Genomic DNA, 144,179 nt, shown 5'->3' on the forward strand with positions numbered 1-144,179 from the left:
GTAAAATAAAGTGTATCTGTAGGTTTGCCATTATTGTAAAGCAGGTTAAGGTTTTTCAATACAAACACTTTTTGCGCAATTAAAATACTATTATTATTGTTTTTATTTTAATATGCTGAAACATTATCTGGGGAATGTAAATAAATTCGGAATTAGAGTAATCTGTGATTTACATATTTTGTCTATTAACGGGTGGTCGACTGTTTAGCACTGACAGTTGTCAATAGTTTTATATCACGATCCGAACAAACACGTGTACTGTGATGTCCAAGGTCACTGCTGTGCATGCTGCCAACTTTATAATAAAATCACAGCCTACTCTAACTCCGAATTTATTTGCAGGTGCGGTATTTCTATATGGTTTTAAATTTACAGTGTAACGTAAGAATTGATCCATCTATTATATTCACATAATTTTCTTGCATTTTCTCTCCACTCAATAATTAAAAAAATGTCTTGAATGTTCGTCTGCCTTCCGGAAAAATTACGATATCACTCTCACCAGTACTCATTAATGATGCATTATGCACCAACATTTAATAACAGCTAGCAAACGGCTGCAGCCAAACAAGTACTGAATTAATAATTAAATTGTAGTTACCTTTTCTTTACGTAAATGCGGGCTGTATTTAATAACGGCAAAATTAAATTATCTCTCGCTTCGGACTTCTTGACTTACAAAGAGCAGTAATTTCATGAACATCGTTAGTTCGATTATTTGGATCTTTTAGGAAGGAGGACGAGTTAGCACAAATCTTAAATTAACGAAAAATGGCAAAGAATTTTAAGGATGAAACAGAGTTTTATTCAGTGAAGAAACAGAAGTTAGGGAAAATAACCAATAACCAATATGTGAAAAATTGAAGAATGTGGTACTTCACAAGAATCCATGCGAATTGTATTATTATTGTTAATAAATTATTATGAAATGTATGATTCTTCTATTTTGGTTTGAATTAAATTAACAACAATTAGGGATGTGTATGTAGGTATAAGGCATTCACGATCTTTTTGGGACTGAGTTGGCTATGACCAGCTAGTGATTTTGTTGGCAGTACCTCGGTGGTAACTACATTCCCTAAAGGAAATTGGCACTTTTTGTGTTAGGTTAGGTTGTTTTCAGTTTAGGGTTATATTTTCTGAATTGGTACATTGTTGCCGGATCTCTTAAATCTGGTCTGTCCTTTTTAAATTAAATTAAATCGTTTAATACAATTTTTTTTATCGCAATAACATTATTTTGGCAATTTTGACTGTTCTTTTGACGGAAATTTAAATTATTTTTACACACTTAATAAATCATTTAGGTTCTTACGAATATTAAAATAATAAATCTGGCAATGCGGTGGCAAGAAAATGTCGAACAGACACTGACAGGAAAAAAAATTGCATCCGTTGCATCACTGAGTCAGTTAGTCCAACATGAAAAGAAAAAATCTTAGCCAACTCGGTCCCAAAAAGATCGTGAATGCCTTATCTATGTATAATCTGTTTCAAAATCAAAAATCCACTACCTGTTGAATTATGTTGGCAAAAGCAAAGAAATCCCTAGAATAAGTTTCATTTTTTTGGGTTGGCCCAACGTTCCGCCAAAATTTGACATCGAACTGTTGAGCTTATTTACGTAACACAAAATAATTATTATGTACAAAAAGGTGGTGGCTACCATATCACACGTTTCGAGTGAAAAATTAAATGAGAATAAATAACACACGATGAATTGCGACCAAAACGACTGTCAACAGTTTTCTTTCATAACCCCATTTTTTCCGACACTTGCAAACACACTAAAAACAAAAGTTGGCGACGTTGTCGGTTGTATTTTCGATGTAGAATGCAGTGTTGGTGGATTTTTGATTTTGAAACAAATTATAGATAGATTTTTTTGTTATTTTATTACGGCTAACTATTATGTACGTATTAATAAGTACACATTTTTAATAGAGTGCCGTGACAACTGTCTAAATGTCAATAAATTCGCTCTCTAATAAAAACGCGCCAAATGTTGTTGCAAGTGCTTCACTGCAATCCAATGGTGCTACACTAGTTAGAAAATGCAAAAAATGGACTATGGAAATGAATATTTTCATTATACGGGAATATTTTCGGATCACGAAACTACAGGATGTTGTGAGTACTTACAGGCTTGATTTATTTAAAGCATTCCAAAGTAAGTACCCCCAGTTTCCTGTTACTATTCAAAATTTAGCTGACCAGAGGAGAGCCATTATGAAGAAAAACTATATCCCTTCGGCAATTTTAGAAAAGATCAAAAATGATATAAAGTTAGAATTGTCAGTTTCTGACAATAATGAAGTTTCTAATAATTTAGTTGAAAATTCTGTTGAACCGCAAAGTTTACAAAGTTTACCAAATCATAATGACTCTTTCTGTTATCAAAGTAATTCAACACCAAACAACACGATACAAAACGACATAAATAATTTAGACTTGAGTTATAATGATATACATGTTATTAATCAAAATTTTTACTACCATCAAAATTTTAAAGAACAAATTGAAGATGAATTTAATAGAACTCTGAACGAATTTGAACATATAGAACCATTTAATAGACCACTATTACCTAAACAACAAAGCTCCAAAAAATTCTTTGCAATGATTGAAATTTTAAATCAATTCATTTTACCTAAATTTGTAAATAACACGACAAGTTTTAGAAAATTACACAGTATCATATATAGTGGAGCTTTAACAATTATCAGATTAAATGGTTCAAAAGAAATTGACCAGACAAATAATATAAAAGCTAAAGAATTACCAAAATGGGAACGAAGACTAAATAAACGCATTAACAATATCAGACGAGATTTAGGTAGAATAACTCAATATTTAAAAGGTATAAATTCTAATCATCTAAATAACTGTATTAAATCGATTTTAAATAAAAACAGAATACATTGTTTAAAATATAACGAATATAATGAAACATTAATAGAAATTAAAGACACTTTATTACAAAAATTGAATATTTATTCTAAACGATTAAAAAGATATAAAAATAATAAACAACGGAAATTTGAAAATAAACTATTTAGAAATAATGAGAAGTTGTTTTACAAAAATTTAGCAGATAATAAAACTCAAAATAATAATGGTCTACCAAATATAAATGAAATTAAAGAATTCTGGTCAAACATATGGTCAAATGAAGTTCAATTTAATAATCAGGCAGAATGGATTCCTAATTTAGAAAATGAGATACCAGATTGTAATAATCCACATCATATTCAAATTAGCCTTGAAATTTTAGTTAAAAATATTAATAGTTCACATAATTGGAAATCCCCTGGAGGTGACCAAATTCATAACTTTTGGTTAAAAAAATTTACTTGTATTCATAAATGCTTACTTGATCACTTTAACGGATTTATTAGGGAACCTAACACATTTCCAGAGTTTTTGGCCAATGGTATAACATATCTGAAACCAAAAGATTCCGATACTAAAAATCCATCAAAATATAGGCCAATCACATGTCTGCCTACAATTTATAAAATTATGACATCTTGCATTAAAGTAATAATTTACGACCATTGTCAAAAATTAAATATACTTAATGAAGAACAAAAAGGTTGTGTTAAGGAGTGTTTTGGTTGTAAAGAACAACTCATAATAGATACGGTAATAATGGAACAAGCTAGAAAAAATAATAGAAATATTTGTACCGCATTCATAGACTACAAAAAAGCCTATGATTCAGTACCACATTCATGGTTAATTAAAATTCTTAAAATTTATAAAATTAATTTGGATTTGATTAACTTTTTATCCCATGTTATGACATTTTGGAAAACTACTTTAAATTTATCAATAAACAATACTAAATTAAAATCCGAGCCTATTCAAATTAAACGGGGAATTTATCAAGGAGATTCTTTAAGTCCTTTATGGTTTTGTCTAGCCATCAATCCTTTGACAAATCTATTAAATAGCACTGGATATGGTTTCAATATTAGAGTTAATAATACCACACTATCCAAATTAAATCACCTTCTTTATATGGATGACATAAAACTTTATGCATCTAAAAAGAATCACATTTTATCTTTACTAACAATAACTGAAAATTTCTCAAATGATATTGGCATGAGTTTTGGTATTGATAAGTGTAAAACGCAATCAATATGTCGTGGTCATTACGAAAATTTAGAATATATAACTAAAGAAGGAGAAATCATTAAAAATTTAAATAAAGGAGAATTTTATAAATATTTAGGTATTAATCAATCAAATCATATTCAACATTCAATTATAAAAGAAAATTTAGAAAAACAATTTTATTTAAGAATTAAATCTATTTTAAAATCAAAATTAAACGGTAATAGTTTAATTAAAGCAGTTAATACATATGCTGTTCCATTGTTGACCTATTCTTTTGGTGTTATAAAATGGTCCAAAACTAATTTACAGAATATAAATATTCAAACTAGAGTTCTCTTTAAAAAATTTTGTAAACATCACCCCAAATCTGCTATTGAAAGATTTAATTTACCACGCGAAAATGGTGGTAGGGGTTTTTCAAATCTAGAAATTCTACAACACAATCAAATTGCTTCACTAAAAAATTATTTTCTCAATAGAGCTCGTGATAACACTTTTTTTAATGCTTTGGTTTCAGCGGATAAAGGTTACACACCTTTAAATTTAAGTGATAATGTAATTTCAGATATTGTTGAGCCAAATATACCTGACACTATAGCAAATATAAAACAAAAGTCTTTACATGGGAGATATTTTAAAGAGCTAGAACAGCCAGAAATTAATATTCAAGCTTCTCATGCATGGCTTAAAAAATCAAATATTCATCCTGAGACTGAGGGTTTTATATTTGCAATACAAGATCGTGTTATAAATACAAGAAATTATAAAAAACACATATGCGGTTTACAATCGATCATCGATAAATGTAGGATTTGCGGAACTGAAGGGGAAACCATTGAACACATCATTTCTTCTTGCACCGTTTTGGCTCAAAGCGAATATAAAAAACGTCATGATATATTCGCAAAAATTATACACATGAATTTAGCAGTTAAATTCAATTTATTAAAGGATACACAACCACATTACATTTATAAACCAGAAAGTTGTTTAGAAAATGACAATTACAAATTATATTTTGATCGCACAGTTTTAACTGACATTCACATTCAGCATAACAGACCAGACATTATTATTTTAAATAAACAACAAAAGCAAGCATATCTTTTAGATATAGCTGTTCCAAATTCACACAATATAACACAGACATATAATACAAAAATTAATAAATATTTAGAACTCTCCGTTGCTATGAGAAATCTTTGGTGTTTAGAAAAAATTTCGATTTTACCATTTATAATTTCAGCAACAGGAATAGTACCACAATCTCTTTTTAAAAATTTAAAAATTTTGGACTTAGAGAAAACATTAGTGGTTGAAATTCAAAAAGGTATATTATTATACTCATGTCATATCGTGAGGAAATTCCTTAACATTGACACAGAACATAATACACAACAAAGTCAAAATGCGGAGGCGAGACGCCGGTAATTATGTTGATAAGCACTGTACTATTACTTGATAGTATTATCCGTAATAGTGTATGTACTCCGGCAAAATTGCCGTGCCGCCGGGTGGAGGTGGGATAGTATAAAAGTTAAATTATTTTTATTTAAATTTTAACATAAAATGCAAGGTAATATAGCATTTTCAAAATACAGGGTGATTTACGAAGAATAATGAGCCCGATGGAATAGAAAATGCAACCCACAATACATTGGAACAAAAAGCCGGACATCGAAGCGGTAAATGTCTGGGTTTTTCTCCTGATGTATTGCGGGTTGCATTTTCTATTCCATCGGGCTCATTATTCCTCGTAAATCACCCTGTATATAATTTTTACAATAGCTGTGTGTAAGTGAAGTAATATCTACTTCGTTGTAAGAAAATTGAAAATATTTATAGTTACTCGTATTTAGTTTCATTTTATGTGAGCCAAAATAAATATGACATTAATTTTAAAAGTTCAATAAATACTAAACCAGTACAATAAATAACCCACAAGAAAAAAATCTTAATAAATTAGCAACTAGTACTTGGAGCTGAACCAATGATAATGAAACCGAAAAATAAAAGAGACAAAAGTATACCAATTTAATGGAAAAAAAAAATTCAGTATACTTAAACTTCACTTCAACGAATTACTACTACTTACTAAAATTTCTCACCGTGATTATAAAAATATACTAATAACAAAGGATACATGTTAAAAATAACAAGCAATTTATAACGGGACAAATAATATAAAAGTTGAGTATCTTCATCAGTTTGCTATGAATAAAAATGTATTCTTTGATATTTCTTGATACACGATCAACTTCAAAATTTTCATGCTAAAAATTAATATAAAAAAAATACTTTCTGCAGATAGGTATACCTACAGTTAATTTTGTTCGACGGTTTTTCTGTATTGGTTGGATTATTTTATTTGAGATCAGCGAGATCACCGTCATTGATGAACATTTACTAAATGAAGGCAAGTACCGTTAAAAGTGACCCCTAATAATAAATCGACGTGTTTACGCCAAAACGACATAAAAGCCATTTGGTAAATTTTACACAGGAGGGAAAAAACTGCATAACTTCTATGAAACTTCGTTTATTCCATCAGTCAAATTTCTGGTATTATCTAATTCTCTATATTCTTGATTATCACAAAATGAGGTCTTATACCTAACGCAGGAATCGTTTTTTGAAAATCGAGCCATTTTAATAGCAGCAATCTTTAATTTTAATGGTCCTTTGATGGAAAACGATTTAAAGTCTAGGAAACTCTTATAATTTTGTTCGATGATTGTGTAAGGTTCGGGGTTAACACGAGCATTTCTAAGTAGTGTTGGCCACTCTGAAGGAGCGTGTACAAGCTTATTTTTGAGGCTCTTTTCTATGACAGCGTGCATAGAATCAACGGGCATATAAGTGTGCCCGACGATTAAAAATATTAAATTTATTTTGCTCACATAATTACTGTTATTTAAAAAGTAGCGGATCATGTTGAACATGGCTTTGTTCTTGTTTTGGCCTCCACAATTGTCGCAGTAAAGGGACAACTCTTCGTAGCATTGTTCATTGTCGACTTTCTTCAGGTAATGATACAAGTTAGTGCAAATTTCATTACAGCCACGTTTACCATCCTTTTCTCCCCATAAGTAACAGTAGCCCTTCCTAATATTGGTTTCATAAACGGTAAAATTGTATACAGCGTATTTCCTCGAAAATCCCAAAAGCATGCTATCACCGTGTGGTGTAGAAAGTACCTTTTCTAAGTCAAAGCTGGATACTAGAAACGAATTTTCTTTGGACGATCGACTCTGTTCACCCAAGAAGAACGTTTTGGCTGCATCCTTTTCGTTAATATGAACTTTATGTTCTTCTTTATCATCTTCGGTTGGTTCTCTATTTCTTCTGAATTTTTCACACTGAAGACATTTGTCTTTCCTTGGGACATGAATTCCTATATTGTACTTCTCTTTTAGAAGTTTTAAAAATTTCAATTTCTTTATTGGCGGTTTATTTATCTTCTTTTGTTCGCCTACATACATTCGGTGTAAATTACTATAACTTTTTATGTCTGATGGTAAATATTTTTTGGCAGAAGAGCTGCGGCAATAGTGTGAAGGTACCGCTGGTAATGACTCTATAAATTGTTTAAAATTGTCCATTTGTTCTTGATTTACTTTGTTATGAGGTATATGTTTACCACGCAGATCGGGTTCAAAGAGTTTTGTAGGTTCCTTGGTAGACATAACCGTGCGAATTAGTCTGTGGCTTATAGCCAATGTGTTTAAAAGGAATTGTAAGCATACACGTTGTTGAATTCTATCCTTAGGCAGATAATATTCATTTGTCACTGTTCTCTGTTTCACACCTTTAGATTTTCTGCGACGTTTTATGCTCGTGACCGCCGTGCAGTCAGTTAGAAAGAACTTTTGCTTATCACTACTTCCCAGTTTATAGAAATTCACAAATATTTCCTTTCTTTCTTCTTCTGAGAATGTGTTACATTTATTGCGACAATTTTTCTTTAGACAAGGATTTTCTAAAATTTGTTTGGCATTAATGGCTTCTCCTTTGAAATTCCTGTATTCCTGTCCTGAGTCTTTTAACAACTTTCTTTCTTGTTTTTTTGATGGCTTAATTTTTGGTTTTTCTGTAAAACTTTCTTCCTTATCTTCGTTGTTGTTCGTTTGCTCCTCACCTGTCACAAAGTTGCTAGCGGATTCCAGAGATACATTAGTGCATGGGAAAATTTCAGACGGTGGTTCACATAAAGTATTATCAGTGCTGGGTAATATCACAGTTAAATTAGAGTTTATATTACTAATTTCTAGTAACTCAGTCGTTTCTTCTAGTAATATTGCATTATCTTCGTTGTTTAGAAAAATAATATCATTTTCGAGAGCTAAATCAAAGTCGTTATCAACAATTTCGGAATTATTCGGTGCCAAGACGGATAAGGCATTACTGTCAGTCTTATCATTTTCTGCTAAGAGGCAAAATATTTTTTTCGTTCTGGAATTCATCTGAAAAGTGTAAAATGGTATAAGCGCCAAAATTTAATTCATAATTTCCAGAGATGTGTTTTAGTTGCCTGATAAAACTAGTCAGTCATAGAGAAACAAGATGCATTCAAATGTGATTCGTGATTGTGAGAATTTCTAATACAACTCCAGTGTTTATAAATTGATCATTATTAGTGTCATTGTATCGCATAGGGAAACGGCGCTTATGACAATCCAACAATTCCATTGATAATTTGACATAAGCGCCATATATTTAATTTAATATTTGAGAGCAAAATCTACTATAATCTAACAAACAAACAGAATATTTAATAAAAGAAGGTCTTTAAATCGATGACCATCCAAAATTTATATAGTAATTGTACTTACATTCGACAAATAAAGCACATGTTTATCCCATAATAAACCCTATGGAGATCAACGTAGTAGTGGCGTTTATGCCATACCATCTTGAACAGACGCAGTTAGATGGCGTTTATGCAAAAACTAAACCTGAATAACAAGTTGTTGGATTTTTTGTCGCTTAAGACACCGATACCGGCGCATGCGGCTTAAAGTTCTCTTTCCTATGATACCAATATTTCAATTTCGTATTTTTTGGCGTTTATGTCGTTTTGGCGTAAACACATCGAAATAATCTAGTAATTCGAGTCATTATGGTCCTAAAGAAGAAATAATTCAAAGTTATTATAGTGTAAAAATTAAATTGTGACAGGTATAATATTAGAACTTTTAATTATTGCTGTTGTAAAACAGAATAAATTTTACATTAGGAAAATTTACATGAATAGTATTTGTCCCTGCTGATTAATAAGACATTTGACAATTAACAGGCAGTAGATTAACTGTGAGAAAAAAACTTCATTACGTTGAAGTTTTATTTATGGTTTTCAAGGCTGAGACATTTGTGTGTGGTTCAATTTTGATTTATTTTTTACCATAAAACCTTTGTCGATAAATTATGGCATATTAAAACAGAAACTGTTACTTATCAACAGAAATTAGACGGTAGTGAATTAATCACACATTAATTACAGACTGCCTCTGGTATTTTTAATGTGGCGAGTATTTAACCAAAGAACGAATTGATTTTTAATACATTTTGAAAGTGAATTGAAGATCATCGGTTCATGTAAAAATGTCATTAGACTTAAAGGAATTTGTTAGTTTTAACGTCTCCTGCCTTTACATCTTTGGTTATTTGTCACCGGAATTTAAAAAATCATCCAGAAAGAAGACTTAGGCATTTACTTCGTTTTGTTTTGGGGATATACTTATGTGTTGTGTCTTGCAAGTCAAATTGCTGATATGGTGTCAGTTTTTGGCGACATCGAGCAAATGACAGAAACCTCATTTTTGCTTCTGACCAACACCAATCAAGCACTCAAAATATATGTTTTTCGTGCCGCCGGCGCCGGCCGGAATTTGGTAAATTACAGATCTCGAAATCGTCCAGAAACACATGCATTGCCGGCCTAGTCCGGCTAAAAGTAGGGATTTTGAGTTGTCATCGGTTTCGGTTGGCATTTGTTATCAGAATTCTATCAAACGTCAATGTTTGTTCTGTGGATGGCTCGTTAAAAATGTTTTTTCTATTTATAACAACGTACAAACTACAAAGAAGCAATATTTAACTAAAATTAATTAATTAAAATTACGTTTCGAGCCACTTCTTGAATATGGGCTGGTGTATTTATTACAACAAATGTTTCAGGAAAATATCAAAAACAAAACAAATTAATTAAATTTAATAAATGTCAGGAAACAAGAGCGATGTTGATTTTAAAATTTAAATGTTTAAATGTAAGAGTTGCCAACACAAAAAAAGTCCCTAATACCAATTATTAAAACAAGTGCTTTAACAAAAATCAGCAGAAGTCGGCACGAAAAATTTTGTGTATCACACGTCCAGAAACTGTTTTGCGAGCATTCGTACTTACAATACTCGTCTATCGACTCGTATTGCAAACCATACTCATGCTCGCAAACGTGCAGTTTCTGGCCTTGTGATACAAATAACTATCTATGTTTAACGGCCCAAGAATGAGAAGATTAATTAAAAGTCTGGAAAGGGAAGAATTTCAGCCAAAAACCCGGGTACAATATGAGACAATAGTGGAAGAGATCAAGATGTCTAAGATGATTACGAAAGTGTTTCTATTTATGTGTCTTGTGACTTGTTGTTTGTGGGGAATTTTTCCATTCTTGGACAGACGTCCTGGTGAGAGTATTAGATTACCTTTGAGTGGATGGTATCCATTTGATACAAATGGATCGCCGATTTTTGAGTTGGTTTACTTCTATCAGATTTTTGCGACCTGGATTAATGGCATGGGTAACATAACCATGGATACGTTTTTGTCTGGATGCATTATGATAATTTCGAGTCAACTTGCTGTACTAAACGAGGCATTTCGTATCATAAAATTAGAAGACGAGGAGTTTGGTGAAATTCAACAGAAACAGAACTCTACAAAAAATTTGGTCCGCAACATTCGTCATTACAAAAATATAGTTCAGCAAATAGACAAAGTCAAATATGTACTGTTCATGTGAAAAAATCCGAGTTTTAGATTTGCCGATGAGATGACTGCCCTCTTTAGTGTTAGCATTACAAGTCAGTTTGCAGTCAGCGTTATAATAATCTGCATGACAATGTTTCAAATGAGTTTAGTGTCACCTGTGAGTCTACAGTTTCTTTCAATGTTGCTGTACCAAGCTTGCATACTTTTGGAAATTTTTCTTTGGTGTTATTATGGCAACGAAGTTATTGTGCAAGTGTGAAACTTATACTTTAACCATTATTCGATCTCACTTTGAGCTTTTTTATAGTGAAAAACTTACAGAGTCAGCTTACAGGTGTGAGTGGATTGATGCTCCTAAAGAATTTAAGCAAAATTTACTGGTTTTTATGACACGCACTCAGTTTCCTTTAAAATTATATGCAGGAGGTTATTTCACTTTATCACTAACGACTTACATGGCTGTATGTGTGTCTTTTATGTATGTTTCCACTTAAATAATGACTGAATTTTCAGATATTGAAATCGTCGTGGTCATATTTTGCAGTTTTAAACAGCGTACATTCGCAACAAATTTCCTAAATACAAATTGTCTCGAATAGAGTTGATCGTAAAGGACGTTTTGTAAATGACATGATATGGTGTGGAATAATTCTGGCGTATACTTTAGAAGGGTCACTTGTATTAGATAAGTCATAGATCCAATAAAAGTGTAATCGCAGACATTTTTTTGATGGTAAAAACTAGTTTGTTGTAAAAAACAATAATCATAAAACAAATAAAAATACTTGATCTCCAAAGCTTTCGGGAAGGATATAAGACGGTAGTTGATAAGCTGTTTTGATTTAAAAAAGAGTAACCAAACTTTTTGAGAGTTGGTGAGAGAAAGAAAAAGAAAATATATTTCAATAACAAATATGAAATTATGTAAGGAAATAATGTATATTTTATTTAAATAACATGGAACAATAATAAAATATTATTCAGCGAGTGAGTAATAGTCATTACTCGCGAGAAGAATATGTAGTTTTTCCACGACTATGAAGAGAAATGTATAAATAAGTTTCATTATTAAACAAATTGAAACTGACGTTTTACAATTATTACTTTGCATACTTGATAGCATTGGATCAAAATTTGTGATTGGATTTCATAAACTAGTGCCTATGATATGAGGGGAGATTTTTATGTCATGTTAGTTATGAGGGAAAAGAGTTGGGAGGAATGTAATATTTTATTTTTCTTGATATGATCCATTAACGTTTATTTACAACGTTTTTCCTATAAGGCTATGCCAAAAAAGTCTCAAAAAATTCCTCCACGGTTTCTTTCAGGTATTCGTTCGACGAAAATCAACGTCCCAGGTGCTTTTTACAATTAGGAAAGAGATAATAATAGTCACTCGGTGCCAAATCTGGGCTGTAGAGTGGATGTTCCATCTCTACAAAATCGCACTCGTCCATTACTTCACGGATTTGGGGAGCTTTGTAAATAGTGCAATTGTCATGAACCAGCATAATCTTTTGATCAGAGTTGTGAGGTCTTCGCTGTATGGACGTTTTAAACTTTCTGATTATTTCCTTATATACTTCTGTTATTGTAGAGCCTTTTTTTATGTATTCAATCAGTAAGATTTCTTCCATATCCCAAAACACCGCTTTCCTGATGAATTCTGCGTTTTTGCCTTTTGACTATTGAGGTTCCTTGTGGACCCACTGCATGGATTCTTATTTTGTCGGTGGATCCCAGTGATCTACCCACGTTATAATTTTCGCAAAAAGCTCTCCGTCGTCACTCAAAGCCCCCAAGTTTTCTTCGTAAATGTGTTTCCGACACAGTTTTTGTTCAAGACTAAGCAATTTCTGAATTCAACGTGCTGAGACCTTATTCAGTCCTAAATTTTCATGCACAATTTTTAATACTACATCGGCAATCATGGAAACTCTTATTCTTCGATCTGCTATATTGGTTGTTGTTTCTTGCTTTAACAGGTCCTTTGCATCTTGGATCGTCTTGAATTGATTCCCTACCACATCGAAATAGTTTGGACCAAAATTTTATCGTAAAATACGACGGCACATCTTCCCCATACAGATTACTCATCCTCTGGTGAATATTCTTGTGTCCATTTGTTTCGTTTGTCAAGAATTTGATTAAGTACGCTTCTCTGTTCTAGCTGAATTTCACTAATTTTTTGTTAGTTAACGCTACACAAAAACAACAAAACTCTTTGAAGCATCAAAATGACACAGCAAAAATTTGCAATCGTGACTTGTTTTCGTCATGGCTAAGTAGAAAATATAAAAAATCTTCACTCGTTATTGCCGTGAGTTTTGAAATTATTAATCAACGGGCCGTGGGTAATGAACCTTGTTATCTAAAAAAACTTTTTTCTCGTTTTTGGTATTTTGCAAAACTGTTTAGTTTCTGTAGTACGTAGGCTGTAATGTGTGGTTAGCCATGGCCATAACCTTAACAAATGGCAATTAGCGATTCTATAAAATCCCTAGTGTAAGATAAATTGTATACTATTGCTTTTATATCAGATAAAAATAATAACTAATGAAGTTACCTATTAGTTATTTATGTATTAAGGGCATAATCAGGAGATTATGGCACGAGGGATTGTTTAAAGCCCGAGGAAGGACGGCTGTTAAATTCCCGAGGGCCATAATCGACAATTATGCCCGTGGTACATACAACGTTATATTATATTCTACACTGCGCCGCAAGATTAAAAATGATAAAATTATTGACTGCCATTTGGAAACCAAAAATGTTCATTCGCATTATCTTTAAGTTTAAATCCGATACTCTGCTACTTATTCTGTTATTTATTATTCAATTCTTTTAGACTTTCTTCGCAGTCAGGAAGTCGTTCCTATATTCTTTTGACTGTGGTGGCGCTCAACTGTATTGTTATCCCCTTAGTTAGACCACCGAGCTACCCGGCGAACAGTTGCCGAAGGGAAGACCGATTTTTTTTTTGGTTACAACTCATTAGAAAACCACTTTTCATAATGCATCATTTAAAATTTAAATTTACAGGCTTTTTTAAAGTTTTTACACAGTATGCGCTAATTTTGCAGCGCAGTGTATTTTATAATTTCTAAAAGATTCAAACAAATATTTAGTATTCCTTAAAGGAAATCAACTAAAAGTTGTGTCCATGCAAATTTAGTTATAGGTTGTTAGGGTTACTGTGTACATAATGTATGATTTTATTTAATCAAATATTGATTGATATCATTGTTTAAATAATTAAACCAACCGTTGCTTGGCAGATTTTTGACAGATCTGTGCCATAAAGGCCAATTTATGCCCTCATTTGGTGGGGTATAAAGACGATTATTGACCAAAATAGAATAAATCCAATTATTCTGCTTAAAAAAGTGAGGATCTTTTTCACATCATTACCTCACAAGCTTTATTACATCCTCAAACATACGAATAGTGCCCTGTTGATTCCTGTCATCTCGCTTCTCGAAGATTCTAATCTGATATTTGTATGATTTTTCAACTTACACTACTACTAAGAAGAATATTTAGATTAGAATTCCCAACAAAGGGTGAAACAAGTTGCAAACTTTTCAAAGCAGTTTTGGCTAATTCTATGTTTGTATTTGTATCGGGTGTTCATTTAAATTTCTCGGCAAAGTTGGCGTTGAAGGGTCGATTGTGAACGCACCACGGATTACGGATCACTGTTTAAATCTAACTCCACTTTTTGCCTTGTTTGTGTTTTTACTCTGCAGACTGTCGAGTGGTGGTGCGTTCACAATCGACTCTTCAACGCCAACTTTGACGGGAAATTTAAATGAACACCCGATACTATAAGATTAAAAATATTATATTATGATGTAAAACAATAGCAGAAAACGAAATTTCACAAAATTTTCTTAAAAATGGGGTTGTTTATAGTAGTTTTTTTTAAAACATGTGGATTTTCACTGTGAACCACAAATTATAATTAATAGTTAGATACTATATTGCTCGTATATTACACGAACTGTATATAAGGTATTTGTATTCTCACAAACGGTTTATTTTATAATGCTATGAAAATATTTGTAATGACTCTTGGTAATAATAATAAATAATCCAAGTTATCCTGCATAATAAATGGAAGCACAGAAGATGAAATGAGTTTAAATTAGTATTCTGTATAAATTCACTTGTGGCAGGTATGCTATTAGTACCGTTAATTGATACTGTTAGTTGAGATAAATTTTACATTAAGTTAATTTACACAGACAATGCTTTTCTGTGGAAATTAATAAAGTATTTGTCATATTGACGGTTAGGCTTAGAAACTGGTAGATAACCAGTAATTTAAATTTTAGTTTGTCTATTGCTGTGTTAGGTGACACATTTAAAAATATTTTGTGTGCAACCGTGCGCGAAATGAGCACTTCGCGTGCCTAGAGCAGGCCGCGAAATTGAATTTCGCAGCCGTTGCCTTGACGATGGCCGTAAAAGTAAAAGTCAATTCAATATTTATTTATTATCACAATTACAACATATCTATCTCTATATTTGCGGTGTGATCTTACAAAATCTGGATTGGGTACAGTTAAAGTTTGATTTATGCCCGTTTTTGTGTCAGGAACGGCCGCTATTAGTATAGAATTTTCATCCGGTTTGAAGTTCCCGCCAATTTCAAATGGAGTGGTCGCCTCAGAATGACGAGTCGGTAAAAAAGATCCCCATTATCGATCTAGAACAGACACGTATGAATTAGGTTAATATTTCACCGGTCAAAAAGGGAAATATCTAGTAACTAACTAGTAACATATCCTGAATCCTGAATGGCATCAACAGACATTATTTTAGTTTATTTGTCTCTTCGCGCGGCATCTGATATTTCCACGATTAAAATAACCTAAAACGGAATTTAACATTTACCTGCCACAATAAATAAATTCCAGTAAATAGGGAAGCCAATGCAACATTGTCCGACACGGTTTTCACATTCTTCTTGTTACATCAGTCTCAAAGTCACTGTAACATTTTTTATATTGCTGTTTCGATTTTTCAGGTTTCAAATGCGACACTGCACAATTTATAATATTTTTTTAACTCTGAATGAGTACACGGAACAAGAGCTGCTTATTTGCGGTTAAATCTTACAAATTCTGGATTGGTGACAGTAAAAGTTCGTTTTATGCCAGTTTTTGCGTCAGGAACGGCCACTATTAATACAGAATGTTCATCCTTGATGTCGTCGATAGACATTTTGGTTAGTTCGTCTCTTCGCATGGCTCCTGATATTCCCATGATTAAAATGACCTAAAAGGGCAGATTATACAGCAAATTGATCTGGTCTCATGTCAAAACCTTAGACTTTTTGGCCCGATAACCAACTAACTTTTTTTCGAAAAAGGAACCAATTTCAGTAACTTCGTAACACCAATGCCATCCCGTATGTTCAGCGTGAGCTTCAACATTGAATATGTGCTCCATAAAGTTGAACTTTTCAGTTTTTGATTTTTCCATTAAATAAGCCAAAACAACATTCTCCGACACCTTTTTCACATTATTTTTATTACACCGCTCTTTAAAGTCATTGTAACACTTATCGTACTGCCGTTTGGACTTTTCTGTTATTAAATTGAACACTGCACAACCTGCAACATTTTTTAACTCTGGGAAAGTAGACGGAACAAAAACGTAATTTTCTTGCGACATTTTTCCAATTTTTCTCAAAATGAATTGTTTTATTTATGTCGTTTCCATAGCGACATGGCGACATGTAGGCCGACTTTATTTTTTATTGACAGTGAAGGAAATTTTACTTGTTCATTTTATAATTACAAATTTCGGGTTGCACACAAAATGTTGTGTACACCTTGGCTACGAAATCCTTTGACGACCTCGGCCGTAAAGCGGCCTTGACGACAATTTTTCTCTCGGTTCGTCAAAATAGGATTTCGCAGCCTTTCTATACAAATAACTATTTAGAACAACTTAGATAAACAAACTTATTATTACATATACCCACGTTGCTGCAGCATGGACGAACACTTATTGTTGAAAGAGTTAGATGTGAGCGATTTTATTACACTCAATATCAAGTGCATTCACTTTTTAAGTTATTTTCCTCCAGACGACGAGAAATCATTATTCAAAGAAACCTGTCAGCAGATTTACGTCATATTGTTTGTCGGTTTTGTATATGCTTTTCAAGTGAAATTGTTAACATGGTAGTCGTTTTTGGTGACATTGAAAAAATGACGGAAGCTTCATTTGTTCTGTTAACTAATTTGTCGCATTTGTTAAAATTGTATGTTTTCATAAAACACGGCTCTGAAATAAGAAATTTGATCAAAAGTATCAACAGAGAAGAGTTTAAACCTAGAAATTTAGTCCAGTATAAGATGCTGGCTGAAGAGATAAAAGTGTCAAAGCTTCTTACGAAAATATTTTTATTTATGTGCTGCGTTACTTGTCTCTTATGGGCAGTTTTCCCACTTTTGGACATGAAGAGTGGCGAAAGAATCAGATTGCCTTTGAGTGGATGGTATCCATTTAAGATCGATAAACCTGCAGTTTTTGAGTTAATTTATGCATATCAAATATTTGCAACTTGCATTAATGGTCTAAGGAATATTAGTATGGATACATTTCTTTCTGGAAGTATTATGGTAATTTCTGGTCAATTAGCAATATTGAACAATTCTTTACAAATCATGGAACAATGCTCTAAAAGCAAAGTCACCAGTGAAGTTCAAGGAAATCAAGAGAAATTCAGAAAAATATTGGTTAGGAATGTTATTCATTATAAAAATATAATTCAGTAAGTAGTCAGCAATTTGAACATTTAGAAAGGAAAACATGTTGTGGTGTGAAGATTTGCAGATAAAATTACCTCCCTTTTTTCAATTTGTTTAATTGGACAATTTGTGGTCAGCGTCATAATACTCTGTTTAGTGTCACCCATGAGTTTACAGTTTCTCTCGATGACCGTGTACCAGGCTTGTATTCTTCTGGAAATATTTCTTTGGTCCTATTATGGAAACGAAGTGATTATAAAAGTTTAAAAAATGAGAGTACCTAATTCTATTTTCATACTAATTTACATATATTTTTATTGCGAAAATCTTACAAAATCAGCTTGTATTTGCGAATGGGTTGAGTGTTCTAAAGAATTTAAGAAAGATTTATTATTTTTATGACTCGCTCACAATTTCCATTGAAAATATATCCAGGTGGATACTTTACATTGTCTCTGGACCCGTTTATGGCCGTATGTATCATGATGATAAAAATGCTGTTACCAGGACTATTGAATTTTCAGATTTTAAAATCATCGTGGTCTTATTTTGCAGTATTAAATTCAGTGCAATCCAAAGAAACGACATAAGCTATGAAAGTTTTGAAATTTGTAGAAGTAAATGTTAAAAATGCAATTCAGATGACCGCATCGCACAGTAGAAAATGTTACCATTATTAAAGTAAACAATAATCCAAGAACATAATTTGCTTAATTATTGTAGATTATCATTTACTTGCCGATTAAAAGGATGTTACTGTTTCACTCTTTTCTTAGTCAAATAACAGAAAAAATGATCCGAACATATCGTCTGAAAAGAAAAATTATACAGGGTGTCTTAGAACTGCCCCCCCCCCCCCGAAAATAACGGAGTAAGTGTGATAATCTGAATTTTAAAGAAAAAAGTTTTACGTGCGTTTTTTATAGTCACTCTTGATCTGAATTGAATTTTTTTTACTTTTTAGTTTGTTTAAATAAAAGAGTGATCTTATTTTTTAATAGACTTTTATTTGATGCTTTTAGTTTTAAGAGCAATGCAAATGACGCCACACTCACATCAGAAAGTGGAGACGACTTACAACGAATGCTACATACCTTCAAAATTCAAACAGAAAAATATAACGTTGAAGATCCACCAGCAAGACAAAATCAATGACAATATCGAAAGATTCGCTTCGATGCAAACTCGTAGAAGACAATATCAGCATTGAACAAGTGATATCTTTCAATTATGTCCGTTGTAAAATCACGAGCCCCGGCAGATTTAAAGAAGAAGTCAGGCAACAAAGTAATACAGGAGCGGTTATCTCGGGACACCTCAAACAAACAATCTGGGAGAATAAACATCTTAGCATAGACTGTAAGACAAGAAATTATAATGGTATGATGCATATTACCGGTGATGACCTGCGGTGCCGAAACAAGAGCAGAAACATCAGTGTCAGTCAGGTTACTACGAACTAAGGAAATGAAAATACTCCGGACAATAACAGGACGCAGCCTACAAGATAAGAAAAGAACCACGGAAATTAGAGAGAAACAACGATATACAGGTCATTATAAATGATTGTCCCATCGCAATTGGCGTTAAAAACCAATACAAATTTTGTATGTGCCGCAAGCCTCGCAACGTTAGACAAACTAGTAGACAGATTTACACTACCGCCAGTAGCGCCACCTATCGGCGATACTAGTCTCACTCATGTTATGAAGCTTGCGACACATTCAACTACTTCACCAACGCCTACTGTGGTGGGATGACCTTGTACAAAGTACGTTGAATAAGAAGTCGCAGAATAGAGTGGGGCAAGCATATAACGAGAATGTGAGAAGGTCGAGTAGCCAAGCCAAAATAGCCAGAAATTACAAACCGCATCGCAGAAGACCACCGAAAAGATGGAAGGACAGCTGGCAACCCATCTCACAGGAACAACAATTAATCCAGAATTGAACAGGCAATTTGCCTACAGAAAGAGAAAGAAGAAGAAAAAGGTTTTAAATTAGCTATAGTTGTTTTCTAATTTATTAATTCGGAATTTATTTCAAATAAAAAAATATTTGAACTACTTAAAGTTGCTTTTGCAATTTAAATGATATAAAAAGTCAAAGTCTTTATTTTTAATTACATGTTGCTTTCAGTAGCTCACAATGATCTAACAATTTACTCTAGATAGGCCGTAGCTGGGTCGGGCAATGCGATGAAGTGATTTCAACCATAAGAGTGAGAAGGAGCATATGAATGAATAACAGGTTTAAGAAAGAGAGGCTGACTGGTACCACGTGACTGTGGGCAACTTTCTGAACTTATACATTGGCTCTTATGGGGAAACTAATAAGAATTCTTACTAATTTGTAATAAAACAACTACTATTGAAATTGAATCAAGTTTATTAGTACATTATGAAAGGATTAATAATAATATTAATAATATTAATTATGTACTTCTTAGAGTGGCAGAAACGTTTATTTTTTAGAGTAAAATAACAAACATTTAAGAATATAATTATAATATACATTTTGCTGATGCTGAAACAAAATTGACTTTGAATAGTGATGTCTAATACGTTTTTTAACCTTATTGATTTGCATATTCTTATGATGTATTCTGATAGTAAAATAATATTTACTTTAACATTAAATTCAATAATTGTAATAAATTATTATTGATCTCATCTTGGTCTAAAATATGAACATTTAATTAATAATTTTTATATTTTTTTGTTAAATAGGTAACTTAAGTCTTATAAGAACGTTTCCAGCGAAATTTTTATTACCTACTTTTAAAAATAATTTCTGCGATCTTGCATATTTCTACAACAGAGACAAACAGTTTAATTAAACCTCCCCGATCTTTTCGACTTATTAGTCTGGAAATTGAATTTTGGTTTACTAGTTGAAAACATTCTACACAATTAATTTTATTTTTCAGATTAGTAAATATAATTAAACAACTTAATAAGTACGAGTACATAACATTTTTGTTTTACAATACAAAAATTTCCGATAATAATGCAGAATCTGGAAAAGTGCCCCGAATGCTTGTAGCGTTTTAATTTTTTAATTTTCTTGCTATTAGTGGAGAGTCGTTAGATTTATACCCTGAACGAAGTCGCCAGTGATCGAATTATCATTTTATCTTTTGAAATGTGTTATCGACATTGCATACTAAAATGTTTACCTTTTGTTTTTTCTCGCTTTTTATTTTTTATTTTTTTTTAATTGTTTTAAAATTTTTAGTACATATGTGTTTTTTACCTGTAAAATTAAGGTTTCAAATCCTAAAGTGATTTTTTTTTATGCAAAGCATATTTGAGGCCTCAGGTGCAAAAAAGAGCTGCCAGGTACAAAAAAAAGTAGTGAAGTATGAGGGGATTACCTACTCTAAGAAATGCTTCTGCAAAAAGAGAAGATGGGTTATTAGAAATTTTAAATTCTTCAGAATTTGTTTATGCTCATTCAACATGCTGTCAAAAATACATTCACAATAAATACTTTCAAATACAGTGTGGAAACTTTAAGTGGAATAAAATTCATAACTTGGACATAGGTAATTTTTGTAAAAAATCCCGAAACAGGTCGATTTTTGTTTTTCCTTGCTCACATTTTGGCGTATATGGTTTTTGCATATCTGCTCCCGGAAGTTCGCAAAACCCCTAACTTTTTTTTTTCAAATGGCAGGGTATGCCAAGTGACACCTCGTTTGACAGACTACTTATCAAGGAATACAATGTACCATTTGTTTCCTTAATATTTTCATAGCTTACGTGCTAAAAAGTAAAAACCAATTTTATAATTTGGAGACTATTTAATGCAACAAATGTTCAAAATGGCCACCGTTTCTTTCTTGGCAAATTGCAAATCGATAGTAACATGCATTTCCGGTGGGATTTGCCTAATTTCATGCCTAAAACCGAGATTAAGCAAATCTCACCGGAAATGTCACAAAATGTAAGGGGTAAATGTTACTATCGATTTGCAATTTGCCTATTTTGAACGTTTGTTGCATTAAATAGAATTCTCCTTGTAAAATTGGTTTTTATTTTTTAACACGTAGGCTTTGAAAATTTTCAAGAAAAAAATACTGCGTTGTATTCCTTGCGAAGTGGGCTTTCAAACGAGGTCTCTGAAAAAAAAAAGAATTAGGGGTTGTTGCGCACTTCCGGGACCAGATATGCAAAAACCATGTGTATCAAAATGTGGGCAAGGAAAAAGAAAAATCGACCTGTTTCGGGATTTTTTGCAAAAATCGCCTATGTCCAAGTTATGAATTTTATTTCAGTTAAAGTTTCCACACTGTATATAAAAATAAGGTCAACACAGCTTCTGTTCCGTCCGCGAATTCTCCACCTCAAGAAAGACTCCGTAATATTCTTTCGACTGATTTCAATTGGAAAGATAATTGTTTTATTTGTGGAAAAGAAGGCGATGAGATGAAGGAGAAGAAATTTAAAAAACATCTTTTAAAGAAACTGTTCTGTCAATTCTCATTTCAGGAACTAAGAAATATAAATTGTCAACGGAGCACATTCATGAATTACATACACGGATTACATTGCAGTGCAGCTTGTTCAGGGTGCAGTGGTAATAGTTGTTTGAACCACGACCTGCTAGATAATCAGAGTGTCTATAGCGGCCTGGGCGTAGACCGAAAAATCCTATGTTCTCATGATTCTGACGTTTAGGGTTGATTTCGGGGGTTGCTGTTAGCAACTAACTGTCATGCTATCACATCGTCATGTGCATCGTGACAATTTTGACATGCAGTCCACACACATGTATCTGCATGATGCATGCAGTCATGCGTAGTTGTCCAGTGATAAATGATACATTACTTTGATTGTAATTACTAATTACAGTTTGGATATTCTAAATGGCAAAAGCAAAATGTTGCGCACTGGTTCGGTTGCGCGGAAGGGACAAAGTTTCAGCGCCGCGTTTTTTGAAAATATCTCGGTCAGTGGCGAGTGCAAATTCATAGAATAATAATTTGCCCAAAATGATATTATATTCAAAACTGTACAAAACGTAAAATATCCTTTCCACTCAATTCCACCAAGAATGGCACGGATTAATTAAGCAAAAATAGGTAATTGTTTTGTTGTGGACCCATCTTTATCTGAAATGACCCGCTTAGGAAATAATGTAGGTACTGCAATTCCAAGAATGAGATTATAATTTTAATATTAATCTAGAAATAGGTTTACAACATTACAACTAACGGAATTTGTTGTTGCTGCATTTACCGCAATATCAGTTCTAATATGATAAAAAAGCCAATTCATAAACACTAACAGCAAAATGCTAAAAACCAGAAACACCGCAGAGAACTAGCATCAACAAAATTAATAAAATTGTTGTTATTAAAGCTACTTTTAAACTGCGACACTCTTTGAGTCTTTGACACTGCATTTTGACAACTTCACTGAATTCATTACATTTGTTTATGAGGTTATGATTATTTAGTGACATTCCCCCCTAAAGTGGCGCCGTGGAGATCACAGGCACTAAAGCTTCGCCCAGGCAGATGTATAGTGAAATATGTCAATCATCAAGACGGCGCACAGAGGGGTATTGGACGGTAAAAGTTGATCAAAAGTCGAAAATTTAAAATTAATTTCATATAGTTGGGCAATGTAACCACAAAAAAATACTCTTTTTAAAAAGATTAAATTTGACCCCCCATGCCATTTAAAAAAAATCAAGTTAGCCTGGTATCTTCAAAATAAATGATGTTGAAAAATTGAAAAAAATCTTAGATGCTAGATTTTAAACACTTCTAACTGTGTGCCAAATTTCAAGGAGCTCTGCTAAACCGTTCTGAAAATATTTAGCTGTATCCATACCTCTAGCGACCTGTATATTTAAAAATAATTGGTGTGTTTTGGTGATTTTTTTCTTTTTAAGTCACTTTTGTATAAAGGTTAGTACACGTAAAAATTAGAAGTGGGCCTTGGAAGACCTTGGAAATTAGTTTAAAACACACCACTTTTACAACATACGTTATTTATAACTTCCAGTTGCAGTTCCTTTGTGTTAATGGTATTAAAAAAATTATCAAAACGCTTACTGACTCGAGTCCATCACAGAAAATTTTATAAATACAGAAAAAATTGACACTGAAACTTTGTATAACCAATAACGTAGCATGTCAGAACGCAGCCCTGAGAAACAATAAGGTTCGTCTGGGCGTCCGCCATCGTTATTTTTTTTTTTTTAAACTGGCAAATGACAACATACTTTATCTACTACCCCACTATATGGTTCAACTTAATGAAATTAAATTTTAAATTTTCGACTTTTGATCAACTTTCAGCGTCTAATACTCCTCTGTGCGGCGGTGGTTTGAACGCTTCTCCAATTTTACAAATGAACGAAGTTAAAGACGGAGATATCGAAGACAATTAGTATATTTTTCATTTCAGTAATTACTAATTAGGTATGTTATTCACGAATAAATGTGTTTCTATAAATAATATAACGTTTTTCGTCTAATTACAAAGTTCCTGTCCGCCATTTTGGTTCTTTCATTTTCAAATTTGCAATTTTCGACTTCGAATTCATATTTACCAACCTCAAAAACATAAATAATGATACTTTTTTATCCATATGACTAAAATTATTGCAGTTACTTTAGATGCATCATTCATTTACAATTATTTCTGAAATTTTTCAATAAACTATTAAATAAACAAAGATCGGCAAGTTCTAATTGGTAAACATTTTAGTATTGGGTTTTAACAATACAATGCAAAAAACGCCATGAAAATTTATTCACTGGTGCCCTCGTTCGAAAACCTTTTCCACTTTTTAGGTCTAACGACACTCCACTATACAGGGTGGTCCAACACTTTCCATTTTTGCGATTACGCGGTTTCTAATTATCGAAAAAAATTTACGCTTGGCTAGGAAGAGACACACATTATGGAGCTATAAGCCTGTCCCATTATTTTATTTATTATCAATTGGGTTTCGCGTCAAGAGGCGATAAAGTGAAATTAATCAAAATTCAAAATTTTTTTTTTATCTAAATAAGTTCAAACTAATACAGAAAACAGAAATCTGAAAATAAAAAAAATTAAAACGCATCACATTGCCGATTTATTTGCAATTAAAGAAGGTGCCGCACAACTGACAGGAATTTATGACGCAGTTACACTAAGTGCCTAATCACAAACCAAACCAGAAGTAAGATTTACAATATCCCATCGCCAAACTGCAGGTACTTACCCTGTCAGGGCCGAACTCGACTATTTTACGCCTAGCAATTTCGGTAAACATTCTGAAGAAATTTTCAGATAAATTACGTAATAAAGTTGAAATTATTCAATATTCAGTTTTCTAAAATATCTATTTTTCATTTAAAGAAAAATCCTTTACTTGCTGCGAATCGTTTCTATCATAAACTGGAATTTCACCAGTACTGACCTGAAAAATGGTTTCGGGAGAGCCGACAGCTCTGCGTCAAAAAGATTTATTGGGGGGCCATCACATTACGAGCTGTCCTATTCAGCTCTACCATAAATGGTCTTGGATTCCAGCTTTCTTTAACTTGATATTTGATCGCAATTTTCACTATTACCTAATTATAATTCAAAGTCGGAAGTGGATCAATCAAAAAGGTGAGGAGTTCTGTAACAAGTAGAGGAAAGAAAAGCTTTCAATATTTGGACCAATTTGATATTAAATCGCTATAAAGTTAGCTCCATCACAAAAATTTAATTGAAAAAAATTGATCATGATCAATCATAGAATGTTAATTGTAGATTGTGCCTACCGAGTTTCAGAATTTTTGGACAATTATTAAACGTGTAATCGCAAAAATGGTAAGTGTTGGACCATCCTGTATGTAGCCCCAAATGTAGGTAATAACATCGTCAGTAGGTATAGTCAGTGTATTCTGAAATCCTTTTGACCTAATTGCGGAAAAAAAAGGTTTCAATATGATCTTCACTTAATTTGTACGTTAATAAATACAAAAAAAATAATATTTTTCCACCCGACAGATTTTTCAAATTTAGGATGCAATTTTCAGCTTCGGCAAAGAATGCCTTAGTAATTTGTAGAAGAAATATTCACCTCTGAAAGAGATTTTTTGAAAGGATTCTTACTGAGTGAATTTCGCGTACCTATTATGTACCTAGGTAGCGCCGAATTCACCAACGCCAGTTAAAGTTAACTGTGGGTTAAAATATACGAAAACATTGTTATAACAATAGGTAACTAAAGGAACGAAGCATTTAAATCTACATTTTTAAAATTTCATTAAAAAAAGTTGATTATTTTTCATTGATTTTAGTGTTAGAAGTATCACTTTTTTTCACTTAGTGAAAAAAAGTTATGACGTCAGCAACTTTTTTTAACTGCTTGGTTTTAATCCATGAATGAACGATATACCTACGTATTCTACAGAGAAGTGATTTATCAAAATGAAAATTGAAATAACGATTAGAACAATTAGTAACATTAAACCCACCTTTCTTTAGTCCACTAGTAATTTCAGGATCTTCATCTGAATCACTCATTTTGACTTTTATTGAGACTGACATAAAACTGACAAATTAATTTTACAACAATAAACATATAATATTTCCTTGGTTACCACAACCGGCCACCGCACTTGACCAAAATGGAAGCACAAATTACAGTTAAATTAGGTTTTGATTTATGAAATTTTAAAAATTTTTATGGACAACTCGTGTTAGCGTGCTCTTTTTTCATGCGTGTGGATTATTTAACTCGTCTACGACTCATTTAATAAACTTCCACACTTATGAAAAAAAGTTGCACTTCTAACACTCGTTGTCCAAATAACTATTAACTTTAACTGGCATTGGTGAAGCCGCCCCGACGCCCGAATAATTTATCTGTTGTGCGGCAAAAGTTTACTGTTGCATCTTGCATCTGTATTATTTCTAAAAGATGGGTGTTTTAGTGTTAAAGCGATTACAATGCTTATTAGAACACCTCGATAAAAATAAGGAACACGCAGTTACTGCAGAAGTGCAGAATGTTTTGCCCAAAGTCAGCTGACTTTTATTCGTTGTCTCACTTCTATGTAGAAGTCAATGCCTCTCACTCTACGGTGCGTCTAGTTAGATATAACTAGAGCTCGGATTCTATGCAAATTGCATATTTGTTTCTATGGCGTATATAGACAAAATTTTGGATTTTCTGGGCATATTAACAAATTTTGAATGAAATTACGTCATTTCAAAAATGCATATTTTGCATATTTGAAGCACCTTGAGCATATTTTGGCGAAAAATGCATATTATTATTTTATTATTTTTGTTTATTTATTGAATCCTTGCAAATCTACATGGTGCAGCTAGAGGGACATCAGAAAATATCCCCTTGCTTTAAAAACATAGGACTTCTTAGTAGAGCGTAGTTCCAGAGAAATAAGACCATAAATTTAACAATGGAATGAACAGATCTCCTGTTTCTAAAACTTCCTGCTAACGATGCTGACCCTTTCTTCCGAAGAATTTTAATCGCTATACGTGAATTTGCATTTTGCAACATTCAATCACAAACGGTCTGCTAGTCCTAGTCGTAACGAAAAGTGCCTTTAAAAACAATATGCCGAAAATATCTGAATCAATTTTTGCTTGAATGTAACAATATCCGGAATTATTATTCGAAGAAAGTTCAGGGAAAGTGTTTTGCAAGGCCTTGCAGCAAGCAATTGAGTATTTGAGTGTGATACATACAGGGTGTATCTGAAACACGTGTGTTAATTTTAACCAGTGAAAGAACTCGCCAATTTATAAAACTTGTCTATAACATTTTGCAAAATTCGCAAAAGTATTCAAAGATGGAATTTAAATTTTAATTATATAATTTTTCCATAACAATGTAATTTTTTAACAAGGCTCCATTTCTAGCACAACAGAAAATTTTCGCCCTTACCCATAGACGAGTATACACTTTGATGGCTAATCAATTTGTAAAGCTTTTTCGTAAAAATGTTATAGAGAAATGTTTCATGAATTGGCGAGTTCTTCCAATGGTTAAAATTTACACACGTATTTCAGATAGACCCTGTATTAAATAATTTGCGAAAAAAAATGTTAAAAAATGTTTTTTTTAATTTCACCTCGTAGTAGGCGTTGAAGAGTCGTTTGTGAATGCACCACTCGTATAAAACGTACAGTTGGTTGCACAAAAAAATGGAAATTGCCAGAATAAAATTGACACATTTTTACAATTTTGTCATAGTGTGAAAACTTCTGACGATAGATAGGTTAGAATTATGGTCAAAATTCAATGTCATTTTTGATAGGCATTGTCATTGTCAAGCAGACAATTAATTGACAAATGGTCAACACCAAATTTACGTTACACAAATTTTTGTTTCCCGTTTTTTCTGCAACCAACTTTAAGATTTAAACAGATAATCCGTGATCCGTAAGCTGTATAGCGCGTTCACAATCAACACTTCAACGCCTACTATGAGGTGAAATTAAAAAAAAAACACCCGATATAATTCCTACAGGGTCATTATAAATGATTGTCCCATCGCAGTTGGCGTTGAAAACCCACACAAATTTGAGATGTGCCGCTAGTTTTGCAACGTTAGACAAACTAGCAGACAAATTTACACTACCACCAGCAGCGCTACCTATCGGTGATGCTAGTCTCACTCATGTTATAAAGCTTGCGGCACATTTAACTACGTCACCTACGCCTACTGCGATGAGACAATAATTTATAATGACCCCGTATAAAGTTGTATTGACTATTGTACAGGGTTATTCTAAATGATTGTAGTCGAAGTAGGCGTGAAAACTGAATGTAAAATTTAGGGTTGCCGCTCCACATAAGAAAACATCAAAATGATGTGAATAAGTGAGTACATACGGAAGTTAAATTGGGTGCAAAACAACTCTATATTTTTAAAATTGATTGCAAAACAACTCAATATTTCTGGATTCAATCGTTAATTAAAAAAAAAATCTCATCACCGCACTTTTCACCTAAAAAATGACAGTGACAGCGACAAAATTGACAGTTCACATAAAAGCGGCAAAAATGTAATAACATGGGCATAGTCTACTTCGACTACAATCATTTAGAATAACCCTGTATAATTTAAAATATATATTTCCATTTTAATGAAAAGCTTATATTAATAACATAATTACATAAACATTTTTTTTTATATTAATAAATTTTGAATAAATAGATTAAATCTGCAAAATTTGTCTTTTTTGTAAAAGTGATAGAGCATGTTATAGTATATTCATGCATATTTTGTGCATATTTGAAATGAAATCTCTTAATACAACAGTTTTGAGATCCGAGCATTTTTAACGTTTTCAGTAGAAAATAAAGAGAGAACAATTATAATTATTGTAAAAATAAGTGAAATTAGTAAAAGACTACGTTGTTGTTCAACATTTGTAATCATAATCCGCCAGTTTTCAAGAAATATGAGTTCTTGCAAGATATGTGATCATCAGTTGGGGTCAAAATCGCCTGGAGTGCAGTGCGGTTTTTGTTCATGCTTTTATCATGCAAAGTGTTTATCACTTCCAAGGGAACAACTGAGTGCGTTCCGCGATATACCAGGTGTGGTCTACAAGTGTGAGGACTGTCGTGAGAAGAAGAATACGGAATACACGTCATTTGTTGATGCCATAAAACGACTAGAGGCTCTTATTAAATCTTTGCAAGATGAGATTATCCAGCTAAAACAAGAAAAGAATTCAGACGAAGCAGAAAAAATAATTGGCGAGATAACGGATCGACAGCAAAGGGAAAGAAATTTGATAATGTTTAACGTCCCTGAACAGCAAACCGGAAATCTAGCTAACAGACGTGCAGCTGACCTACGTATGATAACGGAGATTATTAGCAATATTGCACCTGATATACCGACAGATTCCATTAATGCATATAGACTTGGAAAAAGGGGAAATCTGGACAAGCCTGTACCCTTAAAAATCGTATTAAGATCGCGCGACCACGTATTTGAGGTGCTGAAGAATAAACGCAAAGTTCGTGATGCTTATCCTAATATTAGTATCACCACTGATAAGACCGCCATGCAACGGGAACAGCTGAAGAAGACTCTGGGCAGCTTACGAGAACGTACGCAGCAGGGAGAAGAGGGGCTATATGTGAAATATATAAATGGAAATCCAGTAATTTTGAAGTCAAAAAACTAAACTTTAAGATCGGGTTTGTAAATATAAGGTCGATTGGTAATTGTTTTAATACATTTAAGGAAACGGTATTGCACAGTAACTTCGACATAATTGGTGTTGGGGAGACATGGCTAAATCAGGACGTTTTGGATACATCTATTCATATACCAAACTATAATATTGTCAGGGTAGATAGGGTTGGACGTGGTGGGGGGGTTGCTTGCTATGTGAAGTCATCTTATAAGTTTAAAATTTGTTACAAGTCGGCTCCCGAAGGGATCCTTGAACAGTTGTGGGTAATTCTTTATTTTAGAAAGCAAAAAATTGGTTTTGGGGTTGTTTATCGTCCTCCAAATGCAAATGTAGAATCTTCTCTAGATGAATTGTGTGATGTTATGAAAACTGTGTGTTTGGAAACCACGTCTATAATACTTAGTAGGGATATAAATATAAATTTCTTAAATACTAGGTCACAGGAATTACGGAAGTTTGTTAACGTTATGAACTCTTTTTATTTGCATCAGGTAATTAGTGAGCCAACCAGAATTACTGAAAACAGTGAATCGCTTATAGATGTAATATGTTTGTCCAATTCATTGAGTTGCACCCATGGCGGTACACTGGATATGATAGGGTGCACGGATCATGTGCTGGTATTTTGTGAATTGCTCATCAAAAATGCAGAGGTAAGTTCAGGTAAATATTTTTATAGAAACATCAAAAATATAGATATGGGCAGTTTTGCATTTGATGCACTGCATAACATTCCATGGTCCCATACAGTTCACATTGATAGTATTGACGATAAGGTGAATTTTTTGAATAAATCCATAATTACATTGTTTGATTTACACGCACCGCTAAAACAATTTAATAAAAAAAAGAATCATAAGCCATATATAACTTACAATTTAAGATTAATGATTAGAGAGAAGAATAAGGCATACAAAAAATATCTACAGAAAAGGACGAATGAAAGTCGTAAATACTATGTTGAATTGAGAAATTATGTAAATGCTGCAATTAACCGTGAAAAAAGAGCTTACATGAAATATATTTTGGAGACCTGTGAAGGTGATACAAAAAAACTGTGGAAAAACTTATCAGACTGGGGTATAAATACTAAAAATAAGATTAAGAATCAATTACCAGATTCACTTTGCAAGCCTGAGGAATTAAATAACTACTTTTTGAGCGTTGCAGGTTCATGTATAATAAATCAGGATACGGCAAATTTTTATAGCAACAATCCTTTAAGTAGCAGCGCCATGTTCTCATTTAAAGAAATAACGAACGATGACTTGCTAAAAAGTTTGAGAACAATAAAAACTAACGTATCAGGTGCAGATAATATTTCCATTGCAATGTTAAACTTGGTAATGCCGTATTGCATAGACACAATCAGAAATTTATTTAATGAATCTATTCGAATTGGCAAATTCCCAAAAATATGGAAAACTGCAAATGTAATTCCCATTCCTAAAGTGACATCACCTACATCATTTAGCGATTTGCGCCCAATCAGTATTTTGCCCGCATTATCGAAACTTTTTGAAAAGCTTTTGGCTGTGCAAATAGTAAATTTTCTGGATCAAAATAATATACTACCTGACATTCAGTCTGGTTTTAGAGGTAACTATAGCACTCGGACAGCTCTCTTACGCGTAACTGATGATTTAGCTCATGCGATGGATAAGTCAAAGCCCTCAATTTTAATTTTGCTCGATCAAAGTAAAGCATTTGATCTTGTTCATTTTGATCTCTTACTGATCAAGCTAAAACATATTGGTTTCCAGGAAGGTGCTTTGAGATTTATGAAAAATTATTTAAATGGAAGACGTCAAAAAATATTTTTAGATGATACGATGCAGTCGTTGTTAAAAGCAACCACATCGGGTGTCCCTCAAGGCAGTGTCCTCGGACCCATTTTGTTCTCGATATACACTTATGATCTGCCAAAATACTTACAGTATTGCAAATTACACATGTATGCAGATGATATTCAATTGCAATATTCATTTCATATTGACCATGCATATGACGCTATAAATAATCTAAACTCTGATTTGGCTAACATTGCTGCTTATACAACGGACCATGGCTTGCGACTTAATTCGGGGAAGACTTTGGCTTTAACAGTAGGATCAGAGAGGCAACGCATAACCATTGAATCTAATTTTACCATTAAACTTAATAATGAAAATGTCAAGTGGGTTCAAAGTGTAAAAAGTTTAGGATTGGTTATTAATGGATCATTATCGTTTGAAGAACATATTAACAATATATATAGAAAGTCTATGCAAAAATTGAGAAGTGTATATGGTCTTAAATTTCAGCTTGATCAACAAACGAAGCTCCAGTTAGTCAAAACTATTATTTATCCACATTCCGATTATTGTTCTTTGGTGTACTATTATTTTTTAACAAATGAAAACTGCCTTAAGTTGCAAAAAATACAGAATGCTTGCATACGGTTTGTGCGCTGTGTACCGCGTAGACATCATATCACACCACATCTTGTGCGACTCAATGAGTTGAATTTCAGATTGCGAACTTTATTCCAAGCAGCAGTCTTTTTGCATAAGCTCTTGTTAACCAAAGTTCCGAGTTATTTACATCAGCTGCTGCTTAGAAGGTCTGAGGAACATTGTAGGAATATTAGATTCGATACATTTACGATACCACAACATTCTTCCAAAAAATTTGAAGGTAGTTTTTCTTATATGGCTCCTACAATATTAAATAAATTTCTTGAATATTTAAATCTGCCAGAGGGGCAATTTAGAATTAAAATAGAAAAACTATGTGTTGGTTACCTGATTGAGTCATAAAACGATTTTTGTGACCAGTTTTATAGATTTGCTTTATGTATTGTTATTGTTATTAGTTCTAATGTGTGCGGTTTCTCGATACGAATGTTAAGTTCTTGCTTTGTAATTAGATTTAAGTTTGATTTTTCTTTTTTTTTCCTTTTTTTGTCATACTTTGTTATTTTCTTTTATTTTGTTTAATTGTGGAACGGTGTTAGACAGGTATTTACCTAACCGTTACCATTTGTATACCTGTAAAACAGTGTACAATAAACAGTTTACTTACTACTTACTTACTTACTTACTATATTTCAGTGCATTTCTAGCTAAGAAGCGTGCATATATATGCGCATATTTTCTTCATTTTTCAGTGCATATAATCCGAGCTTTATTTATTACTCTCAAGGGCTGGTTAGATCACCAAGGTGCGAAGTGGCGGGGTCAACTAAAAAAGGAGGCAGGAACGAACACGCGCCGAAGAAAATGTATGCTATCTTATTTACAACCATCATCTTTTATACAGGGTTATTCTAAATGATTGTAGTCGAAGTAGGCCATGCCCATGTTATTAATTTTTTGCTGCTTTCATGTGAACTGGCAATTTTGTCGCTGTTATTTTTTAGGTGAAAAGTGCGATGATGAGATTTTTATTTATTTTTGTTAAATTAACGATTGAATCCAGAAATATTGAGTTGTTTTGCACCCAATTTAACTCCCGTGTGTACTCACTTATTCACATTATTTTGATGGTTTTTTTTGTGTGGAGCGGCAACCTTAAATTTTACATTGAGTTTTTACGCCTACTTCGACTACAATCATTTAGAATAACCCTGTACAAAAATTGTATGGCAGTAATATTATTTTTTAGTGGCTCCGGCCGGAATTTGGTAGTTTATAAATCTCGAAATCATCTAAAAATACATGTCTTGTCGGCCTAGAGCTGCAAAAAGTAGGTATTTCGATTGGCATGTGTTATCGGAATTCTGTCAAGTGTCAATGTCAATTCTGTGCCTGGCTTGTTAATAGCTATTTATGTAATAAGTACTGTTAGGTTATATATCTTTATTATTCCAGCCCAATTACTGAATAAAATAACGATTTAGGTGTTAGCGTTGTGACCAGGAATTTGACAGAAGACGGCACCGCTGGAACGCAAACCGAAGGAGAGGGAGAATGATACAATCTTACCCAAGACCTCGCTATAATGAAATTAGAATATTGATGTTTACAGCAAAACTTAAATAATTAAAAATTATTGACTTACAAAAATGATGTGATGTACAATGACGTAAAATTTAATGACAATTGAAAATATAAATTAATTGTAATGATAAAGTTTCATACCAAAATGTAATTAATTCTTAAACAAACAATAAAAAAAATGACGAAAGATGGCAAAAGAACTCCGACTGATCGGTCTTATCGCAGGCCGACACCTCGCCGAGATAAGTCCGGGGAAAAAAATAGTTGATTATCTGTTGGCAAATGCCGTCCTGGAGGCGGCGAGGACGACAGGACGGGGTTGCTCCAGAGTACGTCTCTCAAACTGAGTAACCTTCCTCGTACAGATTCTGCTCCGACGATGAGGGAGGACTTGAATCGGCAAGAGGACCACGTGGTTGGTTAATCATGTGATTTCTGGCGACCTGGTAGAGATTCGTTATGGGGGTAGAGCTGCCACCGATCGTATTCCGTCGACCTGTACGCGTACACGTGCGTTTTAATATGGGGTACCGTTTGCACCCGAAAGGGGAGAAAATGTTGGACTAAATTTCTTACCAGGCCGAAAGGGGAGAGTGATTTCTATCCGCAGCGAGCGATATGTACTGATTTGTCCCACAAGGGAACCTCTTGGCGGCGCGGTCTCTTATATCCGTCCGTGACGAGCGGGGTGGTTCCTACCTGGGGCCCAATTCTTGAAATCACTGGAAAATATTCGTTTGAGAATATTTTCCCATAAATGAATTCCCAGTAGAATTTAAAATGTCTCATATCTGTATTCTTGAACTGTTTGGAAAATAATTTCACATGAGAATTTAAAAATGCAATATGTTGACAATTTGGATCAAACGGGTCTAATTTCCCTAAGTCTTTGTGTTTGGGCAACCATTATTTGGATTGCAATGAATTCTTCCATTTTTTTTTTTACAAACATAATTATGTATTAACAAAAATGTCATATTTGACAGTCGAATTTCTCGCGAGAAAATTATTTTCCCATGATAAACACTAGGTGAAATAATTCTCCGGATTACTAGTGTAAATCCGTCTGACGTAAGTCCAGAATACACTTTTGCATTTCTCATGAGAAAATTTGCCTATTTTTCCAATGAGGATTAATTCCATGGATTCAAGAATTGGGCACCTGACTGGAACTGCACCGGAAACGACACCCCTATTGGACCGCACCAACCTTCACCATTTTTACCCACGACTGGCTTCTCGACTTGCTCAACGAAACTCGCGTACCTCTTTATCCGGCAAAAAATTTTTCTTTTCGAACGCACGAGCGCTTTCCGCAAAGAGTTGTCGGGAGAATGCTTGCTTGGGTTTGCGCGGACTATTCAATTTGGTGTGATCAGGATTTTTTTTTTAAACGTAACAGTACATAATGTAGGGCAAGTTCACAAAGCCTAATTATGTACGAATTACATACAAAGCTTTAGGTATGTTCGATTGTGAAGTTAAGTTTCTTTTAGATACAAAATTAATAGATTCTAAAAATTACGATAAATTCGAAGTGTTCTGTTTTTGTTTCTGTGGTTACGAAATTATTTATTACTATTTATTTGAAAACGAACAGTGTTTGTGTTTGAAATACGAACTGAAATCGTCTTTATTTCTACTTGTAATAATGAGCAAAGTAAGTGAAATTGCGGCAAAAGCTAAAGAATCTTGACTGCAAAGTTTTCTATTTATTCTATTTATTCCTGATGATTTAAATAAAATTAGAAACATTTTGACGTTTATTTTGAAGTAATACCCAAAATTTACAAGCGGCCGTTTTACTATCTTTATAGACCAGTCCATAAACAGATAGTTTGTGTACACTAAACGATATCATAAATCATGAATTATAATACAATCGAATATAAAAATATTTTTCTATTTACAATAACGTAGAAGCTACAAAGAAGCAATATTGAACAAAAACGATAGTTATAACATACACTCACCGGCATAAAATTCGATCCATCCAATATTTTTATCAAATCTTTTTTTTATGAGCACATCATATCAAATGTACGTTGTATATTTGATATAGCAAGTGTAAACAGTGTTTAGTTACTTTTTCACTGAAGACAAGCAAAACATTTTTATATTCCAAGTCTGAATGAATTTTAACAGTTTTTGAGGATTTTCTACATATTGTTCTTTCGTATTTTTTCCACTCTTTGTATGGCACTGTTCACGACTGTGTTGAAAACAAGTAAATTAGTATTCGTAAAACTAAAATATGGGTTTAACTCCATCCGATACTGCGAGCTATTGCTTTAATTCAAGATGGACAGTCGAAGTATTACGTGGCTGGCGTTCTTGGTGTTTCAAGATGTAGTATCCAAAGAGCTGTTAAACGATTTCCAGAAACCAAAGGCTGTACCAGAAGAGTAGGGTCAGGAAGAAAAAGGTCTACAACTCCCCGTGATGATCACTTTCTTACTTTAACAATCCTGAGAAACAGGGACACTACTGCAGTTAGAGCACGGAACGAACTGCAGGAGGTACGGGTTGTTGCAGTAAGTGAACGAACCGTAAGAAAAAGGTTAGAGGAACACGATTTAAGTGCAAAAACACTCGCACATTGCCTACTGTTGACCAGGGAACACCGAGTAGCGAGGCTTCTCATTGCTCACGAACATCTAAACTGGGGAATTGAAGAATGGGGTCGAATTCTTTTCACTGACGAGTCAAGATTTTTCCTCAGATCTTCAGATGGCCGTCAAAGAGTATGGCGTAGGACTGGCGAAAGGGTTGCTCAGTGCAATTCTGTGCCAGGGATCAGTTTTGGTAGTGGTTCAATCATGGTATGGGGTGGCATTAGTATGGAAGCTCGCACCGAATTAGTGGTGGTAAATGGAGGGGCAATAACAGCAAATAGGTACATTAGGGACATCCTGAAACCACATGTTGTGCCCTTTCCTCCATTTATTGGTAATAACTCCATTCTAATGCACGATAATGCCCGTCCACACATTGCTCAAATCGTAAATGAGTATTTGGACACAGTTGAAATCCACCATATGATTTGGCCTGCAAGAAGTCCCGATCTTAATTCAATCGAACATGTTTGGGACATGGTCGGAAGACGAGTTAAAGTCCGAACTCCTGCTCCTGCAAACTTGAGAGACCTAAGTGCAGCAGTTATTCAAGAATGGCAAGAAATAGACCAAGCTGTCATTCAGGACCTTTTTGAAGGAATGCCAAGACGAATGGAAGCTGTAATTCAAGCTAGAGGAGGCAATATGAGTTTTTAGTTTATTACATTTCGTGTTAAATTTTTAAGAGGTTTTGTATTATTTTTGTTATTAGAGAAATAAAATGTGAGTTTTGGTTTAATTACGTTAAAATTGAGTTACAATCCTTCTAAACTCATCAATTAATCAAAAATAAAATATGGTAAATAAAATAAAACTTAATTAAAAAAGTTAATTCAAATAATGCACATGGATCGAATTTTGTGCCGGTGAGTGTATATATTTTCATTTTGTTTTTATATTAATAAATTTTGAATAAATAGATTAAATCTGCAAAATTTGTCTTTTTTGTAAAAGTGATTGAGCATATTATAGTATATTCATGCATATTTTGTGCATATTTGTGCATATTTCAGTGCATTTCTAGCTAAAAAGCGTGCATATATACAGGGTGTTTGAAAATTGCTAGTACAAAAAAATACTGGTAATTGGTGATGGTGAGTTAAAGTCATCGACAAAAAATTTTTTTAATAAAAGTCCTCTAGTTTTCGAGATAAAAATTACTAAAAATTGGGTTAAAATTGTTAGTACCATTGTTAGTTGCCAAAATCTTGCAAAAAAATATTTATTTTTCATATTGTTGTATATGTAGTCCTTCATTATCACGCTTGGTTACCAAGGTTTAAAAAATACTTCCCCGCCTGAGGCGGAAAATATGCTGGGATAGGGTTACTTTATCCCTTTTGTTTAAAAAAATTAAAAATTGTTTTTTTGGATTTCTTAGGGCTTCTAGATGCCACCGTTTTTTTTTGTACTAGCAATTTTCAAACACCCTGTATGCGCATATTTTCTTCATTTTTCAATGCATATAATCCGAGCTTTATTTATTACTCTCAAGGGCTGGTTAGATCACCAAGGTGCGAAGTGGCGGGGTCAACTAAAAAAGGAGGCAGGAACGAACACGCGCCGAAGAAAATGTATGCTATCTTATTTACAACCATCATCTTTTATACAGGGTTATTCTAAATGATTGTAGTCGAAGTAGGCCATGCCCATGTTATTAATTTTTTGCTGCTTTCATGTGAACTGTCAGTTTTGTCGCTGTTATTTTTTAGGTGAAAAGTGCGGTGATGAGATTTTTATTTATTTTTGTTAAATTAACGATTGAATCCAGAAATATTGAGTTGTTTCGCACCCAATTTAACTCCCGTGTGTACTCACTTATTCACATTATTTTGATGTTTTTTTTTTTGTGTGGTGCGGCAACCTTAAATTTTACATTGAGTTTTTACGCCTACTTTGACTACAATCATTTAGAATAACCCTGTACAAAAATTGTATGGCAGTAATATTATTTTTTAGTGGCTCCGGCCGGAATTTGGTAGTTTATAAATCTCGAAATCGTCTAAAAATACATGTCTTGTCGGCCTAGAGCTGCAAAAAGTAGGTATTTCGATTGGCATGTGTTATCGGGATTCTGTCAAGTGTCAATTCTGTGCCTGGCTTGTTAATAGCTATTTATGTAATAAGTACTGTTAGGTTATATATCTTTATTCCAGCCCAATTACTGAATAAAATAACGATTTAGGCGTTAGCGTTGTGACCAGGAATTTGACAGAAGACGGCACCTCTGGAACGCAAACCGAAGGAGAGGGAGAATGATACAATCTTACCCAAGACCTCGCTATAATGAATATTGATGTTTACAACAAAACTTAAATAATTAAAAATTATTGACTTACAAAAATGATGTGATGTACAATGATGTAAAATTTAATGACAATTGAAAATATAAATTAATTGTAATGATGAAGTTTCATACCAAAATGTAATTAATTCTTAAACAAACAATAAAAAAAATGACGAAAGATGGCAAAAGAACTCCGACTGATCGGTCTTATCGCAGGCCGACACCTCGCCGAGATAAGTCCGGGGAAAAAAATAGTTGATTATCTGTTGGCAAATGCCGTCATTCTGGAAGCGGGGAGGACGACAGGACGGGGTTGCTCCAGAGTACGTCTCTCAAACTGAATAACCTTCCTCGTACAGGTTCTGCTCCGACGATGAGGGAGGACTTGAATCGGCAAGAGGACCACGTGGTTGGTTAATCATGTGATTTCTGGCTTTGATTGTATGTACATTTTTTAGGATTCTATGACAACCCTGTTAGGAGGTATTCATAAAAATTTATTTATTTATTTATTAAAACAAGAGCTCAAATTTTTTTCGGCGATGTCAAATTGCAGCGGGGATCGAAGGTTTTAAAATCCTAGGTACTAAATTGCAGCGCGTGGTCAGTGTGGGTCTTAATAACTTGATGTAAATTGCAGCGCTTATAATCTGAATAGGGGGTCGGTTTATCCTTTACAAATTTGCAGGTATTCATTCATTTTAAATTTTGGGTTAGTAATAAAACAAACTTGCCTGCTTTGAAACTTATTCGAAACTCAGTGAATCTAAAATTCAACCCCATTCGGAAAATAATTTAGATATGTTGAAGGAAATGCTCAATGAAATTTCCCCAAAAATGTGGAAAAATTCAGTGCGGCACACTGAAAACAAAATTAAAGAATGGTGGGATTGAACAACTGACCAACTACCAAGTGGAACCGTTAATACTCAAATAGGATTGGGCCTTTAAAATGCTCGTTTTACTCGCGTTTTAAACTGACCCACTCATGCAAAAAAAGCCCAATTTACACACGAACTCGTCAAATAAATAACTATTATTTGTATATGTATGTTTTATTTTATTTATTTATTATGTTTCAAATACATTATTTAAAATCAACAATATCTTTACATTTTTTGGTCAGTGATTACAAAATGCGTTGAAATTATTTTTTTACATGTAGATATTTTAACGTCTCTTTCTTTTGCTCGTCAATAAGATGGTGAAAGCGACTTGGTACCAATTTTCTATGAACAGAACGGTAGGTTCTATGAAAATTTGTCATTTTCGTTTATCACAATAAGTATTTAAAATAAATACCCTGCACTTCTCAGAATCTGTGGTTACAGATCTTTACTTAAATTATTAAGGGTTAAGTGGGGGTTGGAAAGGAGGCAAAAGAGAATTTCGTTATTTCAGTTTCAATTATTCAGTTGTTGCTAAAGTGTGAGCTTAACATGGCTAGCGAAATTACAAGTGAACGTGGCAAAATTTTGCTTCTATTTGAAAACCACAAATTTTATAAAAAAGAAGCATTGAAAAGTGGCGAAATAAAGTGGTGTTGTACTGTTAGAAGATGTACGGCAAAACTGTATACTATTGGTGAGACAGAAGAACGTATAATATCACGAAAATTTACGGACCACAATCACCAATACAACGAGCAAAAACTTGAAAGACAATTTATTAGTGTGACGGCGAAACGAAAAGCAACCGATGATATTTCAAGCAGACCTTCTAAGATATGTCGCGATGTTATCAAAGAAAATCCCCAAAGCCACTTGAATGTTATTGATTTAAGGTAAAACATTTTTTTTTAAATCACTATAGAGGAACTTTTTTTTTATTATTATAGATGCATCGAAAGAAACATATATAATGCAAGAAGAAGTAGATATCCTTCATTACCCAGATGTATCAACGATGTACATGATGCTCTTGAATCGATTCAGATTAAAACCAATAGAAATGAGGATTTTCTTCAGGTGAATGACAAAGAAAAACATATTATTATTTTTTCTTGTCATACAAATTTGAAATTTTTGTCAACATGCTCAAGAATTTACGTAGATGGTACTTTTTCATATTGTACAAAATTTTTTAAACAATCATTTACTATCCACGGCTATAAAAATGGACATTATGTGCCTCTTGTGTTCGCTCTTTTGACGGACAAAACTGTTCAGACTTATGAGCATTGTTTACAGCTCGTAACGAGTTTATGTTTATGTCAACAATTAATATTTGCGCCTATCGAAATCGTTATAGATTTCGAAAAGGCAATACATCAGGCCGTTTTAAATATTTGGCCAAATGTTATAATTATTGGGTGTCGATTCCATTTGACACAAGCTTGGTGGCGGAAAATTCAGCACCTGGGATTGACCGCTGATTATAAAGACAAACAGTCAGAAATTGGAAAATGGCTGCGTTATACTTTTGGACTGCTGTATCTCAATCCGAGTGAGGTTGGTGACTGTTTTGCCTTCGATTTGTACGATCTGATTCCGAGCGACTCGCGAGTTGAGAAGTTTGCAGATTACCTTGTTAATACGTACATCGACAATAATTCAGAGTTTCCCCCACAAATTTGGGCAAAGGCGTCCTCAAGTACCGCGCTAACAACAAATGCCTGCGAATCATTTCACTCCCATTTTAATGAAAGTTTTCATTCTTCCCACCCATCACTGTATGTTTTTGTTGAAATACTATTAGGCGTTCAAATTGATAATTATATAAAAATTAATAGTGTGGAGATCAGGCATAAATCCAACGCTACCACCCTTAAAAAGCAAAAAACAATAGACATGCTTTTAAATTTATATAAATCCAACAGCATCACAAGAATACAGTTTATTCAAAATGTATGTCATAATTTTGAAAAATAATAGCTTTATTGTACAGTACTAATTTTGTATATTTAGTTAATGCTTTTTATCTGTATTTTTTACATCTGTTCAATTTAGGTATAAATAAATATAATTCACGTTCCAATGACCTTGAAGAAATTTTTGTTTCCCGTTACTATTCTCTTGTCCGAAAATGACAGAGTTTGCAGATAATGAATTAGTTACCTCCAAAAGCCGGAGGTAAGAGATAGTTATTATTTATTATCGTCTACCTGCCCACTCCCTGGGGGTAAAATGACAAACGCTGCTATTTACATATTATTGCCATACTAAAACCCGGAAAACCCGCCAATGAAGCTTCGAGTTACAGACCAATCTCTCTACTCAGCGTATGTCATAAATTTTTGGAAAAGCTTATCTACAATAGAATTTCACCAATAATAGAAGAACATCTTCCAATAGAGCAAGCAGGTTTTAGACCAAACAGAAATTGCTGTGACCAGGTGCTGGCCCTAACATCTTATATCGAATCTGGCTTTCAAAAACGTCTAAAGACTGGAGTTGTTTTTGTTGATCTCACCGCAGCCTACGACACGGTCTGGAAAGATGGACTAATACATAAATTGTATAATGTAATACCTTGTGGAAAAATGGTCTCACTCTTAGAAGATATGTTGTCTAACCGTCAATTCAGGGTTTTCGTTGAAGACAAAAGCAGTAAATTTCGATTTCTCAACAATGGTTTACCTCAAGGCTCAGTATTGTCACCAATCTTATTTAATTTATATACAAGTGATTTACCCCCAACAAATTCCCGAAAATTCATCTATGCTGACGACCTAGCAATGGCTTACCAACATCAGAATTTTGAAAATGTAGAAAACCGACTGTCAGAAGATTTAATACCTTTGAATAAATATTTCACAAAATGGCGACTTTGCCCAAATCCTCAAAAGACAGAAGTTTGCTGTTTCCATCTCGTAAACAACCAGAAAAATAGAAAACTGAAAGTAGTCTTTAACGAAACTACAATTAAGCATAATTATTCTCCGACATATCTAGGAGTAACTCTTGATTCATCTCTAACCTTCAAATTACACATCGAAAAGTTACGACAGAAACTGAAAACGAGAAACAACATTATACATAAACTCGCAGGCACAAGTTGGGGAGCGAATGCACACACTTTACGTATCACAGGACTAGCTCTAGTATATTCAACGGCAGAATATTGTTGCCCTGTCTGGAAGAACAGTGCACACGTGAACAAAATAGATGCTCAATTGAATACCACACTTCGAATAATAACGGGTACTTTAAAATCTACTCCAACACCATGGCTACATGTCCTAGCGCACATTATTCCGTACGATATTAGAAGAAAATACGTAACAAAACGAATTTGGGATAAATTTCAAAATTCACCGAACATGTACTCCATAACACAAGACATGGCAAATTTACCACCCTTTAGATTAAAATCGCGTAAACCACTTTGGAAAGAAGAATTTCTCATGGAACCATTTTCCAAATCTGACTATTGGAAAGCAGCCTGGCAAGACGTAGATATTTTCAATAAAAATCTAATTGAGGATCCTACAAAACAAATTCCGGGATTTGACCTACCTAGGAAAATCTGGTGTAAATTAAATCGTTTTAGAACCGGCCATGGCAAATGCAATAATATGTTGTTTCACTGGAACATTCGTGAAAACCCTTCTTGTGAATGCGGTGCAGAAAAAGAAACCATCCAACACATTGTGGAAGAATGTCCCCTTACTAAATTCCAGCAAGGTTTCTCCAAACTACATCTACTTACCGAAGACGCCCTAAATTGGCTACAACAAATTAAAAACATATAATTTACCATAATTATTTTATGAATTTCGAATTTTAATTGTAATTTTCTTCATACGAATATATATATATACATATTTGGAAATCAGTACCTGCTTCCCCTAAAAGATTAAGGCTTGACCGCCGCTGCAATTTGGTACTGCCCATTTTTTTTTCCACTACTAGTCTTAGAAGGCTCCATTATTGACTCTCGAACCGACCCCAGAAACAGAATTTCTCTCCCAAGGTTAATAATAATTTTCATTATTAACTTGGGTGAATAATGAACAGCCGTCACCTAGCAACGAAAGATTTTCAATTTTTATAGCATCCGTTGAAAAATGAGAACTCGGATCGTCGCATCGGACAAAATAATTTTATTAATTGCTACACTAAAAAATTATTTCCTCAACAGAGCTCGTGATAACACATTTTTTAATGCTTTAGTTTCAGCCGATAAAGGTTAGAGATATTTTCATATTTGATGGCGGAAACAAATGACTGAGAAATGTCACAAATTTGTATTGTCAGTGTCAAATTTCTCAAAGACGTTCGTGATTTAGGCAGAAATGCAGCAAATTGGCAATAAGAAAGTTATTTATCGTCGAACTAGAGACATAATTATGTAATACGTTTGATTATATGAGAATAACTTTTCCTTTTGAAGCACTGACAAAAATTGGTTTCCTTAGAATTTATTTTTTCAATCAATTTAGGGAAAATTTAAATTTACCTAGACATTCCTTTTTACGGCGTTTATGAGAAATTTGACACTGACAATACATTTTTGTGACATTTCTCAGTCTTTTGTTTCCGCCACCAAATATGAAAATACCTCTACACACCTTTAAATTTAAGTGATAATATAATTTCAGATATTGTTAAGCCAAATGTACCTGACACTATAGCAAATGTAAAACAGAAGTCTTTATATGGGAGATACTTTAAAAAACTGGAACAGCCAGAAATTAATATTCAGGCTTCTCATTCATGGCTTAAGAAATCAAATATTCACCCTGAGACGGAGGGTTTTATATTTGCAATACAAGATCGTGTTATAAATACAGTGTGGAATAAAATGATTTACATCTAGTTACCTTAGGAATTTTTGCACATGTAAATCTTCCTGTACCGCTCTACTTTTTTTTTGAAGTGCCGAACTATTAGTTCTGTCAATAAATGTCATCAATCGAATTGACAATTGTTACAATTTACTAAATTGAATTAACAAACGTTGGTGGCCACTTTCAACACTAGCTGTGACTTGCTTTTGTTAGCTCCTTTTTAATTTCAATCTCTACTTTGCATTCATGTCATCCCTTCGCAATAAATCACATTTGAAATTTTGGAATATTTTGAGGTTAGGCTTTCTTTTTTTTTGTAGAGCGGCATTTCGTATTTTTACAAGGGTAATGCAAAGGTAACTAGATGTAAATCATTTTATTCCACACTGTACAAGAAATTATAAAAAATACATATGCGGTTTGCAATCGATAATAATTGATAAATATAGGATTTGCGGAACTGAAGGGGAAACAATTGAACACATCATTTCTTCTTGCACCGTTTTGGCTCAAAGCGAATATAAGAAACGTCATGATATATTTGCTAAAATTATACACATGAATTTAGCTGTTAAATTCAATTTATTAAAGAATACACAACCACATTATAGTTATACACCAGAAAGTTGTTTGGAAAATGATAATAACAAATTATATTTTGATCGAACAGTTTTAACTGACATTCATATTAAGCATAACAGACCAAACATTATTATTTTAAATAAACAACAAAAGCAAGCATGTCTTTTAGATATAGCTGTTCCAAATTCACTTAATATAACACAGACATATAACACAAAAATTAATAAATATTTAGAGCTCTCCGTTGCTATGAGAAATCTTTGGTGTTTAAAAAAATTTCGATTTTACCACTTATAATTTCAGCAACGGGAATAGTACCGCAATCTCTTTTTAAAAATTTAAAAATTCAGGATTTAGGTAACACATTGGTAGTTGAAATTCAAAAAGGTATATTATTATTAATCATGTCACATCGTGAGGAAGTTCCTTAACATTGACACAGAACATAATAAAACACAACAAAGTCAAAATGCGGAGGCGAGACGCCGGTAACAATGTTGATTAGCACTGAACTATTACTTGATTGTAATATCCGTAATAGTGTATGTACTCCGGCAAAATTGCCGTGCCGGCGGGTGGCGGAGGGTTAGTATTATCCGAAAGGGTTTTAACGTATCTAGTGGTGGAAAAAATAGTATATAAACCACCGTGAAGAAGTCCCTTATAGCCTTCGCGCCTTAGAACCCTCGGCACGCCTTGGGCTCTAATCTTGGCGCTCTGACTATAATCATGAACTTCTTTACCTTGGTGTATAATGTACTATTTGTACAGATTTATACGTTTTTATATTCAGTTAAAAAAAGATTTTCTTTTAATAACGTTAGTGCATTTATTTTGGTGACTATTCCATTCACCTGTCATTTGTTAAAAATGGAGCAATAAAACACAATTTTACACATTTGTTACCATGGTTTCAAAAAACTGGACCGAATATTTCCACTCGTGGTAATCGTATCGGTAATACCACAAGTGATCCCAGCGATAATTTTTAACAAATGAATTGCTTCCAAATGGACGTGTCTTTTTTATGTTGTTGGAAACATTTTCTTCGATTTCTGCGTTAATTTCTCCTTCCGATTTGCTGCCAAATTGCCAAAGGTGGTTCATGGAATAGTCCTTTGAATACAACTCGTAGTCCCAATTATGTAGACTATTTTTCAAACTGGTTCACTCATTCAATTGTGCTTGCAAAGCTCACTCGTGCTGACGCACTCGTGGATTCATTCCCAAGCACAATTGATAATTCGTGATCAGTTTGAAAAATAATCGACATAATTTGGACTACTAATGGTATTATAAATTAAAATTAAACAGATTTGCTCAAAATAATCCCTTATTCTCAAAAATTATTTCAGCTGTGTTGCTCATTTATTTAAAACAAAAAACAACAGGATCACTACTTGACTCTGTTTGGAATGCAAACGTCAACATGCAAACGTCAACAAATACACTAACATTTTTAAAAGAAAATCCTTCTTCAACTGCATATTAAAAGGTACCTACAAATTTGTACAAATTTTTTGTTGTTGTCTTGTTTTAGTTAATACCTCTTAACAGGATCATCACTGAATCCTAAAAAAACGTGCATACAATGAGAGGGCACCATACATTAAATTTATCACAAAAAATTCAAATTATTCTTTAGTTTTTGTTTTATACGACTGACCTGTTTTAGCTGACTCATGCTGCATACAGAGTGGTTTATTGGAACACAAATTTGGTGGAAAAAGTTAAACTTACAAAGCTACCCATGGCTTGCTTGATCGCATCGACCACTCACCAAGATAAAGAATGGAGTATAGTCGAGAACCTGATCGAGAACTTCTAAAATGGCGTCTGTTCCACCTTTATATCTTTTCCCCTCCTTTCGCAAATTTGTCGCGGCCGGCACCGGAAGTCGGGGTCCGAGAGCCCGTTCTGGAACGTTCGCGAGCCTTCTAGCATTTACGATTTGCCGCGAAATTTAAATCGTAACAGTACCTACTCAGGAATTAATTGTTGGTGGTTGTAAGAATGACAGTATCTAAGCAACATAGGTATCTGAATCGTTTATGACAAATCTCAAATCCGACAAACTAAATCAAATTAAAAAAAAAGAAGCTGTACACTGTGTGCGTTAATTCACCAGCTTATTTAGGGACAAAAGCTGATTTTGTAGACTGAGATGAATGAGTAATAAATAAAGTGGTGTTCCTCAATATGTAAACAAATGTAGAGGTAGTGTGTGCAAAATTAATAACAAAAAAAAATTCAAATACTTACGTATTTTTTAAAATTTATTTATTGTTAATTTATTTGTGGGTACGTGCTATTACACTATTAATAGATTATTATTGCACTAAATATTAATAATAGTTATTTTTGTATTAAGGCCTTAAAAGACAGTTTACGTCCTCAGTACATACACTATCTTATGCATGATTAAAGCCTAAAACCTTAAAGTTTAACAAAAATTAATAAATAAACGTCTGCCCACATCACGGATGTTCGCATCGCGTAGTCGCTCCTGTCAAATTTTTAGTTTTGCGCGTAACCCTGGGAACAGTGAAAACAACGGTTGCCATTTTGCCAGTTTCAATTTTCGGTTATAAATTTTATTCATTAATGAAGTGATGAACGAGGTTGAGAAAGCAGTAGAAATCCAAGCAAGTGTAAAAAATAAAGTTAAATAATTGTTATAAGTTATAACTGCATTGTAAATATACAGTATGTATCCAAAATTTAATTTCAATGACATTTTTGACTTTTATTTGACATATTTTTATGGCCCGTGGGCATAAAGTGGTCTGTGGGCGGTAAAGGGACGTTTATGTCAAGAAAATCTGTGCATAATTGTCACATTATAATATAGGGTTATTCTAAATGATTCTAGTCGAAGTAGGCGTCTAAATTGAATGTAAAATTTATTGTTGCCGCTCCACATAAAAAACATCAAAATTATGTGAATAAGTGAGTACACACCGTTCACACACGGGAGTTAAATTGGATGCAAAACAACTCAATATTTTTAAAATTGATTGCAAAATAACTGGATTAAATCGTTAATTTAACAAAAATAAATAAAAATCTCATCATCGCACTTTTCAGTTTTCACTTAAAAAATGACAGTAACGGCGACAAAACTGACAGTTCACATGAAAGCGGCAAAAGCGTAATAACATTGGCATGGCCTACTTCGACTGCAATCATTTAGAATAACACTATATAATCGTGCATAAAAAATATTTGTTGGATCACTACACTCCTTATACGAGTATGACTAATAATAATTATAACTAAGTACAATAATTTTGATATTAGTTTAATTAAGTGAAAAAATTTCGCACTCAGATAAAATTTCATTTTAGTCAGAACGGACACTGTTCAAAACCGCGAAATATGACCAGGATGACTTGACAATCTAAAAAATAGGTATATTTATATCTGCTATTTAAAAAATAATAATAGCTAAGTTATACAGCCATGAACGTCCGAAGTGATAATGGAAAGTAACCTCCTGCATACAGTTCTAATGATCTCTGTGAACGTATCATAAACAGCAACAAGTCTTTCTTATATTCTTTATTACAATCAGACCAGTCGCTTTTGAAAGCTGAAGTTGTAAGTTGTTCACTCTGTAAATTACATAATAAAATGAAATACCGTATGTTTCAAAAAATTTCTGGTCAAGTAGGTCCTGCAAAACAAAAGCATTAAAAACGTATGGCGCAGCTTGTCAAATAATAACTGAACTGTCAAAAACGTCATTAATTGCCGTAATAATTTTGTTCGCAAAATGTTACCTATGAGAATGATTTTCACTCCTGAACAACAGATATTCATGATTGAACCTTATCTTTCCAATGGTCACACATTTCGAGAAAGTGACAGTGTTCAGCTGAAGTGCTCAACCCCAAGTTCGTACTGAGGAAAATATTGAGACTGTCAAAGTGTCAAACGTGGAAGACGAACCCCAATTATCTCTCAGGCAACTGTCGCAGCAGACTGACTTTATCAGTGTCAATTTGTCAAAGGATTGTTCGAAAGGATCTTGAAGAATCAGTAACAGCTGAAAGGTACCGAAACAACATTCTTGATGTTTTCACAATCAACTCCAACTGGCTCAAGGGTGTTTTCAATAAGACGGGGCTACAGTACGCGAGACTCTTCGTTATTTGTGGCAATTTTTTGCACCTATGCTGCTTGATGAACAGGAGCCTTCCAATGTGCATCGAAGCTGAAGGCTATCATTTTTAACACTTGCTCTAGAGTAATTTAAAACACATTATTGTTTATTTATTTATTTATTGTTGTTACATTACTTGTTTACACATTGCCCGGGTTTATTTGCTTTTGTTGGTGTTGTCGCTCAGCCGCGCCGGGTACATAAACATAACCTAACTTTAATCCGAAGCAAATAAGCAATCGTCTGCGCCTCCGCGGAACTGCAATATGAAATCTTGGCGCCAACGCCAACGGTCAACCCCAATTCTCGTAGAATCGTAGGGGAAAAGAACCGTTCCCAAGCTTTTTTTGAAATTGCCATTTTATGACAGTTCATTGAAAACAATTATTGTGATAAACACATTTCCACCTGAATATTCAAGTTACGCCATACGTTTTTAATGCTTTTGTTTTTCAGAACCTACTTGACCAGAAATTTTTTGAAACATACGGTATTTCACAACATAACTGCGCCGAACAGTTTATACCTTGAGTATTATTTCGTTACCGTAGTAGCACCAAAGGAATATTTCCAATAGAACGCAAAACTCATATAAAAACATGGAGACAAACTGGAAACTCATTACTGATACCTGAAAATCGAAACCGTGAACTTAACAGTTAATTACGTTATCACATTGTAATACCGAAGTTAATTGTAACAGATTCACACAACTTATTAAGACACTGACCACAAATTGGCTCATGATACATGTGGTAAAGAGGCAAGTCATTTCATCCGCAAATCTAAAATCAAACAGAAATAGATTTCTGTCTATTTATTATTAAAAATAATTTACTGTATTATATTTTTGTAATGAACTATATTTTGAATAAAGTTTCGTCGTGCTGCAGTTTTCTCATCACTTTGTTTGATATTTGCAAAGGCGTTGTTCAATACACTGAGTTGACCAGAAATGACCATAATGCAACCCATCATGAACGTATCCATACAGACAATTCCTAGTGCATTAACAAAAACCGTGACAATTTGATAAGCGTAAGCAATTTCAAACATAGGTGATTCATCAGTTTTAAATGGAAACCATCCGCTCAACGGTAAGCGAATTTGATCATCGGCACCCTTGTCCAACAATGGGAAAATTCCAAACGTAGAACAGGTTACGCAGCATGTAAACAACCAAGTTTTCGAAATCAGTTGCGACATTTTAATATCCGTAGTCAGTAGACAGTAGTGTTCCCAATTTTTAGGTTTAAATTTGCTTCTGTTAATACTGTTAATTAAAGCTCTTACTCTCGCTTCATGGATAATAAAGGGGTACAGTTTAAATGCTTGAACTAGGGATGGGCGATATACATCGATGTTAGCCGAACATCGATGTTTTGATTTCAATCTTCGATATTTTGACATCGATGGTATTCTTTTTCAAACGTCAATATTTTATCGATGTTCGTAATAAAACATCGAACATCGACCAAAAAAAAAACAAACAAACATTAATACAGTTTCCAAGAGGTGACGTGAACGGCCCTTCTGGGAAGTGCACGTGTATATTTGGCCCTGACTTCGCAGATCGGGATCGGTTGATCAGTTTCCACTTTCCGCTGCGGCGTTGCCATCGCATTTGCTTTTGCGTTTCATTCTGAGTCTCTCTGATTCTGAGTCTGAGTTGAAAGTGAACAGAACAGAAGTGAAAGACTTCTTGTTGTCAATGTTATTATTTTTGTTTTGCAATCTATTGATAAAAGCTTTTGGAATCTATAATTTTCGTAATTCTAGTTGGATACCTACCTAATTTTAATTTTTTGATATTTTAGTTTTGTACTTTAAACAGTTAATAAACATGTTTTTTATCAACTTATTAATTTAATATGTTCAAATGACTATTTTCGTCCCAATTTTTAATACCATCGATGTTTCAAAATATCGATGTTTTTTGTTCGATGTTTCCTACCCATCGATGGTCGCTACCGATGTCAACACCGATATTGAACATCGATGTTTGTGTTCGATGTCCCATCCCTAGCTTGAACTACGTATGACAGGGTTAAAAATGATGCATTTGTCATTTTCTCAATGTCTCCAAAAGCTGTAATCATGTCGGCGAGTTGGGATAGAATGCACATGATATACATGAACCCCATTATAAATGTAGTGTAGATGCGGTAACAGATTCTTTTAGTTTTGGTTCCATGTTCGGGACAAAGATAGCCAAAAAGTTGGAGACCGATTATGTTAACTTTCACAATATCTCTCAAATCTAATTTTTCAAATGATATACTCGTCATGCTGAAAACAAGTCACAACTAAAATCACAAAGAAAGTGGGTTTGTGTCTGTTAAATACGAATTATTGAAATACAAAAAATTAGTGGTTCGGTTTGATTCATCAAATATCTTATTAATTCACAGTGGGTATTATTATTTCGTGTCAATTAATATTGAAAGACAAGCTAAATTTCCTTAATGTAAAATTTATCTCGCTTTACATCAATTAAAGGCATAGTAGGCAGCAATGATAAATGTTTCGACAAGATAGTAATTTGTATTGGTAATTTATATCTATAATGTATGATACGAACAATTGACACAGTAAATATTTCTTTTAGACATTATGTGGGGTTTAAGATTCCGTTTGTATTTTGCTAGATTAAAATTTCAGAAGAACGATAATAATAATAATAATAAATATATTTCCTACAGGAAGCACCCAATTACAGGAAATAATGTGCTGAGAGCACGGTACATACAACTAGATTACAAGTTAATAAGTCATAATAATGATCAACTCTTTAAAGACAACAGTCGGTATTCTACAGCGTCAAGAATTGCTTTCAAAGAGTCAAAGTGAATGTCACACCTTGTAGCGAACCGATTAAAGTTGTTACACATTAAAATAATCGGCGACTTAAGCAACACATTTGTTCTGTAGCTCGGAATATAAAACGTAGTGTAGTTTCGACTATTCATGCGAGGAACATGAAAGCTAATTTTGCTTAAAAGAAATGAACAATCAATTTTATGATGTACAAGCTTATACAGAAATGATACAACGGCATTTACTCTGCGAGTATACAAAGACTTAAGCTTAAATCTGCCTAATAACATGTTGTTATCATAATTTCTTATAGGGTAAACACCGTCAAGTTGAAAACTTAAAAACTTCAAAAATTTTCGTTGGACTTTCTCGAGTTCATTAATATTTGTGATGTATGTCGGATACCATATAAGTTCCAGTTGAGATCTAATCAATGACGTGTACAGTAACAATAGAATTTTTGGATTGCTGAAGTCTTTACAATTTCTAAATACAAATCCATACGTTTTTAGAGCTTTGCTAACAATATTGTTAAGATGATCGTTAAAATTTAATTCGGTATCGAAAGTGACACCCAAATCTTTGAATTTGTAGACTCGTTCTAAACGATGTTGGTCAATTATATACGTATGTTCCTTGACAGAACGAATCCGGGAATATGAGGATACAAAACATTTAGCAGTATTCAAAGAGAGCCGATTTCGAGATGACCATTCAACAACAGCGTCTAAGTTATTTTGTAGTAGATTAAAATCACTATCAGATTCGATTCTAATAAACAATTTAAGATCATCAGCGAAAAGCAACTTTTCACAGGTAATAACATTGACCATATCGTTTATGAAAAGTAGGAATAGAAGAGGTCCAAGGTTTGAGCCTTGCGGAACGCCTGAGGTCGGTGTAAAGGACTTGGATACAAAGTTTTGGTAGGTAACATAGTGGCGCCTATCTAGCAGATATGACCGAAATAAGGCAAGTAAAGAATTATCAAAACCAAACTGTTCAAGTTTTCTGAGTAGAATGAAATGATCGATTTGGTCAAACGCTTTCTGAAAATCTGTATATAGAACGTCCACTTGATATTTAGAGTCAATTGCCTCTGAAACGTATTGCGAAAAATAAGCGAGGTTGGTGAGTGTTGATCTTCTTTCTACAAATCCGTGTTGATGAGGTGAAATATAGTTCTTTACGCCTGCATAAATGCGTTTATATAATATAGATTCTAAGATCTTTGAAAAATTACATATTATGGAAATGGGTCTAAAGTGTTCGATGTTTGACAAATCTCCTTTTTTAAAAATCGGTGAGACCCGTGCTTGCTTCCAAACTGTGGGAAAAGTTGAAGATTTAATTATGAGGTTGAATATCGATGTATCGATATAACGGTATGTGATGGAATGATAAAACTATTTTGTAGATAATCAGAACAAAATACAAAATGTATGTAATATCGTATCTGAAAGCACCAGTATACATCATGAGTCAACTAAAACAGGACAGTCGCATAAAACAGAAACTAAAGAATAATTTGAAATTTTTTTGTAGTAAATTTAATGTGTGATACATTCTCATTGTATGCACATTTTTTAGGATTCTATAATAACCCTGTTTTTTAGGATTCTATAATAACCCTGTTAGGAGATATTAATTAAAACAAGACGACAAGAAAAATTTTTTTGTACAAATTTGTATCTTTTTATATTCAGTTGAAGAAGGATTTAAAAAAAATAATATTAGTGCAGTGTAGTGATCCTGTTGTCTTTTGTTTTGAATAAATGAGCAACATTGCTGAAATAATTCTTAAGAGTATTAAGGGATTATTGTGAGCAAATCGGTTTAATTTTTACCAAAACAAATGCACTAACGTTATTAAAAGAAAATCTTCTTTTAAACTGAATATAAAGAGGTATAAATTTGCACAAAAATGTTTTTCTTGTTTTAATTAATATCTCTTAACATAGGTTATCATAGAATCCTAAAAAAAATGTGCATACAATGAGAGTGTACCACACATTAAATTTACCACAAAAAAATTTCAAATTATTCTTTAGTTTCTGTTTTATACGACTGACCTGTTTTAGCTGACTCAGGCTGTATACAGAGTGGTCCCGATATAACCTGCCAAAAAAATTCTGGTTTATTGGAAGGATCTAACAAGTCCAAAAACCCCTTTTTATTAGGTCCAAAATAATGGGGATAAATTAACCCCTATCCACACCCATTCGACGCTGCTGACCACAAAAATACGTACTGTTACGTTATTATTTTCTACCACAACAGGTGAAAACTTAAATTTCCCGACTACCCTGGGGATAATTTAAAATAATGCTTTTCGTGACTGATGGTCTCCAGGTTCGGCACACAAACGCACTAACGTCTCGAGAGCAAGACTGTAGAAATGTACAAATGATGATTCACAAACACGGTGTTATACCAGGTGTTGGACAGAAACACAGACGATATTAATAACTAAGTTTAATCCTCGTTTCTTAGATATACAGTGAGACAAATTAACAAATTAAATCCAACCTAGATGCCACTGCGGGCGATACACTGTAATCTATAAAAGGAGATACCAGGATATAACTCAAATGTTACTCCGGAAACTAAGATAAAGCACTTTAACAATTCAAGGGATTCAAAATGTAATGGCATGAAGTGAACTAAAAGAAAATGAAGTCCAGAGGTGATCTAAAATGATACGCTGAAGGCGCTTAATAACTAGTAAAATTTACAAAAAGTGCCGGTACTACCAGGCTATATTCAAGGTTAAACAATTTAATAAATTTAAAAATGAAACATCCCTTACACCGGGCCTGAGGCTTGAAATCCAATGAGAGTCCCGGGAAGAGTGAGCTGGAGGAAGGTCCTCCGAGTCCCTCTTCCGCCGCTGGTCTATCACGCCGTCCGTATCCTCGGAAGGTCCTCGGGGTTCTTCCTCCCCTCGACCCTTCCTAAGGATAAGTGAAAGTAAGTGGGAGTTAGCCCCGGTGAAAAAAAAAGGTATGATAATGAAAGTGATAAAAACCTCCGAGAGCCAGCTAGCGCGTCTTTTCTGACGAGGTCACTTCAGGTGCGCGTTCATAAAATATGGGCGAAGGTAGAGTGTGGGGAATATCACGTGACTGCAGTGTCACTCCGGCATTATGAACGGAATCGGGTAAACGCGTGTTTTTTGTTTTTGTAAATGTCAACATTGTCAACTCACATTTAATTGTCGTCTATTTAACCACCTGCTTAAATGAAGATCAACAAATTAAAAATGCAATTTGACGAAAGAAAATAGTTATTTACATTAGAGTACGGGATGTGAATTTTCCGGCACGACAACTGGTTTCGGGCACGATGGCGCAGCCGAGTGCCTGATTAGTTGGAGGGCCGGAAAATACGTCCCGTACGACATTTGTATTAGACTTTTCGGCTGACCAAAATATTAAATCTTTTAAAAATCAAGACTAATTTTATTGTAGAATTTGACATCGTCAATAAAGAATCGAATGCTGTGGAATCAATTGCTTGACGACCGTGACCCCTCATTTGTTTTTTTCCTAACAAATTATTTGCAGGCTAAATTTTCACGGTCGTGCTTCAAAATTTGATTTTGGTGTATTAATCGAGTGAAAAAAATGTCTAATATATAATATAGAGTGAGTTAAATGTGACACCTGAGGCAGTACAACTAGTGGCAGGACTAAATTCTAAATTATTACCACAAAAATCGAAACAACGTTACATAGGACAATTTTTTCTCACGAAAGTATGTAATAACTATTCTTTAATTCACAAATTTTTAATAAACCATATTTTATTACAGACAGTTTTATTAATAGGTGTTTGTGGTGCCTGTCTCCGAAAGGAGTTATATACTCTGAAAATGGAAAATGTCAAGAGAAGATATTATATTGATAACTGACACACAAACCAATATTTGTAGATCGTTTGCCATTACCAATCCAAACTGGGTTGAAACTATGAAGAAATATATGGAAGTCAGGTTAAATTGGTATTAATACAATTAAAACAATTTCAAATAAAATTGACAAATATTTGAACCTTGATTGCCCTATGGACACAAGATTGAAGTTCCTAAAATGACTCGTGATGACTGATGGCCTTCCTTCAACATCAAAAACAAAATGTACTGTGTTGCAGCTACAGCTCAAACAATGGTGAGTTGTGTCATAAACTTCGATACAGTGCTTTAATCTAATTGAATTTTTAGCAGTTGCTTCCAATGTAACCATCCAACATTGAGAATTCCATCATCAGTACCGTAAGAGAAGCACCAGTACAACATATTGACATTCAACCCAGAAGTAATAAAGCTGACAGTTACCAAATTGTTTCTGCATTGTTCTCTAAAGTGGAGAATTGTAACAATAATGTTTACAACTGTAATTTTACAAAATAAATTATGTTAATAATGTTGCAAATTATTAAAATGTCTTGTACTTAACCACTACTTCCTGGTGAAAACGAATCATCTTTCTTCAGGTGAATACAAGATTTTGGGGTTAGAATGTTTTTATTTTCCAGTTGCACTTTAGCACTAACAGCTAGTACTGGATAAAGTAGGTACACAAAACCATATATCAACTTCTGTGGTTTAGTTTTGCAGATATTTATGAAATACCTGACAATTGTCAAACTTTTTGACATATACAGCTGCCAACCCAATAGGTTGTATTTTCCCTGTTACGATTATTTTCTTTTTCGATCGATATAAATTAAACAAACACATTTATCGGAAAAATTATACAGGGAAATGTGTTTTTTTACACTAAATTAAAGTAACGTATGGACACTTTAATTTTAAAGTAACTGTGAAAAGAATAAATCAACGGTGTCCGCACATTTTTCCCGTACTCCACTAGATTTTTCCCACATTCCACTAGAAATTTTTGACATTGTACGGGAAATCGCACCTCCCTTGACCTAAAGTGTAAGGTAACGCTATATTTCCCAGATTGGGAGGCCGAAAAGAAAATTAATTGTTTGTGGTCCAAAAAACGGTTTTTCCCTGTAAATTTGTTATCCCCGGATTCAATACAGGAAGGGGAAGAAGAGAATATAAGTGTGGTTGCACAAGGAATACCTTTAAGAATTGGATATGTTGAACGGATTGCACCGGGGTTAACCAACAGATAATTTCAAATGCATTGCAGTCAGCCATTCCAGTTTCGAAAATTTTGTCCCCATTATTGAAAACATAATTTAAAAATGTATAAAAACACCTTAGAACATATTTTTTTCACGCAGCCGCCGCTTCACTGCCGCCAGATATTTGACAGACGTCAAATCTGACGTATGGGTAATTTCTCCCGCACCGCTAGACATCGGTAACATGGGCACACTCCTTGTGTCACTCTAAACATTTGTGAACGATCTGGGGTAGCGTGATTATTCTCCCAATTTTAATTTGTGAACGGCGTTTGGGTGACCCACGGGTAACCTTTATACCTACCCAGAGTATTTATGAACGCGCTCCAGGTCTGATAGCGTGTACTATGTAAAAGAAATGCCAAAATGGCGGACAGAAAGGGAAAAACGCTGAAGGACCTTGCCAGATACGAGTTGCTCCTGGACTCGGGTTCCTCGGCCAGGGACAGTCCGGTGTGAGGTCCTGCTCTCTGGTGGGATCCTGGGGGATGACGCCGGCCCAACAGGGTGGCGAAAATGATCCGCTGACGCGTAGGGTCGATGACCCTCGTGAAGGAAGCCTAAATCCGCCGCAACGTACGGTTGGAGTTCCTCTTGAACGAATTCCCAGCCGCTTCGGTCTTCCTCCACGGGTTCGCCAGCACCTGTTGCACTGAGAAAACACCCCCTAATCTCCCCCTTTGAACACAAACACTCACACACGGATCGGTCGTAAACCTCTGACGGGAACTATAGGCCGTGCCCACGATATACATAAGAACTGGTACGCCCACTTCCCTATACTTCTCTAATAAATAAGCGTGTCAAAAAGGCACCCCAGGTGTGAGCTTCAAAAGTTACTACTAGATGGCGCTGTATGTACGAGGGACTGTCATTTATGAGTTTTGAATAAGGATATATCCATATTTATAGATTTTATATTGCCACAAAGCACACACTTTTTCATTTTTAGCAAAAATCACAATTGTCTAATATTTGAAACTTTAAAATTTAACGTACAAAGTTCAACAGTGACAGTCCCCGAAACAGACACTGCCATCTAGCGAATTTTTATGAACTATTTTGCGGGCACCAGCTGGTCCCAAATTTGGCTCTCAAAATGGCGGTGAGTGGGTATACCAGTCTTCTTTCTATCATGGCCGTGCCAAACCCAAATAACCACCACCTGTTGAATTAAGTTGGTGAAAACAAAATTACACTAAATGTATAATGGCAATTTTGATATTACTACCGGGTGATCAAGAAGGACTGTTTAAGTTGGCAGTATAATTAAGAAAATTTTTTAATTCGGTTATTTATAACACTGCAACCGGATATGTTTTGTTGGTTTATTTGACAAATATCTGATGTAGGTATAGCATTAACAACGACAAGCCATCAACAACCGAAAGTTACTCCTGTTATACGATGTAAAATACAATTCAGTGTTACCAACTTAAACAGTCCTATTTGATCACCCCGTAGAATGCTAGACCAATCAAATCTGAGAACACAACGTTGCCGGTTGATTTTTTGGGTAGAATGCAGTGTTGGTGGTTATTTGGTTTTGGCAAAGACTATATACTCCATTCTTTATCTTAGTGAGTGGTGTTTGGGAAAATTTCAGCCGTCAAGTTGAATTTAGGGATTTTTGAAAGTTCCACTGGAAAAGTGCGTTGGTAGTTGTTGAAAAATATTCAAATATTACAATAATGTACTTACAGAGACGCCGCAAACTCTTTCTATTTATTATTTTCCGGGTTAAATTGCTCATCATTCATATGCACGATATGCACCGAGACGACAGAGACATAACCTCAAACGTGTCATCTTCCTATCGCATCGTTTTCTAAAATTTTAATAACTTGCTTGGGAATTTCAAAATGTTCTAGACCGGCTACACACTTTCCGGTCAAATTTGGTCGGGTTACTGGTTACTTTCTCACACCCAAGCTTCTTTGCAATATTGCCCGGCACGGGACGGGAATAATGTTCGGTCCAGGGGGTTGGCACTTCATATGAAACAGCGAGAAACACCATGACCAACTTCATTCATATCCGCTTCGCTTCTATATGGCCGTCTCAATTTAGCAAAAATTTGTTCCTGCAAAGTAGTCCATGAAACGTGCATCATGTGTCGCCCTCTTCCGTCAAGTTGACAACTTATTCATTCTAAAGTTTAAATAAATTCGGGTTTATTATGTTGATTTTTTAACAAAATGGGCAGAAAGTGTTTTATTTGTGGAAATTTGAAGCCTTTTTTCCAATTTCCAAGCGATCCCGGTCAGAAACAAATGGTTAAAGTCTCTTAAAAGATCTTGTACTATTTTTTGAATAAAATTTCTAAATAGAAGGTAAATAGTTTATTAAATGGTATTATAGATCTCAACAAAATTACAGATCATCTTCAAAAAAAGTGACACTCACTAAAGACGCTGCCCCATTCGTATTTGTAGGAATTCAGATCCAAAATATACAACATGCAAAATGTTTCCTTTAGTTATTTTAGAACCGTTGTTTGTACGAATTCATATCCTGACCCAGTCCTCAGATGAAAATTAACCTGCTTCTTCACTGCAAAACAATACATATTTGTCAAAGTGATCTTTTATATCACTTTTATCCACCATCATACTAGGATCTTTGTTAAGATTAATAGCCCTTCAAAATCAGAGTCAATTGCTGTATCCCAGTGATTCATTTGTAGGCATTATTGAGAATTGTAAATATAGTACAAAAGCTGTTAGGTACCATTTCTACAATATGAGAAACCATGTATTCATTTGCATGACTTGCTGTATGATCACCTCCTTCAAAATTTAGCGTTTTCCTGTGCAGACCACAAAGCTGCAGTATGCAATGTTATTATTAAAACGGCTGCTTAGTAATATTGGTGTAGAATAAACTTGAACAGTAAACCACTGAGCTGAAAAGTTTTGAAGTTATAAATAGTGCTCTTACCTTTAAAAATGTGTTTTGTTAGTGTTGTCATCTAGTTAAATTAAACCCAACATTTTCGTCTTCGTGTTTTTTTTTTAATGGGCTGATAACAGTAATAACATAAAAATGAGGCCATTGACCTTGACGTTAATTAATTGACGTTAATGTCAAATTCATTTGTAGTTTGCTTGTTTGTTGAGGAGATGTCGCTAGTAGATGTCCATCAAATGGGAACATTTGATTGCATGTAAAATTCAAAATTGAAACGGCCATATAGAAGCGAAGCGAATATGAATGAAGTTGGTCATGGAAACACATATTTAGTTAATCATACTTTTTATAGATGGCCCCACCATCGTTCCTCCATGACACTGCCAACAGAAACTTGGTGGGTAAAATTGGTAAAATAAAAATACCAAGACCAAGTAACCAAGTTGTTTTTAGCACGTGCTTAGGTGTTCTGTGGTGCGAACTCTGTTTCGTTTTTTACTTTTTTTCGTTCTTTCGCAGGTCGTGAACAGTTCGTCTTTGGATCTCCGCTCTTTCGCTTTTCTGCAGTGTTCCGGTTTGTGTTACTGTTAAGTTAACTACATATTTCTACTACGTTTTATATTCCTAGCTACAGAACAAATGTGTTACTTAAGTCGCCGGTCATTTTAATGTGTAACAACTTTAATCAGTTCGCTACAAGGTGTGACATACACTTTGACTCTCTGAAGACAATCCTCGACGCTGTAGAATGCCGACTATTGTCTTTAGAGAGTTGAGATCATTATCTGTAATCTTGTCGTATGTACTGTGCTCTCAGCAATTGGGTGCTTCTTGTAGGAAATATATTTATTTATGTGTACGTTGTTTTGTCCCATCATTTTGTTACATAATGACAGTAGTTATAATATAGTTTGAAAGTTTGTATTTTTTTTTATTGTTACCATTCTCTTTGTGTATGTATTTTTTTTAGGTTGCTCATTCAACACTAATCACATTTTAATCAAAGTTGTGTTACATATAATTATTTAATATTTTATTTTAACGTAAAATATTATATTTTTATGTACATACAATGTTGATTGTGATTAGTGTTGATTGGGCGACTGCAATTCCTTGGAAAAAAAAATATATCATTTGAATATCCCGCGCATTTTTCTCGGATGTTTTACGTTAAAGAAATCTGTATTTCTGAGACCTTTTAGTGGCTGTGTAAACCCATACCTTCAACAGATGGCGCTACAAAATGTGTTACTTTATGTTTCTCTTTTGAGAGAGAGAGTGGCCTATCTATTTCTCTTCATCTAGGGTTCGGTCGGACTGACCGACGACGGACGCCGATAATTTTCATATCGGGAATGGTTAAATTTAAGAATCGATGTGTACGGCTTACATATTTACATTTCGCGACATAAAATCGTGAGATTTGGACATGAATGCTTGACGAAGTGACGAAGATTTTGAATCTGAATGACAGCGATGACAGTTAATATTTGATTTACACGACACACAAATTTGGTGGAAAAAGTTAAACTTACAAAACTACCCATGGCTTGCTTGATCGCATCGACCACTCACCAAGATAAAGAATGGAGTATAGTCGAGAACCTGATCGAGAACCTCTAAAATGGCGTCTGTTCCACCTTTATATCTTTTCCCCTCCTCTCGCAAATTTGTCGCGGCCGGCACCGGAAGTCGGGGTCCGAGAGCCCGTTCTGGAACGTTCGCGAACCTTCTAGCATTTACGATTTGCCGCGAAATTTAAATCGTAACAGTACCTACTCAGGAATTAATTGTTGGTGGTTGTAAGAATGACAGTATCTAAGCAACATAGGTATCTGAATCGTTTATGACAAATCTCAAATCCGACAAACTAAATCAAATTAAAAAAAAAAAGCTGTACACTGTGTGCGTTAATTCACCAGCTTATTTAGGGACAAAAGCTGATTTTGTAGACTGAGATGAATGAGTAATAAATAAACTGGTGTTCCTCAATGTGTAAATAAATGTAGAGGTAGTGTGTGCAAAATAATAACAAAAAAAATTCAAATACTTACGTATTTTTTAAAATTTATTTATTGTTAATTTATCTGTGGGTACGTGCTATTACACTATTAATAGATTATTATTGCACTAAATATTAATAATAGTTATTTTTGTATTAAGGCCTTAAAAGACAGTTTACGTCCTCAGTACATACACTATCTTATGCATGATTAAAGCCTAAAACCTTAAAGTTTAACAAAAATTAATAAATAAACGTCTGCCCACATCACGGATGTTCGCATCGCGTAGTCGCTCCTGTCAAATTTTTAGTTTTGCGCGTAACCATGGGAACAGTGAAAACAACTGGTTTTAGTTTAGCACAGATTTAACAGATTTGTTTTATTTGAGTCATTTGAGGGACCTAAGTTTATCCTTACATACCAGAAACAAAATCGTATTCAAAGAAAGCAAAGGTAATTTCGGAAGGATTGAAACAAGAATGTATGAAAAAAGATTAGGTTTAACAAAAAACTGAATCAATTTACATCAATACAAATATGGTTTCCAGAAAGAAAAACATTAATTTGCCGCCACATCGCCCTTATTTGTCTGATTTAATACCATTTAAATCAAAACTTAAAGAATTCCTGCTAACTTTCCGTTCCGTTTCTTAGTTCAAAACCGGTTTATGACTATTTTTCAAATTTTGAGGAATTTTACTTTCAGGATTGTATAACGACAGTGTAGCATTGCTCAAGAAAGTTTATTGGATTCAGAGAACTAATACGAGTAGGTACTTTTATCAAGATGTATTTATGTATTAAATAAATATACTCCAATTTTTTTTTAAATCAATTGTCAAAGTGTTGTCATGTTGGTATAAGCCACTGGTTATTTGATAGTTATTAGATTGGCAACGTAAAATGTCAACTGTATGTCAGTCATTTTGATGTGAAGGCGCTTGCGCTATTGAAGCCGCAATTACATTTAAATAAAAATAAAAAGTGAAATGAGTTTCCGAAAACAAGGATCTACCACAACGAGAAAAATTGGCTATGATTAGATTACGTGAAGAAATGCAGACAGAAAAACCGACCATGTTAAATTGCAGTAAAGATGCACACATCATATTCGGGGTATTTTCTTTTAATATATGGGTTCGTCATTGCGAGGAACTGATTAGAGAGGACTGGAAAAAATTTATGGGAAATCTACCAATTGAGGACATTCCTCTTCCGCAGAATCGTATTCGGAAGACGATTGGGGGTTAGATTCTGATTAGGTAAACTGCTTATATAATCCATTAAATAAATTCCCATTTTCCTGTACATGTTCAGTTGCACTTTTTAGTGTGATTATCGTCTTTATTTCTTGTTTTTGGTATAAAATTTGGTTACACCTGAAACTTTTCTGACATTTGAAAACTACTGATATAACCTCAAACCTGATCTAGCGAGATTTTACGGACTATACCTACATACATATTATAAATTTCAAAAAGTAGAATACGGTCTTTCCAGGGTGTAGCAATAATCTTAAATTCTGAATAATTCAAAAAACCTAATATTTCTTTGCAATTTGTGTCATCAGGAATCATGTGGTGTTGGGCTTGTGCAGTGGAATACAGAAATTTTATGTATACTAAAGTAGCTGTATGTATAAACCGTGCCAAACCTAAATAACCACCACCTGTTGAATAAAGTTAATGAAAACAAAATTACACTAAGGGCCAGTTTATAAAAAGAGAATTAAATTTTATCTAATCCCGTGAGATAAATGACACTTATCCCACTCATTTGAGTGGAATAAGGAACTTTATTACTGGACGCATTTCATTACTCCACTCGTAACCTCCGAGATAGATAGAGGCCGCGAACAAAGCTTGTGTCACGTGATCTGACGTCAGACCATCAGGCTCTCGTCCATGTGATGCGTCGAGCGGGAGCTCAAAACAGTCTATTTGTTCGTTTATCGCGGCGTGTAAACAGTCCCGTTTTCGCAAGTTTTCTTTGTAAAAAGTGTCAAAAAAACTTCAAGAAAGTAAAAGTGATAAATTAAAGGTGGTAGTCTTCTTATATTTATCAAATTTATGTTGAAGACAACTCTTGAAATCAGTGAAAAACGTTAATTCATTTCAAGTGATTGATTGATGCTGTTAGCGTCAGCGGCGTCAGCTAATATATGGCCGCTGGCTGTGTTTGAAGTGCACCGAAAATTTGTGTTTTGCAACAAATGAAAACAGTGAAAGTTATATATTATTAGTTAGGTATAAAATAAACTTTTGGTTGGTGCCCTTTAGGATATAATAATAAACATCATTTGACTAAATATTTACCTGGGTGAGTCTTTTTCCTTTCATTAAATATGCCTGAAATTTATTGTTCAAGCAATTACGAGAGTACTAATATGTATGTGACCGTCTTTTCTTTTCCAAAAGATAAAGAAATAAAAAAAAGATGGATTAAATGCATTCATAGGGAGTCATTTAATCCAACAAAACATTTGGAACATTTTCTTTAAAAGACTTTTCAGTGGATGACAGAAATAAAAATGATAATGGTCTTTTTCGGTTATCTGAAAACATCTCTTTCTTTTCAGATATATAAAAGAATTCATTTGATACATCCCCAAATTCTGCTATATTGTCATGTTTGTTCTATATTGCCGCAAACTGTGCACATTCACTAATTAAATTTGTTAACGATTGTTCAAATTGTTTAACATACATTACCACCAATTCAGATTTTGTTATAAATTTTACCAACTATGGCGAAAACGACTCTGCAAATGTTGGTGAATATTTAAAAAATTTAACAAGAGATGCTCTAAAAAACAACCCCCTGAATTATTCTTTGAAACTTTTATTAAGGCACATCAGACAGGTATTTAGTGAGCTTATTTCTGATAAATATGAAACTGAATTTCTAAGAAGCGGTAAACAAAGGATCATTTTACGGGAGTTGACAATGTTAAAATTGGAAAAATATGTAGAAGAAATTAATGACAAATGTATTTTATGTAACAAAACATTGAAGTCGAAATTGATATTGAAATAGTCATATTCTTGCCAATATATTTCTTAATAATTATTCAAAATTAATCAACGACCAAATTAGCACCCAAAATAAAGATCCATCAAAAAGAAAATTACTTAAATTTAAGAGTTAAACTTATAAAACATATAGAGATAGGACTATTGGCGAGGCCTCCACAAGAGCCAACGCATGTATTGGGTACCTCTAAGGTGATGTGGAAAACCCTCTTTATTGTTTTTTATCATAATAATTATTTTTCTTCAAACAATATTCAGTTTTACTCATTGAAATATATAATTTTCTTTATATTGGATATTATAAGTTACACAGTAGTGAGCCGGATTTCGTGACGTCACTATTTCTTGGTCGCGGCCTGTATTTTCACGGAGGCCTCGCTCCACTCAGTGGGATAAGTGAGCTTCATTACCCCACTCAGTGGGATAAGTAAGTCATTATTCCACTGAGTGGTGTGATGAGACTGGCGGAAATAAATAAGATTTACTTTTTTTTTTTAATTCGGGGCGATCTAAGATAAAATTTTGTACATAACACGTGGGCTAAAGCATATTACAGGAAACTCGTGTGATTACAGATGAACTCGGGCAAGTCCCTCGTCATCTGCAATCTTCACACTCGAATCCTGTAATATTGCTTTTATCCCACTAATTGTGTAATAGTATTGTGATGAACCAAGTGGGTAATTCAAAATTCCCACCAAGCGGCCATCTCATTTTTTTTTCTACCAACATACGCAATGAAAATAAAACCCGCGAAATTCAAAAATGGCCAAGAGCGCGTGATCGTACCTAGTTAATTTCCCTACGTTGTGTGTTTTTTTTTTTAAATACAAATTAAACATTACCAGATTCGTTCCAACAGGGTTTGTGAACCACACAGAAGAGTGCAAATAAAACAACACAATAATTTAAAACCAACTATTTATTCAAAGTTATGATTTTTGTTAACGCCGGGATTAATGAATAATAAAACGTCTCGGGAGAGGGCACCCAAGTCACCCCAAATGTGAGAAGACTACTCATTTAGAACTCTAGGAAAATGGTGAGCTCTGGCCATTCCCCTAGACCCCCGAATGAGGCTCTGCTAAAACCTCTCCTAAAAATACGAACAAGTCCGAAGTGACAACGTAGACGGGACAGTTAGTGAAAATCGAGCAAAACTGATTTCATAAACAACACAATTCAAATTCAGAAAAAACAGGAGGGTCATGTACATTACAAACAAAACAGTTACTTCGGACCGTTCGAGCGGGAGCGGGCACTAGACGAGAACTTTAGCATCCCTTTTTTTCTTTTCCAAGTTAATTTACAAAATGCGGCAGATACGCTATAGAAGGAGTGAGTGGCCTTGGGTGGTCCGGTGGTCTGTGGTACCTATCCTTATAACTTTAACATTTCCCGCCTACCCGTGATTTAGTGCTAAAGGAAAAGGTCCTAGCTGCTTTGCGTTAAGTCAACAATTTAACTACTCTAAGTTCAGCGGTTGAGTTGAATATGACTATTTCAAAGCAAAAACAAACGACGCTTGTCAAGTACCAAAACTTAGGGAACAGATCACCATTCCGGAAGTTTTGTGCCTAGGAACTCGGATTCAACTTACACCATGAGCGACGTTGCGGACCAACATTCAGCAAGCCCCGCCAAGCGTTATGGTTTTCGGGTCTCTCTTGGGGCACAACATGTTAAACGAGGCGTCGCGGGGTCGTGTTCAACGATGGGATGTTAGGAGAAACTAAACCCCTCAAACAGAGAGAGACCCTCGCGATAAGGAAGAATTGACATTTACAGCAACTGGAAAATACAAGCGAAAACCGCGACAAAACTTTGTTGACGGAGTGATCTATGAACAGTTTCAGTTTGGGATGGAAAAGTGGTAACAACCAATAACACATAGGTACCTGAAAATAAAAGAACAGTCCTGTCGACCCTAGCTTAGCCGGTTCATCGACAAGGGGGCTCCCTGAATAATATGGAGGGCCCCCGGGACTAAGTGGTAGAAATAACGAAATGTAGTAGATCCCTAGCTAAGAAAAAAACCCACGAAGACACTTGAAATATAAACACAATTGGTTGCTACCGGGATGGAAAGTGGAAACTTTGAAATTTTGATTAAAGTGTCGAGCAATAACTAAGTACTTATTACACCAAAAGCGTCACTCGGCTTAAGTAAAAGGGAATCGAAAATGAAGGCGTGCGCTTATAAATTGTGAAAGCCACAGACCCACTCTCAAACTTGGTGTTTTTTTCTCTTCTAGGAAAGTTAGTGAATTGAAAAAAAACTGATTTGACCCAAAAAAAACATGGTCCGTACGGTTTTATAAAATTTGCAAAACTAGAACCAAACTGCCTTACGCTCCTTCGCAAGCTTATAAATATTTAAAGCGTAATACGCGGGGATGGTCGAGATAATTGGGGATTTTTGTAAAACATGGTGGAAACATCTCAAACCCACGTGCGACCCATTTGTGTCTTATTTTTGTTGAACTACATTTTGCGCAAAACAGAAATAATCAAACACATACCTAGTTCAAAACAGAAGCTGGACAGCAACATCTAGCACAGTTCAATAAAAAAACAACTAAAATTGCACAATTTGAACACACAAAAAATACATCGTACTTCTGCACTACTCTGCAGTCAAGACAAAAGTGTCTCCAAAAAAAAACATGGCCGTTCATCCCCTGTCGACTTTCACCCCCGCCCCTAGCGGTCGCTTACGGTACCAACATTGCTTTTTTTTTTTGTCGGCGGTTGGTTTGAATTCAAAAGCGGGTATCTCAGTATATTAAAAGACAAGTTTCATAAGACCAGTCTTGAAGCACGAATTCAAGATTAAAAAACGAGTGGCGTAGACACGAGTTATTTTAAAGAATGAGTGCTTCAAGGTCTTAAGAAACGAGTTTTTTATACTATTTTTTGTGATTTGCCCTTTTTAAGCCGTTTTTAAACAAAAATATTTACTTTCCTCGATTTAGGGATTTTTGTGGCGGTTGGTAATGTCTTAATTTTAAAAGTGAAAATTTGATCAAGTCTTCAAAGTCGCTTTTTGTTTTATCCAATTTCACAAAACACGAATATGGAAGATAATCTTTCATGTACGCCCGCTGAAATACGTGAAATTGCAAAAAATACGGTCGCGAATTTCTTGCCTGATAAATCCTGATAAATAATTCTTTGCACATTTTGTAATTTAAACTGACACGCATGACGGATCAAGCTTTGCCAACCTAAAAATTTTCGTAAAATGTTCCGTGAAATAATGGCTATGAGGACATTCCAGATGATGACGTCGCGTTCGCTAATATGTCTATTAGAGAATCAAAAGGAAGCAAATTACAAAAATAACTATTAATGCACGATTAACCCATGAATCCGAAACTTCGATTGGTTCAATCTGATCACCTGTTCAGTTAGACCCCCTGCGCACTAGCAACTTTTGCGAAGGAAATATTTAGTCACAGAAATAGAACACATTTAACTAAATGTAACCTCGCGCACGGGCGATTTTTAAATCGAAGCAACTAAAAACTTGTCCTTACAGCTGTGATGTTTGATTTTTTTAATTTAATTTTGACATAACGATTGAATAATATTTTTCCATCGAATTTTCAGTATTATTCAATTGACAGAATATAGCCTAAGGGACGCGAGGGTCGCGGGTTCGATTCCGACCCAGGGCGAAATTAAAAAATTAAAAAAAAAGGCTATATTCTGTCTCGTGATTCGGAAGTCACGTTAAGCCATTGGTCCCGGTCTATTGAGTTGGTCATCATGCCCCTCATAGATTTGTAAACCAGTCCTCGACTGTGTAACAAATTTTAATTTTTATAACTGTCATTACTTGCCAAAATCCTCTTAGTAATCCATAGATTATGGGATAGTTGTAGATAATATTATAATATACTATTTTATCTACTTTTCTTTACTAATCCCTGAAATTTAGGCTCATAGTAGACTAGGGACTTTCGCGTGGGTTGGTAACAGACATTTGTCACAAAAATGTAACGTTATATTTACTAAATTGACCTCCTAGCTTCATTCATTACCTTGACGCCTGACGTCATTTTTTCTTGTTTTGTAAATTTGCATTTTCTTTGTAATGCGGACGTAATTTTAATGGACGGGACGTTCCAATATGCTTGCCAGCATTTTTATCAATTTTTTACATTGCACGGTTTCAAAAACGGTCTTTATGTGCCAGTAGTGTTTGCCTTACTGCCGAATAAAACCGTCCACACCTATAGCAAGTTGTCTGAACACATTAATATAGAATGTTCAAAATTTGGATTAACTTTAAACCCAATTAAAATTGTTGTCGTCTTTGAAAATGGAATCCACCTTGCCATTCAGCACTCGTTTCCGCAAGCTCAAATAAAAGGATGTTTCTTTCATTTGAAACAAGCTTGGTACAAAAAAATTTTGAAGTTGGGCTTATCAAGCAAATACAAATATCCGAGTTCTGAAGAAGGACAGTGGCTTAAAAAAATATTTGATTTGCCTTTTTCTCCAAGCAATGAAATTGGTGATATTTTTTGCTTTGAACTTATGGCGTCTAAACCAGATAATGACATTCTTACCAAATTTTGTGACTATTTGGTAACAAATTATGTCGAAGAGTCATCTAGGTTTCCACCATATTTATGGAGCCAAGTTAAGAGCGAACAAACTCGTACGACACACGTTTGCGAGTCATTTCATTCGCATTTTAATAAAAGTTTTTATTTTGCGCACGCAAATATTTATGTGTTTGTAGATTCTTTGCTAACATTTCAGACAAGCACCTACATAAAAATGACTACAGCAAAAAAAAATGTTTCAAAACATGTTTCAGTCTAGTTTTGTATTTTATTTACATGTATGTAGTTGTAGATTTTATGATATGTATGTAAATACTTACTAAATAATAAAATAAAAATATTGTAACGGTCCGAATAGGTTCGATAAATTAAGAATTTTAATTTTAAAATAATTTCAACGAAATATTTTAAATACCGTTCATTTGCGACGGAAATGCTGGTCAGTTGTAAATTTTATTGAAGCCGTGTCGGCACCACATTCCTCAAGTGAAATCTGCCAACCTTTCTTTGAAAATGCAGGTACACGTCCTGTCCGGACACAACACAAAGATAACAGTTTTATGGGAAAAGAAACATTGCAAAATTTACTCGTTCGACAATTTGGGGAGTCCAGTTAAAATCAGGGGATAATTGAATTAATGAATTTGATGTTAACAGGTTTCAAATTGAGAGGACAACAAAATTAATGTTCATTAGGTTAATTTACTTTTTTTTAGCATTCTCAAATTTGTGGCATATTTGTAATTAAAGGGCGAGAATTGCAAATTAAAAAACACAGCGCTTTATCGTAGAAAATAACTAGAATCGTTTGCACTTTTAGTTCGAAAAGTAACAAAGCAAAGTAGAAAGGGAGTCGGTTGAAAACAGAGAGGACCGGGTAACGGTAAAGACAGGTAGTCATAGAAATCAGACGTGTGAGAGAGAGAGAATGAAATTTACGAAGTAATTGTTAATTAGAACGGTTTTGGGGAATCAAACCAATGTAGAACAATTTTTAGAAGTAGCAGAACAACGGAATTTAGTTGCATGACATGACAATTACGTAACAGCGTTTCAAGCCCAATTTAGGTTTCAAAATAAGGTTAATTTGTTCTATTTTAATTCTGTTTGTTTCATGTTTATTATGTTCGTTTCATTTTAATTCTGTTTAATTCTTGGTGCTGATTTTTATTACTGTATAGAGTCGGTAATTCAGTGTTCCTGTTTAATTCTATTTGTTCCATTTTTAATTGTGTTTGTTTCTTGATGTTGATGTTTATTATTGTATAGAGTCAGTAATTTAGTGTTCTTTTTCAGAGTTCTAATTCAACAACAAATTATGTACATTCGGTCTGGTCCTAACAAAAGTCTAAATTTAAACATTTAAATTAATGGTGGAAAACGGAAACTGTAATTTCAAAAGTTTTAGAGATATCGAAAGGGTGTCGCGGTCGGCGTAAAGTAGAACCGAGCTGATTGGTCACTTTGGTCCAGTAGGGGTTGCGAAAGTGGGGTGCGCCAGAAATGATAAAACCGATTGCGGGACGGGAAACAAGGCTTTTTTGATTCACTCGGGGTTTGATCTCCAAAGTAGCCGGAGGTACGTTCAGTACTTCCAGCAGCCATTTTGTGACCACGTTCTTTACATTCACAAGGTAAATTATTTCTCTAATTCTTGTACATTATTTGTAGTCGCGATTTAATTAGTCAAACAGCATTTAGTTCTTTATCGTTCTAAAGTAAATATTATATTATTTTCTTTGAGTTTTGATGACCACGTGACTCTTTAGAATCTTATATTAATTTCTTTATCGCGAAGTATGTGATCTTCTTGCATTTACCGATTAGGGAAACGTGCTCTTGTCAAGGGGAACCAGTATGCAATTATTATAAAACATTTCCATTCATTATTTATGTCTTGGATTCTCGAGTTCAGGAAGCTACCGCCAGTATCCGTCGCACTCAATAAGCTGTGGTCCGGCGTAAGAGCACAAAATTAGCCGCGTCACCCCCAAGGGGGCCAGCGACCAAACTAGGCCGGCTGACACGTGAAGAGAGGTACCCTTTGGCCCTGTTAGAACCTTCTTTCCCTTTTATTTTCGACCACCGGAGTAGACCGGGGTGATCTATGAGATTTCAGGGCATCGCGTCGGGTTCAATTTAATTGGGGAAACAAGTCAAATCTAAATCGGATCACATAGTTCGCATCTCAAACTCGTATAATGCTGTTCGCGCCATAAACTCCTTTATTTGCCCAGCTTAGTCATTTATTCATGAGTCAGATCTCAATTCGAGGGGCGCGAGTCAAATCTCATTGGGTCAAATTTCCACCAAATTCTGTTATTAACTTCATTTATTTGTTTCTATCATTTGTTGAAACCAAACTCCACCACACTCGATTATTTGTTAAATAAAATTTAAGTGAATTGTGCGCAAGCGTTTTAATTTCATCTTTGAAAACCTTCCAAAGGTACGGCCTCTCGTTAGAGCCTAATTAAATAAAATGAAAAATAAAACACAACGTAGGATCCATAAATATTTCTTTTCTCATTATTTTTGTTTCGTATTTTTCCGCAAAATTTCATCCGAGGGAATACGGCAACCAACAATACACCAAATGAGGGAGAAAAAAAAATCATCGAGGAAAAGTGAAGGAAGTCGAAAGGTTACAATATAAACCTAGTTTTAATTTGCTATTTACTTCTATTTATTTGGATATTAAATTAGAGGCACAGGTCAAAATAAGATACTTTGAGTAAACCGACAATTTTTAATCTCCACCCCCTACAGCGATAATAACTTGACGTCCGTGCGCAACTTACCTCTCGATAATCCCCGACCGCCTGCTGGTTTGGGACAAACTTTGCCGCTGTGCGCAACTTACCTGTGGTCATTACGACCTCGATTTTTAAACTATAAAACACGCATTATCTTCAAGATTTTTTCTGACACTAACATCTTATCAGAAAGTTTAATAAATTCAGAAATTATTTGAGGCGCGTCACAATACACAAAATGCGAAGGTTACCGTGGGTACTATGGTAATAATATCAAGAAATTTGGAAAAAAACAATTTTCGTCGTTGAAATGTGCCAAAACGTTCCAGAAGTAATAAGAAACAAGGGGCAATTTGTTACCAATGAAGGCTAAAAGTGCATACGAAAGGGTGTATGTTTCGTTTCAAGGCGGGAACAATAAAAAAAGCATCACGGATAATGTCATTTTGGCTTTTCTTGATATGGGGTAAGTGTGCAGAACTTAATTAAAAGTTAATTCACATTACGGCAAGAATCATTTGAAGAAAATGTAAAAATTGCCAGTTTTCGATGGCCGGGCACTTGCATTGGATGAATCAGCAGAAGTTAAAGAAGAAGATGTTAAGAACAAGAGCACGAAGCTAATATGGCAATTCCAATTCAATAATTGTACTTTTCACTTTTGTGATAATTACTGTAAAAATGATGAATAAAATGTTACTTGAATGATGTGTGTGAGCGTATTTTATGACTCTATAAGATACGTTGCTATTGACGACGTGTCTTATAGAAAAAAGCGTATTTTATGGGAAACATAAAGTGTGAGCTCAAATGCACCGTAGAAACAGTATAAGATATTAGTGTTAGAAAAAAATAAATTTGAAACATACCTATTGTTAATAGAAACCTCGATAGATACTGTTACATTAAAAATAAAATACAAGTTTTGTCCGTGATTCGATCATTGTGCGCACGATGTTTTCCGTCAAAAATAATAATATCCCGAATTGAGAGGGGCGAAACTATAAAAGATAGGAGGGAGTGCGGGGAGAGGGCTTTTGTCTTTGGTCTTTGGTCAGGGAGGTCAGATCGGTGCAGGACTGTGAAAGGGGCTGAAACGGCGAGAAAAGGGTGTGGAGACGTCGAGGGTCCGAAGAGGGTGAGGCTGAAAGAAGAGTCCAGGAAGTCCAAACCCAGACGCCGAGGAGCGGATTTACGGATCCCCGACGGAAGGTTCGTGAAGAACCAAACGCCGGAGTGCGGAGCCAAATTCCACGCCTGGATTTCGTCGTCCACCGTGGGCCCCAGGAAGTCCCCGAGGAACGTCCAGGTCTCCAGAGACGTCGACCGCCCCGTGACGATCAAGGCCAGAATATTTTTTTTTGTTTTTGCGAAGCCAGCGCGTCGTTTCAGGCACAACGTTTTTTTTGTTCGGGTTGAGTTATCGGTCTGCTGGTGACCTCGCCTGCAAACAGCCGGTCGAGCCGATATATTTTTTTTTTTTGTAAGGGTTCTTGTTTATTTTATTTCATTATCTTTTGTATCCTCGTCCGCCGCGCGACTTCCTTTTCTATTTCGAATTTAGCAGTTTTTTTTTTGGGAAACGAGATGAGGCCCGAGGGAACGGTTCCGCCGATCGTGAGCGGCGTAGAAGAATAGTAGTGGAGTAACGATAGACAAAAATACGTTATTTCGGAACCGGTAGCAAGAGTTCCGATTGTAATACTTTATTTTTTTTTATGTCATGAATACAAAATACTAAAACGTTTATAGGTTAAAAATTTACGCTCATAGTGGGAAATAAACTCACCGGCACAAAAAGCGACTCATTATGATTTCTTTAATAAATAATCTTGAAATTATATTTGTGCTTATTTTTTTTATAATAGTTAAATTGGGATATTTTCAAACATCGGAAGTGCTATGGTCACCATGGCAACCGAATTCTTTTGTTTAAATAAATTATTGAAAAGTTTGCGCTACTTCCATGTTGTGTTTTTGTCGGTTGTTTTACGTGTTAAAAATTGTAATTTGACAATACGAGATACTAATTCAAAATACTGTTCAAATTTTGATAATTTTTTATAACATAAAATTTTTTTCTAAAAAATAACTTTTATCATTTTTCATTAAAATCTTATTTCCTGTGTTTAATGTTTTGTTTGTCGGATATTCTTTGGCAAAGAATAACTTAAATAGCACCTACCAATACAACATGATACCAAAAAAAATTCTAAGACAATGAATTACTTAAAATTCAAAGTGAGTAGAACTCTTCAAACGATCATTGTGACGGGTATTGGTAAAAAATATACAAGAGATGTATTATAAAAATTAAATAGTTATTTTCCCCGGTTTCATCCTCTTCTATGTAATTTTCATCTAAAATTGTTGATGGTGGGCAATTACAGTGGTCTATTTTTGAACACGTTGTTTTTTAGAAATGGAAAAACTAAATAATCAAGGCAAATTGTTGGTACAATTGGGAGTAAAAAAAATTGTGACATTTTCAAAAATTCAATATAACCCATTCTTTATTGTCAATATGACAGTTTATGACAACTGGAACATTTGAAGAATTGATCCGGCGTACCTACTACCTTGTCAAAAATAAATTACTCCCTATATTTCGAACTTTTAGAGAAATAACGTTTTTCATGTTGTGTAACTAGAATTTTCAGAACTAATTTTGAATGCCTAAGGTTGGTTACTATGAATTGAGGGATTAAGTTCAATTAAATATGCCGACAGAAACCAAAATTGATTGTGAAACGAAAAATCATCTATCACTTAGCGAGGCATTAGTCATTAATTTGCAACTGTGACAAGGAATTAGCCACAGCCTTACATTTTTGAGATATCTTTTGTCTGCCACCAGAAACCACATAGCCCCCAACCTAACCAAATTTATGGCAACTTAGTATCGAGTATCCCTAAATCCTTGAGAGTAATTTGTTTTTGACACGACTGTAGCACAGTTATTAACTAAACTGTCACAATCAGTCTAAATAAGTTTAAATGTAGGAAGGGCGGTTTCACACCTATGACTGTTATGTCAAAAATTATGTCTGTTTTTTTTACTCTCCACTGTAAGTGCCTTGAAAGTCCGGAAACTTTTGTTGAAATTCCTCGAAAACTAGAGGTGTTGAATAGGACAATTCGCCGTTTCTGAAGTAACACTGCACAATGAAATTTTTTTTGCTCTAAAGTAAACATATTGCAATATCAATTTTAATAGTCAATAATTAATAATGACAGTTCTCCATTGTAATGACATCTGATGACATTTGAATTACATTTTTACGTGTTTCCAACTGAAGCGTATTACTCACGGACCTCTGGATTTTTTTTTATTTTCGATCGCATGGTATTACTAAACACTTTTTTGTCAAAAAAAAAAATAAAAATAATTATATATTTTCTTCAAAAAATGTTAACTATGCGACTCTAGAAGACAAACTGAACGTGTTTCTATCAAAGCCGGTCAACACCGGGCTATCGAACATCTGCCTATTGTTCTTCTTTTTCCACATACAATTAATTCCAAACAAGTTTCAATATAACAATATACTCATTTCAGTTCTTATAAATAAACAATAAATAATGAAACAAACAATGAGCGGTAATTTTTAACCTATAAAGGTTTTAATATGTTTTATTTATAACACATTAAAAAAATTTCGTTCAAATCCGAGCTCTTGCTACCGGTTCCGAAATAAAAACCTAACGTTACTCCACTATAGCGTCGAGGACGATATCGGGCTTCACTTTCGGCTCTCCCCCTTTTTTTTAAATCTAGATTTTGAATTCAATTTACTTTTCGAGTTTTCCTTTTTTTTCGTCGCGGCGAGGGCACAACCCTTAATTTTTGTACATAATTATTGAGTGTAAGAAACGTTTGTATTATCAAATAATCAGATTTGTACGTGTGCAGGCCTGGGGGGAAAATATATTCATTTCGTTTAAACCACTCGGAGTTTTCTTTCTTCCGGTTATCACCACCCACCCCCACATTTAGGTTGTACTCTCAAGCAGTCGCCAGTGCATCTCGACCCGAAGTCTGTTAATAAATAACGTAACAATACATTTTAATAAATTTTCGTTGCTTCGTTTACTTTTGTTATTTTAGTTTCATTGAAAGCATTTATTACAAGATGTGTGAAAAGATAACAAATTTCAAGAGCCCAAAACTTAGAAAACAATATTACTGTATACCTACCTAATAATATCAAACTTATGTACCCAACTACTTATTCCTCTTATTTACAAAATTTTTATATTCTCAATCAGATGTTTCTCTACTGCCATACGTTTTCTTTAATTTTTGACGGATTTTAAATGCTGCTTTGCTTCATTTACTTGTATTAGTATTAATTTTTTTCTAAGATTCTGTAGAACAAATCACTAAACCTATTATATCATTTGATAAAAAAAAATAAGCTTTTTAATGATACCCCATTTAACCCATGTTCCTATTTAAAAAAATCAAGTTGGCTCTGCATATTTTGAAAACTTATGGATTTTTGTTTTGTTTTTAATTTGATACTTAAGTAAGTAGCTTTAATGAATCCTAAGTGCATTTCAAATTTCAGGGTTCTAGCATAAACCATTTTACCAGGACGTAACCGCTTTCATACACAATCGCAACCCTGTATGTTTCACTGGATAAAATTTTTAAGTGAGATGACGAGATGAGATTCAAATTTCAGTACAAATTTCCAGATTTTGGTTTTTATTTAGATTCTAAGACGACTTTCAATTTACCAAAGCATTAACAATGTCGCTAGGCGCCAAACGGCCACTATACAGTCGTAATTAATTACTTGAATCCTTTAGTGTATCACCAACAGTCAAAGTCAAACATATACGAGTACATAATGTAATATTAATACATAATAAAAAAAATATATATTTTCTCAATAGAGCTCGTGATAACACTTTTTTAATGCTTTGGTTTCAGTGGATAAAAGTTACACACCTTTAAATTTAAGTGATAATACGAGTATAATTTCAGATATTGTTGAGCCAAATGTACCTGACACTATAGCAAATATAAAACAGAAGTATTTACATGGGAGATATTTTAAAGAACTGGAACAACCAGAAATTAATATTCAGGCTTCTCATGCATGGCTTAAAAAATCAAATATTCACCCTGAGACTGAGGGTTTTATATTTGCAATACAATATCGTGTTATCAATACAAGAAATTATAAAAAACACATGCGGTTTACAATCGATCATCGATAAATGTAGGATTTGCGGAACTGCAGGGTTAACCATTGCACCGTTTTGGCTCAAAGCGAATATAAGAAACGTCATGATATATTTGCTAAAATTATACACATGAATTTAGCTGTTAAATTCAATTTATTAGAGGATACACAACCACATTACATTTATAAACCAGAAAGTTGTTTGGAAAATGACAATTACAAATTATTTTTTGATCGCACAGTTTTAACTGATATTCACATTCAGCATAACAGACCAGACATTATTATTTTAAATAAACAACAAAAACAAGCATATTTTTTAGATATAGCTGTTCCAAATTCCAATAATATAACACAGACATACACATAACACAAAAATTAATAAATATTTAGAGCTCTCCGTTGCTATGAGAAATCTTTGAAGTTTAGAAAAAAAATCGATTTTACCACTTAATTTTAGCAACGGGAATAGTACCGCAATCTCTTTTTAAAAATGTAAAAATTCTGGATTTCGGTAACACATTAGTAGTTGAAATTCAGAAAAGTATATTATTATACTCATGTCATATCGTGAGGAAATTCCTTAACAGTGACACAGAACATAATACACAACAAAGTAAAAATGCGGAGACGAGACGCCGGTAATTATGTTGATAAGCACTGCACTATTACTTGATAGTAATATCCGTAATAGTGTATGTACTCCGGTAAAATTGCCGTGCCGCCGAGTGGTGGAGGGACAATTAACATATTATTAATTGTGAATCGTGTAGAATTTGCAAGTTATAACATCTTACCTTGTTAGTAATTTTTTTTTTGTTGTTTTATTTAAAAATCAACTTGTGCTTAAATGTACCTACCGTAATAGATACAGGCTATTATTTTTTGAAGGTATAACTTAATTAACTGTTTTATTAAAAACATATTTAGTATTCTTTTAAATAATAGCTATTTACGTTTTAAGTACATAATATAGGTGTTTATAGGCGAGCCTTATATTTTATGGCAGAGCGAACTTGCAAGCGATTCTAATAAATAGAGTCCATAAAGCCTAATTATTGTGAGGTTAAATTTCTTTTAGATACAAAACTAATAGATTCTAAAAATTACGATAATTCCGAAGTGTTCTGTTTTTGTTGCTGTGGTTACGATGTTGTTTATTACTACCTATTCATTTGAAAACTAACAGCGTTTGTGAGCTGAAATCGTCTATATTTCTGATTGCAATAATGAGCGAAGTAAGTGAAATTGCAGCAAAAGCCAAAGAATCTTTATTACTATTCTATTCTTTCCTGATTTAAATAAAATTATGATATTTAGTTATTTTGACGTTCATTTTGATAGTAATACCCAAAATTGACAAGCGTCCGTTTTACTTTATCATTATAGACGCCGTCCATTAAGAGCTAGTTTATGGACGATAAACGATATCATAATTCATAAATCATGAATTATCATACAATCAAACATAAATATTTTCATGTACCTATGGTTAATGATATTTTATATCTAAAAGCTGAAAATGTAACAATAAATTCCTCAACAAAAATAAAATTTATACTTATTACATACAAAATTCTTGTTCACTTATTGTATTTATTTTTTATTTAGTAGTATACAGAAGTAACATTATTTTTGTAAACAAATTTTCACCTCGTATTTCTTCAAATTGAGTTTTTCTTTACCTCAATGCTGCGTGAAATGTATTGAGAAAATAGTTTTCAATTCCTTCATGTTTTAATATTGCCATCCATCGGTAGTAATTGCATTTATTATTTGGTGGTATCACTTTTTAACCATTTAAACTTAACTGACGATTATGTACAAATTATTTAACAAATATACCATTTAATTCCGCTTCTTGCTTCACATTTTACACATAAATCAGTTTGTTATTTAATAAAATGAAAAGTCTGAAATATATTACTCATTGTTTGATAATATTCACCTAAAAATTTAATTACTTGCAAATAGCTAGCTATTTCACACTCATACTCGTACGTTGAAAGATATTTGAACGAAGTGGCAGCCGTTCGAGTTCGTTACGAAATGAAGGTGCCAATGAAACATGAGCTGAGTTAATAAATAATTCAGAACATAATTGAGGAGGTTGTGAATATTGATGTTCTAAAGGACGAGTAACGAAACCAATTGTTTTGTAAAAATCGTCTTGTTATGACAGGTATGCTATTATTGTTTTTAATTACTCCAGATGAAATAAATTTTGGATCAAGCACAATTTACGTTGTTTTACGTACGAAGCGGCCGAGCAGATATGAATAACCAAGGACAATTAATAAGATATTCTCTGAGGTGATCAAAAACCTAAAATAAACTGTGATGTATGCGTGACGTTAAATTCGAACATGTCAGAAAAATTATTGATTTTTATATTGATTATCTGACTGGAAATGCAGTCGACGAAATAATTACCAGTGTTTAAAGACATAAATTAGCATATAAGAGAGAATTAATAATTATGTCATAATTATACAGTTGCATGCATGTTATCTAGTAGACGTAATTGTAATTTCAGTTGAATTCAGTTGGTAAGATTTTGTTTCAAAATTATTTTCGTCTAAAATGTGTTATTGGGCGTCGAAGTTTAGCATCCCTGAATAATTAACGGAAAAGTAAAGAACGATTTTAAATTGTTGTGCTCTCTGTAGTGCAGGGATCGAACTAAATACCCAATGTTATGGAAGTCACCGGCAGAGATCTTTTATACCCATCTATATTTAAAATATCGGTGTTCATTTAAATTTCTCCTCAAAGTTGGCGCTGAAGAGTTGATTGTGAACGCACCACGGATTACAGATCACGGATCAGCTGTTAAAATCTAATCATACTTTTGCATTCTTCGTGTTTTTACTCTGCAGACTGACGAGTGGTGCGTTCACAATCGACTCTTCAACGCCAGCTTTGAGGAGAAATTTAAATAAACTGATATTTAGGTCCGCCAAAAATATTTTTAGTTAAGACAAAAAAAAGTTAAACAACTTTGACATACATAATCATAAAAATACATATATTTCATTTGTCCAAAAAGTTCATTAATAGCCAAAAATATACATAATGAATAAATATTCTATTAAATTATAAGAAACATTTTTAGTAAACCGTAATTTTATTGAAATTACTGTTTCTGTTGATTGTTGAATAAAAGTAGTCAATCTGTCGTGTTAAGTTGTAAGAGTATAGGATTTTCACTTGACTGAAGGGTAGAGCTATAAAACTACAGGATGTTTTCGAAGTTGAGGCGTTCCTTTTAACATGCGATAGTATGCGTTGTTCTAAAGAGTTTTAGCCAAAACACCTTACTAAAATGTGTACGGCAATGAAGATACATTAAGTTAATTTTTTTGAAATTTTTGAAACCGGCTCAAATTTGCGCTAATTTGTTAGAAATTGGAATTGACAAAAAAAATCAAATGAGCATGGACGTTAATCAAAAATACTGTCAGAGTTGTCATCTAATTAGTGGAAATGACTTTATTATTAGGAAAATAATGAGCTCCAGATATGTTGTTGCAAATGTATGGGCAATGTTATCACGTTATCAGAATGCAGCTGCGGCGTCCAGAAGAGTACTGCAGAGCGATTTCCGGAAAGACACTATCCTGGGCCAGGTTAGTTATTAATCTAGTACAGCGGAGAAATGGACAGGACCGGACTCAAAATTTTAGAAAACAATAAAAATATACAATCAATTAATTCCGTTAATAGAAACATTTTACTAAGAAGATTTAGGCTAAAATTCTTAAGAATAATGTGTAGTACCTCGTGTTACAAGGAACGCCTCAACGTCGAAAACACTCTGTATAAAATTCAAATGATCAGCAAATAGCAAACGGTTGTCTTTCACGTATTAAATAAATTTATCTGAAAAATATCTTAATCAAGGTTCATTTTTCTCTAAAATACATGTTAACTGAATAGGCAGGTAGGAAACATAAAACCTCTGGTTTCCAAATCTCGGTTATTCAATTCGTTATTTGCAACGAGCGGCGCTGAAAACATTTAAATTTGGTTGTTTTACAGTAGCCTGCAAAAATATTATAGTTTTATCACTGCATCCGTCAGAGTCACATCAAAACACTATAGGTACTACATAAAATAAATGTGAACAGGCGTGACAATAATTATGTACGAATAATTGGACGATTTCGATGAAAATTAGGTGGAATTATTGTTATAAATTTTATAAGACAATTACAGGTGTTGTGGAAGGTTGACGCAATTGACTAAACATTCATGGAACTGAATATTTAAATTTTTTCAATTACCTTATTATTGTATGTGGGTGTTTCCTTTCTATCAATTTAGTTAGAGATCCAATACTCGTCAAGTCTGTTTTCTACCAATGAAATCATGAACAATTTTTCACATGAGTGAGAACGTAAAGGAAATAAAGAACAACTTACAGTTTCTGCTCTTTCACACTAAGATATTTTAATTTGTCATATTCTGATATTCGTAAATTTTGTACATTTACGTTGCTGATACATCGACTTCAGTTTCTCCTATGTGAAACTATTCCACACTCCCAGAACTGTCAATAATTTATTAGTTGTACCAGTCCCACAAAGCTGCAGTGAATTAGTAATTATGTGCTAATTACCCGTCATTTCACGACAATGCGAAAATAGATACCAGAAACGAAAAAATGGCTGAACAATTTATGCACAAATTAGACCTGAGAGATGTGATTAATTTCAACGTAAAATGCATTGAAATGTTTGGATATTTTTGTCCAGATTTTGAAAAATCTTTTCACAAGGGTCTTTATTACACCTATGCTGTGTTGTTTGTCGGATTCATTTTTATCTCATATATGGTAAGCGAGACTGCTAATATGATAAATGTTTTTGGGGATATAGAAAAAATGACGGAAGCGTCATTTTTATTTCTAACCCATGTGGTGCAAGCTTTAAAGTTGTATGTTTTTGTGGTACACAAATCAAAAGTTAGACGACTAATCAACAGTATTAACAGGGAAGAATTTAGACCAAAAACTGAGGAACAATGCAAAATTTTACTAGATGATGTTAGAATTTCTCGACGAATAACAAAGATATTTTTATTTATGGGATTTGCGACATGTGTACTGTGGGGGATTTTTCCTTTCTTAGATAAAGATGACCGGGAAGAGAATGTTAAATTGCCTCTAAGTGGATGGTTCCCTTTTGAAACCAAAAAGTCTCCAATATTTGAGTTTGTCTTTATGTATTTGACGTTGGGTGCCATGATTAATGGACTGGCTAATATCAGCATGGATACATTTCTGTCAGGAATCATCATGGTTATTTCTGGTCAATTGAAATTGCTAAATAATGCATTTGAAATTCTTCAAGAAAAACATTACAAACATTCGAATGAACTGCAAATGGTACAAAATGAGATTAATGAAAATCTCATTGAAAACATTATCCATCATAAGAATATAATACAGTAAGTCTCACACCAACAACATTCAACATGTGTTGAAATATAGCAAATCAATGATTTTAGATTTGCTGATGATATGACTGATCTCTTTACCACTTGCATTATGGGGCAGTTTGTTGTCAGTGTAATAATTATTTGCTTAACAATGTTTCAAATGAGCCTGGTATGTAAAACGACGTTATTTTGACAGCTAACAATAGCAAGAAATTTCAGGTGTCTGTTTTAAGTTTACAGTTTTTATCAATGACACTTTATCAAGGTTGTATGGTTTTAGAAATATTCCTTTGGTGTTATTATGGTAACGACGTTATCCTTCAAGTAAACAGTCTGCTTTTTAACTTTTATATGAAAAGTATATTAATTGTTTTCAGAGTGGAAAACTTACGCAGTCTGCGTATATGTGTGAATGGGTTCCCTGTTCGCAGGTGCTCAAAAGAAATTTGTTATATTTTATGACCCGTTCTCAAACTCCTTTAAAACTTTATGCAGGAGGTTACTTTACATTATCTCTCGAAACGTTTATGGCTGTATGTTAACCGATCTTCACACTTATGGTCACATTTGACTTCATCTTTATTTTAGATAGTAAAGTCCAGTTGGTCATATTTTGCAGTCTTGAACAGAGTTCATTCAGAGGAAAAGACATAAATAAAGAGCAATTCTAAGCACCGCAAATGTAACACTATAGAGACCATTATATAGCAACATACACAGGGTGTCTCAAAATTCGCGAATTTCGAATTCAGAGCGTTGTAACGGATCACTTCAGTAGTCCAAATATCGAAATAAAAAAAAATCGGAACTCCCCCCACATAGATATATTGATCTGAAGGTGCACTCTTTGAAGTGCGTTTTCTTCAAATGCAGGCTGAAAAGTTTAGTGTTTATTGTTATTTATGGTGTAGATGATTGTGGAAAATAATAACGTAGAACAATTTTTTGAAGAATAGCTTTACTTTGGAGTAAAATCTTAAATTTTTGTAATTTTTCTTAAAAATGGAACGGCAACGTAGCTGGAATAGTATTTTGTCACTGTGGATATGAAGGCTGTTATGTATTGAACAAAATCAAAGTGCTTATATCTTCTCCAGGAAGAGCGAATTTTTTTTTTTGAGTATTTTTCTAGCTCCACTGAGTTCTTCCCTACCACGCTCTGAATTCGGAATTCGCGAATTTTGACACACCCTGTATGATGATGAAACACATAAAATGTAGCTACCACATAAAGTAATACCACGACATATGTATAATAAAATCCTACTATGTATTTATTTTAATACTGCTAAATTGTCGATGGCAGTTAATCCATTTCTGCTCAAGATGAGATAGGTACCATGCGATCTAAAATAAAAAAAAATCGAGAAGGCCGTGATTAATACACTTCAGTATGCAGCACGCAAAAATTTAATTCAAATATCATTACAATGATAATTGTCATTATTAATTATTATTTACTATTAAAATTTGCTATTCAATATGTTCTCTTTGAGCAAAAAATGGAGAAAGACTTGAGAACGGCGAATGGTCCTATTCGACATTTCGAGTTTTTGAGGAATTTCAACAAAAGTTTCCGCACTTTCAAGGCACTTACCAAGAACTTGCCCAAAAAGTTTACAAATGCGTAAGAATGTTTTTGAAAACAGGTGGTGTTCTGCGCAAAAAAGGCAGTGGACGACCGGCAAAAAGAACAGCTGAAAATATTGAAGAGGTTGAACAAAGAATTGCAGAGACCCCAAATAAATCCATCCGGAGATGAATCCAAGAAACTAACCTATCATTTGGTACAGTTCAGCTTATCCTTAAAAAAGATTTGCACTTTTTTCCCTATCGTGTTTTGTTGGTTCTTTACGTTTTGAATATAATCTGTAAACAGTGTAAACTTTTGGAGCCAAATCAGAAGAATGGGGTAGATATTACACCAGTTCGAAGGCTGCTTGGGCAACGCCAGCTATTGCAGCTCATGCTATGCAGCAATGCAAGTTGGAGCATTATGTTGATGAAACAGTACACCTTGAAGTCTCGTGTCGGTGAGGAACAACCTCAATGCCTGCATTTTTTGCTTTTTTTTGCATTATTAAATGTCTTCCAAGAAAAGTTTCTTTATTGTCTTAATGGTTCCTTGCAAATCATCGTTCCATTCCGTTTTTAATGTTTTGTTAACACTGAATGACCCGTTAACTTCTTCATTTCCAGTTCGTTAGAAATTACGAGTATATTGTAGATGCTATGACAAAAGACGTCTGTTTTCTTAACCAAATTGAACGTTACATCACTATGTCACAGTTCATCACTCATCAGATACAACGAAGTCTTTGCATTTTGTGGATATTTTTTTCTCTGCGCCACAAATACATGCCCGATTTTTTCTACTCTTTCGAAGAGTAAAAAGCTGTATAAAAATACGAGAAGATCCAAAGTTGTTTGCAGGAATAAATTTAATGAGATCAAGGCAATGATACTGTTAAAAAATAAGTTAGGGCTGGAATATAAGAATCGACCCCATCGTGTTGCTAGAAAATGTTTCATTAAACTACGAGCATGATATAAAATGGAAAGTATTGACTAAAACTTTTATATCTGTCTTGGTCTTGCAGTCCACTTGTTACTAAGCAGACTTATCTTAACTGGACATCTCCATGTCAAAGATTTTAGGTAACAATTAAGTGTAGTTTGTCCAGCGAGAGATTGGTTGACATAAAAGTCACTAAATTCTACGTAGAGCAAGGAGTAGCTAGCGTACGTAATAGTAGATTACATACCGAGGTGGGAAGTGTTTCATTCCTGTCGAGAGCTAAGATAGTTTACCAGGGCGTAGCCGAGGTGAACTAATGCTCGAGACAGGAATGAAACACATTCCCACGGAGGTTTGTATAATATTTTATTCGGAATCATTACATTTTTAGCAAATAAACAATTAATTTGATGCAGTTACATTTCTACTGTTTTTCGACTTTCAGTAAGTACGCCACTGGAAAAACCTTATAATATTATAATAGGGCGGAAAGTGGCCTATTACTGACCAAGAGAGGGAAATAAAGATAAAAAGGAATGGTTAACTTTCCGCCCTCGTATAAGGTTAGGAATGTGCATATTACAATACGATTCCGAATAAAATTTGAAATACATCCTTCAAGCAGTAAAATTTTTGCTCTGAAATTATGTTGTAATTAATGTATTCTAGTGCATTTTGTAATGTTCCAAATGCAAGAAAACTTTCGCTTGTTTCTTGCGAACTTAAGTACAGCGGCTAATTGCTGCGCCCGTTGCTGTAACGTATAATGATGAGGGTGGAAGAGAAAAAAGAGAATCATATGGTAGATATTAAATAAAAACAATTTTAATAATAAATATTTTAAACTGACCCTAATGAATCGTCCATACCTAAATAAGGACAAAATGTCACTTGAAATTAGTGTATTAATCCGTAAAAATTCTCATGGAGTAATTAGAGTAATCAGTAATCAATCACTAACCATTACAAGAAGTGTTCAAAGTGACCGCCGTTATTGTCAATACAATAATGAAGGCGCCGACGAAATGATTCTTCCACTCTTTCCAGCATTCCCCTGTTATTGCGAATTGTTGTGGCAGCATTTTCCACCCGTTTTCTTAAAACTTCAGTTGTGTCAATTGGGATCGAATATACCAAGTCCTTCATGTACCCCCACAAGAAGTAGCACGGAAATTAATACCGAAATGAAAATTATATTTCGAAAAAATGATAGGTACATAAAAATTTTGTTGTTCTTGACTTATTTCTGAGACACGTTGTATACACACTTCGCACCAAAATTAACGGATAATTTGTAAATTATATGATATTGTTTTAGTTAACTCTTTCTTTCAACAGAAGGAAATATGTTTAACACCTTTCTTATTCAAGTTTTTTTGAAAATAAATCAAAACGAAATGTTGATAAGGTTTTGTTCAATTAAATAAAAAGACCAATAGCAGTGTTGTTTTCTGTTTATTCTCTCAATTATTAACGTTAAGTAGCATGTAGCATGAAAGCAGCATGTTATCGTTATATTCGAGTAAAATGGATCGCCATGGACGACTTCCAAGAAATCTTTCCGTCGAAGAATGTGCGATGGTGGTGGTGTTCTCTGAAGAAGACGAATCTCAACAATCCATTGCTCGACGCAATCTACCATTTCAAGGGTTCAAAATCGATTTAGAGTGACAGGAACAGGTGCCAATACGAGAAGGTTGGGTCAGGATAGAAAACGGGTTACAAACGCAGCTCAAGACAAATTTTTGCGCATACAAACTGTGAGGCAACGATTTGTAACACGTTCTAACTTGAGTCAAGACTTTTCCCGGAGGTACAATACTCAAATTAGCCAAAATACAATTAGGCCAAGATTGGCAGAGCATTATCGCCTGCCGTTTGTACCCGCAACGGGTCTTCTATTAACCGCAGATCACCGCAGAAGACGACTGGACTTTGCTCACGAACATTTTAATTGGCAACAAACAGATTGGGCTAAGGTATTGTTCAGCGAGGAGTCTAGGTTTTGTCGATTCTCTAATGACAGGCCTATGAGAGTCTACAAACGACCTAGAGAACGATACCCCCAGTAGAATGTTGGTACCGTTAGCTTTGGTGGATGCTCCCGTCCTACTACAGGTCGTAAAGCAAGGATACACATTATCCAACCATCGTTCCAAGAGTAGTTTCAAACACGGTTGAAAAATCTGTTGTACGACATATTGTATCGTGTGTAGACCATTTTAGCCCAACGCATGTAGATATATTTACTTACATGGAACGTTTTCCAAATCGTTGCATTCCAAATGTTTTCACATTTGCAAGTGCTTATTCACAATGGACATAAGCTTGACATAAGGCATAAGAAATGTATGATACATGCAGTGGATATAACGGGCCTTCAAATAAATTTATATTTAGAGCAACCTATGGAAATTCGATTGTTTGCAACATTTTTCCAGCGTAGAAAATGACACAAGAAACGTCTGACATTTTAACGAAATAAAATTAGGTTAGAAAATAGTTTTAATTTTTGTAGTGCATTGTCTCTATATGCCATTCACGATGTTTTGGCATAAGGGGAGGCCATGGAAAAAGTGCATTTAAGTTGGCAGTAAAGCTGTCTGTTGAATTAGGTTATGTTTTTCTAAATTTGAGGTTATAGACTGCGTCAGTGCATTGTTGTCAGTTTTACTAGTTTGCAATAGAACAATACTCACACATTTTTAATCCAATTTAACAAAACAGGAAACTGACTTGAACAAACTACAGAATAGTAGGGACCGGGACTGAAAGACGAAGTGGCTCCTGTTAATTTATGCACCACTTAGATAACCCACCTATACAGTGTCTTAACCAACCAGTTAGTAACTTCTCAATGAATTTTTCATTTTAACCAAAACATTCCTAGAACTAGATTGTATAAAATCTTGTACCTACTTTATTCGAATCTTTCTGCAAAATATTTACACACCCAAAGTCTATGACAAAAAAGAACAAAACTATTCAACTTCCATAATTTCATTAGAAAATTCTGAATGATCATTACCTGCATCAAAATCCCAATCAAATTCCCAGTCAGATTCTTCTAATGAAATTACATATTAAAGGTAGAATGTTTTCAAATGAAAGATTTCACATTAATTTTGCCCAATCTTCCGAAATCAGTTCTTCACAATATCTACAAAAATGTTGGCAAATTTCAGGAGTACATTTCAAAATAGACTCAAGCCATAAATTCACAACTCTATCGCGAAGTTATAATAGGTCTTACAAAACCCCTGTGCCATTTCAATTGGGTCGTTGTTTCTTCCTTCGCTATCCGTGCTACATATTTATCTTGTACTCACCTATGATTCAATTTATACACAAAAAGAACTTGACTTCATTGTAACTTACTGAAAATATGTTCTGCAGTCTAAGACAAACACCATCAATACGTTTAAAAATCGCTTAATTATGATTACGGTAAATTTGGCAACATGTTATGTTCATTTTGATAGGTCCACATGTCAGGCACTTTAGTGACAGCAGAAATGACAGAAATCAAACATGTATCCAACGTTAAAAAATGAAATCATAGCCTCCCCTTATGCCAAAACATCGTGAATGGTATACCGGGACATTTTTTTAATACTGAACATAGCCCATACTTATCCCCTATGTTCAGTTTTAAAAAACACAGGTCAATGCATGTATGTAATCACGTAACCAAGGTAACGAAAATAAGTACTTGACAGTTGAACAAAATGGTCAAGTTGTTTGAAGAAAAAAGTACACATAATGCACTTATTTCATGCTAATTAGACCATTAGAAATGTGCATGACATTTCCAATACAACACATGATAGACCAATTTCATCAATCGGAACAAATTTTAACGTTATTGCAAAATTGGAACCATATTTGCAGGTCGTGTGTAAATTGTTGCATAGCAACTCACAATGCATTGATCTGTGTTTTTTAAAATTGAACATAGGGAATTAGTATGGACTATGTTCAGTGTTAAAAAAATGTCCCGGTATATTCCCCCTTCACGGAATATGACAATATGAAATTGGGAAAAACGTTACTATGTAACCTGTGTAACTCCGGAGAATAATTGGTTACCTACAAAAATTACTTTACACTGTTAACAGAATTAGAATGTCGCCTACGCCTACTCTAAATATATATTTATTTGAAGGCCCGATACTATTAATTTTTACGTAACTTATGAGAAGTGACCTCAGTGAACATTATTGTTGTGAACAAAAAGGCATGAAGAATCATATTCGAGTTATATGGACACATAAATTATTTTTCAATTGCCCAAATTTACAAATTATTCTTAGATATCTCTTATGTATTTCTTATGTCTTATGTCCATTGTGAATAAGCACTAAGAGTGGTACAGCGTCTTCAAGATCACGAATTTTTTAATGCTGCAGCTTTTGATCGCTGACGACAACGTTTTGATCTAGTTGCAAACAATGAGGAGGCTGTTTTGCATAGTGTCGAGGCTCGCCCTAGGATCAGTACTCCAAGACTGGCATTCCAACATGAAGTATCGCATAGTACAATTGGGAGATGTTAAGAAAGTAACAGTTGCATCCCTGTTATGTTCGAAAAGTGCACTTCTTACAACCTGAAAATGTATCTTGCAGGCTACAATTTTGCAAATGGCTTCTTGCAAAAATAAACATGCAAGAAATGTTTTTATATAAGGTGTCTTTAATATTCATAACACCCATATCTCGGCAGACGAAAACCCTTACGCTGTCAGGGAAAATCATTTTCAGCATCAATTTTCAATCAATATTTGGGCCGGAACTATAAATGAACGACTCATTGGACCTCACATAATTCCAGCACGCTTAAATGCAGTAGAATACTTAAATTTCTTGAATAGTGTGTTGTTTCAATTACTGGAAGATTTACCGCGGTGCGTTCACAATCGCATTACAATTCTGATCTTCGACGGAAAATTTAAAAAAACATCCGTTATATTCCTTTACTTCATCCTGTGTCAAATTTCAGTACTTTACGTCATCAGTTTGAATCCGAGAAAACGCAAAAAACGGCCGGACGCCGGTTAAATGTTGCTATTGGAAACACAAAAGTAACAATCGCAATAACAATTATTCAGGTTTAAGGAATGTTTTATTCAAAACTACATCTAAATACAAATTAACAATTTAACTATTTCGGCCACAAAGAAGATGCCCTTACTTTCTCAGAGTAAAAACGTTAGTTCACAAATAAAATAATACAACCATTTAAACCAAATCTAAAAAATAGGCCAGCCAGCATAACCTCTTCCGTAATTTTCTTCACATTATTTTCTGATTTCCATTTACAAAAATGGCTGAATTATTTTTGATACCTTTCACCAGACTTGCTATGTATTAAATCGGCACAGGCTTCTGCAGATTTTCTTACAATTTCTGGAGGATTTGCTTTAGAAGTCATTTTGACGCACAACATTATTTCAACAAAATAAACAATTGCCAAACAGCCGTTGCTAATCATGTTCCAAAAATGTGACTAGATTTGGAGCTTTTGTTGAATTATTTTGAAATTAATTTTAATGTTTCTTTCAAACGAAATTTGAGGCAGGATGAGATAAAATACATAACGACATTCGTCCGTGAACTCTTTTTACAGTACTCGTTTCGAGATTCAAGACTCGGCTCCTTCGTCGCCTCGTCTTTAAACGTCTAACTCGTACTGTAAACTATGAGTTCCCGGACTTATAACGTTAATTACTATTACATGCCTAGAATATTTTCCTATACGCTGTTATTCTATAATAAAAAGTTTAACTAAGCAATATATTATACAGTGAGTTTTTTTTAAGACTGGCCATAGGGTTTTACATGCTAATTTTTCAGTTGGAAGATTTTTTAAACTATCGGATAGATTACAATTTAATATCCCAAACTGTCGAAAAAGTTGTGAAAAAAATATTTTTAGGGCGCCGAAATAATAGTACGTCGAGCGGCCGCCAGAGTAGCGCCATTGTCGGCTCAACCAGCACCTGAGGATCTCCACTTTTGGACGCTTTCGGCGCGCTAAAAAATATTTTTTTCACAACTTTTTCGACAGTTTGGGATATTGAATTGTAATTTATCCGATAGTTTAAAAGATCTTCCAACTTTGTTCCAAAAATGGTTTGAATATTTTCATCGGAACAAAAGTTAACAGGGGGTTGAAAAATTAGCATGTAAAACCCTATGGCCAGTCTTAAAAAAAACTCACTGTATGTAAAATAAACAATATTATACCTATATAAATTGGATAATGCTTATACTTTGAGACCTAAGAGATATTACACAATAGCTACAGTAGGTTGTATACAATGAAATAATTTATTTGTTCCCTACTTGTAAACATCAGTTTATCAAGTCACTGTACTTACCTTGAAAATGTCTCTTAACTGGCTAGCATGTAAAATTTTACACCCGTGTTCATATGAGTGATGTGCGTTTCCAAAGCAATACGTGTAAAGCTCATACGATTTTTTTTTCAAATACCGGAATTTTTAATAGTTTGTATAACTATTTTTGCGTGATTGAACTGTGTGATTTTGATAAGGGTAATTACAGTTGCTCGAAGCCGCCAAGATTCAAACGAGATGCTACACCGCCTATATTGTGTATTTTTAAAAGTAGTCGACAGCAGTTGAATTGTTTTTGTTTTTAGTATCATTTAATAATTTTTTAGTACTGCTAGTAAAGAATAGGCTCTTCGCAGAATCTTCAAAAGAAATAATTAATACTTATGTGCAAGTGATATTAATTCAAACTGAAATTTACCGTTGTAAATGTCTCAAGTGACAAGTCAAGTATCTTTCCGGCAGTTATGATCATGGGTCGTCTCGAACGTTCCATTAAAATGATTAAAGCTCTCCGACATTTTATATTGTATTTGTACCAACTACCCATATACACAGCATTTGTTAATGTATTATTCTAGAAAGTAAAGTAAGTAAATTAGATAGAAAGAAAAAATTAAGCAGTATACCTCTTCAAATAATATTGTCCCGTAATAACAGTACAGAAAAATTTCTGAAAGCATCGTACAAAGAAACAAAATCATTGCAAAAAAAGTAAATGTAAAGGGTTCAACCTACAAAAATATAAATTTCAACGCTCCTTAGATTAGATATGAGTACCTTGCTTACCATACTTAAGCGTAAACAAGAAATGCAGATAACAACGACACTCGCAGTAAATTGAACGAAAACCACTGAAGAGTATGTATTTTCATACATCTCTACAAATCTGAAACAAAATATAACTTAGCTCTAGAATTCCCCATCTATTCTTTGATAATAATTACTCCAAAATAGCATTGTGGTGTTTAATGCAAAATTTAATTTTTTTATAAATTATTTCTGATTTCAACAGTTCCTTTTCTGTAGGATGAATGTCGATGTTTTCCGTTTCTTGTTCAGCGTGTTCGTACAGATATTGCAAATTATTTTTCAATATTTTTAGCTGAGTTGTAGCGTGTGAAGTCAACCCGGCAAGCAAAGGGTCAATCACACCACTTGAAAGAGCTCCATTACCAACACCTGAAATGTTATAATTATTTTGGTTTTAAACAATACATGACATACCTGCAACAACAAAAACAAAACTCCAAGAGTACAAATGTGTACTGGTTTTATAATCGAAAGGCAACCAAATTTCAATTGGTAAATGATATCCAGGGATAAAGAAAGGTGTGATGGCCCAGTTGATTAATGTTAACAAACAAAAACTCAAAAAGAGGCGACAATTGCGTCTACAAGTTGCTACACATTCGTCAATAATTTCTTCTTGATTTTTCGTGTACATGTTGAAGAGACAATTTTCTATCATGAAAATACTCTTCTTGATTTTATCTGGATTGTTAACGAAAGGTAAGAATTTGATGATGAAGCATCCCGTTTGACAGACGAGGAATGCGTTGTCCGATATTTGTGCCAAGTCTACATCTTCACCAAGAAGAAGATCCATAGCGGCCAGTACCGGAATAAGTATAGTAAAGACACAATACACTAAATAAGAGTAAATTTTGTATAATCCTTTGTAGCTTTGAGATGGATAGAAACCAAAAACTCTCATTAAGTATAAGTTAACACTAAAAGATTTTTTAACCAGTCCGTCCATTGTTTTCACTCTATCGGTGAAGAAGAAAAACTGAAAGCGACTTGTTCGCACAACTGCTCTTTACTAAATAAAATTTGTATGAAGAAAACTCAAATGGATTCTAATTATGATAATCCTATAATTTCAGAGATCGTGCATAATAAATGCTTAAACAGTAGAACGATTAATATTTTTTAAAATTCTCTCCTCGGTCCTCGGGTATACCATTAGTGGGTTTAATAATTATTGTCCCAAATGGAAATTAATTTTACATTAGGGTTTACTTTTTAAAACGGTAGCTTAAGTGCGCGATAATTGTAGGCTGGCTAGTGGAATTAATTAGATATTTGAAAACAAAAGCCAATGGAAAACTACGGAAAGAATAAATATTTCATTGCAAATTGTTACTGCGTTTAAGTGAAAAATATGTGCATCAACCATTCAGAAAAATTAAAGATATTAATTATAATATCCACAGGTACAAGTCTTGAACCGTATTATAGAGTAGGTAAATAATCCCCTAGTAATTACTCGCAAATGCAGCAAAACATTTTATCTATTGGAACTGTAAGTGTCTATAACGTCTATAAATGTAAGTGCAATTAGCAATTCCTGCAACTCCTAGTGCGGAAAAGCAATAGGTACACCAAATTTGTATCTGCGGTTATAGAGGGATTATAAGCAATGGTTAGTGCGGAAAAGACGCTTGCCCATCCTAAGCCCTATTTCCTCCTAAGTACCGACTGACATCCTAACATTTCAGATTTGTAACTACTACAACTAAGTGCACCTGTTCAGGACACAATATTTTTTATAATTATTACTCCGGCAAAATTGCCGTGCCGCCGGGTGGTGGAGGGTTCAGAGTAAAGTTAAAATTTTGAGGATTTTTAACTCGTTAATGATATATTTTGAAGAGTTATTAAACTTCAGAGGTAGGTACATGTTTAATAATTCAATAAAAAATAACACACATTTTGGGCATAAATTTAACAAACGAAGAAAATGCAAGTTTTATATCCAAGAATTTACGCTGTTTTGATTTATTTGCATTACAAGTCTTCCACACGCATAAACCTCGGAGACTTTATAGAAATAATCAATATTGTGTCGTCTGAAACTATTTCCTTTCACTTTAGGTAGAATACTGTAATAACAGAATTTGAAATCCATCATATCGCTTTTATTTTAAAAATATGATAAGAAATAGTATATTATGATACAAGTTTATAAGGAAATCTTTAAAGCACGCACGACGCGTAGCGGAGTGCTTTTAACGTCGCAAGTGCTTTAAAGGCCCTTATAAACGTGTATCATACGCTATTTTTTATTATACCTGCACTACAATCTGAAAATTATAACAAAAATAGTTATTTATTTTAACGAGTTCGTGTGTAATTTGGGCTTTTTTTGGCATGAGTGGGCTAGTTTAAAACTCGAGTGAAACGAGAGTTTTAAAGGTCCACGAGTGCCAAAAAAGCGCAAATTACACAAGAACGAGTTGAATACAACGTTTTTTTGTTCGACGAGCCCCCCCAAAGGCTCCAAATGGCTGAAAATCTTTAAAATTAGTTTGACGTTTTGTTTTGACAAGTTGTCAAATTCATCAAAATCCGTTCACACAGGAGAAAATTCTCAAATTCTGACAGTGTCGAACAAAAAAGTAAATTGAAATACCTTTTCCGAAGTAATCTGTGTCATTAATCGTTGATATAGAAATGGCCAATTGTTGTTTTTCGTTGCCAGGTATACACGGTGTCCCAGAACTCGCGCCCCAGAGAAAAAAAGGAGAAATCCTCATCAAAAGACAAATAAAAATTCCCAAAAAAAAAATGTGTAGCTTGAACGGTATAAGAACATTTTTATTCGACAAATCAGAGCGTTGTAAGTCATCCAGGTGTAGTTCTCAACATTGTTGCTAGGTGATTGGTTTTATTACGTTTTCAATAAACTGGTCGGCTATAAAACTTTTGAGAAACGTCAGTGTCAAGATTTCGTTCGAATTCCTTCAAATCGATTTAGTACCACCTGTGCTTTTTAAAATATGTATTCTGCCGCGGATTATGTGGAAATGTTGTTAATTTAGGGAGAATGTGGACGAAATGCTAGGGCAGCGGCAAGAATGTATGCCCAACGCTTTCCTAACAGGAATCATCCCGATCACAAAGTGATTCTGAGTGCTATCGCCACATTTTACCAAATAGGAAGGAAACTGGTGGGGCTCCCCGGACTGTACGCACTGTTGAAAACGAAGAGGCTATTTTAGATGCCTTTGAAGCAGGTACTGAAAACATTAGAGAAGTTGCGCAGAAATTAAGTATTTCGAAAACTTCTGTACATCGAGTGATGAAGACTGAAAGACGACATCCGTATCATTACACGCGTGTGCAACATTTGCAGCCAAAAGATTACCCTGCCAGATGGGAATTCTGTCCATGGCTTTTAAATTTTGTTTCTCGGATTTTGTTTTCTGATGAATCGGCTTTCGGGAGACAAGGATGCTTCAATGCGCATAATTGGCACATCTGGGCGGAAGAAAATCCACATGCTCTATTTCTAAGAGCATTTCAAGAAAGATTTTTCAAAAATTTGTGGGCTGGTCTCTATTAGGGAATCGTGTGGTATGTCTTGCAGTAGAAATTAGTTTACATGTCATCGAACCCTCTTTAGGTAGGACCCTTTGAATTTCCTGCACGGTTAACGGGAGACATGCAGATGCAGATTTTTTGGATGCAGAACTTCCAAATTTGCTTGAAGACATTCCACTTGTTTTCCGTATTAACGACTGGTTTCAACACGATGGCGCACCACCACATTTCAGTCAACGAGCTAGAGAAATTTTGGATCAACAGTATCCTGATCGATGGATAGGTCGTGGCGGTCCACGAAACTGGCCTTAACGGACCCCCGATTTAAATCCTCTGGATTTCTTTCTTTGAGGCCAGGTTAAAAATGTTGTGTACAAGCACCCTATTGATACAGAAGAACAACTCAGGGGTCGCATTCAGGAAGCTTTTGCTACAATTACTCCTGAAATGGTTACAAATTCTAAACGGAGTCTGTTGCGGCGGGCACGGTTATGCTTGCAAATGAATGGGGGTCACTTTTAGTCCAATCAATAGGGAGTTTTACCTTGCAAAAGGTACAGAAAAGTTTATACTTGGCAGGTATCTTTTATCAGGCATATTATTAATATTGTTGAGTTTACGACCTTGGGGGGTTGCCGCTCGCCCCGCCATATTGGACAATAGTTTCGTAGTTACAGCGTGTATAAATCGAGAATTTCTTTTATTTTTGCACTTTTTATTCTTTTCCACACCACCACAGAGGTAGAGCAATAGGGTGCGTTTTTTTTTGACGTGGTGTCCCCGGTGAGCATAGTCCACGATGCAGTAGAAGTTTACTGTTTTACTCTTTTTTATCTCTTTGTAACGTAGACGGACCCGAATGATCTGGATCGAACGGTATCGATGAGCTGAATTCATCAGAGTTTATGAATTCGGGAATTCCTCTTGAGAAGTTTTCTCTTGTTCCTCAGGGTCATCATCATCATCATCAAGATCATCTGGTAAAAAGCGTTTTTACTGGCGACAGAAGGATATACCTTCTGAAGCCAGTAAAACCCGTTACCATGCGTGTATTGTTGAATATTTTATTTGTTCCTCATTTTTCGAAGTCACTTCCGAGAGCCGCGATAAGACGTAAACGACTCGGCTCTCAATTATGAAAGATTAAAAACAACGCGTTGTTTACAAACAGAATTAGCTGATTGTCCTGGTATTGAGCAAATTGTTTTTTAATCTTGTTGCTTTCATTTTGAATTAAAAAATTTAAGAACTGCAGGTAACAAATCTCGGCCGCGAAGACACTGAGAAGAATCATCTGAATCGCCTGAGATCAAGCGACATTATAGATACTCATGTTAACGCGCGTCGAACTACGTTTACCGACCAAGAACGAGTGATAGAGTGCATTTCAACGAGAGGTACACAGGCGTGGCTACCGAGATGCGTCAGATGTAGGGGAAGGGCGAGCCAAAATCGAGTGCATTGGCGTAGTCCAGTTTTATTTTTGTTTTTACTTTCACAACACAGAAAATATCAGATTTTCACAACCGGGATTAGAAGTCGAGTTGTATGACATAAAAAAAACAGAATGTGTCGTAAAGACGCACGATAGAAGTGAAACTTTTGTATTATAGGGAAACATTGTAATTATTCATCAATCACTTTTAAATAGCATATTCACCACAAAATTGTATATTTTAATGAAGAAAATAAATTATAAACAAGGATAACACTAAACAATATCGAAATGCGTAATTCATTGTTCATTTTTAACCCTCCAAATCAAAGAGAGGACATTATCGATAAATGCCGTGAGTGTGACAAAGACAGAGACACTGCTCCCACTCGACCCAATAGTGTTTACCCCCACCACTTTTCGTCACACAAAAAGGTTGCCGATCAGAATTTCAAGACCCTCCCATAAAAAGTTTCACTTCAAAAAGAAGACGGTGAAGAATGAAGAATAACCTGCCTATGATTTGCGACAAAATGGCGAAAAATCAGCTGTTGAAATGAACTTAGAAAATTCCCTGGAAAGTACAAACTAACGCCGCTACTGTCTATGTAAGCCACGCCACCGTAGACCGAAACAGATTTCTGCGCAAGTTTATAGACGTGTACCTCTCGTTGAAACGCACTCTAGAAGCGTCTCGGGGTTGTACGATGAGCATTCCAGAGCCGCATAAAGCAAGGCCTAGGTCCGCCTTCCCCAACCAACCGTTTACCGACAAACCACAAGGTCGAGAACTGTCGCGGGGCTTCACGTCAACATCCCAGAGCCGGATAAAGGAAGGCTTAGGTCCGCCGCCGCTAACTAACCGTTGACCCCACGTTACTTTTTTAGCTAATCCCACGACTTCCTGAAAGTCACCTAACTCTGAGTCATCCGAAATCTTGCGACACATTGAAAACCGAGTTTAATTCAACAAAACAAAGATTACAATATCACAAATGTAAGTAGAAACATAAGTAACGACACCTTCTTTCCGTGACTACGAGTGTTAGAACAGCGGGCTGGGTTAAACAAAATGGCGGGTAAAGTGCCGCTAGAAAATGGTGGCAAAAAAAATGGACGCACGTGAATCAGCCGATGGCTACTATTTTGTGAAACTAACTAATTGCCTGAAAATTGCACCTCCCGGGAGAAACTTAGGGGATAAGACTTAAAATTAACAACTGGGTGCTTCTCAAGAGAAACAGAATGCAACAAAATAATATCTATATCCTGTTCACGTTGGATTGAACATCAGTGGTGCAAATCGCACACATTTGGCATTAACTTTCATATGAGTTGTCATAATAACAGGTCAGGTCATTTGCACCACTGATGTTCATTCCAACGTAAACAGATATTACAAACATACCCTCTACCACACAGTCCTGGGAAGCTAAACACCACGAACGTGGGTTAAACCGTCTAATTTTCGAATCGAACACAAAATATCTACCCGGGACGACAGAGGGTTGATTCCCTTTCAGCTCGCGGTATTCAAAATATTAGATCTCTCTTAACACCCTGGATTCTTTTCGAAACAAAAAAAAAACACCCTCACACGTCGGAACCCCCCAAAAAGTGGCCTCTCTCCCCCTATCTACCCTCTACCTGCCGTCTTGCCAACCCCTCCCTCAGTTTCTAGCCTGTTCACTAGTTCTTATGTTTTTGGCGCGCTATTGTGGCGGTACCGGGGATTTAAATTTTAATTTTAAACTGTGTCACTACAGTATGTAATTCGTACATAATTAGGCTTTGTGAACTCTCCCTATTTATCGCTTGCAAGCTCGCTCGGCCATAAACAATGGGGCTCGTCCACAAAGACCTATATTATGAATTTATTAAATAAATAACTATTAGTTTTGAAAAAAATTGTTTTATTATGAAAAATATTACACAGGATGAATAACAATAACACTGACGCAAACACAAAAATTGAGGTTAAACTGCACACCTGATGCTCTGTATGTTACGACAAAGAAAGCAAAAACGAAATTTTTGTTAAAGGACTGACTCTTGACCAGAAATGTATTTAGACACACGGTATATAGTGGAGAATAAACTATTCCAGACGCAAATCTGTTCTAATCCTCTTCTGCACAAAACGATTAGACTAATTATAAGTTACTGAATTTGACAAATATCAAGTTTTATTTTAACCGATTCATCAGTGGCTTTTTACTTTTTAATATTATTATGAGTTATAATAAGCAACAAAAAGATTATTGTCATGTTCATTACAGGGTTATTCACGTAAGATGTCGAGCCTGACCAGGTAAAAATGCAACCCAAAAGGCAATTCGCAAAGCAATCTCGATCCCTATTACATTATCCGGCATTATCATAATGCACATAAAACATACCGTGAGTTTTTTATTTTACTGAACATAGGATTCATGGATCTGTAAGTTTGGTTGCCTATTTCAAATGAATTGACTTGTCCATTTTAGAACTGAACATAGCCATTTTACATTGTATGTTCAGCGAAATAAAAAACGCAGTGTAGACAGCTTTTAACGTCAGCCTGATGAATGTCAAGTTCTGACAGAAAAATAGCTCTCTCTACATAGTATGATTTAATAACAATAAAAGGAATTAAAATTACAAGTAATGGGTAAGTAGGATCAAATCGGTTCTGTCATGGTTTGAAAACCTTTTCAAATACTAAATATGAACGAAAAATGCAATGACAGATATACCTTTCAAATTAATAGAATACCTGGCTCAAAATCACCAAGGTGGCAAATTTGCTTCACCAGCAAATAAATTACAAAAATTACCATTTTATTGCACAAGTGAACATTAGTAAATACTAACATTTATTTGTTTTAACTGTACATCATACAATATACTTCAAAAGTAAATAATATTTAATATTATTTCAAGATATATGTATGGAAAGTCATTTCGAGAACGCGTCCCAAGGAACGATCCTTAGAAACATACACCAGGAATTCCCATAAAATAAACGATATTTAACAGTTTCCACTACTTATCAGCGGCCAATTTTATTTAACATCTAATTTTTTTAACTATTATTCAAAAAATCTAATTAATTTAAATAGAAATATGCTTAAATATTTTGTCCGACAAAGTATGCATCATTTCAGTGAACGCAGTTGTAACTAGCTGAAAAAAATTTATAATGAACACAGCCTTTAGGTGCTAGCCGCAGTTTGTGGTAGGAGATGATATTATAACCGGCCGTCATAAGTGTTTTTCGCCAAATTAATTATAATTAAGTGATAAGTACCTTTTAATTCACTATTTACAGAGCGTACATCAATAGGTCGTCATTCCGGGAATGCGTTTATAAGTTTGGAATATTGAAAAAATTCTTTTTAGATTACAACATTAAAACAATAACCTGAAATATTTTACACTAACCATGTCAGACCGCGTCGAAAAAGGCTGCCGTCAAAAAAAAAACAGCGTTTAGTTGAAAACGTCATTTCGTGAACGGTCATTTCGGGAACGTTCCCGGACATGATGGCATGTTCTCAAAAGGATAATGATGTTCCCAGGATAACTGTTTCATTCCTGGAGTGATTTCTGCTATTGCAATCTCAATAAATGTATTGTTTATGTTGTGTTTACACAATTTTCAACAAGATATTATACTTGTTTTTATCATAGCAATATGGCACCACGAGGCTGAAAATACCAAAACAAGGCCGAAAAAGTTACTAAAAAAAGATAGTTCGTCTTATTTGCGCTAATTTGCGCCGAAGAAAAAAAGCTAATGCTAGAAAAAGAAAGTTCTCGAAATAACGATTTTTTGCAATGTTTTTTTTTTTAAAAAACAAATTAGAAAAAAATTAATGTGTTTTGTGCTTGCCCAATTTAAATATTATTTATACACAAGTTTAGTGACCATTTAAGCTAATTTTCATAATCATGGCTTCCAAGTTTTTTCATCATAAAACCAAACTTGTAATTTGCCACCTTGGTGATTTTTACCCACCTACTTGGATTCCTGCTTTAATTTTTAAATACCAAAACACAACGAATGCTTTGTAAAGTGTATTTTGGGTTGCATTTTTACCTGGTCAGGCTCGTCATCTTACGTGAATAACCCTGTATATTCATCTATTTTTTTTTTTTATTTATTAATCTATTGGCTAGCAAACGAATTTTCATTCAGACGAAAACATAAATATAAAACCCATCAAAAATGTTTTGAATCTCTTTCAAGATGCAGCTTCTCATAGAATCTGAATTAAATAACAATAAAAAAAATAACACAACATAGGACCAACTGACTTTTATTTTCTCACAATGCTTTTTTTGCAGAAATATTCTCCATCTCAATTTGCGAACCATTACAATATCTCTAGAAACGTCAGTTACTGTAAATATCGTGCGATCAAATAAAAAAAAATCAGAGTAGGCGAAAATGGTGATTTGAACCAATTAAAGCATCAGAATAGCACAATCCAGTTAACTCGATTTTTTTTTTAATTGATCGCACGTTATTATTCAGCTGTTGTAACAATATATGGTTTAAATTGAAAATTACATTTATTCATAATATTTATTAGCAATATAAATCACCATGTTGATCTATTTCACTTTAAATGATATAACTACAATAATATTAATTAAGCTATTTAATAATTTTTAAGAACTGCTAGTAAGGAATAAGCTCGTCTTAAAATCTAGAATATTATTTAAATAGAAAACAATTTACTGATGAAAGAAATTATTTACCGTTGTGAAAGTTTCCAAAGATAAATCGAGAATTTTTCCAGCGGTAACAATTACTGGTTTTCGAGAGCGTTCCATCAACATTATCAAAGCTTTCTGAGATTTCAGATCATACTCGTACCATTTCCCCATGTAAATAGAATTAATCAGAGTGTTATTCTAAAAATTGCAATCTTTAGTAGTTTTTTTTGTTCGACGGTGTCAGAATTTGAGAATTTTCTCCTATGTGAACGGATTTTGATAAATGTCACAATTTGTCAAAACGAAACGTCAAGCTAATTTTAAAGGTTTAAGCGATTTGGAGCCTTTAAGGGGCTCGTCGAACAAAAAAACGTTGTATTCAACTCGTTCGTGTGTAAATTGGGCCTTTTTTGGCACGCGTGGGCCATTTTAAAACGCGAGTGAAACGACACACAAACTCGTCAAATAAACTACTGTTAAATGATTCACAAAACAGTCGCAACTTCTAGAAACTAGTTTGTAAAAATGTGTATTGTAATTAAGTGGAATGATAAATTAAAAAAATAACATCAGGTGGGATTGCCATATTCTTCACATTGTCTTGATATGTTTTGATTATGTTATAGATTTTATCGGGACAACACAAAAGTTTGTCTCTACATGTAAAAAAAATTAAAAATCGAAAGAAAAAGTGTCAGATATTTTGTGAATAAGGCTTTGATGAAAATTCCTATATTTACCTCTTCAAAAAGCATCGTCCCAAAATAACAATAAAGAAAAATCTCCGAAAGCATTGTAGCTAGAAAAATAACCATCCACATAAACGTTAATGAAAGTAATCGAACCTGAAATTAAAATGTCTTAATCTGATTTTTTTCTACATGTACCTAATTTAGACTTAATCATGAAAGATTTTTGAAATGTTTGTTTCAAAGCGAAATACCTGACTTAATTTGAAGCAGCAAATGCAGATTACGAGAACACTCGCTGAGAACTGAGTAAAAACAACAGAAGAATATATTGCTTGATAATTTTCAATAAAACTGAAATTTTTTGTTAAATCATATTTAATTAAATATCTCGATTAATAACTTACTCCAAAATAGCATTGTGATGCGCCACACAAAATTTTATTCTATTGTAAATTATCATGACTTTTAATTTATTTTCTTGTTCCCCGTTCCTGACCACATGCTTATCTAATATGTTTTCTTCAGCGTATTCACTCAAATGCTGCAAATTATCTTTCAAAATTTTGATCTGACTTGTTGCATAGCAAGCCAGTCCAGCGATTAAGGGATCTATGGCACCATTGGATATAGCTCCGTTTCCAGCTCCTGAAATAAATACATACAAAGTTGTAGTGCATCAAATTTCACTTTGCTCACCTGCAACTATATAAACAAAACTTAGTAAATATAATCCTAGATTTGCCTTAAAATCATACGGCAACCACACATCTATTGGCAATTTATATTCTTTGTCAAAGAATGGTGTGATGCCCCACGAAATAACACAAGCAATGCAAAAAATTAGAAAAAACCAGGAGCTGCGTTTACAAATGGCTATACATTCTTCAATAATTTTCTCCTGTTTGCTTGAATAGGCTACAAAAATTGGTTGTTCAATGATGTATATACTACTTCGGATTTGATCAGCGTTGTTAATCAAAGGTAACATCTTGATGATGAAACATCCCAACTGACATATGATAAATGCACTATCAGCAATTTTGTCCAAATCAACTTTCGGGTCTGTAATAAGATGCACACTGGCCAATACAGGAATAAGAGTAGTAAATAAACAGTAAACAGTGTAAGAATACAATTTATATGACTTTCGATATTCTTGTGAGGGATAGAATCCCAGTAGTCGCATCACTTTCAAGTTGACACCAAACATTTTTTTTACTAGTGCCATTGCTAAAGTTTTTTATTCGACTGGGCAGATTTGAGACTGCCCAACCTTTAAGAGCTAAACACTAATAAATAATCCAATAACTTTACATTATAAATGAAAACCGTCAAGAAAAAAGAATTAAATTACCATTTTCTAAAATTTGTGGGTGCTGCTGGTATACCTACGTATTGGGAATTTAATTGCCGTAAGAAGAAATAAATTTTACATTAAGTAAATTTAGTTTATTTACTTACTGGCACGATAGGCTATTTGGTGGGTTAGCTGCAGTAATTACTGATAAATAAAATATATGAAAATTAAAACTGAAAATACGGACGAGTCGAATGAACAATTATACAAACAAATTATTCAGTTCCTTCGTTTATATTTGAGTAACTGCTTTACCATTAATATCTAAAAAATGATTGAGGTTTAAAAATTCTAAATTTTGGTGAACGCTGCTCATAATTTTAAACAAACGACGTGTAGTTATTTCAAGAAAGTTATTGGGTGAAAATTACATACAGAGTGTCCCAGAATTGCAGAACAGAAAGAAAAAAGTCCTATCTCAAGCGATAATCGAGAAAAGTTGAGCACTATCAAGGTAGGATGACCGCAATTTTGCGTTGTCAGGATTTCGAAGTTCTCTGCCTAATTATTATTAAAATTTCCATAATTCGGCTATAAATGTAGTCAACTCATTTATTTGAAATATTATTTACGTCAGCTTGACATTTATTAGACAATTTCACAATTTCACCTACCGGATTTGCTTGAAGATGTATCATTTAAATGACTCCACCGTATTTTAGCAGAGATGTTCAAGAAATCTTGGCTAACCAATATCCATAGCATTGGATCGGACGAGGGGGCCCCATCCTTGGCCTGCTAGATCTCCCGATTTGAATGCACTGGATTTCTTTCTATGGGTCGTTTGAAGTCAAATATTTATCTTATTTGAGAGTTCGCGTTCAGTTAGTTACTCCAGAAATGATTCGTAACTCTACTTCAAGAAGTTTGTTACGTAGAGCACAATTGTACCTGGAAATGAATGGTGGCCATTTCGAACATCTATTTTAATTTGGTTATTTATAAATAAACGGTTCTTTTTGGAACCACTATTTGTTGTTTTATTTCGAAATAATTATTAAGTCAAATAGCAAATTGTTACGATTTTCAAGTCATACCAAGTAAACTTTGCACTGATTGTTGTGATATCAATAGTTATTTTTGCTGTCTAACTACATGTCCGATTTTTAGTAATACCCGAGGACGAGCTTCTGGGATTGGTGAAATTGAAAACTTTATGTGAGCTACAGGAATAGTTATTTACATTAGAGTACGGGAGGTGAATTTTCCGGCATGACAACTAGTTTCGGGCACGATGGCGCAGCCGAGTGCCCCTGATTAGTTGGAGGGCCGGAAAATACCTCCCGTTCGACATTTGTATTAGACTTTTCGGCTGACCAAAATATATATATTTTTTTTAAATCAAAACTAATTTTATTGTAGAATTTGACATCGTCAATAAAGAATCGAATGCTGAAATGCTGCAGTTTTGTTTTATTGTGCAATTTTGCAGATTTTTACGAAATAACAATTGTCAATCTTTTTGACATACAGGGCTGCCAACTCGATAGTTTGTATTTTCCCTGTTATGATTATTTATTGGTCAATAAAAATTAAAGAAACACATTAATCGGAAAAATAATACAGGGAAATGTGTTTTTTTACACTATTTTATAGTAACGTATGAACACTTTAATTTTAAAGTAACTGTGAAAAGAATAAATTAATGGTATCCGCACATTTTCCCCGCACTCCACCAAACTTTTTCCCGTACTCCACTAGAAATTTTTGACATTGTTCGGGAAATCGCAGCTCTCTTGACTTAGAGTGTAAGGTAACGGTGTATTTCCCAGTTTGGGAGACCGAAAATCAATTTAACATAATATGTACATTCCGCAAACAGTCAGTCGAAAGCTTTTTATCAGAATACTTAAACACTGCTGCCATCATATTTCCTTATGAAATGGTTGTGTAAAATGTTTGAAGAAATGGTAAATCGTTGGATCCGTTGGACTCTGGGTCATGGTGAAGAAAACCAATTTCATCTTCTGTAGTAATAGCAAGTTTTTCAAGCAATCTATCCAGACTCTTCCCAATAATGATAACATTTGACATACAAGCCTTGTGCTTTAGTGAGATTATCTGACAAATTATCGCCAGTGATACTCGTAGATGGTCTACGATAGAACACGAATTCGTGATACTAAAGTTATTAACTAAAAGAACGAATAACGGAATGCTGGAATCAGCTACCTCAGAGACAAATAGCTTCTGCAATTGAGCACTGGCGAACAGGATTATAAATGGTAGCTAATAAAAATGGGGGGCATATTGAATCATATCTGTAAACTTACAATTGAGATATTTTTTTTTAAACAATAAATATCTTCAAAACCAGCATTTTTGCATGTCTTCATGTTATGACGCACAACTTTTGAGTTAGGACTATCTTTGGACAGCAAGGGGGCTTCATGTTTTCTATAAAAATTGGGCTTTTCACTGATATATTGATCATTTAAAAAACTTAATAACTCAGGAAGATATGAGCGTACAAAATTTGTGCCGTTTTTTCGGCTCACTGTGTATATCGAATAATTCTATTGAACATTTACATTAAGTATTTGATTTAGGCCCGGTTTATTCACCTTCAAGTAAATTTATCTGACCAATAGTTGCTATGATTTAGAATCTGCTATTGGTAGATTCCTTGATAATTACCGTTCAAATAAAGTTACTTGAAGGTGAAAAACCGGGCCTTGGTTGTATTTACAGCAACCTTTAGGGAATTGTTGTAATTAAATAAGTTATGTAAACTAATTATTGCACTAAAAAAGTAATAAAAGTTTGCTATATAGTTCAATCATTTCGTCAAACTACGTGTTTAAAGGTTTAGCATTTGAAACCTTAGGCCCTTGGTGCAAAGAAGCCATCGATTTCATTAATGTCATCGGAAACCGACTTATCGCGGAATCAGGCGATTCAAAATCAAAGAAATTCCTTTTCGAGAGGATTTCCCTTGCCATTCAACGTGGAAACGCTGCAAGCATTCGGGGCACTTTTAAAACAAAAATGTTTGCTATTTTATTTTAAATAAACTATTATTTAATTTTATCCAATTTTGCCTTATAAAGTCATGTTTAAATACTTAGATACAAGGGATAAAAGCACTAGTTTAATGAATAATCGAATATAGCTATTAAGACAACAAGGGTTTTATAGACGATTTAAAAATCGAGATCGTAGTTTAAATCAGAGCGACCGCAGGGAGCGAGGATTTAATAGATCGAGATTTTTAAACTATAAAACACGCGTTGTCTTCAAGATTTTTTCTAACACTAACATCTTATCAGAAATTTTAATAAATTCAGAAATTATTCGAGGCGCGTCACGATACACAAAATGCGGAGGTTGCCGTGGGTACTATGGTAATAATATCAACAAATTTGGAAAAAAACAATTTTCATCGTTGAAATGTGCCAAAACGTTCCAGAAGAAATAAGAAAAAAGGGGCAATTTGTTACCAATGAAGTCTAAAAGTGCATACGAAAAGGTGTACGTTTCGTTTCAAGGCCGGAACAATAAAAAAAGCATCACGGAGGTAACGGAAGATGTCATTTTGGCTTTTCTTGATATGGGGTAAGCGTGTAGAACTTCATTAAAAGTTAATTCACACTACGGCAAGAATCATTTGAAGAAAATGTAAAGATTGCCATTTTCGATGGCCGGGCACTTGCATTGGATGAAACAGCAGAAGTTAAAGAAGAAGATGTTAGGAACAAGAGCACGAAGCTAATGTGGCAGTTCCAATTCAATAATTGTACTTTTCACTTTTGTGATCATTACTGTAAAAATGATGAATAAAATGTTACTTGAATGATGTGTGTGAGCGTATTTTATGACTCTATAAGATACGTTGCTATTGACGACGTGTCTTATAGAGAGAAGCGTATTTTATGGGAAACATAAGGTGTGAGCTCAAATGCACCATGGAAACAGTATAAGATATTAGTGTTAGAAAAAAATTTTAAGTGCTCTAGCGGTTTAATTTTTTTATTTCGCTAGCGGTTTAAACATGTCAAGTAAATGTCAAAGAAAATAAATAAAAATGTATTAAACAATAATTATACATGCATTACAGGTATTGGGAAGCAATTGTCCATAATTGTATCATGCATTTTCTAGATTTTCATCTTCTACACACTGATACACCGTAAAGCCCTAATTTTATTAGGAGTAATATTGGATAAAATAATTCACTGTCACCGGTTTTTTTTTCTCCTGTCAATAAACCTATGGCAATAAAAAATCACACTCAGCGACTTGACAATCATAGGTGATTAGTGACACACGCTTCGGACTTCATTTTAAAAAAATACACTCAAATTGGAGAGGTTTATTAGTGTAAAATTGGATAAACAGTTGCATTATACTCGCGGGCTAAATGAATGTTTAACTTGCGATGTAAACGCGGTTGCAGCTTCGCCGCTCGCGCTGTTAAGGCTGTTGCACAGTAATAAAACTTTTGGGCGAGGTGTAGTTCAAGTTGCAGAAGTATTCAGAATTCTTGGATCGGTCAAACACTGCAGCAGGTACCCTCTCGAGACCCGTCAGTCATAAAATTAGCATTTTACAAGAACAGTAAATCTTCCTACTGTGAACAAATCTGTTGGCAAATTTTAGATTTTCTTGAAGGTTGGAGGTATCTGTATACTTTAGTGGTTAAATCTCTTACTTCCAGAAAATTAATTTAAAGAAGGATTTATTTATTGTTGGTTACTCTGCGGTTATTTTATGCTCCTGTCAATTTGACAATTTTTAATTTCTTTCACTTATTACGTTGATTACAAACATAAGCTTTCGAAGCAATTGTCAACAAATTTGAAACATAATAAACGTTATTCACGTTGAGTGGAACATTTCAAGGTCAAATAATTTAATTTTTTGGCTCTGTAATTATATTTTGTAAATAGTGACATGCAGGTAAACACCGTTCACGTTGGATTGAGGATTGCTAAATTCGCATTACGTTGATTAGCTGCATGTCACTATTTACAAAACATAATTACAGAGCCAAAAATATAAATTATTTGACCTTGAAATGTTCAATTCAACGTGAATAAAGTATATACAGTGAGCGGCAAAAGTATGGAATAAATTCCTAAAAAATAAAACAAAATTTTTTTCAAAAAAATCTTTGGACAAGTCAATTTTAGTTTATAAAATACATGTTTTAGTATTATTATTATTATTAGTTATTAATTTTTTTATAAAGAATGAAGCGATTTTTCAAAAAACTGAGACAGTAGCCCCGTGAGATACGTTAATGTTTAACAAAAAATATAGTCACCATAGCTTCAAACATAAAACTGTGGAAAAATAATTAGAATCCGTTTAGCGCGCTTTACCATTGCTTGGCCAACCACTAGGCAACAGCCTTAAACGCATCGCTCGTTAAACATTCATTTAGCCCGCTCGTATAATAAATAACTATTAACCGACAGATTTATCTTGGTTCACAATAAAAAATTATAAAGTGATTGTTCTTATTACAATACATCCACGTGCAGCACTCTACGTACAAAGTATCTCTAAAAGAACGTAGGTATACTTTTGTCATTTTCGTTGTGGCTCATAAAATTTTATGATATAGTGGAACCAGAAATATAGTGTTTTTATGAGGGATGGAGTACATTAACTTGAGAGGGTCAGTTATGGCAGGGCAATAAACTTGTGGCACTCGTCGCGCGACTGGGCTCTACCTACCTTTGTCTCCGATGGTCCATTTTCAGACGGCTCAAAAACATCTGTCATAGAAGATTTATAACTCTCTTCAAGTTAGTAATAAAAGTGACCCCAAAATTGTAAAAGAAATTATCGACCAGAGTCCATAAAATCACTATATTTCTGGTTCCACTATACTTTAAGTTAAAGATCTTGCAGATCCTAGTTTATTACTAGCAGGTAATATTTTAGGCAGACTTGTATTTTACATTTTGCATTGTACGGCAAATGGTACGCGCAGCTTCCCAAGCCTTTCAAACACAACCATTGTACTCGTTAGTCCTTATTCACAATGGACATAAGACATAAGAAATACATAAGAGATACCTAAGAATAATTTGTAAATTTGAGCAATTGGAAAATAATTTATGTGTCCATATACTCGTAACTCGAATATGATTCTTCATGCCTTTTTGCACACAACAATAATGTTCACTGAGGTCACTTCTCATAAGTTACGTAAAAATTAATAGTATATCCACTGCATGTATCATGAATTTCTTATGTCTTATGTCAAGCTTATGTCCATTGCGAATAAGCACTTAATCACTCATAATATGCAATAACATTTTACGATCTACAACGAAAATGACAAAACTATATATCAAGAGCTCTGTGGAATTGTGCGGTTCTATAATTTGATTATGTCGAACTATGTCGAGCCGTTGAAGCCGTCAAATCTGATGTCAACAGTCAAATGTTAAATTATTAAATCTTAGCGTCAGTTGTGAGTTCGACGCCTTTGTTGTTTTGCTTGTCGTTTTCTTCACTTTTTCTACATTCAATTTCATCTTAAGCTTATTTGACACGATGCTAAATTTTGTAGAAAATTTGTTAGAAAATGAGAGAGACCCTCGATCAGGACCAATGAACGATCAGGATCATAATCCGTCTTGGTCAGATCCTGATCGTTCATTGGTCCTCTCTCATTTCCTAACAAATTTTCTACAAAATTTAGCATCGTGTCAAACAAGCTTTACAACAGTTTATTAAAAACCTGTCATTATAATGGCCTTACATAACCTCTGTTTTTCTATTTGGTACCACATTATGCTACACAACGGGAAAAATCAAATATATTGGAATTCCAAAGGACTCTTGATATACATTCGTTTAGAGACACTTTGTATAATAAATAATATTATATTACAAATGTGCTAACTTCCTACTAATTAAAATAACAACACAATAGATTAAACACAAATATCTCAGTTTGCTACATTTAATTTTTAAGACTACATATCTGCTAATTATACATATCTAATAATTGTTTTACCCACACTTTCAATAATTTTTTAATACTGCAAGTAATGAATAAGATCGTCTCAGGATCTATAAAATAAAATAATCATAGTAAGAAAATCGTACGGGAAAAATTGCATATACTAAAAGTTCACCTTAGTAAATGTGTTTAAAGATAAATCCAGAATTTTACCAGAAGTAACAATCATTGGTCGTTGACAACGTTCCATTAATATTATCAAAGTTTTCTTGCTTTTAATATCATATTCATACCACTCGCTCATGTATGCTGCATTTGTCAAGGTATTACTCTGAAAAGAAAAACATTTATTAAATTAAGTACTGTGTGGAACAAAATGATTGTCATCAGCTTTGGCATGTTTGCACATGTAAATTTTCCCGCACCGCTTTACTGTTTTTATCAAGTACCTAGCTATGTAGTGCTGTTAATAAATGTCATCAATCAAATTGATAATTGTTAAAATTTACTACATTGAATTAAGAAACGATTAAAATGTAGGTATACGATTTTTATTTCCGATCTGGACGTAGTAGTAATAAATTGGCAATGGCAATATTCTATCCCTGAATGCAAAGCACAGTTTCGACTTAGGTTTCCGAACAACATTGTTGAAGACACTGCATTGCACCACCACGTTTGCCAAATTGTTGAAAGATTTCGCACAACGGAAAGTGTGATGAAGAGGAAATTCACTGAAAGGCCGCAAACTGATCAAAATGTCGTAATAGCTCTTTGCAGAAAATCCTAATTCCTCGACACTTATGTTTGCTCAAACAAATGTGTCCCACACCAACGTTGGAAGCATTCTGAGCCGTCATTTACACATGCACTTTTATAAAGTGTCTGTAGTCCAAGAAATTTTGCCGACAGATGACAACAATTTTATGTACGAGTATGCAGCAAAATAGTGGCCACTTTCAACACTTGCTGTGACTTCCTTTTGTTGGCTTTCTTTTCAATTTCAATCTCAACTTTGCATCCATATCATCTCTTCGCAATAAATCACATTTGGAATTTTGATGTATTTTTTTGAGGTTAGGATACTGCCTTATTTTTGGAGAGCGTCACTTCGTATTTTTACAAGGGTAATGCAAAGGTAACTAGATGAAAATCGTTTTGTTCCAGACTACAAAAAACATTAAGTGTACTTCTTCGAAAAGGGTAGTTCCATAGTAACAATAAAATAAGATTTCCATAAGAACAGCATTAATAAAGATAATCATCGAGAAAAAACTAGCTGTGAAAGGTTCTACCTAAAACGATACAGTAAGTCTAAAGAAGGTAAGCTTAACAATGTTATTCTCTACCATACTTAACTGGAGACATGAAATGCAAATTACTACTACACTTGCTGAGAACTGAATAAAAACCATAGGCGAAAACGTTTCTTCGTAAACATCGACAAAGCTAAAAAATATTTTCATTTTTTTTAATTACAAGTAATAAGTAACGATCGTTTACTTTAATATGGCATTGTGGTGATCTATACAAAATTTCATTCTCTTGTAGATCAACATAGCTTTCAAAACTTCGTTTTCGTCATCATTCTTGTTTTCTTGCTTAATATTTAAAAGTTTTTCATTAACATACTGGTTAACGTTTTGCAAATTGTTCTTCAAGATTCTAATCTGCGTAGTAGCGTAATAAGCTAAGCCTCCGATTAAAGGATCAATTGCACCGTTTGCGACTGAATCACTTGAAACTCCTTAGAAAAACGTAAAATTGGTAACGTAAAAACAAACTACTCACCTAAAACGATAAAAATGTAACTTAAAATGTAAGATCTTCCTCCAGACGTAATATCATAAGGTAACCAAATATCAAGGGGTAGCTTATATTCCTTTCCAAATAACGGAACAATTGCCCAACTCACGGCAGTGAGAATGCAGAAAAACAAAAAGAAATACGAATTACGAGTACAAACACTGATGTATTCATCAATGATGTGTTCTTGTGCCTGAGTATAAGTCAGAAAAATTGAATTTTCCATCATGTATATGCATTTCCTAATTTTTTCGGCGTTCTTGATAAACTGAAGCAATTTGAACACAAAACAACCCGTCTCGGCTATTGCAAAAGCATTTTGAGCGACTAAAGCCAAATCGACGTTTTCACCAAATACAAAATACAAACTAGTTAGTATAGGTGGAGGCACAATAAATATGAAGTAGAAGATGTAAGCATACGTTTTATATAAAGTTTTATAATTTCGCGATGGATACAACCCGAAAAATTGCAAAACTCTTAGATTTAATGCAAATGTTTTTCGAACTAATCCCCCCATTTAAAACTGTACTTCTTTAAGCACAAATTGAAGAACACAACAATGTAGTCGTCACTCTTCAGAATGTTAAGACCGAATGAGGGTCCTTAATAAAGGGTTGTAATAAATAATCCGAATGAACCAATAATTAGGTAATCCTGCATTATAAATGAAAACCCTGAAGAAGAAAAAAGCAGTCTAAATTATAATTTTCTAAAGTTAGTAAATACGACTGGTATACTATTAGTACTGATAATTGGAGTAAGATGAAATAAATTTTACATTAAGGAAATTTAGTTCACCTTTTAATAACATACCTCTGACACGAAATATTCCTTGGTTGGTTAATAAGATATTTAAATAGAACAAGAGCGTAAATGGTTAAAAATTGTGGTGACACAGTTACAATAATGTTAAATGAAGGTCAACTAAATTTAAAATATTTTGAATAAATGAAATGCAAATCAAAAGTAAAATCTTCAAATATTAATTAAGGTAAAAATATCATAATAAAAGTACCTAAAATTTTTAACGTCAATAATAAGTATGTTTTTGTGTTCAGTAGAAGTCTCTTGCTACATTGTCTGTAAACAAAAATATTAATAATAATTAAATAAAATCAATCAGATTAATTTTTCTGAATGCATGTATTTATGCACGTACCAAATTATGAATACCGGGTGGGGCATCGTATACGCGCACGCCAAAAATCGCGACTTCTAATTAAATAAAATTGGCGAAATTTTATATACGTAACTAATTATTGATAAGGTATATTTGAGAATTTTAAAAAAAATTTTTTGTTAATAAATAAGGCCGTAACAGTTTTCTGAAATTAACTGTTAATTTACCTATAAAGTTTTTACACTAAATGAATCTGTATCTGCTAGCCCATCAAACCCTGGTGGCACAATTACAAATTTTGACTTGGTTAGCTAAATAATTCGCTTTTTTATTTAAACGTAAACCAGACGGGTGATTTACGGCACAATGGTATAATTTCCCAACAAAGGTATAGCCGACCGTTTTAAACCTTTTTGCCATAAAATGGACAGTTTCCATTGTCACCTAAATTTACGACAGCACAAGTAGCAGGTCATAAATAAAAATGATTTTGAAAGTTGAAATGTAAAACTGCGTTTAATTCAAAATCTAATTGGTATTTTTTTCCGTAGATTTCGTAAATAATTATAGGAAGTGAATTTGGGTAGGTTAGTATAAAAATCAGAATTTGACTTTTTGGTTGAAATTTACATTTTAATTTTTTTTAGCTTTGTTTGTAAGTGAAAAATTATCAAAAAATTATGAAATGTACCTTACCAATAGCCAGGTAAGTCTGAAAAATTTCGACAATTTTATTTAATTAGAAGTCGCGATTTCTCGCGTGGGCGTATACGATGCCCCACCCGGTATATACAGTGATAAAGTAAGGAAGAAAATTTATAATTGCGTTATGTAATGTTTTCAAGCAAAAGCTCGGACAGGTCAGTTTTATTTTTGAATTAGCCATCTTATGACATAAAAATTTGACGTATGAGGTCATGTATTTTCACAACGATTGGATCACCAATTTTTTTTAAATGACAACTCCCACTTTTTTCCAACTTCCTACTACCTACACGATCAATGCAAAAAAAATGGTAGGTACCTCACATAACAATGTTTTTGACGAAATAACAAATTTTATTTCAAAAATGTAATTTAATTTTTAATGTAGGTACTTGATTTTGTTTTCTATGTGGTTATTTAAAATCGAGGGTTTACTTTAATAGACCAAACAATTTAGAAGATTTATGACAGAGAATTCGCGCTGAAATAGAACAAATCAGCCCTGACATTATGGAGCGCGGTGTAGTGCCAAAACTTGGCGGGGGGTAACTTCAACATTTGCGTTACATTTTATTGTTAACCTTAGATTTTTGTTTGTTTCTGTTTAAGGTCAATTAAAATTTTTACATTAACAATTACCTAAATTAAATTTTTGATGTAAAATTTGTCATTTTCTCAAAAAAATGGTTATCTAAGGTACCAATTTTTTTCATTCATCATTTAGGTCTATCAGAAAAAGATGAAAAAAAGTCAGTGTTGTCATTTAAAAAAAAATGGTAATGACGTCATAGCTCAAAAATGGATGACGTCATGAACAATTGAAGCAACTTAAAATAAGCACCATGAGAAATAAAAATCGACCTGTTTCAGCGTTTTCGACAAATGTCATTAGTTTTGAAATTACTGAATTTATTCCATAAGTGGTTTCCACACTGTATACAAAAATTTATGTGGCAACAGCGAATCTGAGGAAGGTAACCACCGAAAGTTCAGCTAAATACCACAAATTTGACGCGGTTGACGTTAATCCGTTCGTTTTCTTTCCTTCACCCACGCGACGCGCTTTTTCCGCAATTTCCGTTGTAGAATTCGCAATAATAGGTACGTTTGTTTTCGGGTTTAACCGCGTCAAATTTGTGGTATTTAGCTGAGCTTTCGGTGGTCACCTTCTTCTGTTTCAGATTCGCTATGTTGCCACATAAATTTTCGTATACAGCAAAATAGTAAACATCTTCCGTGCAAAAGCAAAACAATTTTTTCTTCTAAATGATATTTAACGTATTTGATGAAAGAAAGCAGTAGTTCGAAAGGAAAGTTTATATTTATCTATAAAGTCCATTCACGTTGGATTTTCCCTGCCAAATTGTTGTCACGTTGCAAGCCTGGGCCTCCTTTCCTAGTAATTTTTACATTATCGTGTTTTATTCGTGATAGAGCGATTGAGAGCGATTTGACATCTTTAATTTTGAATGTTAGTTTGACGTGTAAAATAAAGTCACAGATTTTTTAATAAAATTCTATTCCTGGGTGATTTTACCATGGCGAAAAGAAAAAAGGTTAATTTTAAAATTGCGTTAACCTTCCACAACTGACGTAATGTGACGAAACCCGCAAGCTAATACGGACTCAAGAAAAAATAGCTTCAGTTCGAAAATTAATTAGTTAGAATCCTTTAATATTTAATGTATTGTATGTATTAACATGATTATAATCTATTTACGACCTTTATTGAGCAGTTTTAACAATACCGGGTGGGGCATCGTATACGCGCACGCGAGAAATCGCGACTTCTAATTAAATAAAATTGTCGAAATTTTTCAGACTTACCTGGCTATTGGTAAGGTACATTTCATAATTTTTTGATAATTTTTCACTTACAAACAAAGCTAAAAAAAATTAAAATGTAAATTTCAACCAAAAAGTCAAATTCTGATTTTTATACTAACCTACCCAGATTCACTTCCTATAATTATTTACGAAATCTACGGAAAAAAATACCAATTAGATTTTGAATTAAACGCAGTTTTACATTTCAACTTTCAAAATCATTTTTATTTATGACCTGCTACTTGTGCTGTCGTAAATTTAGGTGACAATGGAAACTGTCCATTTTATGGCAAAAAGGTTTAAAACGGTCGGCTATACCTTTGTTGGGAAATTATACCATTGTGCCGTAAATCACCCGTCTGGTTTACGTTTAAATAAAAAAGCGAATTATTTAGCTAACCAAGTCAAAATTTGTAATTGTGCCACCAGGGTTTGATGGGCTAGCAGATACAGATTCATTTAGTGTAAAAACTTTATAGGTAAATTAACAGTTAATTTCAGAAAACTGTTACGGCCTTATTTATTAACAAAAAATTTTTTTTAAAATTCTCAAATATACCTTATCAATAATTAGTTACGTATATAAAATTTCGCCAATTTTATTTAATTAGAAGTCGCGATTTCTGGCGTGTGCGTATACGATGCCCCACCCGGTACAACGTTATTTTAAAGGTAATATGTACAGTGGAGAGCACGGAATTTCGCACACATTGGACATTTCACTAACATAAGATGTGAAACGGACCTTACGTAACAGTAACCTTATTTTTGCCTTTTGTCATATTTATTTGTCACCACCCTGTGGTGGTTCTGGCAGTTCTGTAACTGCCCAGAACAAAAACAAGAAGACTTCAAGAACTCTAATCAATTTACAAAAGTAGAATATTATTTTATTAATCTATAAACTCGTCTATAAATAAATACTCTAACTCCAACTCGAACAACAACTAGTATTTGATCTGTGCTCCATTGGCTTCGATAACTTTTGTCAATCTGGAGCGCATGGAGAGGCATACATTTCTATGGTAGGTAATCCTGGGGTAACGTACGCCAAGCATCTGTAATGGCAGTCAACAACTCCTCAGTAGTGTGAAACACCAACTGCCGACGTTTCAAATTCCTCACTAAAAGGCCCCACATATTTTCGATTGGGTTAAGATCAGGACTTCTACTCGGCCAATCGAGAACGTGTATATTATGATCCTCGAACCATGCCGCCGCCCTGTGTGCAGTATGGATAGGACAGTTGTCCTGTTGGAAAATAAAGTCGCCATTGGGAAAAACTCTTCTTACAGATCGAAGCATTACATCTTCGAGAATCCTAATACCGGGTGGGGCATCGTATACGCGCACGCCAGAAATCGCGACTTCTAATTAAATAAAATTGGCGATATTTTATATACCTGACTAATTATTGATAAGGTATATTTGAGAATTTTTTAATTTTTTTTTTGTTAATAAATAAGGCCGTAACAGTTTTATTAGTTTTCTGAAATTAACTGTTAATTTACCTATAAAGTTTTTACACTAAATGAATCTGTATCTGCTAGCCCATCAAACCCTGGTGGCACAATTACAAATTTTGACTTGGTTAGCTAAATAATTCGCTTTTTTATTTAAACGTAAACCAGACGGGTGATTTACGGCACAATGGTATAATTTCCCAACAAAGGTATAGCCGACCGTTTTAAACCTTTTTGCCATAAAATTGACAGTTTCCATTGTCACCTAAATTTACGACAGCACAAGTAGCAGGTCATAAATAAAAATGATTTTAAAAGTTGCAATGTAAAACTGCGTTTAATTCAAAATCTAATTGGTATTTTTTTCCGTAGATTTCGTAAATAATTATAGGAAGTGAATCTGGGTAGGTTAGTATAAAAATCAGAATTTGACTTTTTGGTTGAAATTTACATTTTAATTTTTTTTGGCTTTGTTTGTAAGTGAAAAATTATCAAAAAATTATGAAATGTACCTTACCAATAGCCAGGTAAGTCTGAAAAATTTCGATTATTTTATTTAATTAGAAGTCGCGATTTCTCGCGTGTGCGTATACGATGCCCCACCCGGTATAAACGTCCGCATTAAGCCGAGGTTCCATATGCTACATTACCCCAGGACCAACCGCAGAAATCCATGCCCACATATTGACACTGAAACGTCCACTTAGTTCTGTTTTTTGAATATATTGTTCGTCGTAGCGCGTATTTCTTGGCCTATACACTCTTAACTGGCCATTGGGAGACGACTGGAAAACTTTTTCGTCAGAGAAAATTACTCTGCTCCAGAAATCATCATTTTCGACTAGATGTTGTAAAGAAAATCCGATTCTTGCCTCCATATGACGTGGTGTTAATCGTATTTTTTTTGCCGCTTTATAGTTTCTTGGATTATTTGCCTTTATACGCCGACGTGCCGTTCAAACGGAGCCAGGAAAATTGGTAATACATATTTACCGCTGCAACAGCGTCGGTAAAAGGACTGTTTTGCACTATGTTCAGTAAGGCTTCAGAATCGTTTGGAGTTGAGACTAGATGTCCTCCGGACCCTGGTAGCCGTTGTACCGTCTCCGTTTGTCTCCATTTCTTTATGATAGAAAAAACAGTACTTGAGGGAATACCCAACTGTGCCGAAATTTGTCTGTAAGTCATTCAATGTTGGACCAAAGTTATTATTTTAATTTTATTAAAATTAGATACTGGCGGCGTTTTCGTGACAGTTTAGGTGAAACGTCAGTCATGATCACATATGTCATGATTGATTATTATTGTGACAATAAAGCTTAGACTACATAGTTTTTTTTTAATGACATAAAAATTGATGTGCGAAATTCCGTGCTCCCAACTGTATATCGAAAAAACTTAAATTAGAAAAAAATCATAAAAAGTCAAAATACACCTTTCTTTTGTGGTATGCAATTGTAACAATACATTCTTGAAACGTCACAACCACAATCAACACGTAGAAGTGTCTCTGAATAACTGTAATTTTATTGCGAAATTTGTTCCATCATTTAGATGCATTCCTTACTTCCATTGTTTCCAATGAAAGAAACTTTACACAATTTCCTATTGGGTTCATTTTCTATATCTTATTCTGGTTCCTCATCGTCATCATTCATCATGTTAGTCGCAGAAGGTTAAGTAAATGTAGTCATTAAGGATTTTTTCACTTAATCAACAACGCAAGCAGAAAAATACAACACCAGTAGGTAGGAGTTAGGTACTGTTACAACCCTTCTTATTAGGAAGCCCAGGGTTGTACATAACGCTGTGTAACTCCGCAGGGGGGGGAAATAGTTTTACACTTGTGCTTGATTTAATGGTATATTGTTCAGCTGATTTTCACATGATTCCCACTGGGGATCGCTGGGTTTCCGGTGCTGGGTCGCGGGTGGACAGCTCCGTGCTCGCCCGGAGCAGTCTCCGGCTAGGGTTGATGTCGGGGCTGGATGGTGTGGGCGGGTGGCCTTGATTGCTGCTGCGTGATGGGTCCAGGTGGACCTGGGGGAGGAAACGGCGTCTCTCGTCCCCGATGGTGGTACTGCTGACGGTGAAGCCTGCTCGCCACAAAATGGCGTGGTTGTTACTTTCGGAGAGATAAGGAGTTTCAACTTACGCTTTCGGTCTGGTGACCCCCCTTGATCCGCTCAACGGCGATATATAATACGAGTGTCCCAGGGTTGATCCGCACGACGGCGATGACGCAAACCTTTTTCCCGGATTTTGTCAATATTATCCTGGGACACTAATTCGCGGCGGGTCTACCGTTGATGTACTTGTGCCGACAGTGTTCAAGTGACCAAATCTCTCTCTCCCCCCACGCTGACCCGTCATTTGCCCTCACCAACCGCCGTACGATGGTCCTAATGTGGTAGTACATTAGACCTCGTAACAGTACCTATTGCATGTTCCTAATCCTATCATACCGATTAACAACTGACACTATTTTTAGTACAAGTGATAACAATAATAATAATAATAATTTCGGATCACGAAACTACAGGATGTTGTGAGTACTTACAGGCTTGATTTATTTAAAGCATTCCAAAGTAAGTACCCCCAGTTTCCTGTTACTATTCAAAATTTAGCTGACCAGAGGAGAGCCATTATGAAGAAAAACTATATCCCTTCGGCAATTTTAGAAAAGATCAAAAATGATATAAAGTTAGAATTGTCAGTTTCTGACAATAATGAAGTTTCTAATAATTTAGTTGAAAATTCTGTTGAACCGCAAAGTTTACAAAGTTTACCAAATCATAATGACTCTTTCTGTTATCAAAGTAATTCAACACCAAACAACACGATACAAAACGACATAAATAATTTAGACTTGAGTTATAATGATATACATGTTATTAATCAAAATTTTTACTACCATCAAAATTTTAAAGAACAAATTGAAGATGAATTTAATAGAACTCTGAACGAATTTGAACATATAGAACCATTTAATAGACCACTATTACCTAAACAACAAAGCTCCAAAAAATTCTTTGCAATGATTGAAATTTTAAATCAATTCATTTTACCTAAATTTGTAAATAACACGACAAGTTTTAGAAAATTACACAGTATCATATATAGTGGAGCGAGCTTTAACAATTATCAGATTAAATGGTTCAAAAGAAATTGACCAGACAAATAATATAAAAGCTAAAGAATTACCAAAATGGGAACGAAGACTAAATAAACGCATTAACAATATCAGACGAGATTTAGGTAGAATAACTCAATATTTAAAAGGTATAAATTCTAATCATCTAAATAACTGTATTAAATCGATTTTAAATAAAAACAGAATACATTGTTTAAAATATAACGAATATAATGAAACATTAATAGAAATTAAAGACACTTTATTACAAAAATTGAATATTTATTCTAAACGATTAAAAAGATATAAAAATAATAAACAACGGAAATTTGAAAATAAACTATTTAGAAATAATGAGAAGTTGTTTTACAAAAATTTAGCAGATAATAAAACTCAAAATAATAATGGTCTACCAAATATAAATGAAATTAAAGAATTCTGGTCAAACATATGGTCAAATGAAGTTCAATTTAATAATCAGGCAGAATGGATTCCTAATTTAGAAAATGAGATACCAGATTGTAATAATCCACATCATATTCAAATTAGCCTTGAAATTTTAGTTAAAAATATTAATAGTTCACATAATTGGAAATCCCCTGGAGGTGACCAAATTCATAACTTTTGGTTAAAAAAATTTACTTGTATTCATAAATGCTTACTTGATCACTTTAACGGATTTATTAGGGAACCTAACACATTTCCAGAGTTTTTGGCCCATGGTATAACATATCTGAAACCAAAAGATTCCGATACTAAAAATCCATCAAAATATAGGCCAATCACATGTCTGCCTACAATTTATAAAATTATGACATCTTGCATTAAAGTAATAATTTACGACCATTGTCAAAAATTAAATATACTTAATGAAGAACAAAAAGGTTGTGTTAAGGAGTGTTTTGGTTGTAAAGAACAACTCATAATAGATACGGTAATAATGGAACAAGCTAGAAAAAATAATAGAAATATTTGTACCGCATTCATAGACTACAAAAAAGCCTATGATTCAGTACCACATTCATGGTTAATTAAAATTCTTAAAATTTATAAAATTAATTTGGATTTGATTAACTTTTTATCCCATGTTATGACATTTTGGAAAACTACTTTAAATTTATCAATAAACAATACTAAATTAAAATCCGAGCCTATTCAAATTAAACGGGGAATTTATCAAGGAGATTCTTTAAGTCCTTTATGGTTTTGTCTAGCCATCAATCCTTTGACAAATCTATTAAATAGCACTGGATATGGTTTCAATATTAGAGTTAATAATACCACACTATCCAAATTAAATTACCTTCTTTATATGGATGACATAAAACTTTATGCATCTAAAAAGAATCACATTTTATCTTTACTAACAATAACTGAAAATTTCTCAAATGATATTGGCATGAGTTTTGGTATTGATAAGTGTAAAACGCAATCAATATGTCGTGGTCATTACGAAAATTTAGAATATATAACTAAAGAAGGAGAAATCATTAAAAATTTAAATAAGGAGAATTTTATAAATATTTAGGTATTAATCAATCAAATCATATTCAACATTCAATTATAAAAGAAAATTTAGAAAAACAATTTTATTTAAGAATTAAATCTATTTTAAAATCAAAATTAAACGGTGATAACTTAATTAAAGCAGTTAATACATATGCTGTTTCATTGTTGACCTATTCTTTTGGTGTTATAAAATGGTCCAAAACTAATTTACAGAATATAAATATTCAAACTAGAGTTCTCTTTACAAAATTTTGTAAACATCACCCCAAATCTGCTATTGAAAGATTTAATTTACCACGCGAAAATGGTGGTAGGGGTTTTTCAAATCTAGAAATTCTACAACACAATCAAATTGCTTCACTAAAAAATTATTTTCTCAATAGAGCTCGTGATAACACTTTTTTTAATGCTTTGGTTTCAGCGGATAAAGGTTACACACCTTTAAATTTAAGTGATAATGTAATTTCAGATATTGTTGAGCCAAATATACCTGACACTATAGCAAATATAAAACAAAAGTCTTTACATGGGAGATATTTTAAAGAGCTAGAACAGCCAGAAATTAATATTCAAGCTTCTCATGCATGGCTTAAAAAATCAAATATTCATCCTGAGACTGAGGGTTTTATATTTGCAATACAAGATCGTGTTATAAATACAAGAAATTATAAAAAACACATATGCGGTTTACAATCGATCATCGATAAATGTAGGATTTGCGGAACTGAAGGGGAAACCATTGAACACATCATTTCTTCTTGCACCGTTTTGGCTCAAAGCGAATATAAAAAACGTCATGATATATTCGCAAAAATTATACACATGAATTTAGCAGTTAAATTCAATTTATTAAAGGATACACAACCACATTACATTTATAAACCAGAAAGTTGTTTAGAAAATGACAATTACAAATTATATTTTGATCGCACAGTTTTAACTGACATTCACATTCAGCATAACAGACCAGACATTATTATTTTAAATAAACAACAAAAGCAAGCATATCTTTTAGATATAGCTGTTCCAAATTCACACAATATAACACAGACATATAATACAAAAATTAATAAATATTTAGAACTCTCCGTTGCTATGAGAAATCTTTGGTGTTTAGAAAAAATTTCGATTTTACCATTTATAATTTCAGCAACAGGAATAGTACCACAATCTCTTTTTAAAAATTTAAAAATTTTGGACTTAGAGAAAACATTAGTGGTTGAAATTCAAAAAGATATATTATTATACTCATGTCATATCGTGAGGAAATTCCTTAACATTGACACAGAACATAATACACAACAAAGTCAAAATGCGGAGGCGAGACGCCGGTAATTATGTTGATAAGCACTGCACTATTACTTGATAGTATTATCCGTAATAGTGTATGTACTCCGGCAAAATTGCCGTGCCGCCGGGTGGAGGTGGGATAGTCGAAAAAAACACATATGCGGTTTACAATCGATAATTGATAAATGTAGGATTTGCGGAACTGAAGGGGAAACAATTGAACACATCATTTCTTCTTGCACCGTTTTGGCTCAAAGCGAATATAAAAAACGTCACGATATATTCGCTAAAATTATACACACGAATTTAGCTGTTAAATTCAATTTATTAAAGAATACACAACCACATTATAGTTATACACCAGAAAGTTGTTTGGAAAATGACAGTTACAAGTTATATTTTGATAGAACAATTTTAACTGACATTCATATTAAGCATAACAGACCAGACATTATAATTTTAAATAAACAACAAAAGCAAGCATATCTTTTAGATATAGCTGTTCCAAATTCACATAATATAACACAGACATATAACACAAAAATTAATAAATATTTAGAGCTCTCCATTGCTATGAGAAATCTTTGGTGTTTAGAAAAAATTTCGATTTTACCACTTGTAATTTCAGCAACGGGAATAGTACCGCAATCTCTTTTTAAAAATTTAAAAATTCTGGATTTAGATAACACATTGGTAGTTGAAATTCAAAAAGGTATATTATTATACTCATGTCACATCGTGATGAAGTTCCTTAACATTGACACAGAACATAATACACAACAAAGTCAAAATGCGGAGGCGAGACGCCTGTAATTATGTTGATAAGCACTGCACTATTACTTGATAGTAATATCCGTAATAGTGTATGTACTCCGGCAAAATTGCCGTGCCGCCGGGTGGAGGTGGGATACGAGTTTAATAATAATAATAAATAAATATATTTCCTACAGGAAGCACCCAATTACAGGAAATAATGTGCTGAGAGCACGGTACATACAACTAGATTACAAGCTAATAAGTCATAATAATGATCAACTCTTTAAAGACAACAGTCGGTATTCTACAGCGTCAAGAATTGTTTTCAAAGAGTCAAAGTGAATGTCACACCTTGTAGCGAACCGATTAAAGTTGTTACACATTAAAATAATCGGCGACTTAAGCAACACATTTGTTCTGTAGCTAGGAATATAAAACGTAGTGTAGTTTCGACTATTCATGCGAGGAACATGAAAGCTAATTTTGCTTAAAAGAAATGAACAATCAATTTTGTGATGTACAAGCTTGTACAGAAATGATATAACAGCATTTACTCTGCGAGTATACAAAGACTTAAGCTTAAACCTACCTAATAACATGTTGTTATCATAATTTCTTATAGGGTAAACACCGTCAAGTTGAAAACTTAAAAACTTCAAAAATTTTCGTTGGACTTTCTCGAGTTCATTAATATTTGTGATGTATATCGGATACCATATAAGTGAACAATATTCCAGTTGAGATCTAATCAGTGACGTGTACAGTAGCAATAGAGTTTTTGGATTGCTGAAGTCTTTACAATTTCTAAATACAAATCCATACGTTTTTAGAGCTTTGCTAACAATATTGTTAAGATGATCGTTAAAATTTAATTCCGTATCGAAAGTGACACCCAAATCTTTGAATTTGTAGACTCGTTCTAAACGATGTTGGTCAATTATATACGTAGGTTCCTTGACAGAACGAATCCGGGAATATCAGGATACAAAACATTTAGCAGTATTCAAAGAGAGCCGATTTCGAGATGACCATTCAACAACATCGTCTAAGTTATTTTGTAGTAGATTAAAATCACTATCAGATTCGATTCTAATAAACAATTTAAGATCATCAGCGAAAAGCAACTTTTCACAGGTAATAACATTGACCATATCGTTTATGAAAAGTAGGAATAGAAGAGGTCCAAGGTTTGAGCCTTGCGGAACGCCTGAGGTCGGTGTAAAGGACTTGGATACAAAGTTTTGGTAGGTAACATAGTGGCGCCTATCTAGCAGATATGACCGAAATAAGGCAAGTAAAGAATTATCAAAACCAAACAGTTCAAGTTTTCTGAGTAGAATGAAATGATCGATTTGGTCAAACGCTTTCTGAAAATCTGTATATACAGGGTGTTAGGGAATGGTCTCCCGAGAATTTCAGGGTGAGTCTGTGAGAGAAAATGTGGCCGAAAACCTTAGTACATTTTTTTCCTAACATGAATGGTTTTCTCAAAAATAAAAATTTAAAACGGTGCCCCACTGTTTGGGAACTTTTGTACCATTTTATTGTTGTGATAATTAAATAAATAGTTTACGTTTTGTAATTAATGTTAATTGCTTAGCAACCAAAAACAACAATGACTCTATGTCAGATTTTATCGAGTACCTACTGTCACAATGACGTTTCGATTTTAAAAGTCCCCTTGGATAATATCTCATCAAAAATTCATGTTATTCTGTTTGAAATTTCCGCCAATTTCAAATGGCGCCGCCTCATGAGGAGGTGTCAGTAAGAAAGGCTCCATCATCCATCTGTCAACAACAGATACGGGTGAACAAGATTAAATTTTCACTGATCTCAAAGAAAAATCTCTAGTAACAATAAAACCGCGCGGTCATGACAATAATCGGTTTTCTCAAGGGGGACTCATGTAAGTGCAAACAGTGTACATAAAAAGAATAGTGTAGTTACTGTTTAATTATAAATAAATTAAATTTTTACTACACATAAAATTGAGACTTCTAACCACCTTCCTTTCCTTTACAACAATATCTTAGTATATTCAAAATATTTATCTGTATTTACCACAACCTTGAGGTAAGTCCTCTTTTATTGCTGCAAAGAACTGAAATTATTTCTACAGCTTCATTTGTGATACAACATCTAGGTACTTTCAACTATAATGAGATTCGTTAATTTCTGTATAAACTATTTATTTGTATTGAAAAAAATAAAAAACTCGTAGTAAATGTTCAAAATGTCCCCCGTTTGCCCTAATACAAGCATTAGCACGTCTTAATAATGACCTGCTAACCCGTGCTAATTCATCTTGATCGTTGCGAATTCGTTCTGCAGCCAACATGATTCTGTTTAAAAGATCGTCTTGAGTATTTACTGCAGTTCTATACACCATAGATTTCATATAACCCCATAAATAAAAGTCGCAACTGTTGAGATCAGGGGAACGAGGAGGCCACGCAGTTGGTCCGCCTCGTCCAATCCATTGGGGTCCGTATGAAACGTTTAAAAAATGTCTTACGTTTAAAGTAAAATGCGCCGGAGCACCGTCATGCATGAACCACATGGCCCTTCGAATCTCCAAAGGAATTTCCTCCAAAAGACCTGGCAGATCAACATTTAAGAAATTTAAATAATTTTCTCCTGTTAATCTTGCTGGTAACACAAACGGTCCTATCAGATACGTTCCAATAATCCCGGCCCAAACATTTATGGAAAAACGATGCTGGAAACGGCCTTGGTGAATGACGTGAGGATTGACGTCGGCCCAATGGTGAGTATTGTGAAAATTTTGAATACCGTCCCTCGTAAAGCAGCATTCATCAGTCATAAGAATTTGGTTATGGAATAAAGGATCTTGGTTAAACTTTTGCAATAACCATTCGCAAAATCTTTGCCTTTGAGGAAAGTCATGTGCGCTTAGGCTTTGAACTCGTTGGAAATAATACGGATAAAGAAGAGATTCCTTCAGAGTTCTCCACACCGTCCAATGACTAACTCCAAATTCCCTAGCGATTTGTCTGGTACTTATTGAGGAATCTTCATCAACTCGATGCAAAATTTCCTCTTCCACATTCACCATTCCTGCATTCCGTCCTCTACCTACGTCTTAATTTTTGGGTAACACAGAACCGGTTGTACGCAAACGTTGTGCTACACTAAGAATGGTTTTACTGTCTGGAACTCTCCGCTGAGGAAAACGTTCCTCATACCTTCGGACAGCAGCAATGGCATTTCCGCTACATTCCCCATACACAAAATGCATATCTGCATACTCCTCGATGGAGTACTCGGGCATTATAAACGATTGTAATGATTGTTGGTTGAATGAAGTGTAGACTTTGACAGTAGTAAATTTCGAATCGTCACCAAGCAATCATTTTTAAATCGAAACATACAAGATTTTTTCGTGCACAAAGCAATATTTCAGCAGTCCCAAAACAGCAGGGAACAATTTCATTTTCAGAAAACGGTTCAGTTTATCCAAAAATGGTATAAAGGTTTTCGACCACATTTTCCCTGATAAACTCACCCTGAAATTCTCGGGAGACCATTCCCTAACACCCTGTATATAACAAAATGGATGTATTATTACCTATTGTTATCCTCTAAAAAGTTTAATAACAATATTTGAAAAATGACAGCGAATAACATCATAACCTCTACAGTCTACGAATGACTTGGTTACTTTATCAGCCCGTATTGGTGACATACACAGCTAAAGCATTTTTGAACTAAAAATCACACCGCCACAATATTGAATTATTTGACCTTGACTAGGAAAATCCAACGTGAATGGACTTTAATTATTTGTTATAATAACTTCTTTAGTTCATATTGTCTTAGTTGTCTTCTTTTACACTAAGCATTATTTTTGTGTATTGACTTTTTTTGTAAGTCTGCACTCTAAGAATAGGTACTTGTTTTTTGTTTGAGGCTAAGTAGAATAGGTGTGGCTAGACTTCGCCTCATTTTTGTATTTTGTTTTTTTTTTCTTTTCTTTAATAAAGTCAGAATATACCCTAAGGGAGTCCGTTTCGGCTCAGGGACGCGAGGGTCGCGGGCTCGATTCCGACCCAGAGCGAAATTTAAAAAAAAGGCTATATTCTATCTCGTGATTCGGAAGTCACGTTAAGCCATTGGTCCCGGTCTATTGAGTTGGTCATCATGCCCCTCATAGATTTGTAAACCAGTCCTAGACTGTGAAACAAATTTATTATACAGAGTGTTTCTGAAATACGTGTGTTAATTTTAACCAGTGAAAGAACTCGCCAATTTATGAAACTTTTCTCTATACCTAACATTTTGTAAAATTCGTAAAAGTATTCCAAGATTTTTTGCCCCACAATTTTTACCAAACGAGTCGTTTTGTGTGAATAACTAGTTTCTATTTTTTGTAACCATGATAATCTAAATTTTGATTATTTATTTTTTTCTATAAGAATGGAACTTTTTAACAAAGCTCTGTTTCTATCACAACAGAAAATTTTCGCCCTTACCCATAGGCGGGTATACACTTTGATGGCTAATTTATTCCAAATTTTAAATCAATTTGTATTGCTTTTTCGTAAAAATGTTATAGAGAAAAGTTCCATGATTTGGCGCGTTCTTTCACTGGTTAAAATTAACACACGTATTTCAGAAACACTCTGCATTATTATATAATTATACAGGGTGTCCCAGAGTTGCGAAAAAGCTCCATAACTTGTTTGTTATTAAAGATATCAATTTTTTCTTTTTTCTAGATGATAGCTACGCTTCTACTGCATATTCAGAAAATATTGCGGTATGTATACAGAGTGTCCCAATATTATAAAAACACTAAAGTTATGTTTTTTTAAATGGAAACTACCCAGTTTGATTTTATTTTTGAACTCTATGCTAAATTATGAATCAAATTTATACAGGTCGTTTTTGCTTATCTGCCATCGTTTTTAATCAGTGGCGCTTTTTTTACCAGAATTTCGAATTGCAGGGGTCCCTTCGAAAATTCGTACCTTCCAAATCGTTGCACATAAATTAAAATGATTGACGCTGTTTGATTTCTGAATGTTTGCTGCATCTGCTGAGTGTTTACTCAATAACCTGCTTAGTCGCATATGCCTACTGCGATTTTTTAAACATAACGAATTAAAAACGTCAAAAACTCATTTTTTTCAAATGGCACCCCGTATTTATTATTACACTGGTCGAAAGCTTTTTTGACAAGCTTATGAACAATATAAGGTTTGTATAGTCGAATCTGAAAATCTAGGGTGCTATCCTTTTGGCGGGTTCCGACGTGTGAGGGTGGTTTCTTTTCTTTCGAAAAGAATCCAGTGTGTTAAGAGAGATCCAAGATTTTGAATACCGCGAGCTGAAAGGGAATCAACCCCGCTATTGTCCCGGGTAGATATTTTGTGTTCGATTCGAAAATTAGACGGTTTAACCTGCGTTCGTGGTGTTTAGCGTTCCAAGACTGTGTGGTAGAGTGTATGTTTGTAGATATTATTTGGTTGCATTATCCCCTAAGTTTCTCCCGGAAGACGTAATTTTCAGGCAATCAGTTAGTTTCGCAAATTAGTAGCCATTGTCTGACTCACGTGCGTCCATTTTTGCCACCATTTTATAATGGCACTTTAGCCGCCATTTTAGTTTAGCCCAGCCAGCGATTGTAGCATTGGTAGTCACGTAGAGCAGGTGGCGTTATTTATATTTGTGATATTTTAATCTTTGTTTTGTTGAATTAAACTCGGGTTTTCCATGTGTCGTTGAGTAAGCACCGCTAGATTTCGGATGAGCCAGAGTTAGAATGTTGTAGGTACGACGGGAGCTAAGTGACATTCAGGAAGTCGTGGGGTTAGCTAGTAAACTAACGTGGGGTTAACGGTTAGTTAGCGGAGGCGGACTTAAGCCTTGCTCGATGCGGCTCTGGGATGTTAACGTGAAGCCCCGCAGCGTTTCTAGACCTCGTTATTTGTCGGTGAACATAGGCCGACGCGCGTTAACACGAGTATGTATAAACATTGCTTGATCTCAGACAATTCAGATTATTCTCCCCTCGTGGCCGAGAGATTGTTACCTTCAGCTCTTAAGCTCCTGTTGGCGTACCTTGACCGCGTATATCTAATTAAGCATAGGTTTGCCATTAATCGAGTTGTAAAATATGAGTAATACCTGGAATACGGTTTTGAAGAGGGTTTTTATCCGTCCCTGTCTGTGATAACTGCATTGTAATTTGGTTACTTGTTTTTGGCAAACTTTAACTTGTATTTTTTGTTGTCATTTACCAGTCTCTGTTCATTTTTAAATGTTACCACATTAATATTGTTGGCCGGCTTGGCAATCGCCCTCAGCTAGTTAATTTACTTTAATTCGTTAAACTTAATTCCCGTTATTTTGGATTCGTTTCATTTGTTCGTCGGAAATCAAAGTTATTACTGGCATTTTTCAATAAAAGGTAATTTGCGTTCCTCACTCATGTGTTTTATTTGCGGTACTCTTCCAACTGGAACCCTCATCGCATTCCGAACCTTTTCCGCCAAAACGCCTAAGCTATGTTATTATAAGTTGTTTTGTTCTGGATAACGTTGCTAAATATCTAAAAGACAACAAACGATGAAGTTGAAGATTTATTTGAGGAAAATGATGATCTTCATGAAGACGTTGAAAAAAATCAACGCGAATATTTGCGAAGGCCTGGGCAGCAAAGAAGACGTGAAATCGGGCGATCATTTTTTTTTAGTTTAGTTAGCAAAAGCTATAATTTTCCAGCTTTTGCTGCTAATTGAAAGCAAAAGATTATTCACATCATTTTAAGAAAAAGCTTTTAGCAAAAACTTAAACTACCTAGCAAAAGCTCCTGCTACCTAATCGTGTCACTAAATTTGGATACGACTTTAAGAAGTTGGAATTGGCTCTCAATTTGAAAATGAAAGTCTTACTTAAGTCAGGTGGAACGTTGAGTTTGCTCTTGATTTTTTTAATAAACACATAAAATATTTAGTTGCAAGAAAACTTAAATACATTGTTGCTTTTCTATCAATGTATAATTATAATTTCCGCAAAATAATAAAGTGATTGTTGTTATTGTATTAGGCAAACCATCCACGTGCAATACTCTATGTATAATATAATGTTATATTGCAAATGTGATACATTTCTACAAATTAAAATAATAATATTATAGACTATTTCCCTCACAATATTGAAGCCAATCAAATCACTTAAATTTTCAAAAATCATTCAATCAGAGCCAAATTAGTCGATAATTTGCACGAGTGCATTTTCCGATAATTCTTCTTAATAAAAAAAACTTTGTGGTCCAAATACCGAATTTTATTTTTGCTTTTGGGTAAATATTGTTCGGGAAATAGTTCTCCTAATACCCCTTGGGAATGTCAAATTGTCGATAATTTGATATGCACTCGGGATATTACTAATAATAAATTTTTTAAACTATTTGCTAATTATAAGTATGTACGTTATCTAATAATTGTTTTGCCCACACTTTCAATAATTCTTTAATACTGCAAATAATGAATAAGATCGATTCAGTATCTATAAAATAAAATAATCATTATAAGAAAATCGTACTCTAAAAAATTGGGTATACAAAAAGTTCACCTTAGTAAATGTGATTAAAGATAAATCCAGAATTTTACCAGAAGTAACAATCATTGGTCGTTGACAACGTTCCATTAATATTATCAAAGTTCTCTTGCTTTTGATGTCATATTCATACCACTCACTCATGTATGCTGCATTTGTCAAGGTATTACTCTGAAAAAAGGCAGTTATTAAATTAAGTACAAAAAAACATTAAGTGTACTTCTTCGAAGAGGGTAGATCCATAGTAACAATAAAATAATATTTGCATAAGACCAGAATTAATCATAATAATCATCGAGAAAAAACTAGCTGTGAAGGGTTCTACCTAAAACGAGAGAGTAAGTTTAAAGTAAACTTAACAATGTCATTCTGTACCATACTTAACTGGAGACATGAAATACAAATTACTACTACGCTTACTGATAACTGAATAAAAAGCATAGACGAAAACATTTCTTCGTAAACATCGACAAAGCTAAAAAAATGTTTTAATTCATTTTTAAATCCAAGTAATAAGTAACGATTGTTTACTTTAATATGGCGTTGTGGTGATCTATACAAAATTTCATTCTCTGGTAGATTAACATTGCTTTCAAAACTTCGTTTCTATCGACATCATTCTTATTGTTTTCTTGGTTAATATTTAAAAGTTCTTCATCAGCATCCTGGTTAACATTTTGCAAATTGTTCTTTAAGATTCTAATCTGCGTAGTAGCGTAATAAACTAAGCCTCCAATTAAAGGATCAATTGCACCGTTTGCGATTGCATCACTTGAAACTCCTTAAAAAAACGTAAAATTTGTAAAGTAAAAACAAACTAGGTACTTACCTAAAACGACAAAAATGTAACTTAAAACGTAAGATCTTCCTCCAGACGTAATATCAATATCATAAGGCAACCAAATATCAAGGGGTAGCTTATATTCTTTTCCAAATAACGGAGCAATTGACCAAGTCACGGCTGTGAGAGAGCAGAGAAACAAAAAGAAATACGAATTGCGAGTACAGACACTGATGTATTTATCAACAATGTGTGCTTGTGCCCGAGTATAAGTCAGAAAAATCGAATTTTCCATCATGTATAAGCATTTCCTAATTTTTTCCGCGTTTTTAATAAACTGAAACGCCTTGAATATAAAACAACCCGTCTCGGCTATTGCAAAAACATTTTGAGCGACGAAAGCCAAATCGATGTTTTCGCCAAATACAAAATACAAAGTTGTTAGTATGGGTGGTGGGACAATAAGTATAAAGTAGTAGATGTAAGCGTATGTTTTATATAAAATTTTATATTTTCGCGACGGATACAACCCGAAAAATTGCATAACTCTTAGATTTGGTGCAAATGCTTTTCGAACTAATCCCCCCATTTAAAACTGTACTTCTTTAAGCACAAATTGAAGAACACAACAATGTGGTCGTCACTCTTCAGAATGTTAAGACCGAATGAGGGTCTTTAATAAAGGGTTGTAATAAATAATCCAAATGAACCAATAATTAGGTAATCGTACATTATAAATGAAGAAGAAAAAAGTAGTCTATATTATAATTTTCTAAAATTTGTAAATACGACTGGTATTTTATTGGTACTGGTAATTGCAGTAAGAAATAAATTTTACATTAAGGAAATTTAGTTCACCTTTTAATAACATACCTCTGACACGAAATATTCCTTGGTTGGTTGTCTAGCTATTAATAAGATATTTGAATATAACAAGAGTAGAAATACAAACAAAAGTAAAATCTTTAAATATTTAGAGGTAAAAATATGGTTTTTGTTCAACCCACTCCTTTTATAATAAAAGTACCTAAGATTTTTAACGTCAATGTTTAAGTATATTTTTGTGTTCTCCATCTACGTTATCTATAACCAAAAATATGGATTAAATTAAATTAAATCAATCAGATTAATTTTTCTGAACTACTTATGTTAATTATGTATTAAAAATAACACTAATTAGTAACGTGCTAAATTATGAATATAAGTATATATTTTTTAAAAGTGTGCAAGTGTGTAAGTGAAAGTGTTAACTACGTACATCACTTTTTCAAATTAAGTTGTTTCATAATTTATTTTTAGAGCAAGCAGGTTTTAGACCAAACAAAAATTGCTGTGACCAGGTATGTATGTACTGGCCCTAACATCTTACATCAAATCTGGCTTTCAAAAACATCTAAAGACTGGAGTTGTCTTTGTTGATCTCACCGCAGCCTACGACACTGTCTGGAAAATTTCGATTTCTCAACAATGGTTTACTTCAACGCTCAGTATTATCACCAATCTTATTTAATTTACAGGGTGGTCCAACACTTACCATTTTTGCGATTACACATTTAATAATTGTCCAAAAATTCTGAAACTCGGTAGGCACAATCTACAATTATCAATTAATATTCTATGATTGAGCATGATCAACTTTTTTCAATTAAATTTGTATGACGGAGCCAACTTTATAGCGATTTCATATCAAATTGGTCCAAATATTGAAAGTTTTTTTTCCTCTACTAGTTACAGAACTCCTCACCTTTTTGATTGATCCACTTCTGACTTTGAATTACGAGTATACATAATTTAGGTAATAGTGAAATTTGCGATCAAATATCAAGTTAAAGAAAACTGGAATCCAATAAATCTTTTTGACGCAGGGCTGTCGGCTCCTTCAAAACCATGTTTCAGATTCTTACTGGTGAAATTCCTGTGTATTATAGAAACGATTCGCAGCAATTCTTTATCCGTAAAGGATTTTTTTTTTTTTAGAATGTTTGCCAAAATTGCTAGACGTAAAATAGTCGAGTTCGGCCCTGACAGGGTAAGTACCTGCAGTCTGCAGTTTGGGGATGGGGTGTTGTAAATCTTAATTCTGGTTTGGTTTGTGATTAGGCAGTTAGTGTAACTACGTCATAAATTCCTGTCAGTTGTGTGTCACCTTTATTAATTGCAAATAATCGGGCAATGTGATGCGTTTTAATTTTTTTTATTTTCAGATTTCTGTTTTCTGTATTAGTTTTAACCTATTAAGATAAAAAAAAATCGAATTTTGATTAATTTCACTTAATCGCCTCCTGACGCGAAACCCAATTGATAATAAGTAAAATAATGGAACAGACTTATAATTCCATGTATGTGTGTATCTTCCTAGCCAAGCGTAAAATTTTTTCGATAATTAGACGTCTTGGTCCACCTGTATACAGGTATGGCGTTTTGGAGATTTAGGCCCGGTTTATTCACCTTCAAGTAACTTTATTTGAACGATAATTACCATGGATCCACCAATAGCAGATTCTAAATCATAGCAACTACTAGCCAGATAAATTTACCTGAAGGTGAATAAACCGGGCCTTAGATTCTAAATCATAGCAACTATGGTTCAATTTTTACCCTTTTGAGGTGACGTCACGATTTCCTTTTTCGCTTTTTCTTTATTGAAACGACAGAAACAGAAAAAAACAAAAAAAAGGCACGTTTATTTATTGATGGTTACTTTGAGGTTATTTTATGCTCCTGTCAATTTGACAATTTTTAATTTCTTTCACTTATTACATTGACTGTATCATTCATTACTTTATAAACCAATAAGAATCTTTGATTTTCTTTAGTTACCATGTATTACAGCGGTTATTGTAGTAACCAGGGCGATTTCGAATATACGAACCTTTGTATATTCGAATATACCAACCTTTGTATTTTCGCTCGCCGCCTTAACTTACAATTTTTTTTGCGTTAGCCGTCACATTAACGTCACATTAAATCGCTCTGCTACTGAATGCGCCCAGTCGGTTTCGGGAACCTGTTTATTTATTTATTTAAAATTTAATTCATGATATAGTCTACCCGTATACAACTCGAGGATAGAAAATTCTCGATTACTCGACGTGTTGCCGGAAATACCACTCGATCTACGATCTCGTGGTGTTTCCGGGCAACACGTCTCGTATAATCGAGAATTTTCAATCCTCTAGTTGTATAATATATGAGAATCGCCTTCAAATGTGACATGATTTATATTAACAAATCACAACTCAGAATTGTTTGAATAGCAACCAATCACAATTTAATTAAGCGGAAATTTTCCCTAGGGAAATTTTCCGATATAATTGACCTAGGGAAAAAAATTTTCGGGCGATTCTCTTCCGAATATACCTCGGGACAGATATATATCGCCAGAAATTTTTTCTTGCAGTCCAACACTCGTGTTTGTCGCTCAAAATTACCCTCGGGCTGGCGCCCTCGTGTAATTTTCTTGCTACAAACACTCTGTCCCTTGGTATATTATATATGATTACAAACATAACCTTTCGAAGCAATTGTCAACAAATTTGACACATTTATAGTTATTTATGATCAATTCAAATTTGTTTCTGATCCTAGCTCAAACATACGTAAAGTTACTAGATAATGACGTCATCGCAAAAGGGTAAAAATTGGACTATACTAGCCAGATAAATTTACTTGAAGGTGAATAAACCGGACCTTAATAATAAAAATTTTATGTTCTCTTTGAAATATTTCGAATTATAACATGCTAACATGAAAGTTGTCAAGTAAATGTCAAAAATAATAATAATAATAATAATAACTAGGATGCGAAGCAACAATTCATACCACACGAACCTTTGTTAATAACGATCAAAACCGTGGCAAAGTTCTTCTTAAATTAGATTTCAAAAATGCCTTTAACTCAGTCGAACGGGATTGTATTCTGAAAGAAGTCCAATGTCATACCCCACTTCTGTACCCTTATCTTTATCAATGCTATAGAAATCCTTCAACTTTATTTTTCGGTAATCATTTAATTTCTTCTTCTGTTGGAGCTCAGCAAGGAGATCCCTGCGGTCCCATGATTTTTAGTCTTGCCATTCAACCAATTATTTTATCTTTGGATTCTCAAATGAATATATGGTATTTAGATGATGGAACCTTAGCTGATTACCCAGAAGTAGTTTTATCCGACTTTAAGAAAGTTATTAATTTATCTCAGGAAATTGGCCTTGAATTAAACTTTAACAAATGCGAGATCTTTTGCTGTTCTGGAGACACAGATTTAAAAGTCATAAAGGAATTTCAAAATTTAGCACCAGGCATTAAAATCTGTGACCGAGAAAGTTTATCTCTTTTAGGCTCTCCAATCTTTGACCAAGGTTTCAAAAACACCGTCGAAAAAACTATAGTTACAGTTGAAAATCTTTTAAACAAAGCTGAACTCCTTAACAGACACGTGGCTTATACTTTAATCAAAAACTGTCTTTTCATACCAAATTTTTTATTAAGAACAACTCCATTTTGGAAATTTTCTAATTATGTTAATTCAATTGATTTTTCTTTAAAGTCTTGTTTAGAGAGAATACTTAATTTACGTTTAACTGATTTACAATGGCGTCAGTCCACTTTACCGATTAGATTTGGTGGTCTGGGAATTCGTCGCATTTCCGATATTTGCCTCCCTGCTTTCCTATCTTCAATTAATGGGGTTAAAAAGCTTGTTTCTTTATTACTAAACTCAAAGGATAATGAGCTTAATATTCACCATTATGATGAAGCTTTAGCAGTCTGGGGTGTAGCAAATGAGAACGAAATACCAACAATGCCACAATTTCAGAAGAATTGGGATAATATTAATATCAAAGGAATAATTGCCAATGACTTAATCTTTAATTCACCTAGAGACTTGGCTCGTTTTAAAGCTTTGCAATGCAGAGAATCAGGATCTTGGTTACATGCAATACCTTCTCCTAATATTGGTACTCTTTTAGATAACACTTCCTTCCAAGTTTGTATTGGTTTAAGATTGGGTTGTAATCTTTGTACACCTCATATTTGCAAATGCAATGCGAAAGTTGACGAAATTGGCACCCACGGTCTAAGTTGTTTCAAAAGCAGTGGTAGATTTTCAAGACACACTGAAATTAATTCCATTATCAACCGGTCTTTAACTTCAATTCATGTGAATTCAACTTTAGAACCGCACGGACTGTCTCGGGATGACGGAAAACGCCCAGATGGGATGACTTTAGTACCGCGGATTAAAGGTCAACCTTTGGTTTGGGACGTTACTGTTGTAGATACACTTGCAGACAGTTACGTATTGAAATCATCTGAAGTCTCAGGTTTTGCCGCTGAAATGGCTTGCAAACGCAAACATAGCAAATATAGTTCAATCATTTCGTCAAACTACGTGTTTAAAGGTTTAGCATTTGAAACCTTAGGCACTTGGTGCAAAGAAGCCATCGATTTCATTAATGTCATCGGAAACCGATTTATCGCGGAATCAGGCGATTCAAAATCAAAGAAATTCCTTTTCGAGAGGATTTCCCTTGCCATTCAACGTGGAAACGCTGCAAGCATTCGGGGCACTTTTCCAGATTCCGCAATATTATCGGAAATTTTTGTATTATAAAAGAAAAATGTTTATGTAATTATGTTATTAATATAAGCTCTCATTTATTATTGAAATAAATAATTTCATAGATAGCTTGTTAATTCCACGGCAACCCTGATCCAAAGACTTTTTGATCATACGATATTATGGAGAATGTATTCCCGAAATTTAAAATTTGATAGGAACCTTTGATTTTAAATTTAAATTTATTGCTGTAACTTCTGTCCGCAACAAATTTGCGTTCACAATGCCCGCTGTCTAGTATTACAACCAACCATAAATCACAAAAGGTATCTCTGACGAGGCGAGGGTAGTGTTTATTTCAGGGCCGGACTTAAATTTTTTTTGTTAATCACGTTCAGATAAAATAAACAAATAGTTGATTTTTAATTTATTTTATTTTAGATTAGATGTTCAAAATGATGACCTTTTTGTTCGATGCAAAGTCGCAAGCGTCTCTTAAAATTTGCTTGAACCGTAGCCGCAACATTCAGATCATTAAATTCGCGGAAGGCGACAATTAATTAATCTTTCCCTCATATTATCTCTTGTTGTCGGTCTCTCCCGGAAAACACGTTCTTTGATAGCACCCCATAAGAAAAAATTTGGTGGTGTAAGGTATGGGTCCGGCGTCCCCACCAATCCAATTTTCTCCAAACTGGAGCGTTAATTCTTCCCGGACTGTTCGACTAAAATGTGGAGGTGCTCCATCTTATTGGAACCACAACCGAAACCTTTCATTTACTGGGACAATTGCATCTAGCAAATCATTTAGCTCGTCTTGCAAAAAGGTGGTGTATCTCTCACCATTCAATGGAGCTTAAAAAAAGGGCCCCACAATCGTATTGTTGACAACACCTCGCTAGAGATTAAGGGACCAGCGATTTTGGATGTCTTGTTCTCTCATCCAATGCGGATTTTGTATTGCCCAATAGTGTAAATTGTGTTTATTTACCGCACCATTATTTTTCACACAACATTCGTCGGTAAACACCTCTTTCAAAAAAATGTTTATCATTCCGGATTTTCTCCTCTGCCCATTCGCAAAAAGCCACTCGCTTTGCAAAATCTTCACCATACAACTCTTAGTGAAGTTCCAGGTGTACGGGTGATATTCGTGTTTTTTCAAAATTCGAAGCACACTACTTTTGCTTATCCCAGTTTGAGAGCTAATTAGGCCGTATTTTTAAAAATAAAGTACTTACTTTGAAGTAAAAGGTAGCACCAAGAAGTAAAAGGTAAAAGTAAAAGGTTTTGCTTCAATTCGTATTCATAATTTTTACCTTTTCCTTGCAAGGAATTACTTTAGATAAATGAAGCAAAAGTTCTCCATCTCCTAGGAACTACCTATGTTGCGCGTGCAGGTTGTTCACCGGACAAGGGCGGCAAATTAAAGGGACGGCATTTTGATTGATTTGTGTGTACTTATGTCTGTATTATAATTAAAAAAAAAAATTTGATCAAAAATATTTCTCGATAATTCTCGATACAACTCCAGAGATAACTGATAGGTACTGCACAATTAACTTTTATTATTAGATTTGTACATCATAACAAAAATACGAACAAGTATTTTTTGAGATTTTGTTCTCTTGAGGACACCACTGGACGGGAATTATATGAATAATATGAACTATTTGCAATCATACAATCATTGAATCTCAATATTTCTAATTTGTGCGCATGCGTGGTAAACACAACGATCTCCAGCAAAAAATTATTGAAACAAATTCTAGGCCTTTCTTTGTTTGAAACCGTTGATTTTTTTCATTATCCAAGAACTATATAATAAAAAAATTTGTTACACAGTCTAGGACTGGTTTTTACAAATCTATGAGGGGCATGATGACCAACTCAATAGACCGGGACCAATGGCTTAACGTGACTTCCGAATCACGAGACAGAATATAGCCTTTTTTTTTTTTTTTTTTTTAATTTTCGCCCTGGGTCGGAATTGAACCCGCGACCCTCACGTTCCTGAGCCGAAACGGACTCCCTTAGGCTATCTTCTGCCTAAAAATTATTATTTCTGCTTCTCCTAAGCGATGGTTTATTATTAAAATCGCACTTTTAAAATTCTGAAACTCTGAAACCGTTGCCAAACACAACATGGCAAAGTCGTATAGAAGCCTCTTAAAATTAATATACAGGAAATTTAGAAAAACTCAAGTTAGTAATGATACAACTAACGATATCGAATCAAGAGCACAAGCTAATTATTTTATTTTAAAAATTTGTTTATTTAAATTTTTTTGTTTCATATTTTGCAAGTAAAAGGTAATGCTTCTTTTTATAAATACGGCCTAAATGTCTCTGCCACCAATGTGAAAAAATCAAATGATAATTGAATATAAAACTATTGTATTAACTATGCGCCGTTGTCTGTACATAATTCAACCCTGTATCGAAATTTAAGCTTCTGAACACCCATGCCTGATACATAAGTGTTGGAAAATTTTTCATTAAATTTTATAATTATGTGACAAAAACCTGTCCCACACTGGATTCAATAAATTCTTTGTTCTAAATACAACATTTTGAAACAGTATTAAGTTGTTTGTCAAAAAAACCAGGCCAATTGTAATAAAATTTATAACATAAAAATTAATTCCATTAAGTCCAAATTTTAACAAAAAATGTTAATTTAAGAATACAGTGTATCAATACTGAGATTTTAATAACGGAAATAGGGGTTTCAGATAAAGCAAAAAATGTTATTGCTTTGAAGTTTTTACATAAAATCAAAAATAAAAATGTTTTTCCTCTTGTAAACTCAATCCGGGGACATACTGTAGGTATACAGGGTGTCTCAGCTAAGACTTTCGAGCCTAATAACTCAGTTATTTTCCAGCGAATTTTTGTGAAATTTAAAATGCAGATATTTTAGACGGTGAAGAATAAAATCCCATTAATGCAATCACCCAAGTCTTAAAAACGTAATTTTTACATGCCTTTTTAAAATGTTGAATCAATCAAAATTTACATAAAAAATTGATCGTCAATAAAAAATGCTGTAGGGAAAAACTCGTCCTTGGAAGACGTCTGATTTGCAAGAAAAAAGCAAAAAACTGTGTTAAACGTGGCTGCAAATGCAAAAACGTAGACGCGTATGAAACAAACGCGCAATTTTGCAGAATTTTGGTCATCCCTTTTCGCAGAAGCGCAGGTGACATATTTGACGTTTATCTTGCTAATCTTACAAACACTTACAAAGTTAAAGACAACATTTGGACGTAATTTATTATACTGGAAGCTTTAATTCTTCCATAAAGGACTAAAACACGATCGGGATATTTTAGCAAGGTAATTTAGTTCACGTACGCTTCCTGTGATTTCAAATAAATTGACGACTCTCTTAACCTTACATTTTGTAAAGCCTACATTTGGATAGTGTTCCACGAGAAAACGAACTGTGTCATTGAAGTTCTTACGACACTCCCCATAGGCAAATTGTTTTTCCTTTTTCAACAATATTGAAATTTCTGCCGCTGTAGTCTATTTTCACAATTTGACGTTTCTAATAAAGCGCGCTCAGTTTTGGCCGACTTTAAAGAGTGTACAAAATGTTGTTTGGCAATTAATCATCAATTGTTTCAAAAGGTAACTGCTCAAATACCTTCAAATTTTACATTAAATTTTTAACCACAAAATCTAATTTTTCGTTGAATCAGACAAGCGATTTACTTAATTGTTTGTGTAGACCCATATTTTTTAATGTTCAACAATCTAATAATAATCGCGCATAATTTTCGATAAAGGAAACATATGTATGTTAAAATTACATTTTTTAACTTGTGGTAATTTTATTATTACTAATTGAACCTTCACTGTCTAAAATATCTGCATTTTAAATTTCAATAAAAATTCGTTGGCAAATAACCGAAATATTAGGCTCGAAAGTCTTAGCTGAGACACCCTGTATATATATATATATATATATATATATGTATGGGGAAAGATACTTTTGAGGAGATTTCTAGCACGGAATGGTACTTTCGAGGAGAATTTGGGAATTTCGAGGAGCTCCTCGAAATTCCATGCAACGGAAAGGTACTTTTGAGGTATCAAAATCTCATTGGGATGTGCTGCCCACTACATGAACTAACACTGTATCGACACTGTAATGAGTTTAACTAGGCTATTGTCCCCCAGGTGGAGAAATACATTACGAAATTATTTTCAAATATGGACAGCAGTTTCATTGCCATAAAACTGGTTTTCAACCCTTATTTTAATTGACAAAATGTTTATAAATTATTATTATTATTACTCTAAATTAGCTTTTCAATCCTTATTTTGGCATAATAAAAATCTGCCTTTAAATAAGTTCTTACACATGATCAATCATATCCTTCATCCCGTTTTAATCAACAATTTGTAAATCCAATGAATAATGAATATTTTTTAGCAATATTTATCGTTCACCCCAAGAATTTTTAGTTCTAATGTTAACAATTTTGATAAGAAGTTACCCTCCAACCTTTTTTTTATGTTTGTGAAAGCAAAACACCACAAACGTTAACTGTCTAATTTCGGATAATGATCAACGGTATTTTTTTTAACTTTCACCCCCTGCGTTTACTTTTACAATTCTAAATGTCGTAAAAGTTTTTTAAAGTGTTGTGATCATCTTAATAACTGTCACAACACTAATGGCTAATCAAAAATTTTGTTTTGCTCATAACTGGCTTATTTACAAATCTGCGCCGCAACCCCCTACACACGAATTGGTACTTTTGAGAAACCGTAACTCCTTGAAAGTATCATTAGATACATAAACTCTATTATCAAGAGCAATGATATTTTTTTGTTCTTTTACGCTCAAACCTTTGAAAAACTACCCCCTTTTGTAAATTTGCTCCCATAATTTTTTTGTTTTTTAGCATTGATTGTTCACACTAAGACTTCTTAGTTTTAATGTTAACAGTGTGACAAGAAAATACCCTCCCACCCTCTTTCAACCCCCAAACTT

The 144,179-nt window shown here is 33.9% G+C and overlaps 6 protein-coding genes and 3 long non-coding RNA genes across 10 annotated transcripts; 6 read left to right on the forward strand and 3 right to left on the reverse strand.

Moving 5' to 3' along the window:
- The first annotated feature begins 9,896 nt into the window (after nt 1–9,896).
- On the forward strand, nt 9,897–11,144 carry LOC138135069 (uncharacterized). Its single transcript, XM_069053710.1, has 2 exons — nt 9,897–10,016; nt 10,674–11,144. The coding sequence occupies exons 1-2, from the start codon at nt 9,897–9,899 to the stop codon at nt 11,142–11,144; spliced, it is 591 nt and encodes a 196-aa protein (XP_068909811.1).
- Nucleotides 11,145–17,589: 6,445 nt separating this feature from the next.
- Nucleotides 17,590–18,150, forward strand: LOC138135070 (odorant receptor 4-like). The gene is made up of 2 exons (XM_069053711.1): nt 17,590–17,906; nt 17,961–18,150. Exons 1-2 carry the CDS (start codon nt 17,590–17,592, stop codon nt 18,148–18,150), a joined length of 507 nt encoding a protein of 168 aa, XP_068909812.1.
- Nucleotides 18,151–47,312: 29,162 nt separating this feature from the next.
- On the reverse strand, nt 47,313–50,049 carry LOC138135073 (odorant receptor 4-like). Its single transcript, XM_069053712.1, has 3 exons — nt 49,954–50,049; nt 48,721–48,894; nt 47,313–48,662 (listed from the first exon to the last, which is right to left on the reverse strand). The coding sequence occupies exons 1-3, from the start codon at nt 50,047–50,049 to the stop codon at nt 48,606–48,608; spliced, it is 327 nt and encodes a 108-aa protein (XP_068909813.1). The 3' UTR covers nt 47,313–48,605.
- Nucleotides 50,050–55,843: 5,794 nt separating this feature from the next.
- Nucleotides 55,844–56,668, forward strand: LOC138135825 (uncharacterized). Of its 2 annotated transcripts, XR_011161096.1 has the most exons (3): nt 55,844–56,001; nt 56,059–56,413; nt 56,467–56,668. It is a non-coding gene; the product is annotated as an uncharacterized lncRNA (long non-coding RNA). The 2 variants fall into 2 exon arrangements; XR_011161095.1 differs by having other exon boundaries at nt 55,952–56,413.
- Nucleotides 56,669–56,826: 158 nt separating this feature from the next.
- On the forward strand, nt 56,827–83,985 carry LOC138135074 (odorant receptor Or1-like; the record flags this gene model as incomplete). Its single annotated transcript, XM_069053713.1, has 7 exons — nt 56,827–56,845; nt 82,325–82,372; nt 83,010–83,328; nt 83,389–83,488; nt 83,539–83,643; nt 83,697–83,852; nt 83,908–83,985. Coding segments are annotated over 7 exons (813 nt in total), but the record flags the coding sequence as incomplete, so codon positions are not given.
- Nucleotides 60,287–61,242, forward strand: LOC138135828 (uncharacterized). Its single transcript, XR_011161099.1, has 2 exons — nt 60,287–60,711; nt 60,768–61,242. It is a non-coding gene; the product is annotated as an uncharacterized lncRNA (long non-coding RNA).
- Nucleotides 83,986–92,506: 8,521 nt separating the features above from the next.
- Nucleotides 92,507–93,801, reverse strand: LOC138135075 (odorant receptor Or1-like). The gene is made up of 6 exons (XM_069053714.1): nt 93,420–93,801; nt 93,140–93,374; nt 92,927–93,081; nt 92,822–92,874; nt 92,614–92,769; nt 92,507–92,554 (listed from the first exon to the last, which is right to left on the reverse strand). The coding sequence occupies exons 1-6, from the start codon at nt 93,799–93,801 to the stop codon at nt 92,507–92,509; spliced, it is 1,029 nt and encodes a 342-aa protein (XP_068909815.1).
- A 14,023-nt stretch (nt 93,802–107,824) lies between these two features.
- LOC138135829 (uncharacterized) lies at nt 107,825–108,506 on the forward strand. Its single transcript, XR_011161100.1, has 2 exons — nt 107,825–108,264; nt 108,323–108,506. It is a non-coding gene; the product is annotated as an uncharacterized lncRNA (long non-coding RNA).
- A 3,288-nt stretch (nt 108,507–111,794) lies between these two features.
- On the reverse strand, nt 111,795–114,317 carry LOC138134945 (odorant receptor Or1-like). Its single transcript, XM_069053552.1, has 5 exons — nt 113,423–114,317; nt 113,135–113,378; nt 112,981–113,080; nt 112,822–112,926; nt 111,795–111,962 (listed from the first exon to the last, which is right to left on the reverse strand). Exons 1-5 carry the CDS (start codon nt 113,955–113,957, stop codon nt 111,795–111,797), a joined length of 1,152 nt encoding a protein of 383 aa, XP_068909653.1. The 5' UTR covers nt 113,958–114,317.
- Nucleotides 114,318–144,179: the final 29,862 nt, after the last annotated feature.

This window comes from Tenebrio molitor, chromosome 7 (genome assembly GCF_963966145.1).
Source record: "Tenebrio molitor chromosome 7, icTenMoli1.1, whole genome shotgun sequence".
In the NCBI taxonomy this organism is placed as follows: Eukaryota; Metazoa; Arthropoda; class Insecta; order Coleoptera; family Tenebrionidae; genus Tenebrio; species Tenebrio molitor.

Excerpts from the sequence above, each read along its gene's own strand:
- LOC138135069 (XM_069053710.1), top strand. The coding sequence starts at position 9,897 with ATGGTGTCAGTTTTTGGCGACATCGAGCAAATGACAGAAACCTCATTT. Across the intron at positions 10,017-10,673 it reads CCGGCGCCGGCCGGAATTTG|CCAAAAACCCGGGTACAATA; the intron begins GTAAATTACAGA and ends GAAGAATTTCAG.
- LOC138135070 (XM_069053711.1), top strand. The coding sequence starts at position 17,590 with ATGAAGAGTGGCGAAAGAATCAGATTGCCTTTGAGTGGATGGTATCCA. Across the intron at positions 17,907-17,960 it reads CATTATAAAAATATAATTCA|ATTTGCAGATAAAATTACCT; the intron begins GTAAGTAGTCAG and ends TGTGGTGTGAAG.
- LOC138135073 (XM_069053712.1), bottom strand. The coding sequence starts at position 50,049 with ATGAGTTTCCAGTTTGTCTCCATGTTTTTATATGAGTTTTGCGTTCTA. Across the intron at positions 48,895-49,953 it reads GTAACGAAATAATACTCAAG|TTATTATGTAATTTACAGAG; the intron begins GTATAAACTGTT and ends CGGTATTTCATT. Across the intron at positions 48,663-48,720 it reads CACTTCGGACGTTCATGGCT|ATTGTCAAGTCATCCTGGTC; the intron begins GTATAACTTAGC and ends CCTATTTTTTAG.
- LOC138135075 (XM_069053714.1), bottom strand. The coding sequence starts at position 93,801 with ATGGATCTTCTTCTTGGTGAAGATGTAGACTTGGCACAAATATCGGAC. Across the intron at positions 93,375-93,419 it reads TTTTGTTTTTGTTGTTGCAG|GTGTTGGTAATGGAGCTCTT; the intron begins GTATGTCATGTA and ends ATAACATTTCAG. Across the intron at positions 93,082-93,139 it reads CACCACAATGCTATTTTGGA|ATTTGTAGAGATGTATGAAA; the intron begins GTAATTATTATC and ends ATTTTGTTTCAG.
- LOC138134945 (XM_069053552.1), bottom strand. The coding sequence starts at position 113,957 with ATGGGGGGATTAGTTCGAAAAACATTTGCATTAAATCTAAGAGTTTTG. Across the intron at positions 113,379-113,422 it reads TTACATTTTTATCGTTTTAG|GAGTTTCAAGTGATTCAGTC; the intron begins GTGAGTAGTTTG and ends CGTTTTTCTAAG. Across the intron at positions 112,927-112,980 it reads CATGTCTCCAGTTAAGTATG|GTAGAACCTTTCACAGCTAG; the intron begins GTAGAGAATAAC and ends GTATCGTTTTAG.